The 129845-nt window shown below is 38.3% G+C and overlaps 2 protein-coding genes across 2 annotated transcripts in view; one reads left to right on the top strand and one right to left on the bottom strand.

Annotated features, from left to right (window-relative positions):
• Positions 1-14240: 14240 nt before the first annotated feature.
• adcy8 (adenylate cyclase 8 (brain)) lies at positions 14241-87052 on the top strand. Its single transcript, XM_067362328.1, has 18 exons — positions 14241-15302; positions 26552-26701; positions 29612-29742; positions 33202-33313; positions 41338-41465; positions 43047-43205; positions 43445-43715; positions 54153-54350; positions 57170-57270; positions 57484-57685; positions 58760-58849; positions 59030-59202; positions 61125-61206; positions 72872-73030; positions 75901-76047; positions 79017-79109; positions 79261-79375; positions 86527-87052. Exons 1-18 carry the CDS (start codon positions 14436-14438, stop codon positions 87012-87014), a joined length of 3666 nt encoding a protein of 1221 aa, XP_067218429.1. The 5' UTR covers positions 14241-14435; the 3' UTR covers positions 87015-87052.
• Positions 87053-110358: 23306 nt separating this feature from the next.
• The window catches only part of basp1 (brain abundant, membrane attached signal protein 1), a 20902-nt gene continuing 1415 nt past the window's right edge, over positions 110359-129845 (bottom strand). Inside the window, exon 2 of the mRNA XM_067363090.1 lies at positions 110359-112740. Coding sequence (XP_067219191.1) covers positions 112126-112728 — 603 coding nt within the window. The 5' untranslated portion in view covers positions 112729-112740 and the 3' untranslated portion in view covers positions 110359-112125. The remainder of the gene's footprint in view (positions 112741-129845) is intronic.

Raw genomic sequence — 129845 nt, 5'->3', positions numbered from 1 at the left:
TAGCGAAAAAATGTTACCTATCAGATTGTGCTTCCAGCGTGATATTAACATGGTTTATGGCTTTAACACCTACACCTACCCCAACCCTAAATCTACCCTTATAATAATGCAAGTGCAGTAGTGGTAGCACAATATGATATAGTTCAATGCATTACACAAGGGCAAAACGTCTGGATCTGTGCACAGCTGAATCATCAGCAAGCAAGGACAATAGCGAAAAATGGCAGATGGAGCACTAATAACATTGATATGATATTTTTAGTGATGTTTGTAAACTGTCTTTCTAAATGTTTCATTAGCATGTTGCTAATGTACTGTTAAATGTGGTTAAAGTTACCATCGTTTCTTACTGTATTCACGGAGACAAGACTGTCGTTATTTTCATTTTTTAAACTCTTGCAGTCTGTATAATGCATAAACACAACTGTGTAATGTTAGCTTTAGCCACGGAGCACTATCAAACTCATTCAGAATCAAATGTAAACATCCAAATAAATATTATACTTACGTGCAGTGGCAAAAAAAAAAACAATTTAGAAATGCAGGAATGAATAGGCTAATTGTTAAATATCCATTTAACAAGTGATATAATAATGTATCTATCTAAAACATGGAAAATTCAGTATTTAAAGCATGCCATAGGGCTGAGATCTAAAAAAAGAAATCTGTATTTAATTAAAAAAAAAAAAAATGTATTTAAGATCCTGCCCAATATTGTCCTAGAAACAATGTTCATATTGAAGGCTATAAAAACAAACATGAATGTAACTGTGTAGTATATGCTATAAATTATGTGCAAAAAAGGGGTCAAATCACATTAGGCCTATGCTACATTCTAAAATTGTACCTTTACAATCTAAAAACAAAATGTTTTTTGAAGCAGAAATTAAATACACTAAACTAAAAATAAAAATAAATAAAAACAAAAATAATTATTATTTTGATTTCCCTAGAATAGTCACTTTACACAGTTACTGCTATCGTACAAATACACTTAGTTGTAGGTTCGAAATTCTACATATGACATAATTATGTTCGCCACCAAAAACTAATTTTCAACAAATATTTTGAGCAAAATGTATTTTTACTCAGATTGAACTCCGTCTGTTCGGCGCGCGGCGGCGCTCGTTCACGGAAGTTTGTGCTTGCTGAAGGCTCGTCCACGCCTGACTGCAAAATGGAAATATTTTCTCGACTTTCTAACTTTTATAGATGGAGAATTTGTCTGTGAAATGTAAATTATGCACTGAGGAAATTATTAAATGTCACTTCAGCTTAAAAAAAAATATTAATAGAGGTATGTTTGTTTCCACCAATCGCTGCACAAGTTAAGGTTACGTATGATGACGAAAGCACGTTAGTGCGAGCCCTCGCGGAACCCATAGAGATTGCATTGCAGTGCCTGCAGTTCGAAAAAAAGGTTCTTTGAATGGAAGTCTATGGGAGTAGTCGGGGCAAATCTCCGCCAGACTGAAATGCCCAAAAAGAGGCGGTACTCCATAGAGCGTGACTCGATGCTGATTGGACTATATCCAGAGGCAGAACAAACAGCCTAGCAGTGACAGCTAGCGTAACTCTGTGGTTGAATGTGATTGAAAAATGCGTCCTTTTCTCACTTTGGTGGTGCGTCGCCCTATTGCCCTAATGAAGAAACTGCCCCTGCTTACGTGATTAGACATGTTGCATGACAAACACTTTGTAAAGATAAATTTTGAGGGTTATATTAGCTGTGTGAACTTTGTTTATGGTGTTTAAGGCAAGCGCGAGCTCTTGGGGCGTGAAGCACGAGATTTAAAGGGGCCGTGTACCCTGAATCACAGCATTTATAATGATAGGCAGTTAGAAAAATGTATAAAAAAAAAAACTATGGGGTATTTTGAGCTGAAACTTCACAGACACATTCAGAGGACACTTAAGACTTATATTACATCTTTTGAAAACATGTTCTTTGGCACCTTTAATGTCTACACCCACCAACACTAAACCTACCCTTACAATAAAGCAAATACAGTAATTTTGAGTTATTTATCATGACAAAAATGATGTAATATTGATGTGCGCACGTGCAGTAAGCCCAGGTAGGAAATTCTGACAGGTAGGATGAAATGTAAGGACAGTGGCTTCTGCATTAGGTAAGTTAGGCCTAAGATGTGTTTTTGACTTTGCATAGCAGTCGTTCATCATAAATTTTAAATGTAGAAGATATTATACATATCTTTTATGAAATGTAGAGTACAGACAAGTTTCCCCAAAAATTAGAAATGGCCAAATTGTCCCTCAATATTTTCTATTCTTGATGCTGCTCTCTTGCACTTCATTATGCGCAGCTCTGGTTGTTATTTGGAGGACAAAAAGTTTTAGAAGTTTTTATGTTTCTCTTTCAAACAGCACTCGTCAATGTCAAAATGAGTGAGATGACCAGTCAAATCAAAGAAGGCGGGTCTTACAGAAGACGAGTTTGAATTCCAGCACAACGCTTTAGTTTTATCTCTGAAAGTGCATGGAAATTAGCAGCTGAACATCAATATACTGTTTTACGAGAGGAATGCTGAACGACCGAGAGTAATATCCAGGGATGCAAGCAACTCAACTTTTTTTTTTTTAAATGTCACTGTTTTGAATGTAAAATATGATATAATTTACATTTGATTCATGTAACTCATAACTGAATGTGACAAGACAAGAAACGTTTTGCGACATATCAGATATCAGTAAGTGAACGTGTGCATATTTTAAAACAAAATATTATTTGTAAATAGTTTGATTAGGCCTACTTCACAATTGCAGTAGAACTTATTTTACAATTTTTACTTTTATTTATTCCCTTGAAGGATTAGTCCACTTTTAAATAAAATTAGCCTAATAATTTACTCACCCCCATGTCATCCATGTCTTTCTTTCGTCAGTTGAAAAGAAATTAAGGTTCCCTTTCGAAGGTAGGTGTAGGTGCAATTGGTGAGGTTAACAGCTAGGTTGTAGACTGTTTTAGACTCCCTGATGCTGTTTTTCTCAGGTGGTAGGCCCTTATCTTTGCGTAGATAAGTTATGCAGTGTATGCTAGGCCCCACTTTCTAGAACTTTTCATGCTATGGAAAATGTTTTTTCCTCTGAGCCACTTGATTTTCTTAATCAAGTTTGAATTGATGGTGCTAGCTTTTAGCCTTCGTCCTCTAGGGCTTAGTACAGATTTGAGAGTCTGTGTGGAGAAAATGTTTATCCTCACTGGAAACAGCATGTATGTCAAAGCAGTACATTTGCTTTGAGTTCTAGACCTTTGCCCTACATTTGTATGTGAGCTTACTTATGCTGCCACAGGTTAGCACCTGTTCTCATAATAGCAGGCTCTTTGATGTTAGCCTCTATTGGAGAGATTGGTGACTATTATATTCCCCAGTTGAGGTTTATTTGTGTCACTGAGTGCATCACCTGTTGGATTGCATACTCAGGGTAGTATAGAACCCCTTTTTGAGAAAAGCTGGTTTCTATTAGCTCCCTTTTGTGATCTTGTTAACAGCTATATTGCATATAACTTTGATTGTAGGCTCTTATGGTAAATTAGCCTCCTTCTAGTTAGCAATTGTATTTCAAACAAGTGCTGTTATTTGATCATGGTTTGCTCATATAGTTTACACTGCCACAGGCTTTTGCTATGTGTCCATTTGAGGCGGTAGGCCATTTTAGGCCTCCCTCAGACCATGTTGGCATTGTTTGGTTCCCTTTAGTCTCATATGATTTAGGGTACATTGCCTGTTGGAATGTGTAGCCTAGCACAGGTTGCAGTTAGCTTCCCACAGCTATTGTTGGGTTAGAGCTGGTTCCCTGTAGCTTGGTACCCTTAATTTCACGAGCTGAAGCCACGTGTCATTGGAATGGTAGGCCCCAGCAGGCCTCCTTTCTAATTCACATGTTGGCACAATTTGTGTTTTTATTCTGCAAACAGGCTTAACACCACTTGTTGCTGAGATTGTAGGCCCCACAAGGCCTCCTTTTTAGCTGACTTGTTGGCAGGATGCCTGGGAATCCAAGAACCCATACGACCATCGGTCCAATACCACCATTGGCCACGCCCCACCTCTGTTGAGTAGGCCTTAAGCAGGCCTCTTGTGGAGTATGGTGGCGTAATATGCATTCCTTCTCTCAGTATTATGCGTGAAAGGTTTTCCACTGAATGCATGGCCGTTTGGTTGGTATGGCTCTGGACTGGCTGATGCCATGTGTTTACTAGGGTAGGCCTTAATAAGGCCTCCTTTTAGTTAACATGTTGGCACAGTTTATGTTTATATGGACAAACGGGCTGAACGCCACTTGTTGCTGAACTTAGAGGCCCCATAAGGCCTCATTTTTAGCTGACATGCTGGCAGGATGCTTGTGAATCCAATCCAATACGAGCCGAAGCCACGTGTCATTGAATCGGTAGGCCCCTTCAGGCCTCCTTTTTAGTTCTCATGTTAGCGTAGTTTGTGTTTTTATTCTGCAAACAGGCTGAGCGCTGCTTGTTGCTGAAATGGTAGGCCCTTCAAGGCCTCCTTTTTAGCTGACTTGCTGGCAGGATGGCTGGGAAGCCATACCACCATCGGCCATGCCCCATCGCTGACGGATAGGCCCTAAACAGGCCTGTTCATGTTGTATGGCAGCGTTTTATGTATTCCCTCTTTGGAAAAATCTATGAATGCATGGCCTTCTGGTTGGTATGGTTATGGTAGCCACTTGCTGATGCCATGTGTTTACTAAGGTAGGCGTACTTCGGCCTCCGGTGTAGCATGTGGAGTTCAGTTATGTACTCCTCTCACTGTGAGAGTAATAGAGTGCTTTTACCAAGTACTTTTGAGTGGCTGGCCCCTCAGGGTGAATGTTTTGGTGAAACCTTTCTGAGGTTTGGTTTACATTTGCCTCCCTGAGTCTGATTCCTACTCTAGTTGATCTGAATAGCCACCTAGCGCCTAGGGTGGATCTATTGTGCTCTTAGAAATGGCCACTAGACTTACGCCATATGTCTTAGAGATTGCTAGGCCTTATGGGCTGCCTTTTTAAACATACTGGTGCATGTTTGTGTATATTTCTCTTTGAGAATTATCTGTATACACTTCTGGTTGGCCAGAGGCCCAGGCGATAAATCTAACCTCCTATGGTTCGGTTATTTATCGGTCTTGGTGCCTAAAACACTGCCACGAGCTGATGCCACGTGTCTGTTAAGGTTATAGGCCCATCCAGGCCTTCCTTAATACGTGTTGGCATACGCTGTACTCCTCTTGCTTTAAAGAGTAAAAAGGTGCTTTTACTGAGTACACTGCTCGTTGGATTGTGTTAGGTGGATTGTCATGCGGGCACTTTTGCAGCCTCTTTTGCTGCCATTGAAGTTGTCTGTCTGCCCCAGCAAGACAGGTGTTCAGGGTGTCCCCTCCAGGCCACTTTCTGAATATACTTCTGTTTCACATATAGCTACTATCATGCTGTAGACCCCTCTTCGGCCTCCATGATTATGTGCCCATTGCATGGTCTACCTGTTAGGTGAGCTTTGTACTTACCTATTAGGGTTATGTTTGTAATAGTGCTTAGCTCCCTAAGCTGATCATGGTGGTAGGCCTTAATCAGGCCTCCTCCTAAGATTCAGCCCTAGGCTGGTTTGTGGTCCCCCATATAAACAGGCGTTTAGCGCACAGCCTCCTCAGTGCGTTAATTAAGCGCTGAGTAGATCCTAGGATGAGCGGATTATACTCCCCTCAATACGAGGGGATTTTAGGGCCCCTCTAGTGACTGGCCAGGTTTCCTTTCGGTTCCCTGGCCACAATCCCTTTAAGGGACCACTTTTCCTCGGAAAAGTTGGCCCCAGATGCCTTTAGCGGCCTTGGTAGGCTTTCTACGGAAGGCCTCTTTGAGGCTCAGCTTGGGCTGTTGGCCGTAGGGAATGCTGTCACTGACACTGTTATGTGACCCGAGTTGCTATCTGGCGTTTCATTCGAAAATGCTTGACGTTTGTCTAACCATCTTTTTGCATGCACTCTCCTTAAGCATGGAAGCATGGGTATATCGTTCCCCAATGCGTGATTGAATGCAGAGTTGAAGTTTCCCTTTTTATGGTTACGTATGTAACCATAGTTCCCTGAGAACAGGGAACGAGACTCTGTGTTGCCCTGGCATGCTTCGGGGCTGCCTGCTGAACAGTCCCTTAAAACGAATAGATACTGACTGGTTCTCTAGGCACTCCTTATATACTTCCGGGTCAGGCTATGATGATGTCATAGGCTGTCGCCGGCCAGTATGATTGGAGTTTTTTGATACTTGGCTTTCAGACATCAGCTCACGTGTGATGTTCCCCAATGCGTGATTGAACGCAGAGTCTCATTTCCTGTTCTCAAGGAACTATGGTTACATACGTAACCTGAGATGTTTTTAATGAAAACATTCCAGGATTATTCTCCCTTATAGTGGACTTCAATGGCCTCCAGATGGTTGAAGTTTACAGTTTCAGTGCAGCTTCAATACCAGACGAGGAAAAGGGTCTTATCTAGCAAAACGATTGGTCATTTTCTAAAAAAAATACTGTATGCTATATAAACACAAATGATCTCCTTGCATGTGTTTCCGCTTTCCATATTCTCTAAAACGCTTGCGCTGTATGTCCTACGCCTTCCCAATTCTAACGAACACAGCGCCAGTTTCGTTTTTTTCCATAAGTAGAATAGGGACATACGGCGTAAGCGTTTGGAGGAATACGGAAAGCGGAAGCGTGTGCAAGCCATTAATTTGTGTTTATAAAGCATATACAGTTTTTTTTTTTTTTTTTTGAAAATGACCAATCGTTTCGCTAGATAAGACACTTATTCCTCGTCTGGTATCGTTTAAAGCCTTTTGAAGCTGCAGTGAAACTGTCATTTTTACCTTCAATTTCTTTTCGACTAAAGAAAGAAAGACATGAACATCTTGGATGACATGGGGTGAGTAAATTATCAGGAAAATTTAATTTAAAAGTGAACTAATCCTTTAATCCTTTTAATACTTAATAATTATTTAATTCCTTTAAAACAACACCCCCCCGCTATATATATATATATTTATATATATATATATATATTTCTATATTATTTATTATTTCTATATTATTTATGAAGCTGCATTCACACTGGACATTGCTCCATTCGCTTCCATTCAACTCTGTACCCAGATTTAATTTAGGTGAATTCTGACATGGACATTTGACCAATCTACTGTAAACATAACAGATTACCTCTATATAAACTTAAAAGCTTCTGTGTTTTATGTAATTCCTCAAAGCCTAGTGTAACTGCAGCTTAAAGAGATGGTTCACCCTAAAATGAAAATTACTGAATCTCATGTTTTTTTTCTCTTATTTTCATAAAAGAAGATATTTTAATTTTTGTTTTAACAATAAAAGTCAATGTTTTGGAACTTACATTATCCTAAATATCTTATTATGTGTTCTTTAGAAGATAAAATCATACAAAATCAAGTTTGGACCAACATAAGGGTGAATACATTATGACAAGCATTTTCATTTTATAAATAAAATAACTGTTCTTATTCGAAAATATCTGACAGCTTTCTTTTGGCGTAGTGATAAAATTTGTGTTTGTCTGTAATAACTGGGTTTATGTAAAAAATGGAAGTCTATGTTATGTTCTCATTTAGATAGCAAGGTAAATGAAGAGGTAAGATTATAAAAGAATGGAGTTTGAAATATACAGTAAAACAGTAATATTGTGAAATTATTACAATTTAAAATAACTTTTCTATTTCAATATATTTTAAAAAGTAATTTATTACTGTGATGGCAAAGCTGAATTTTCATCATCATTACTCCAGTCTTCAGTGTCACATGATCCTATTCTAATATGCTAATAAAAGCCATACTGATGACCTGTTCTCATCTGATTCATATTTAACTAAACTGAGAAGCACAGTGTGAGAGAGAGATGACTTTTGCTACTCAAAGGGATCATCTCAAATGTCGCAAAAAATGGACAAACATGCACTCACTCATAGTTTGGTCTATAATGGGACAGTAGCTGCTTTCACAGATGCAACCATAAAAACTTGAACACACAGATATGCACACTGATCCCCCCCCCCAAGCGTGATGCGTTTCTTCAACACTTCCATACACACATGAATGACGTCCTCTCTTCATTCATGTCTTTACCAGTTCTGCCAATCACATCATTAGCAGCCTGCTTACATCACTTCTCCAGCTCAGATTGCACAACACACAAACTGCATTCAAACGCATAGCGACGCTGTCATATACAGCTAGCCATCCCCAGACACACGTGTATGTTGCCCCTCCTGCTTTGTTTATGACTCATATTTTATATAAATATACTGTATATATATATATGTATATACTGAAGCCTTAACAAATATTTTCAGCAGTGTCCTCATCTGACAAATGTAGACCTACAACTTCAGCTCTGGATGTGTATATGTGGTATCTCCAGCATGACATACACTACCGTCCAAAAGTTTGGAGTCTGTAAAAAAATCTTTTATTTAGCAAGGCTGCATTAAAGGGTTAGTTCACCCAAAAATGAAATTTCTGTCATTAATTACTCACCCTAATGTTGTTCCAAACCTGTAAGATCTTCGTTCATCTTCAGAACACAAATTAAGGCATTTTGATAAAATGCAAGAGGTTTCTGATCCCTAAGAGAAAGCAACGTAATTACCACATTCAAGGTCCAGAAAAGTATAAAAGCAATTGTTAAAATAGTTAACGTGACTACAGTGGTTCAACATTAATGTTATGAAACAACGATATTACTTTTTGTGTGCAAAAACAAAACAAAAATACTACTTTATTCAACAATTTCTTCTCTTCCCTGTCAGTCTCCTTCGCTCTTTATAGTGCAGCGCCTCCAGGATCTACGTTCTCAGAACGCTGACTCAGTATTGGCCAATACTGTTGCATCTTACTGAGGCTGCGTCCTCATTAGTCCAGACCTTTGGACGCTTCTAGACTACAGTCCTCCTCAGGATTAAAAGCTAGAATGAGACAGTCTGCTCATTCAAGTGCGCATGGCTACGTCATGAATGTTCACGGTCACATCACGAAAATATTATTTAAACTTTTTAATTTTGGAAAAAAATACAGCAATACAGTTGTCTTTGGTCTCCCAGTGGCTTACATTATTGTCAGTTTAGTATTAAATTATTAATTTACAGCAAAACGAAACAATCTATACTTTCATATCTGAAAACTTTATTTTTGTCTTACACTCAGACGAGCTTAGTACGAACTCATTTTCCATCAGTTTATTTTCTTGAATTTAAATGTGTGCAAAGGATTGTGGGTAATTTAAGGCCGCGAAGGATGCATCCAATGCGTCCTTCAAAACAGGCTGAATGATGGACGCGAAACGAAGGCTGCCTTCCAATGATCCTTCTGATTGAGATGGCCTTCAGCGACATTTGATGACATAGCTGAGATATACAGCCTACTGTTTGAGAAGCACCAAATGCGTTCTGATGTAGAACCTGGAAGTGCAGTAAAGACTTTTACAATGATACAAATGATTTCTATTTCCATTTTTTTTTTTTTTTAAAGTATTATATTAAGCTGCACAACTGTTTTCAACATTGATAATAATAAATGTTTCTTGTGCACCAAATCAGCATATTAGAATGATTTCTGAAGGATCAGGAGTAGTGATGCTGAAAATTCAGCTTTGCAATCACAGGAATAAATTACATTTTAAATATTCAAATAGAAAACAATTATTTAATTGCCTGGTTAATCATCTGGTTAAATGTAACAATATTTCACAATATTACTGTTTTTTTTTTTATCAAATAAATGCAGCCTTGGTGAGCATAAGACACTTTCAGAAACATTAAAAAAAATCTTACATACCCAAACTTTTTAAAAGTGGTGTATGTTGTGTCTGTGATGCAGTGGTTCTAAATAAAGATAAAACAGGCAGTGGTTTGATGATAGCGTGAAGTTTGGCCGGCGGAAACTTCAGAATGGCATTAATGGAATGACAAATTCTGTCACAATTTACTCATGTCGTTCCAGAACTTTCTTTCTTCTGTGGAACACGGAGCATATTCAAACTTGGCACATGAAGACACCGATTGGACATCAGTGATGCCAAACTCCACTGCTCTCATACTTGATCACAGTATGTCAAATTTTATTATTCATAAGTGCCTTTTTAATTTCACCCTCACAAAACAAAGCTGTTGTTTGGCAATATGTCGCATGAGTTGTTTTTACTACTTTAATCATACAACCCCAAATCAAGAAAATTTGGGACATTTTGTAAAACGCAGTAAAATCAGGAATCTGTGATTTGTTAATTGTCTTGAACCTTTATTTAACTGACAAAAGAAAAAAAATGTATGTTTCCACTGGCCAAATTAATTATATTTTGTAAATATATGGCTGCAACACACTCCAAAAAAGGCTAAATAATAGTGGAAAGATTACAGAATATCCAAGTTAAAAGGTTTTGAGCAGGTGAATTGGTAATGAGGGTATCGTGTTTGTGTATAAAAGGAACATCCACCAAAGACTTGTTTTTTTAAGGAAAGATGGGTCACGGCCCACCACTTTGTACCAAATTTCATGAGAGAATTGTCAAACAATTCAAAAATCACATTTCTCAATGCAAGATTGCAAAGTATTTAGGTCTTTCACCATCTGCCATACATAATATTGTGAAAAGATTCAGGGAATCCAGAGAAATCTCAGTCTGTCTAGGGTAAGGCAGGAAACTTCTATTGAATGTACATGACATTGAGCCCTCAGATGGTACCGCATGAGAAACCAACACGTGTTACAAACAGCCACATGTGCTCGGGTGTACTTTAGAAAACCGTTGTCCCTTAACAGTCTGCCGCTGCATCAAGAAATGCAACCTGAATTTCTGTTACACAAGGATAAAGCTATACATCAATTCTATGCAAAGATGCCAGTGAGTTCTCTGGGTCAGAGCTCATCTCATATGATCCAAAAGACAGTGGAAATGTGTGCTGTGGTCAGACGAGTCCACGTTTCAACGTGTTTTTGGAAAAAAACTGATATCGAGTTCTTATTCCCGAAGACAAAAGGGACCATCTAGACTTTCATCAGCAAACATCTTACAAAAGCAAACATCTGTCATGGTATGGAGGTGCATCGGTGCAAACGGCATTTGCATATGTGTGAAGGTACCATTGACTTGGAGACATATACCGGGATGTACAGAGACTGCCTTCAAGATGACATCTTTCCTGGAAAGCAATACTGATATTGTGAATCAGTTTTCAGATGTTTTTGAAGGTCAAAGAACATTGCCCCTTACTTACAAAATACAGCTGAAGGAAGATGCTAAACCAGTCATCCATGCTCCTCTGCGGGTTCCTGTCCCTCTGCGAGAGCCCTTGAAGCAGGAATTGGATCGCTTGACCGAATTAGGAGTCATACAAAGGATTGAACAACCAACAGATTGAGTAAACTCCATCACTTGTGTGAAAACGCCTAATGGTGAATTAAGAGTGTGCTTAGATCCTAAAGACCTTAATGATAACATCAAAAGAGAACACTATCAGATACCCACACGTGAAGAGATTCTTAGTGCCCATTTTTTTAGTAAATTGTGTTGCTGCCATCAAAATTTCTTTATTTACAAAATTCAATCAAGTTGGTCAGTGAAAACATCTTTTCTTTGTACTTTTGTCAGTTAAATAAAGGTTCATGAGAATTAACAAATCACAGATACTTGATGTTGTGTTTTACAAAATGTCCCAACTTTTCTTGATTTGAGGTTAATGGTGCTTGTGGTACATTTGTGTTTCACAGAAGAAAGAGAACAACATTTTTTTGGGTAAACTATCTCTTAACCAGTCACAGTTTTAGCTAGGGCTGGATTATTATGTTGTCATGTAATGTTAACATGCAATTTTTTTTAGCCAAATTACCACTGTCACCTAAAGTAGGATAAGGATTCTGGCATTATGAGCGATGGGAGATGGAGGCCTCGCAGGACCATGATCCAGCACTGGTGTTGTAGCGTGCACTTGATACACTGATTGTGTGTTTCTATTAAGTGAATGAACATAACAGCGGGGTTATGCGGAGGCCCGGAGCAGCCGGTGAGCGCGCATGCCACTGCCTCCAACAGTTTCCTGTGGCAGTTTATCATTCTTTTTTCAGAGCAAGCAAAAAAAGTGAAGAAGTGAGCAACGCAGAGAGAAACTCCTGGAAAGTAAGACAGTCTCATATGGTTCAAACCCACAGCCGTTAAAAAGGGAGCCAGCAGCGCGAGCGGGGGACGGGATGAGTCACTCGTGAGGCGTCGTCGGCCCGCTTTGATCAGCCGCGGTTGGGGTCTCGAGCTGTAAAATATTTGAACAAGACGAATAGCCGGTGAGTCACGGCAACGGCTCTAGAGCCAAGTGTGTTGAGTTTCTAAAAATATCCTGATAAATTCGATAAAAATGATAAAAGGAAATTGCAATATAACTTTAATAATGTTTGAGATTTTAGCTCTTTTTTTGTTTTACAGTCATTTAAGTCGCACTGAAAACGACTATATTCGCCTCTTGAAGGAGGGACAGAGGACAATTAGGGACAAAAATAGATAATAGCCTACCAAAATATCAACAGAAATGAATAACACATAGCCAAAACTTACAAAAACTAGGCTATACGGTATTCAAAAGGCTAGCTATGCCCAGTATCAGTGAAAATAATGGGCAAAGTTTTAATAATTTACACGTGTTAGTTTTTAACTAAATGAATAACCCACATGAAAAAATACTATAGTAATTTATAGTAAATACTATAGTATTTTTGAACCATAGCCTACTATAGTAAAGTACTTGAAATAATTTGTTGTGGCAATTTTATAGTTGCTGTGGTATGACAACTAATATAAACAAATTAATTTACCTAATACTGTACTAAGTTTTCTAGAACTATATGTATTACTACAGTGCACTACAGTTTACTGTACTAAAAACTAAAGTAGGCCTATACTACAGTATTTATTACAGTTTATTAGTTCACTACAGTTAATATACTACAGTATGCTGTAGTATTCATTAACAGTGAATACTATAATATAAAGTATACTACAATTACTATATGGTTCAAAAACAATATAGTATTTACTATAAATTACTATAGTATTTTTTCATCTGGGAAACTTTGGTACAAATATGTAAATGTCCAATTCCACTGTTTTCTGTAGCTATTCCATGTCATTGGGTGCACCAAATCTGAAAGCAGAGCAGAAAAAGAGTTTGTTTTGGAAGCATTCAGAAAGATGCAAATAGCTTGTAAAGTGACATGAGATATTGTTGTCAGACCAAACACAATTTTGATAATAGATATATGTCTGTGAAGTTCTTGCTTGCTATTTAAAGATGAGCAGTTTACATTGATGATAATAATGAATAATAATAACAACAATAATTGTATTATTGATTTTTGCCTTCAGTTAAATTGATCTATTTTCTCCTGTTGAAAGCAGTCAAAAATTACGTTGTTAAATGTTTTGTGTCCCACTGTCCCATTCTTTCTCGCGCGCGCTCCTCTGCGGTGCTTGGGACCGAAACAAAAGCTGCGCGCGGGGAGGAAAAGAGGAAAGGAGCTGGTGACGTCGGGAAGACTCGGTCACACACACACACACACTCCTCCTCCTCCTCCTCTCCCTCTCTTTTCTCAGTGTAAATACCATCTCCACCAGATGAGCGGACGCACTGGATGTTTCTGTATAACATCACAGAAGCCTTCAGTATCTTTACTGGCTGATATAGATGTTTTGTTGTTTTTGCTTGCATGTTTTGTTTTGTATTATTATTGGATTTCAGCACTCGGCTTCTATATCTTTCGCGTCCTGTTCTTCTATAAGAGAGCCTCAAAACTGAGGAAGAGGCAGGTCTTCTCGACACCTCCAACCCTAAAACCTCACCCCAGGATATGACAAAGATTCCTGGAGTCAGGGGGAAAATACCACAGAGGAGCCACATATAGTAAGACTGGACTGTACCGCGCGAGGGGCGGAATGGCGTTGTGGAAAGGACTCCTTAACATTCTTCAGTGTGCACCCTGGTTGCGATAGAGAGAACAGAAACACGCCAAGACCTGCTGCAGCAACAAAGAGGGTAATACACGCAGACAAAAGGGGACATTTTCTTCGTCAGACCGCGTTAAGATGCGCTGTTCTTCAGCACGCGAGCGGGCGCATGCCATGCTGTAGCGCTGCGCAGCCAAATGGCACGAGCCAGCGCGACCGAATCGCTCTGACGTTCGCGGAGGACAAGACGTATGATGATGAGCGGTAGCTGCCGTGGGACCAGTCTGCTTGTCCCGATGCATTCTCCACTTTCCATTCGGTTCGCCTTCACTCTTCCTCGCACACACCTGCTAGTATTTTCTCTCTCTGTTTTGGGAACGCGTGTAGGCAAATAGAACCGCGTCTGGCGTGGGAACAATGGAGTTGTCAGAGGTGCGCTGTTCCAGCGCGAGCGAGGAGCTGTACACTATCAACAAAACCCCCAGTAACAACAACGGGAACCGACCAAAGCGCTTGCTGTGGCAGAATGCCGTGCGACACATCACTGAGCAGCGCTTCATTCACGAACACAGCCCGAAACCCGTCTCACCGGACGAGCCTCACGCGCAGGGCTCGCGCAAACATTCCGCCGGCAGGACGTCGGTGAGCGACCGGCACAACAACGGCGGCACTAAAGTCTTCCCCGAACGCTCGAGCAGTGACCTGGGTTTCCTGCAGATCGACTGCGCGCCCAGCAACTCAGACTTCTTCCTGAGCTGGGGCTACACGTACCGCGGGGTCATCTTCCCCACGCTGCGCTACGCCTTCAAGTCCAGGGACCTCGAGCGCCTGTACCAGCGCTACTTCCTGGGCCAGCGACGGAAGTCCGTGGTGGTCATGAACATTCTGGACGTGGTGACTAAGCTGACTCTGCTCGTGCTGCACCTGACCCTGGCGTCCACGCCGATGGACCCGATCAAAGGAATGCTGCTCGGCTTCTTCACGGGCATCGAGGTTGTCATCTGCGCGCTGGTTGTGGTGCGCAAGGACACGAGCTCGCACGGTTACCTGCAGTACAGCGGCGCGGTGACCTGGGTCGCCATGGCCACGCAGATCCTCGCGACGGGACTGGGCTACGGCTTGCTCGGGGATGGGATAGGGTACGTGCTCTTCACGCTCTTTGCCACCTACAGCATGCTGCCGCTGCCTCTCACCTGGGCCATCGTGGCGGGACTGCTGACCTCCGCGCTGCACATCGCGCTCCAGCTGCTGGTGCCCCCTCGAGCGCAGATCCCCACGAATCAGGTGAGACAAGCGTGAATCAGTGAAACGTGCAATATTACATCATGACAAGTTTGTGTGCATTGGTGCGGGTGCAACACTGGATGTTTTCAGTGCTTCAGGCATTTAACCCAAGCGCAACGGTCGCTGTCCACCTATCGTGGTGCTGAAAGTAACATTTTAAGGTCGTTCGTGCCTTGTGATGCTGATATTGATGTCTTGTTTTTGCGGTCCAAATTTTGTAGAGGTCATTAAAGGTCAAGAAGAGCTCGTGAATGCGGCAAAGCAGTCAAAATAGAGCACTGCAGTCAGTTACCCATTTCACTAACATCTGAGCTTAAGCATTGTTTTTTTTTCTTTTTTCAAAATATGTTTATAAAAACATCTGTTTTTGTATGTATTTACCAAAAACATCCAAGACAATTAAAGGAATAGATTACCCCGAATGTGAAAATGCTGCACTCAAAAACAAATGTTGGGTTAAAAATAACCCAAGTTGGGTTAAATATGCACAAACCCAGCAATTGGGTTGTTTTAACCCAATGGTTGGGTAGTTTTATTTAACTCAATTATTGTTTAAAAATTACTATATTGCTCACTTAAACTGAACCCAAAATAGGTAACATTTATTAATAAGTTTACTTATAACTAATAATTAAATAATAAACATTTATTAAATTGCTTACTAATAAATGTTCATATTTTTTTAAATTATTATTACTGTTGCCTCTAGTAATTATGTGTCTGATTTTTAATTTCCAACCTATTTTGGGTTCATTTCAAGCCAGCCATATAGTCATTTTTAAACAATAGTTGAGTTAAATAAAACAACCCAGCAGGTTGGGTCAAACATTTAATCCAATCACTGGGTTTGTCCATATTTAACCCAACATTTTTTTTAGAGTGTGCCAGCATTTACTGTACGACTTTCTTTCTTCTGTGGAAAAATTTATTTATTTTTTTTGTTGTTGTTGTTTTTGTGGCCATACAGGGAAAGTCAATAGGGGTTCAAAGTAGTTTTCACACCAGTGTTCTTCAAAATATCTTCTTTTGTGGGGTTTGGAACAACATGAGGATAAGTAAATGATGACCGTTTTCATTTTGGGTGAACTATCCCTTTATACATTGCTTTTAATTGCATGGACACGGTCGCATGTGCTTGTGTATGCAAGCCAACAAAGCATTTTTCCCTCTCTGTCAGATGCTAGAGAGATTCTAAATGACAAGCTGACCTGAGGCCAGTACATTTTACACATGTGATCATATCATATCACATCTAAACTGAGTCGTAGTGTAACACTTCAGTTATTCTGTGACATTCACCTGCATAGACATGATTTACACAAATAAGCAAACATGCTGTATACACAAAAACAAGCACACAGACGCACACATCAGAGAAGAGACAGGAAGCTGGGTGAGTTAATTATAGGGTGCAAAGATTATTCACTGTGATTACAGCAGAGAGAGACAGACAGACAAGAGTTGTTTGGTGTCCTTTCACACACAGATTCAGGCCAGATCCAGATGTCTATATGCAGATTCAGGTCAAAATAGCCAAACTCATCTCTAGCAGACCCAAAAATGTGTACGTGTCCAAGCAGTGGTCGAAGATGCTGTGTGAGGTAGACTGTAAAAATAGCATGCGTGGGAGGGAGATATGGAGAAGGGCTCTCTGACTCACACACTTGTCTGCCAGCATCTCTTCGTTTCCCATCTCTGTTTCCCTCTCCTTCGCTAATACTGCAGGACGCGCTCAAGCACACACACCCTCAGACCTGACCGCACACCTGTTACGGTGTTTAGCGCTACATAAGTAGAATGCCGTCCATGGCTGTGTAAGATGGACGTCGGTTATCATGTGGTTGCTTTCTTGTGCTCTCTCTGGGTTTATGGAAACTCGTGCAGGGTCTCCATCAATCATTTATTAGACACTTCACAAACTCCGCCAGACCAATGTGAGAGTGTTGTGTGCAGTAGGATGGATTGTGGATAGTCAAAGTGCAGGGAGACGAGGGACATGTGGGCCAGAAAAGTATTTCCTGCATTAAGAGCATGAGGTTTTGAGTTCAAATCTTGCTTGACTGACAATAAACACACAGACACACACACACACACACGTTGGGTTTCCATGTTTTATGGGGACTTTCCATAGACATAATGATTTTTATATGGTTCAAACTGTATATTCTATCCCATAACCCTGAACCTACCCATCACAGAAAGCTTTCTGCGTTTTTACATTTTCAAAAAACATTATTTAATGATTTATAAGCTGTTTTCCTAATTGAGAACAAAAAATATTCTTGATATCTAAGATTTCTGGTATTTTCCTCGTTGTGGGGACATTTTAACCCCATAATGTATGAATACCTGAACCACACACATATACATAAATATATACATTTTTAAATTAAGTATTATATTTGATCAAAAATACAGTAAAAAAAGTAATTTTAAAAGAAATTAAATTGTAAGAAATTAATTCAAAGAGTTTTATTCAGTTAAGACACAATAAGTTGATCAAAAGTGACAATAAAGATACAAATTTTGTAAATTTAAACATAAATGTTTTTGAGCAGCAAATCAGCATATTAGAATGATTTCTAAGGATCATTTGACACTGAAGATTGAAGTAACGATGCTGAAAATTCAGCTTTGCCATCACAGGAATAAATTACATTTATAGAGTTATTTGAAATTTGAATAATATTTCACAATATTATCATTTTACTGTATTTTTTTTTTAATCAAATAAATGCAGCCTTAGTGAGCATAAGATACTTCTTAGTGAGCATAAGATACGTGTGTGGGTGTGCATGAGCGTGTGTGTATGTGTAATGATCCTAAAAGGTATTTGGAGACTATCTTCATTAAAAATGTATAACAAATATTGAAGCAAGTGTAGTAGCAATATAAAGAGTAACAATTCAAAACAGAGACAGAAAGTCTCAGACACTTTTTGGCTGTCAAAAGTTGTGGATCATGTACAGTTTTTTGTTAATAATTCTACTATAGGACACCATTTTGAGGGGAGCTGACTTCATACATCCACTAAAAAGGACCTTCAGGGCAAATGGCTAAATCTTTCAGAAAAAGGAAATTAGTTCAGAGAAAAGCTCATTTGTCTGCAGACACATCTATTTTGTATTCAATGCAATGAAATGCAGACATTTTTAAGTGTGACTTAAAAGGATTGTTCACCCAAAAATGAAAATTTGATGTTTATCTGTTATCCCCAGGGCATCCAAGATGTAGATGACTTTGTTTCTTCAGTAGAACACAAATTATGATTTTTAACTCCAACCGTCGCCGTCTGTCAGTCAAATAATGCAAGTCAGTGGGAACTTCTACTATAACAGTAAATAAAACTTGCTTAGACAAATCCAAATTAAAGCCTGCGGCTCGTGACGACACATTGATGTCCTAAGACACGAAACGATCGGTTTGTGCGAGAAACCAAACAGTATTTATATAATTTTTTACCTCTAATACACCACTATGTCCAACTGCATTCAGCACTCATTTAGTGAGGTCTGATCGCGCTCTGACAACGACAGTGATGTCTAGCACTCATTGAAGTATAAGCGCGAGACATCACTGCCGCTGTCAGAGCGCGATCAGAAACTGATCGTTTCGTGTCTTAGGACATCAATGTGTCATCACAAGCCGCAGGGTTTAATTTTGATTTGTCTATGCACGTTTTTTCGACTCTTATTGTTCGAGTTCCCATTCACTCCCATTATATGAATGACAGACGGCAACGGTTGGAGTTAAAAATCATCATTTGTGTTCTATTGAAGAAACAAAGTCACCTACATCTTGGAAACCCTGGTGGTAAGCAGATAAACATCAAATTTTCCTTTTTAGGTGAGCTATCCCTTTAAGTGTCCAAAATATACATCCAAATACCTTTTTGGTGTCACAAAAAGTTAGCATCTTTTGTTGCATTTCATTTTGTGGAACAGAAAATGACAGAGAAGTGGAGCATCGTTTGGTGGGGACAGCGCTCTGTGCCCAATATTGCTGCCCTACATATGCTGTGGTTTGCCATTGACTTGGAAAGATGATATTAATATAACAAAGTTTAGTTTGAGGGAAGGATTCAGAGTGAAATCACTTCAGACAGCTTACTGCAGTTGCTGTTTTCACCAAAAATGAATTGAGATCACAATATCCCAGATTTTTAAAGGGATATAGTTCACCCAAAAATGAAAATTCAGTTATCATTTACTCACCCTCAAGTTGTTCCAGCAAACCCATATGAAATTCTTTCTTCTGCTGAACACAAAAGAAGATATTTTGAAGAATATGGGTAACCAGACAGATAATAGGCCTCATTGACTTCCATAGTATGGAGGAAAAAAAGTACTATAGAAGTCAATGGGACACATCAACTGTTTGGTTAAAGACATTCTTCAAAATATCTTCATTTGTGCAGGAAAAGAAAAAAATCATATATGGGTAAGCTAAATCTGCTTCATTGCAGATGAAAGGGGGGGCTGAAAGGAACTGAGATGAACTACTTTCAGAAAACTGAATGCATGTGTACAGTGAGCAAACAACACATTTATGGACCATGTTGCTCATGTAGATTTTCACACAGGTATACAGTACAGAAATCAATAACAGTGGGCTGCCTGGTCAATTAAAAGTTTTTATGTCTGGGTGATTAATAATGTATTTTTCAATAGCATTTGAGCTCTGACACCGTAGATGTTCCTGCCGTGTAATCAAAACCTTGAGAACAATCAGCTGTTGCTAACAATGATAGTGTAAAATTGTACTGAGATCAGTATTACACTGTAGAAAGCAACATGGACAGGATTAGTAGGTAACGGTCCAACGCATCAGGTTTGATTAGGGAAAATGTCTCAGACAAACCTCCACAGCGTTCAGCGAGAAGGCTAGATTGTCCCGTTTTATATTAAACAAATGGGAGAAAGCCAGAATGGAAATGCAGTGGTGAGTTTTTTGGCTTCATAATAGACCTCAGTCAGAGTAGATATTTAATTTGACACGACTATGAGGCTGTGACGGATAGGAGTACAGACTGTGCTATTTAATATGACTCTAAATAAATGCTGTTTGGTTTTATATAATAATAATATAAAAAAGGTAAAATACTGTTGTGTACCTGGGTATCAGTTAATAACCTTATAAAAATACAACAAATTGCCAGTGAATAAAAACTCCAGCATATCGACTTGACTGTTTTACATCAAATTAAATATGGCTTCTACTCTCTGATTAACAGGGCACAAGAACACAGGACCATTATAGTCATTCAAAATAGATTGAGATTAACCCTGACTGCATCAGAGAAAATAGCTGGAAGTGAAATGTGTAAAAGTGCTCTAGGTAATCAGTTATAGGTGCAGCGGTGCTGCTATATAGCACTTAAAGGTCTGGGCTGTCAGAAGAAAAGGTTGTGGGGTTTAATCTTAGAGCAGCCGAGAGGTCACAGCGAGCGGCAGTCAAGCTATTCCCACAATGCATTGCTCATCTGCCGTAAGACGCTCCATGGAGACTGGCTGCTGTATGTCACTTAAAAATACCCTAAATGTCAAATTTCAATTTCAAAGTTTATCAAATGGGCATAGTAAAGTTTCTGCTCGCTGGTTGAATTATCAGTGGACAGCAGCCCATCTATTGGAAATCTCAGAGGCAGCATTTTACAGCTATAATCAACCCCAGTAATTAAATGGAGTGTTAATTAAATCTCAGTTCGGCTCCTCAGCATGGTGAAGACTTTCTGGCTGGAGTACAATGTTGATATTAACAGTTTCATTAGATCTGTTGGTCTAGGAGTGCTATACAGTTGTTGTTGTTTTTTCTCTCTCTCTTTAATTTGCTGCAGTCAATGAGAGTCAGTCACTCTTAACGATTTCTGCTGCATGTTGACGGATATCACTGTACTTTGCTGAGATAATTGTGGTGTTAAAGGCTATAGTTAAAGTGCACTGTGTTTGTGTGTGCGTTTGAAGTATTCATGTAAGTGATCTAGCAGATTTGTTCTGTAAATTCTCCTGCTGTATTTACACACACGTTATGAAATGTACAGTGGCCCCAAAGTGTATTTTGATATTTAAGCCACAATGCATGAATTACATAGATAAAATGCCACTATTTTAGTTGCCAATTCTCATGTTTCTGCTATTTTATCTCACAATTGGGACTGTTTCCCACAACTGCAACTCTATTTTTCAAAATTGTGACTTTATATCTTAGAATTCACCCTTTTGTTCTCATAATAGCAACTGTATATTTTACAGTTGGAATTCTATATCTCATATTATGGGCTATTGCTTTTAATTAAGACTTTGTGTCTCAGCATTGAGACTAGTTCTTATAACTGACCCATATGTCTAATGTATATTTCACAATTTGGACTTTATTTCTCATAATTGCAACTTTATATCTCACAAAATAAGTTTAAAATAAACTTTTTTTACTCTAGTCTGAGGCAGAAACAGGTTTCTACATTCCCCCGAGAAACTATGTATTTGCTTGCAACACCTTTGCATTCCCTTGCAAAACTTGTGTTCATTCTCAAAGAACTCAAAAGTATTGCAAGCGAATGCAAGGTCTCTTGGGGGAATGCAAACATTTTGCGAGTGAACGCAAAGTTTCTCAAGGCAACGTAAAACATTTGCAAGAAAATGCAAAATCATTGACATTCAATTTTTCCTCCCAACTTTTTTCCATCATCATGTGCCTTTAGGGGCTCTGTTGATTTCCATACTTTTCAAAATATTTCACAAATAGACATTTCTTATGTTTTAAAGGTACTCTACTTTTTTGTCACAAACAGCAAACATCGCCTCACTATCCGATAACTGCCTGTCCCCTGAACACACTGTAAAAAAAAAACGGCTCCGAAAACGGCAATAAACACAAACTGGTGCAGCCTGGACCACGAATCATAATAAACATGCTCCAGCCAATAACCGACAAGAATGATTTTAAATGCGCGTTCATGACTGTTTCAGGAATCACGGAGGGGAGGGGGATGAGGAGGAGGGAGGGACTAGCTAGCCTCTGTTTTGTTTGACAACACTTCGAACGTCAACAGGAAGTTACTCCAGCCAGGATCGCTTAGAGAACCTTTAAGTAAATATATTGTTCAAAATTAACACAAAGTTATTGTGACTTTCTGTTTGTCAAATGTTAGTGGATCATGTCCATAATTAATTTGATGAGCTACACCTGTGATTCAAGTACGAATATGAACTGACTTTAAAACGACATTGGGAAATTTACCTGTAGATAAATCTAAAGCTAGAAAGTGTCACAGACCATCTGTTCATGTTTTCCTACAGCTAAGAGCAAGATTCTAAGAGACACACTCACATAAAGACTCATCTTCATAGTCTATAGGCTGTTCATGTTTCCGTATGTGGAGAGGCATTTGTATGATGTGAGATAATGTTTTTTAAGGTCAGTGATTTGAATGGGGAAATTCTGAAATAATGAGCTTCCCTATTAAAACGGTCCACATCACTGACCACTCTGTGTGTGTGTGTTATTTTTATATTATAAAGCGCACACATAGCTAAAGTGCATGTTGGTGTTGTTTGTATGTTTGTAAATATAATTTACAATTACAATTTGGATTTAAGTCAATTTGCATGCTATACTTGAGTTTTTATAATTATACTATAATTTTATAATTTTATTTTGTGTTTGTGTGTGTGTGTGTGTGTGTGTGTGTGTGTGTGTGTGTGTGTGTACCAGAGGGGTTGTATTAATTAGGGCCCCTTTTCTTGGCTCTGTCTGAAATGGCAGTCCTTTAATGCCCCCCACGGGGAGGGGGGGGGGGGCCTAGAGTAATTGAAACTGTAAAGGATGGGGGCTTGTTAATCAGTCATAAAATTCAGATTCCCACAAGGGATGTGTCTAACTGAAGCACACACACACATAAATGCCTGTGAGGCTTTTGTAGTAATAGGTGCAGAGGCATGCTTAAACATGTTTTGCAGTGATTGTTTTAGGGTTTTAATGATTGCAGGTGGTTACATCATACTCTCTGGAGATTTTTACTACATGTTTGGTAAAGCGTGTGTATTTTTGGATTCCTCTGAGAGGCATGACAGTATATGTTCCAAATACAGTAAACTAACAGTGTTTGTTCTCATGTCTAAATATAAATATGCACCTCTGTGTGTGTAAATTTTTAACTATGGCTTAGTAGGTACTTTACTCAGGACAGACAAAAAGAATGTGTCTTTTATAATGTTGATGTCTGTTTTGTTGTATCTAGTCTCAGTATGAATTCAAAACTGATTGATTAGACACTTGCCTCGTTTTCACCGAGTGGTAGGGGAGAGCGGGGTTGGTTAGCACACTTTTCAATCTCTGTCATATTTCTCAGTCATGCTGTATGTGAAAATAGTCTAACCAGGATCAACTGAAAGGTTATGATCTCAACTAATCAACAGATATATTTAATGTTCTCGAATGATTCCCATTTCCTTTAAAATTCATAATTAATTCATGTTGTGCAGTATGCAATGGGGTTGGTTGGCACAGATGCTATAGTTACAAAGAATGAGGTAACAAATGTAAAAAACTTGAGAATTTAATTCAAAACAGAAAAACATTCAACAGAATTTCAGCCCATTTTCTCCATAGATTGTATTTAATTGAACTAAACAACAGTTTGTACGTGTGTGTATGCGTGGCACTGAAGACAAACTTCCCCAGGCCGGCTATTCCTATAAAACTCAAAACAAACCAGATTGTATATATTTATTTGAACTAAACAGCAGTTTGTAGGCTATGTGGGGTGTGTGTGTGTGTGTGCATGTGTAGTATTAGGAGTATCAGAAATAATGCAGTCTCAAAACAAAAAAAAGTTCTCCCCACTAAATGTATTGTAGAACTGTGATAGATAGAGATATATAAAATGTAAGGATTTCAGTTTATAGAGATAGGAATCATCTATATTTTGACAGGAAATTTACAAGTTTCTGATGAGCTACGCTATGTGGCTAACATCATGTCAGTAAAGACGTGTGGATGGGGTTGGTTGACACAGTCTTTCCTCTCGCCGTTGTTCTTAAATATTTTCTGACCATTTTGACTTCTAAAAGAAAATTATTTCATACACAAGTTAGTTCATTATGTTATATTACATTATATTCATTATGTTTTAACATGTAAAATACATAAATTAATATTTTTTTAACCAAATGGCAATGTGCCAACCAACCCCCAAATCAGTGTCAACCAACCCCATCCACACCTCTTTACAGACATGTTAGCCACATTGCATAGCTCATCAGAAAACTTGTAAATTTCCTGTCAAAATATAGATGATTCCTATCTCTATAAACTGAAATCCTTACATTTTATATATCTCTATCTATCACAGTTCTACAATATATTTAGTGGGGAGAACTTTTTTTTTGTTTTGAGACTCTAAAATAGAAAGGTTGTCTCACCTCAATAGTTAGTGACAGTTGAATGATTTCAGTAAATGGGTGTGGTCTGGTCAAGAGGGCAGTCATTTTAATGTTAGATTTTTGTGGCAGCGCCCTCTAGTGTACTGGGATTTAACTGTGTGCCAACCAACCCTTGACCCAACCAGCCCCGCTCTCCCCTACAGGACAGTACACAGTCAGCGGTACCCTTACTTGATAGGTGTGGTGTATGACGGAAAATAGCGATTGATGTCATTCTCACATTAAGAAGAAAGCGACTCAGTAAACAACAATCTAGGACATACAGCAGACCTTGTTCTAGCTTCTCGGCTGTTGCCACAAGAAGAAATGGTATTGTGTCACAACTTTATTAAAAAATGGCGCCTCTTGTGTTGTCATTCCCCTTGTAGCACGTGCAAATGACGATTCTCTGTCAACCAATCAACGTTCTGCAGTGAGTCTAGCTCCAACCTTTTGTACCGGACTACTGTGCTAGGTACCCCGACAGAAGGGTCCCAAAAAGTGGTATGGTATGGTTCAGAATTAGGGTACCATTCATAACTTCTGGAAATTTCATACCAGCCAGCCAATCACACTGGAGATTAGGCAGCTTTATTCATGTTTTGGTGGCCCAACTAAGGAAAACAGCATTGATACATCTGACAAATTTATAAACTTATTGCTGGTAGAAACAAGATGAATTTGTTCTGATTGTAAAATATACATATATTTATTTGAAAGTTAGTATATTTTATTTCTTATTGATTTCAGAGTTCTGGCTTGTTCAATCCAGATTTAATATATTTAGCAGTAGGCTATATAGATTTGGCATCAACCCTCAATTTTCTCTCACCTCTGCAGCTCCGCCTAGTGGATGGGCTGCATGAGTCCTTTTTGTTTTTTCCCCCTTGGGATGTGGTAAGCTAATCAGAAAATGGAAACCAATTTGGAAATGTATGGTAGGAGAACAGCTAAGCTGTTGCCTAAAGGCTAGTTCTTGTTATTTTCAAGCTAAAATATACAAATCATTGGCAGTAAGTGACTTCATGTTTGTAAATGTGTTTGTTTGTTTGTTTTAACGTATTTATGCATAAGATATGTAAGGAAAGCAAAAATCAGCAATAAAAAATCTGCATGGTTTTGACTTGATAGATGTATCATAAGAAAATCACAGAGTGTGTGAATTTTAATCAAAACGGTCATTAATAATTGGACCAAAAGCAAACACTAAAGGTTTTTAAAAAATATCTTCGCTTTAGCTTTTACATGAGCACATTTTAAATAATAACATGCTTATTAACTGTAACATATTGTGCCTCCAGTATATGACTGACATTTATTATTGCACATTAATGTGCATGTGTGTGAAATAGAGAGAAAGATGACATTTAGCTTCTGTCTCCTAGGGAATAGTACTGCATTTAAATTAAAAGCATTTAAGTATTTTTCTACTGTATGCTTATGCTCAAGGTCTAAAATTTACACTTGCCAAGTGCTAAGTGCGAGAAAAAAAAAGGCTTTGGCGAGTAAATAAAATTTACTTGGCAATGGCTGGTATCTGTAAAATGAGGAAATATTCTTCACATTAATCCACCAAAATGAAATTAATCTTAATCTAAATGAATAATCTTTTATATGCTGCAAGTGACCCAGTGACCTGCATTTGTCACTAATGCAAGAAAAACAGAAAAATAATCCCAATGCGTAATGCCAAAGATATATTTTTAATAAAAATGCACAATAGTGCACAATAGTTAATTTGTTTCTATGTGTGGTTTCACCTGCAGTTTAGTACACTAATATCTTAAGGTCAGTAAAATTCTTTGTTTGTCTTCTCTCTCCCTTCAGCTGTTAGCTCAGGTGCTGCTGTTCTTATGTATAAACACTGCAGGGATGTTTATCAGCTACCTGTCAGACCGCGCCCAGCGACAGGCCTTTCTGGAGACACGCAGGTGCATCGAGGCACGTCTCCGCCTGGAGACGGAGAATCAGCGACAGGTTAGTGTTCGCAAATTTCAAAAGTTTCCTTCACACACTCCTTGACACCTGTAAACCTGTTTGTGGCCAGAATGCTTCAGGAAGTTTCCAGGAAGTCTATGTGTTTGTGTGCAAAACAAAATACTCATTCAGTGAATTACCATGCTAACCATACAAAATACTATATTTACTCCTAATGATAAAAATAAGGCACAATAAACTATATTATTTTGACAGAATTTTCCATATTTTTTATTATAGGTGTTTTACCTGTATTTTGAATTTTGAACTTCATAGCGTTGTGTTTTAAGGTTAACGGAAATGTCTGTAAAATTACTGGATAATGTCCTGGTAGTTTTCTGTTTTTTTATGGATTTTTTTTTTTACATTGTGCAGTATGTTGTAACTATGTTATTTTGTACAGTATGTATTGCACAGGCCGATTAATCAGCCAATACTTGACAATTTTCAGAATTTCTGTTTTCAAATTTGTGTAAATGTTGTCTAAATTAAGTTTTAACTATCGTTGAATTCTGTTTGATATCCACATTATATTGGAAACTGCATGTTATCACTGAAAAAAAGATTTTACAGTAGTAGCCATAATTGGTACTTTGGCAGAAACTATGGTTACCATGGTCCAGTCAAGTCAAGTCACCTTTATTTATATAGCGCTTTTTACATGTAGATTGTGTCAAAGCAGCTTTACATTGATTTTAATTTATTTATTCCTGTGATGCAAAGCTGAATTTTCAGCATCATTACTCCAGTCTTCAGTGTCACATGATCCTTCAGAAATCATTCTAATATGCTGATTTAGTGCTCAAGAAACTTTTCTTATTATTATCAATGTTCAAAACAGTTAATAATTTTGTGGAAACTATGATACATTTTTTTCCAGGATTCTTTAATGAATAGAAAGTTAAAAAGGACAGCATTTATTTAAAATGGAAATCTTTTGTAACATATTATAAATGTTTTTATTGTGTCTTTTGTCCAATTTAATATGTCCTTGCTGAATATAAGTATTACTTTCTATAAAAGTAGTGTACATGAAAGTGCACACACACACACACACACACACACACACACACACACACACACAATCACGTGCAAACGTAATGTTGCTATATCACACTCCTTTTCCAGCACTGAGCCGCAGTGGGTGAGAGTAATTGATTTGAAGATGAGAACAGCATCTCATGGGGACAGAAGGCTAGTGTAGAAAGGTTCCGAGACTCCTTAGGGAATCTCTCTCCGTCTCCTCCCCTCTCCCCCCCATCTCTTGCTCTGAGAGCTCTCCGGCTGTTTGCTGAAGTGGGTTTTATTTGCCAGTCAAGTGGAGCCCATGCTGGTACCACTGTGTTTGTGTGCAAATGTGTGTGTGCACGAATGTGTGCTTCCTCTTCTTTTGTATGTCCATCTATCCAAATTTCCCCTGCTTTTAGCCCAGCCGGTGGTGAGCACAAACCTCTTGTTGTATATTTGCAGAACAAGCTCTTTATCCATGCAGTGTCACAAAGGAGAATTAAAGCTGAGATGTGTCATTTTTTAGATTTGAAAATACTTTCTCCTACCTCAGCTTAAAGGGGACATATCATGAAAATCTGACGTTTTCCTTGTTTAAGTGCTATAATAAGGTCCCCTGTGCATCTAGCAACCCAGAAACCATGAAAACAGACAACCAAATAAATTTGTTTTGGTAAGCCTTTCTCTGCAAGCATGTGAAAAAAAACAAGCCACTCAGATTTTGCTCCCCTTGTGATGTAGGAAGGGGAACTTATTATAATATTACTGCCCCTTAATCTGCACGTTTCCACTCATGGCTCCGCCATTTTGTTTGTTGCAACAAAAAAAAAGTGTACCAGTTCTAATGCCATGGCAAAAGTTCGAGCAAAGCATGCTAACTGCTCTGTTGTTGGCTGCACAGACGAGCACTCATTAGCTTGGATGGCCTGTAGGTTGACCCTGGCAAGCTCGATTGCTAAAGGAGCATTTCTGTCTAAGCAATATTTTGGAAAAAATATTAGACCATTCTTGGCATTTGATAGCAATAATAAACATTAGCCTGGTGTGTATGGCTCTGTTTGGCAAACAGGTACGCTATGAAGAGTGGGCGTCCATACGGATTTTGCACAAAAGGTTAACATGATGGCACATGCTAGTCGATGAGTTGAATCAAATCTACAACAACTACATAAAAGTATCCACTAACCATTCAGAAACGTCCAGTTGCATTCTAAAAGTAACTTCTTCATGAGTCTCTCCATCAGTGTCTGACTCCGGTTTGAACAATGTAAGGCTGAGCACCATTACTGACAATCGTCATTTTGACAGTGTGAGATTCTCCAGCTTTGTTGTTGTTGAGCAACCGAAGCTTGAGCTCTTAAAGCTCCGGCCTCTTTTGGAAAGCAGGCAGGGAGCAGCAGCTCATTTTCATTTCATTTTGTGATGCAGAAATTACACACTTTGGCTCTAACATACTGTATATGGCAGATATATGTTCCTTGCAATGTTTTGCAAAAGCATTCAGACTCTTTATTCTCACATTTTACTGAATTATAAATGCATTTCTGTTTTTTGGGAAATTATGCTAGAAAAGACACTGTTATGCATTTATATTTAGCCCTGTGAGCTGGACGCTTGGGGATATTTGATTGACTGGTGAACCATTAAGGGAACTAACACTGGATAAAAATGACTTGAAGCTGTTATTGCAGTAAAAGGAAACTGTATCATATATTAATGTGTGGGGTTAAATAATAATGCAGAACAGTCATAATCATTTGTAAAGTAATTTAAAGGTTAGACTGATGAGCTAGTTAAATTGGTAAACTGGTTGAAACTCTTTTTTGTGTAAGTGTGTATTCAGTGGTCAAATTATTTAAGCCTATGTTTAATAAAGTGCTTTACCCACTCTGCTTCTGTTAGGAGCGTCTGGTGTTGTCAGTGCTGCCACGCTTTGTAGTGCTGGAGATGATTAACGACATGACCAACGTGGAGGATGAGACCCTACAGCACCAGTTTCACCGTATCTACATTCACCGCTATGAGAACGTGAGGTAATTTCTTCCATTTTGGTCCAGTCGTCATGAAAAGAATAGAAGAGAATCAAATGGAATTGAATCAGTCATCCACCATTAAGGCTCAGTTGCCCACCATTAAGGCTCAGTCACCCACTGTTATGGCACAGTCATCCTTGATTATGGCTGAGTCACTCTCTTTTATAACCCAAACAAGTAGCCTGTTGCAGCACAGTCAGTGACAGTATGAGTACCAAATAGGTTCTGACTGGCCCCAAAAAATGGCCAAATTGAGCCAAATTGAAGCCATTTCACAATTTTCAATGGCTTACCCTAAATATATATATATATATATATATATATATATATATATATATATATATATATATATATATATATATATATATATATATATATATATATATATATATATATATGTATGTGTGTGTGTGTGTGTGTGTGTGTGTGTATTTATCTATGTATTTATTATTTATATTTATTATTATAAATCAAAGTAAATTCATGTCCATTACTCCTAAAGGGATAGTTCACCCAAAAATGAAAATTATCCCATGATTTACTCACCTCAAGCCATCCTAAGTGTATATGACTATCTTTTTTCAGACAAACACAATCTGAGATATATTTGAAAATATCCTTAGTCCTCCAAGGTTTATAATGGTTGTGAATGGGGGGCCGTGTTTTGAAGACAAAAATAATTCATCCATCCATACATTTTTTTTAAAAAAATTCATACAACTCCAGGGGGTTAATAAAGGCCTTCTGAAGTGAGTTTTTCTAAGAAAAATATCCACTTTATAAATTCAAATAACTAGCTTCCGGTGGATGACTGTATGCAGAATGCGTACAAAATAATATATAATACATATATTTTATTTGTGTATTGATGTTCAGCTGTTCTTTTTAATGATCAACTCACAGTATTTTGGATCAACAGTCATGCTTGGTAAACACTGTCTGTCACAGACAAAAAGGCAAGGCAAGGCAAGGCAATTTTATTTGTATAGCACATTTCATACACAATGGTAATTCAAAGTGCTTTACATAAAAAAGAATAATAATAATAGAACATAAGGAATAGAAATAACAGTAAAAACAGAGAATTTTGCTATCTGGATGGAAGAGCTAGGAAGTCTCAGGGAGTTTGTTGTTGTTGTTGTTGTTGTTGTTATTGTTGTTGTCGTCCATCAGAGTTGTATCTAAACAGATCTATTCATCAGAGCAGATCAGAATGGATCTTCCTCATCCAACAGGACTGCTACCTGTTAAGGCACTTCAAACTGATAAACATAGTTTCAATCTCCCCTTTTGCCAAGACACCTCAAACTACAAAAAGATGTATCTTTAATTTCACCAAGCTGATTGCTCACTAAAAAACCCTGCAGTCATCATGTTTTCAGGTCTTTTCATGTATGATTTTGATGTGATACAAAATAATGATATATGAGTGGATGAGCTGTTTACTTACTTTTTAATCATGCAAAAAAAGAACTCGTGTAAACAAGAGGCGGGAGGCGAGAAAAAACCCTTTTTATTTCCTTGATGAAAAAGCTATATTTTTAACAGCCATCTCCAGTCTCCAGTGTCACATGATCCTTCAGAAATCATTCTAATATGCTGATTTGGTGCTGGAAAAATTGTCTTAATGTTATCAATGTTGAAAACAGTTAATATTTTTGTGGAAACTATGACCTTTTTTCAGGATTTTTTGATTAATCAAAAGTTCAAAGGAACACTATTTATTTGAAGCAGAAATCTTGTGTAACATTGTACTGTAAATGTCTTTACTGTCAGTTTTGATCAATTTAATGCATCCTTGCTGAATAAAAATATTAATTTCTTTAAAAAAAAACATGCAAATCTTACTGCCCCCAAACTTTTAAATGGTAATGTAGCTTCCATAGCCAGTAAATTTAAACTTATTAGTATAATTCACTTGTATATTTATGAAGTTTTGCATGTTTTCTCACATTAAAATATAGCAACCAGCCTGTTCACTGCAGGGGCGTGGCCAGGGGTGGCCATGGCCACCCTTGGCCTAAGCTTGGCCACCCCTTTGGCCACCCCGCCAACAACTGCTGTTTCTGTCTGCTTTTTTGTTGACAAGATTTGTGTTCATTTAAACGCAGAGCCATCTCTTTAAGACCACAAAGCAGAACGACAGTGAATGGCAGTGAATGGCGTGAATGGCGCCAACAGTGAATGGCGAACATTCAATTAAATTCAATTCACATTTATTTGTATAGCGCTTTTCACAATACATATCGTTTCAAAGCAGCTTTACAGAGAATGCATGTCAAAATTACAATATTAGAAGAATGCAGTTAGCAAATAATGTAATAATTTGTGCAATTAATTTACAAACACTGTTAGCATTAAACATTATATACAGTATAGCTTACGTACATTTTTCTCAACTGGTGGGTTGCAAGGCCGCGCACTTTTCAATCACGCGCAAATATGGCGCGCTGCATTACTCACTATAAATAAAGTGCAAAAGAAACTACAAGCATGCAACGTCTTAGTTCTGATGTTTATTAAGTCATTAAATAACCAAAAAGGCAATTAAAGCTGTGTTAAAACTGCATGCATGTATGTAGGCCTATATGATATATATATATATATGCGTCACATGTCTCTGGACTAAAATATTCTGCTATGTGAGATCACAATATAAGGCACAAGCTGATATGTAATTTTTTAATGCATACATAAATGTGAGAACTGTGCATTTGTACTAGAAGATGCTAATTTTGCATTCATTCATAAAGTACAAACAAAAATGTATCACATTTATCCTAAATGCATAATTAATTTTACATTCTAGCATTTATGTGCGGTTGACTTCCGCATCAGCAAATAGGAAAAAGAGAACACTTTTTTTTTTTTCTTTGTAGGCCTATTGAGTAGGACTATTGAGAATTTAGGTATGATAGAACTGATGCAATTATTTATTTTGACAATATAGAAAGTTAAACATTTAGTGTTTACTTTTTTGGTTAGTTTTTGAAACAGTTCATGTCTCATCCATGGAGATTCAGCAATGGAGAACAAGCTACTGGGGGTTTTGAGAACCAGAACTGACTGAACAAGTTGAAATTTAGTTATAGTTTGAGCCCCTTTATTAATATGCCTGCAAGTGAGGAATGATTAAAAAAAAAAAAAAAAAAAAAAAGGTCAAATTCACTCAGCATTCCAGGATCTAATTCACTATCTTAATTACAATTATGCAGGCTACAAACTAACTGCATTCAGTTGTGTTGTAGGCACAGTCCAGTAGCTACATTATATTCAGACTCATTTTTATGTTGAAATAATGAATATTTCTGTGCCACCCCAGACCGCTGGCCCCTGTCTGGCCACCCCTATGAAAAAATCCTGGCTCCGCCATTGGTTCACTGACTGATTGTAATATTTCAGTCTGGGAAAATTGTTGTGATTTTTCAGCTAATCTGTTTGCATGTGTGTTTTATGCAGTATTCTCTTTGCTGACGTGAAGGGCTTCACCAATCTTTCCACCACACTCTCCGCTCAGGAACTCGTTCGAATGCTCAACGAACTCTTTGCACGTTTTGACCGACTGGCACACGTGAGTGACCTAACACACATACACGACAATGCCCACAGGTTTAAGCCACATCACAGCATCATTCAGGGTATAAATCAACATAATAGTCCCTGAAATAGCAGTTGGCAATGAATCAAGGCATGCTGCTATTTGAAAGTGTTGTTGACATGTCTAGAAGACACTGCTTTCAATGCAGTAAATCCACTTTGAATGCACTTCAAAAGGAAGAGGACTCGTGCTGGAATGGATACAGTAAAACTGATGCCATCATTAATGTTCGTATCACTGTGTATGCAAGTGCTGAGGAAGACTCTGTGGCTAAATTCAGATATGGTATGGGCCTTTCGTTTCCAACACGCACCGTAGTGCAGTAGACTAATCACAATAGACTGGGCCATCTGACCAATCAGAGCAGAGTAGACTCGCAGAAATGTGAGGATCGAGCCATTTCAGACATTGTGAGAAAACAGGTGATGTGTAATGAATATAATCAGAAAACTTAAGAAAAGTGTTTTTTCACCTTGAGTGTATGTTGTAGGAGATCTCCAAAACAAAACTAGGAACCTTTAAAAGCATAATAGGGTCAATTTAATCAATCTTTTGCAATATAGAATTAAAATGGAGTAAACTACTCAACACTGTTTGAAAAAGATGTTTGTTAGACTTAATGGAAGTCAAACAGTATTTTCTATTATATTCTGTTGACTGAATCCAGATAATTTCATAGCTATTCCTTGAGGTTTGGGTTCTCTGTATATTAATTATCACTGGTCGTAAATGTGGTCCCCCTTCTTTTGTATATTAGATTTCATGACACTCAAGATCTGCTGAAAGATGTTTTAATTTATGGCGTTATTAGATTAAATACTCTGACAAATTCACTGGTTGATCCACTTTTGTGCATTTCAGCTCAAACACTTTCAGAAACTTGCATCTTATCCTCTCTTAATCCAGTTTAATTAGACACTGTCCACACTGGTTTAGCATTGCGCCATATTTTATGACTTTCTGTCTTCTGTGGGACACACAAGAAGCGATTTTCAAGAACTGTTTTTGTCTATACGATTAGTATCATTTGGGCTTAAAAAACACACTGAACCGCACTTGTATTGAAATATGTATATGAAAAAAACCAAACAGGCTTATTGTGTTCCACAGAAGAAAGTCATACAGGTTTAGAACGACATGAGGGTAAGTAACTGATCATTATCCTTTTAAGTCATTGTCATTCAACACACTACTTTCTATGTAAATTATGCTTATTTCAGTGCTTTATTTTAATTGCAGTTAGACTGCTGCTTTGCTTGTACATATCAGCGGAATGTGTGTGAAACAAAGAGAGTGTTATGTTTGTGTGCCAAGGGCAGTGCCAGCGTATCTTGGCTTGGCGTTTATAGTGGCACTAGATAAGCTGAGTTCAGTTAGAGTTGAGAGAAGGTTGAAATGTGTAACGACTCACCCTCCTTCATGTCCTGCAGTGCATTGATGTGCTAAATGCCTGTTGCAAAAGTCACATAAATAAAAACATTGTGACTGTGTCCCCACCATCAATAACACTGATATATGAGTGTGCGTGTGTGTGTTAGCACAAGGGTACAACTGTCAACGGCTAGTGCAAATCTTGATAGCTGCCCTTGGAAGAAAGAACTACATTACTTGCAGATGTATACAAGTGCAGATTGATTTTGTATTTTTAACAAATGTGTTTTTTGTTCTGTTGTTCAGACTGGGGGAGGAAATAAATGCATTATGAAGAATATTAAACTCTATCCTCATGCTGCAACTCTTCAATAATTTTATTCATGAGTCAGTACAATAATCATTGAAGATTAACCAACCATAAAGTGGCTTGCTGATGCATAATGCAGATATGCAAATGTGGCATATGTGCGCTTGCAGATGGTTGTATCAGTATGTCATATTTAAATATCCTTGTGTCCTTGTGTGAATTTGCAGTCACACTCATGCAAGCAGGCCTGGTGTTGTATTAAATTCTGCAGCAGTATTTATCGTGATGAGCAGTATTCATTTTCTCTCCCGGTGGCAATGTTTACTCAGAAATGTCACATGTGCACGGTTAGTGCTGTTGCGGTCAACATTTTTCAGATTTTCAGTTGTTTTTGATTGCTTGCATCCTGAAAACACCTTGAAGTAGCTCTATCTTCCACAAATCTGTCTCACTCTCTTGCTACCTTTCTCTCCCGTTCTCTCTCTTTTCTCCTATAACCTCACACTGCCTGATGGGAAATGTGCATTAACCCTCTCATTACTTGAAGTATAATATAGTCTAAGCATGTGATATACACCGATCAGGCATAACATTATGACCACTGACAGGTGAAGGGGGGGGGGGGGGCGATATATTAGGCAGCAAGTGAACATTTTGTCCTCAAAGTTGATGTGTTAGAAATAGGAAGAATGGGCAAGTGTAAGGATTTGAGCGAGTTTGACAAGGGCCAAATTGTGATGGCTAGACGACTGGGTCAGAGCATGTCCAAAACTGCAGCTCTTGTGGGGTGTCAGCAGTGGTCAGTATCTATCAAGTGGTCCAAGAAAGGAACAGTTGCGAACCTGTGACAGGCTCATTGATGCACATGGGGATCGCAGGCTGGCCCATGTGGTCCGATCCAACAGACAAGCTACTGTAGCTCAAATTGCTCAAGAAGTTAAAGTTCCCATTTTTCATGGTTTTTTGAAGCTTTGATTGTGTTTATAGTGTGCAATATAACATGTTCATGTTTTGCGTGTAAAAAAACAGTATTTTTCACATAATTTACTTATCTGTATACCGCTGTTTCCACTGTCATAAAAACGAGCTGATGACTTCCTTGTTCTATGAAGTCCCTCCTTCAGAAATACGTAACGAGTTCTGATTGTGCCAGCGGTTCCTGTGTTGTGATTCGACAGCAGCTTAGCTTACCGGTTGTGGTCCATAAACAACGCCTTCTCCAGACAAAGAGGGAACTACTCCATCTTTCAAGAATAATCTTTGTGCGAATCCGGCATTAAACTGATTGAGATTGAGGAAGCTGTCCTCAGCAAAATGTGCTGTACATAGTTTTACATGTGGATTATAATTTTCGGGAACCGAGTTAAACATAAATTGTAATCATTGACCTCTAAGTACAGCGTCCCTGGGAAGGCCAAACAAAGGTGATTGGACTGCGGGATGAAAATAACAGCGTTTCGAACGACATGGCGACAAACACACTCTACAAACGCAACTCTTGCTCTTCTCCGTGGGAGCGCAACAAGACCACGCCCCCTTTTTTGTGTATTCCGGTGGGCGGAGGTTAGTCAAAAAACTGCTTTAGTGACGTCTTTAAAGAAGGAAGTAGAGTGATGTAGTCCAAACTGGCCGTTCGATGTAGGCTACTTCTGTTAAATAAAATATCTCGCTTGGCATTGAACTTTGAGCTTTAAAATTTTACAGATTTTATTTATACTCTAACAACAACATTACACACTAACTAAAGTTTGAAACATGGGATCACGAAGAATGGGACCTTTAAAGGTGCCATTGAACGTTTTTTTTTTACAAGATAATAGTAATAGTATATATAGTAATATAAGTCTAGGTGTCCCCTGAATGTGTCTGTGAAGTTTTCAGCTCAAAATACCCCATAGATTTTTTTAAATTAATTTTTTTAACTGCCTATTTTGGGGCATCATTAACTATGCACTGATTCAGGGGCTGCTGGCCCTTTAAATCTTGTGCTCCCTCCCCATCGAGCTTGCGACTCTATAATACAGTGCATTTACAAAGTTCACACAGCTAATATAACCCTCAAATGGATCTTTACAAGATGTTCGTCATGTATGCTGCATGCATGCTTTGGGTCATGTGAGTATAGTATTTATTTGGATGTTTAATTTTGATTCTGAACGAGTTTGATAGTGCTGCGTGGCTAAAGCTAACATTACACACTGTTGGAGAGATTTATAAAGAATGAAGTTGTGTTTATGAATTATACAGACTGCAAGTGTTTAAAAATGAAAATAGTGACGGCTTTTGTCTCCGTGAATACAGTAAGAAACGATGGTAACAACCAACAGTAGCCTACATTAGCAACATGCTAATGAAACATTTAGAAAGACAATTTACAAATATCACTAAAAATATCATGATATCTTGGATCATGTCACTTATTATTGCTCCATCTGCCATTTGTTGCTGTTGTTATTGCTTGCTTACCTAGTCTGATGATTTGGCTGTGCACAGATCCAGGCGTTAAATACTGCCCATAATGGGCTCGCATATGCATATATTGGGGGCGTACACCCTGACTGTTACATAACAGTCGGTGTTATGTTGAGATTTGCCTGTTCTTCGGAGGTCTTTTAAACAAATGAGATTTATATAAGAAGGAGGAAACAATGGAGTTTGAAACTCAATGTATGTCTTTTCCATGTACTGAACTCTTGTTATTCAACTATGCCGAGGTAAATTCAATTTTTAATTCTAGGGCACCTTTAATGTTGGTTCTGATAGTAAGGTGTCAGAATACACATTGCATCACAGTTTGTTGCATATGGGGCTGCATAGCCGCAGACCAGTCAGGGTGCCCATGCTGACCCCTGTCCACCGCCGAAAGCGCCAGCAGTGGGCACTTGAGCATCAGAACTGGACCACGGAGCAATGGAAGAAGGTGGCCTGGTCTGATGAATCACGTTTTCTTTTGCATCACGTGGATGCCGGGTGCGTCGCTTACCTGGGGAACACACGGCACCAGGATGCACTATGGGAAGAAGGAATGCCGGCAGAAGCAGTGTGATGCTATGGGCAATGTTCTGCTGGGAAACCTTGGATCCTGCCATCCATGTGGACTTTGACACGTAGAGTACCACCTACCTAAGCGTTGTTGTAGACCATGTAAACCCTTTCCTGGAAACAGTTTTCACTGGTGGCTGTGGCCTCTTTCAGCAGGATGATGCACCCTGAAACAAAGCTGAAAAGGTTCAGGAATGGTTTGAGGAGCACAACTACAAGTTTGAGGTGTTGACTTGTCCTCCAAATTCCCCAGATCTCAATTCAATCGAGCATCTGTGGGATGTGCTGAACAAACAAGTCCGATCCATGGAGGCCCCACCTCACAACTTACAGGACTTAAAGGATCTGCTGCTAACATCTTGGTGCCAGATACCACAGCACACCTTCAGCAGTCTAGTGGAGTCCATGCCTCGACGAGTCAGGGCTGTTTTGGCAGCAAAAGGGGGACCAACACAATATTAGAAAGGTTATAATGTTATGCCTGATCAGTGTATGTAGAAACACAGAATATCTTGGTAATCCCTTTACAAAAGCTGATATATTTGTTTAGACATGAACCATTGAAATATCATGTTTTTTGGACATACACCCTGGTAATACTATGATATTCATGGAAGTACATTGAAGTACCATATCATGTTATCAGTAGGCCTATGTCTGTTCCATAGGAAACAAATCCATGACTTGACGTTGCTTGCACAGGAACCTATTAATATGATTAAGGTAATCACTGACTATGGTACACTACCATTCAAAAGTTTGGGGTCAGCAAGATTTTTTTTTTAAATAAATTAATAAAGTCATTCAGCAAGGATGCATTAAATTTGTCAAAAGTGACAGTAATTTATAATGTCTTAGAATTTTTATTTAAAATAAATGCTGTTTATTTGAACTCCTGAAAAAATAAATATCATTATATCCACAAAAATATTAAGCAGCACAACTGTTTTCAACATTAATAATAATAAGAAATGTTTCTTGAGCACCAAATCAACAAATCAGAATGATTTCTGAAGGATCATGTGACACTGAAGACTGGATGCAATGCAATATTTCACAATATTTCTGTTTTTACAGTATTTTTGATCAAATAAATGCAACCTTGGTGAGCATGAAGTTACTTCTTTCAAATACATTAAAAAAATCTTACTGACCCCAAACTTCTGAACAGTTCTGTATAGTACAGGTGCTGGTCATATAATTAGAATATCATCAAAAAGTTGATTTATTTCACTAATTCCATTCAAAAAGTGAAACTTGTATATTATATTCATTCATTACACAGAGACTGATATATTTCAAATGTTTATTTCTTTTAATTTTGATGATTATAACTGACAACTAAGGAAAATCCCAAATTCAGTATCTCAGAAAATAAGAATATTGTGAAAAGGTTCAATATTGAAAACACCTGGTGCCACACTCTAATCAGCTAATTAACTCAAAACACCTGCAAAGGCCTTCAAATGGTCTCTCAGTTTAGTTCTGTTTGCTACACAATCTTGGGGAAGACTGCTGACTTGACAGATGACCATTGACACCTTGCACAAGGAGGGCAAGACACAAAAGGTCATTGCAAAAGAGGCTTGCTGTTCACAGAGCTCTGTGTCCAAGCACATTAAGAGAGAGATGAAGGGAAGGAAAAGATGTGGTAGAAAAAAGTGTACAAGCAATAGGGATAACTGCACCCTGGAGAGGATTGTGAAACAAAACCCATTCAAAAATGTGGGGGAGATTCACAAAGAGTGGACTGCAGCTGGAGTCAGTGCTTCAAGAACCACTACGCACAGACGTATGCAAGACATGGGTTTCAGCTGTCGCATTCCTTGTGTCAAGCCACTCTTGAACACCAGACAGCGTCAGAAGCATCTAAAGACAAAAAGGGACTACTGCTGAATGGTCCAAAGTTATGTTCTCTGATGAAAGTAAATTTTGCATTTCCTTTGGAAATTAGGGTCCCAGAGTCTTGAGGAAGAGAGGAGAGGCACACAGTCCACGTTGTTTGAGGTCCAGTGTAAAGTTTCCACAGTCAGTGATGGTTCGGGGTGCCATGTCATCTGCTGGTGTTGGTCCACTGCGTTTTCCGAGGTCCAAGGTCAACGCAGCTGTGTACCAGGAAGTTTTAGAGCACTTCATGCTTCCTGCTGCTGACCAACTTTATGGAGATACAGATTTCATTTTCCAACAGGGCTTGGCACCTGCACACAGTGCCAAAGCTACCAGTATCTGGTTTAAGGACCATGGTATCCCTGTTCTTAATTGGCCAGCAAACTTGCCTGACCTTAACTCCATAGAAAATCTATGGGGTATTGTGAAGAGGAAGATGCGATATGCCAGACCCAACAATGCAGAAGAGCTGAAGGCCAATATCAGAGCAACCTGGGCTCTCATAACACCTGAGCAGTGCCACAGACTGATAGACTCCATGCCACGCCACATTGCTGCAGTAATTAGGCAAAAGGAGCCCCAACTAAGTATTGAGTGCTGTACATGCTCATACTTTTCATCTTCATACTTTTCAGTTGGCCAAGATTATGAGCAGGTTTTTCAAATGTAATTCTGCAGGAAGTTTAATCTAATGGGTTCTTTATTAGCATCATATTGTTATGTTGATGTTTAGAGGATGGAGCATGTTGTTACACTAGCATTTAATGCTAGTCTCTTTGTTTATATCCATTAAAATGGCCCACTGTTTGGTATTGATTATGTAAAAGGCATTCACTTATCCTGCCGCACTTAGCCTGCAGATTAGCACCAGTGTTTCAAATATGTTATCATGAGTCAGTCCTGAGCTAATCAAGCTGTAGATGGTGTTTTTAGTGATTGACAAATGACGGGCGTAACGACTCTTTGTTTCCATACAGCCGTTTACTGAGCAGTAAAAAAACGTTAATACGGCAGTAGGCATGAGTATTGGATCTCCGAGAGACCAAATTAATGTGATGGCCTTATAATTACCACTCTCTCTGAGTTCTACACAAAAACCTGGTAGGCTGGGAGATAACTAACACAGATAGGGACTGCAGTGGAAATTACAGGGTGATTGCAGTTATAACTGCTTAAACCCTCATATATCCCTCTCATATGCTCACAATGTAAAATAAACTGTGCAACTGTTACCTTAAGCAACTATTTCTGCCTGACCTCACCCTTAAAAATAATTTTTATTGGGATAAACTAATGTAGACCGATTGATTCAGTCATATTACATAAAAAATTCAGTCAACAGTTTGACATCATTAACTGTAAAAATGCCTTCTTCTTTTCCCCTCAGGAACATCATTGTCTGAGGATCAAGATACTGGGGGATTGTTATTATTGTGTTTCTGGCCTTCCAGAGCCTCGACCGGATCATGCCCACTGCTGTGTTGAGATGGGCCTCAGCATGATCAAAACTATCAGGTAACAGTAAAATGTTTCATGTTTTAAACTAACAGCCAACACTAAATTAATCATTCAACATCACAGTAAGCATGCTATGTTCGAAAAGGAAGGTTTTCTCTGGTTATTGCTGAGATTGCTGAGAAATTTTATTGCCTAAATAGACATAATTGTGGTCATAAAAGAAGAATATAGCTATATCTGCGCAGGCAGTGGCGTGCACAGACTGGGCAGGGGGCAGGGGAGAAATCATGTTCCGGGGGAGAAGGGGGTTCGCGATCAAAGGGGCAGGGGCTCAAGCCCCACTGGCAGCTCCTGTCACCGAAGGAGTGTGTTTTTGGTTGTGAGGGAAAGATTACCTTTTTCAGCTTCCCAAAGAACCCAGGCACGATTCCAGGAGCTCGGCTTTTTTCAGAAAGACTCGGTTAAGCGTATCTATCTTTTATAAATATGATCAAACTAAAGACATTTTGGAGATATGAATGAAGGATGCATTGTTACTCTATATGTACTCAAGATTAACATGAGATTGTCAGAAACTGTGTGTGATACCCCTCTTTAATGAAAGTAAATTAGGAATGGTGGTTATTCAAGCTCCAAAATGACAAAAAAAAGCATCCTAAAAGTGATTCACATAACTCATACACTATATTTCACAGCCAACTTTTTGTCTTGAAATGATCAAAATTTAAGTCATAATTCACTGATTTTCATCCAACTTGACATCAACCATACTGTAGCTGTCCTTATTAAAGAGAGAAGTAATGATGCCCAATTCATAAATACTGTAAGTCGTTCTATTGAGTCTGCTCTTGTCAACGAATCAGTAGATCCAGTTCACAAAGCTTGTCTGAATGATTTGAATCATGAATCAGACTGATCTGGTTCAACTCACTGACTCTGTAATCACAGAGGTAAACAGCCCACTGGAGCAGAAGATTGTCAGTGAATAATGGCTTGATTTTTTTTTTTGTTTCTATTTGTCACACACAAATGGCTTCAGAAGCTGTCAAATGTTGGACTTTTTTTTTTTTCCACTGAGGAAAGTCAAAGAGATTGGTGACAACAAAGTGAATGATGACAGAATGTTGACAAATTAGGCAAAGGGAATGTTAATATTTACATCACAGGTTGAATTTGGGTTAGTCTGTATTAAGTATTATTAGCATTATTTTTAAGCACTGGAAGTCTATGGTATGTCCGTAGCAAGAAAAAAGTGAGTGAGTGAATGACAGAGAGAAAGAGTCCACTAGACCAGTCCCGTTGACCCTTAATAGAGGCTAGATAGCAGATGAGAGGCCCTTGTTCAGCAGGTGTGTATGTGTGTGCTGCCCTAACAGTCAGATATCAGCACTCTCACTACCACTCAACAACACACACACAGTAGTGACAGTGTGACCTCAATTCTACTTTTTATAAGCAGCCACTTACTTCTGCCTGTTACCCCATTCAGGAGTAATAGTATGATGTGTATTTTACACTATAAACCCAGTGTTTTGTCCCAGGGAGTTTTCTAGCTCTACAGTTATTTAGCATCACCATTACAGAACTGGAACACTGCTAGCTAGCTACCCATTCTAACCTTTCTATTTGTATGTTTAGGTATGTGCGTTCACGTACAAAACATGACATAGACATGCGTATTGGCATCCACTCTGGCTCAGTTTTATGTGGAGTTCTCGGTTTGCGGAAATGGCAATTCGACGTCTGGTCTTGGGATGTTGACATAGCCAACAAACTGGAGTCAGGGGGAATACCTGGGTAAGATACACACGTATGCACCTCTCTTTTGTGATTAAATATAAGGGAAGTACAGTAGGATTATCCATTTGTCCTCAAACACATTCAACCATGATGGAAAAGGACAATTATGGACAATTCCCCCTCTTGTGTAATGGTGTGGGAGGAAATTAATTGAGTTTTGGTTTATTCTCATTTTAAAAAAGGTGTCGTGTTTTGGATGTGTGAGATGAATCAGTAGTTAATTTCAACCCCTTCAGGAGGATCCACATCTCTAAAGCGGCTCTAGACTGCCTGAACGGTGATTACGAGGTAGAGGAGGGTCACGGTAAGGATCGTAACGACTTCCTACGCAGACATAACATCGAGACCTTCTTGATCAAGCAGCCAGAGGAGAGCTTGCTCACGCTGCCTGAGGACATCATGAGAGATTCCACCAACCAATCAGATCACAGAACCTCGAACACTTCCTTCACTGAGGGAACATGGAGCCCTGAACTTCCCTTCCATAACATAGTGGGCAAACAGAATGTGAGTGCAATACACACACAAGCAAACAACCACACATAAACTGGCATAGTTAAGAAAACGCATATATTAATGCATCCTCAGCGATTCTGAACCTCAAACGTAGCTGGCAAATGGAGCTTAAATAGAGGCTCTGTATCTGTTCACTGCACCTGTCTTTGAGTTTGATTTATTTCCACATCTCTCCATTTTCTTTCTTGTTCCTCCTGCATGTTTTTTTGTTTGTTTTTTGCATGCTTGTGTGTAGATGCTTTGTAGCTTATATAGTGATCTGGTCTGTAAGGGTATATGTAAGGGGCCATACACAAAGAATGTGTTTTTGCATTCCACTGTGCTGCTTTTCCATAGATTTTCAATGTAAACAAACTAGACGGACATCATTGACCATTGCACTTGTGTCTCGCATCTCTTGCAGAAACTAAAAAGGAATTTTTAATTTGGGCACAACATTTTAAAAATGAACCAAATTTTTAATAAACATGTACAGTGTTTTTTTTTTTTTTTTTTCATTCCACTGCCCTGCGTCTCATGTTTTAAAAGCAAAAATGTGTTCTGAGTGAATGACCCCTAACTGTTCTTCTTTACATGAAGATTCTGATTTATGTAGACCATAGAACAGCAGAAAATGTCACACTAATGTTTTAGATACGGACAACTACTCAGTGCAGGTTTGGGAACCCTTTAGAAAATTTTTCTTGCCTCTATGTTAATGTAATATGCGATGAACTCTGTAGGTCTCTGTTGTAGTGTGGCTCATGTAGCAAATCATTTTAAAGGTTTTTATTGCTGTCGGAAATGTATAGTGTTCTTTAGAGGGTATCAGTCCTGGATAGCATTTTAAAAGGCTGTCCAGACTATTGGTTGAGGACAGTTTTTAAAGGGGTCTAAAGGGCTGTCAGGAATGAATAGTGTTCTAGAAGGTTCTCAGGCTACAAAACTAGAAGGTTTCCATGGCTGTATTAAAGGTATACTGTTCTAGAGCACAGTGCACTCTTAGAACTGTTTGGTATTAAACTGTTGGGATGTTCCATAGAGCGTACAGGGCTATTAGATAGTATTCTGTATTTTTTTTTTTTTTTTTATTCAGGGCTGTAGGACATTGTTTGTTGGATGTTTTAAGGACTGCTGGATTACAATGTTCTTGGAGTTTCCTAAAGTTGTAAGATCCCCTAACTCAAAGCTATAGGGTAGTGTCAGTATTCTGTGGGTTCTCAAAGTTGTAGAGTAGTTTGCAATGTTTGCAAGTGTTCTCAAGAGTTTAGGACCGGTATCTTGTTCTAGTGGATTCTCAAAACTTTTGGCTGAGGACAGAGATCTGGAGGGTTCTCAAGGCTGTAAGGCAGGAAGATAATTTCAGCTGCTTTTCAAGCTTTTTGTGTAAGGAATGTGTTCTAGTTGATTCACAGAGATGTAGGGAAGAGACAATATTTTTTGTTCTCCAGGGTAAGGACAATGTTCTTGAGGGTTGTAAGACAGGGACAGTGTTCTGAAGGGTTCTCAAGGTTGAAGGTTGGAATAGTGTTCTATTGGGTTTTCAAGGTTGTAAGATGGGGAAAGAGTTTTGAAGGTGGGAACAATGTTCTAGTAGGTTCTCAGGGTTGTAAGACTGGGACAGTGTTCTAGTGGATTCTCAAGGTTTTAAAATGGGAAAAGTGTTTTGAAGGTAGGAACAGTGTTCTAGTAGGTTCTCAGGGTTGTAAGACTGGGACAGTGTTCTGAAGGGGTTCTCAAAGTTGAAAGTTGAAACAGTGTTCTAGTGGATTCTCGAGGTTTTAAAATTGGAAAAGTGTTTTGAAGGTAGGAACAGTGTTCTAGTAGGTTCTCAGGGTTGTAAGACTGGGACAGTGTTCTGAAGGGTTCTCAAGGTTGAAGGTTGGAATAGTGTTCTATTGGGTTTTCAAGGTTGTAAGATGGGGAAAGAGTTTTGAAGGTGGGAACAATGTTCTAGTAGGTTCTCAGGGTTGTAAGACTGGGACAGTGTTCTGAAAGGTTCTCAAAGTTGAAAGTTGAAACAGTGTTCTAGTGGATTCTCAAGGTTTTAAAATTGGAAAAGTGTTTTGAAGGTGGGAACCGTGTTCTAGTGGGTTCTCAGGGTTGTAAGACAGGGTCAGTGTTCTTAAGGTGGGGACAGTCTTCTAAAGGGTTCTCAAAGTTGAAGTTTGGAACAATGTTCTAGGTTGTAAGATGCAGAAAACGTGTTTTGAAGGTGGGAACAGTGTTCTGAAGGGTTCTCAAGGCCATATAGGGTAAGGGACAGTGTTCTAGTGGATTCTCAGGGCTGAAGGTGGAAACAGTGTTCCAGTGAGTTCTCAAGACTGCAGCTTGGGAATAGTGTTCTAGTGAGTTTTCAAGGCTGTAGGGCAGGCACTGTATTCTGGAGGGTTCTCAGTGCTCAATAGCTCAAAACAATGTTCTAGAAGGTTTTTGTGGCATGTGCAGCTGATTATGATGCAGAACTCTCTCTTGGTGTGGGCAGAGTTGCCAGGCTGTTGCTATGGTGACGTGGTTAACATAAGGGAATGTTGTCTTTGATTAATGCGGTGCTTTTGTTGCCTTTGTCATGCAGTCATCTTAACACATCAAAGAGCTCTCACTGTATGACTGGCAGGGCGACCAGCCAATTACACATCAGCTGAGAGCACAAGCTTTCACGTTGATTAGTGTGTGTGTGTGTGTGTGTGTGTGTGTGTGTCTGAGCTATTCAAGATGTGTTCAAACAGAAGTATGCTGACATGTTCATGTGTATATGTAAGATTATAGGGCTGGTATCCATGACAACAGGAATGTCTGTAAGGCAGTAGCAGGATTCCTTTTCTCCTTCACGCTCCGTTTATCCCTCCCTCTCTCTCTCTCCTCTTCTCTTTCATCTGCTGTTCTTTTCTTCTCCTTTATCTCACATCCTCTCCCTCTCTCTTCTGTCTCTGTTTAGGCTTTGTCCTCAGTGACGCATTGCAGCCACAGTGTGTGAGTGAGGGAGTGAGTGAATGAATGTGTGTTTTAGTGGGTGTTTGGGTGTGTGTTCTGCCAAAGGGTGGTTCTGTTAATGGATTTAGTGTCTCAGTCCTTGTGTTTTTATGTGCAATCCAAAACTTCTTGGAGAATCGAAAACATACACACACACGCATAAACAAGGCAACCTGAGAGTATTTCCTCTGGAGTTTAACAGGGACCTCGTCTTAGAGAAAGCATTTACGATTGATCATCCATACTATTGATCAGTCTGTGTTCCAAAATCAATAAATAAGTCCAATAACTAGAGATCAGGGAGTCCAGATGTAAAGCTATATATTACAGATGTGACTGCAGGTCAAACCAGCCCTTTATTTATGATGGTAGAGCCAAACTCTTCACACACAGAGGAAGAAAGGAATTCTTTTAGTATCCTTGACCCATGACTTCATGCCTGACTACACCTTTCAGTGACAACTCACCTTTTTTTTGCCCCACACAATTTTCTCACCTTTTTTCCCCCTTACCTGTTTGCAGCACTGTAATATGAACAATATAAGCTCCACCCCATTAGGAATTACAAGATGTGTTGCTGCTCTGAAAAGCATCAGAGCCCTAAAAAGCTGTATTTCTCCACCTTTAGGATTATAGAGATCATCTCAAATTGGTTTTCCAATATCTCCACCCAGAAGCTCTTCTGTCTCTTCTACTCAATCCAGATTTTGTCAGTTTCATTCAGTACATAATCTGATTAATATCTTAACCAGAATGAAAAACCTTGATGTAAACACCTCAGTCAAAAAAAAAAAAAAAAAAAATCTTATATAATCTGTTAATCACAGTAAGATTTAAAAGTACCTTGTGTGCATTTGATTGTAGTGCAGTAGCAATTTTTGCTAGTTGTTGAAGGAATGAGCATGAGGCTGATGAATGTGAATCGCTCTTTACTCACTGGATAATTATGGTTTGATTGATCATAATTGTACTTAATTTATGCATTGAATTGCCATCCCCAGTTTTTACTAATATACACTAACGTTCAAAAGTCAGTAGGATTTATTTAAAATGTTTTTGCAAGAAATACCTTGTGCTCACCAAGGCTGCATTTAAAAAAAAAAAAAAAATACAGTAAAAATGGTAATATTGTAACATTATCACAATTTAATATAACTGTCTTCTGTTGTAATATATTTAAAAACGTAAAGCTGAATTTTCAGCAGTCATTATTCCAATCTTTAGTATCACATGATCCTTCAAAAAATCTAATATGCTAATTTGGTGCTCAAGAAAAATGAAAAGAACAATATATTTTAAATGGAAGTCATCACTTTTGATTACTTTAATTTGTCCTTGCTGAATAAAAGTATTGATTTCTTTTAAAAAATTCCAAACTTTTAATGAGTAGTTGCTTTTATTTATATTTTGGTGTTTTGCTATTGCTGTATAACCCTGTGAAGGTCATGTTGAGTGTCGATGTTATTTCCAAGGCAGAACTCTTCTTTATAACTACTAGAGAGAATAACTCTTATTGAATATAGAATAATTCCATAAGATAATAGTCAAAAGTCCCTTCAGGGTCTTCAAGGCCATAAAATAGTCAATTTCCTTTTCCTGCTTTTAAAAATTTTATTTTGTGAAAATATCAATGCTAAGAGTAGATTAACAGATTTGCCCATACCAGTTAATAAAAGTCTGATTACACACATGAGCAAACATTATACACTGTTCTAACAGAACTAACATCTGATGAATGAGAAGTCCATATACAGTGCCCCAATAAATATTTGGGCACTTAAGCCAAACTTAAAAATGGGTGAACCATTGCGATTTTTAATTTTTTATTATTATTTTTAGTGGTTGTATATTGTCAGTGCCCCCCTGAGCGAATTAGCTCAGAAGGGAAATATGAATCATTAATCATAATTTGTAAATTTATAAATATTTGAATCAGTTAATCGAATTAACTTGATATAGCTGAATTAATATTACAATCAATTCATCCGTTCGGCCAGCGAACACTCGGTATTGATTGTCTATCAACTCTTCAGAAAGGATATTTTCCCTGACCACAGAAAAATATCGCTTTCTTAGCACGTAGCTGTGATCGTAATCGTTTTCAGGGACATTGGTTTTTTTTAAGAACAGTATACACTCACCTAAAGGATTATTAGGAACACCTGTTCAATTTCTCATTAATGCAATTATCTAATCAACCAATCACATGGCAGTTGCTTCAATGCATTTAGAGGTGTGGTCCTGGTCAAGACAATCTCCTGAACTCCAAACTGAATGTCAGAATGGGAAAGAAAGGTGATTTAAGCAATTTTGAGCGTGGCATGGTTGTTGGTGCCAGACGGGCCGGTCTGAGTATTTCACAATCTGCTCAGTTACTGGGATTTTCACACACAACCATTTCTAGGGTTTACAAAGAATGGTGTGAAAAGGGAAAAACATCCAGTATGCGCCAGTCCTGTGGGCGAAAATGCCTTGTTGATGCTAGAGGTCAGAGGAGAATGGGCCGACTGATTCAAGCTGATAGAAGAGCAACTTTGACTGAAATAACCACTCGTTACAACCGAGGTATGCAGCAAAGCATTTGTGAAGCCACAACACGCACAACCTTGAGGCGGATGGGCTACAATAGCAGAAGACCCCACTAGGTACCACTCATCTCCACTACAAATAGGAAAAAGAGGCTACAATTTGCACAAGCTCACCAAAATTGGACAGTTGAAGCCTGGTCTGATGAGTCTCGATTTCTGTTGAGACATTCAGATGGTAGAGTCAGAATTTGGCGTAAACAGAATGAGAACATGGATCCATCATGCCTTGTTACCACTGTGCAGGCTGTTGGTGGTGGTGTAATGGCGTGGGGGATGTTTTCTTTGCACACTTTAGGCCCCTAAGTGCCAATTGGGCATCGTTTAAATGCCACGGCCTACCTGAGCATTGTTTCTGACCATGTCCATCCTTTTATGACCACCATGTACCCATCCTCTGATGGCTACTTCCAGCAGGATAATGCACCATGTCACAAAGCTTGAATCATTTCAAACTGGTTTCTTGAACATGACAATGAGTTCACTGTACTGAAATGGCCCCCACAGTCACCAGATCTCAACCCAATAGAGCATCTTTGGGATGTGGTGGAATGGGAGCTTCGTGCCCTGGATGTGCATCCCACAAATCTCCATCAACTGCCAGATGCTATCCTATCAATATGGGCCAACATTTCTAAAGAATGCTTTCAGCACCTTGTTGAATCAATGCCACGTAGAATTAAGGCAGTTCTGAAGGCAAAAGGGGGTCAAACACAGTATTAGTATGGTGTTCCTAATAATCCTTTAGGTGAGTGTACAATCAGTAAAAATACACAAAATGTACTGGGGAAATGCATGTTCCTTCATTTAAGCAAAAATTCAAATTTTTCAATAAATTAGTGGAAAGAATGCCATTTCTATGATTTGTGCATGTCTGGTTCTTGTATTGAGAACAATCAATGTGCCAAGTGTCTTTGAAGTGTGTGATTGAAGCCGAAGGGTGATAGCGCTCAGCAAGGGAGCCAGACACGGGGCCTGCATGGGTGAAGGGTTGGAAGAGTAACTTTTACAATTGTGTGTTTATCTATTCAGATGCTACACAGGTGTACTAGCAGATTAACCACAGGTGTGACTACTTGGCTTTTCAAAAATTATTTATTTATTATTTAAATTAACTTATTTTTTTTTAAATTGGCATCGGAAAAACATGAGCCGTGAGTGGAGTGTTTGCATGGGTCGTGAGCAACTGAGCGTTCCACGTATGAATAGAGAGGAATATTGAGCACTGAACACTGAGGGATGGGGTGGCATATATTTTCAGCCTTTTTTCCTCTTTCTATGTATCCTTGTCTATGTATGTTTGTGTGTGAATATTCCAGTGTGTATGAGTGAATATGAGATTTGTAATTCTAGTGTTTCTCTAGATGACTCACAGTGACCACAGCGCCAGCTCACGGCACAGATGATGGTCCTCTTTAAAGATACTTTCAACAGTCAAAACAAAATCAAATGTCTGTGTCAGATCCTGTTTATGCAAAATCCTCTACTAGTCAGCCTTCCATTTGACCTCTACCCCTGTGCTGACATTTCCGCTGATAAATACACTCTAATACAATACAACACATGCCTACACTATGATGGAAAGAAAAAAGCTTTCATTTTACTTCCAGTTCATATGTGTGATATATATGGCTGTTACGTGGTTTTCTGCAAAGAAATGTTTAGTGACCCACACACATGGAGGTCTTCTCTCATTCTTCCATGTAATCGCCTTTGACAGCATGATCCTTCTGAACAGCCGTCTTGACACAGTTTGGTTGATTCTGTTTGGTTTGAACTAAGCATCTTTCATTTTGGTTTTATGAATTAGCTAGAGCCACCATTTAAGTGACAGATGATAAAATTTCATTCAGTCTTGTAAAAAAATAAAAATAAAAAAAATAAATATATATATATATATAATATATATTTTCACAATATTTGCATGGGCTGTGTTTTTTGTGCTTTTTAAAGAATTGAGTCATTAGCTTAGCCACATGCTAATAGTATATTCTGTTTTTCTAACATTTTGCCCTCTTCTGTTTATAAATCTGTCACTTTCACACAAAGGTAACAGATTAATCGGCTGAACTGGCACGTTAGACACTTGCATTAGTCAAGTTTCACTTGATGTGTTGAGCTCTGTTTGTTTGGCCGTGTGAGGTTGTTTGTACGGGCCTTGCTGCCTATGTAGAGCATTTCCAGCCACTTAAGATGTCGCATGTAAACGGTAAAAATAACTACATTGCCAAAAATTATTTTCTTACAGTACTTGGTATTGTTGCAACCCAGTCTTGTTTTCTCAACAAACAACAAACATTCTTAAATCAAGACTTGAGAAGCAAAATTACTTCATGCCGGGTTCAGACTACATGATATTTTTGTCAGTCACGATAGTCACTGTGCCAGATTATATGATTTTGACTCCTAAAATCTTGTCGTGGACAAGAAATATGTCAGACTACACGTTGCTACCCAAACTTTCTTCTTGTGCCGTCATCGAGAAGGCTGGGACCATTGACTGACAGAAGGTAACGTGAGCATAAACAAACAGTGTCTAGCAGCGTGTTTTGCTCTGTTTTGTCATCAGAAAATCCCAAAAATGTGGACAAATATCTGGATTGCATGGATATTTGGGTTTCCTCCAAAGAGAAATTAGGTAACATGTTATATTTACCTTTTTTTGCTCTGTTGCGGTAACTTTTAGTCCCTCGAGGAAACATCGTAAACGCAGGAGTATTGTTGCCATAGCTTCACAAACATTTCCTTCATTGTAAAATCCACTTAGCAGGAGCGATACCATTGTCTCTCTTTTGTTTCGACATGTTTGAAAGCTGTAGGAAGGCACTTCTGTGCTTCTATTGGCCAGTGTCACACATGTGACGGGAACTTGTCGATGGAGAAAAAATGAAACATGCTAGTCTTTCTGTCTTGATGTCGTGAAGCATCACAGATGTGGCATCGGTTGTCGTCCACTATGACACACTACACAAGCTGAAACGATCGAATCTTGCGTCCTGACGCCCATTGTTGTTTACAAATTCCCACAACACCCTGTCAAGGAAATTGTGGCAAAATCGGGCTAAAATCGTGTAGTCTGAACCGGACATATTAAGTCTTGTTTTCTGAAAAAGTTTGTGCTTAAAACAAGAAAAAATATCTTAAGATAATCTTAAGGATCAAGTTTTCTTATACCATTGGCAGATTTTTTTCTTCTTGTTGTTTTCAGCAAAAAGCCACTTTATTTTGATTAATTTTTAATCTTAAAAATCTTAGGTCACTTGGCATCTCAAGTAAATGCATCTTGTGTTAAGAATGTTTAGATATGTTTGTACTGGAATACTAGTACTGGTTTGTATTAGAGTGTTTGTACTGGAAAATAAGACAAAAATCTGAATAAAAAATCATATTTTGCAGTGTAGGGTTTGGAACAGATCTATGGAGGTGCCAGTCTGAGGTAACATTTTGCAAGTCTTTAAGGTTGCATCTCTTTTCTTGTACAGTCATCGGGTTTTAGTTGAGCGGCCTGAACTTAGCCAGGTCCCGTTCATGCCATATTTCATTTATGTCATGATGTTTGTATGGTGTGTTTAATGCTAGTGATATCTTTGTTTAACCCCTTTCCTCATATGAACCTCAGCTATTTGTTATTGAAATCTTGTGTCAGCCTGTATTATTCTTTTTATATTAGTGTGTACTAGAGGTGGGCTGTATGACCAAAGTGCTTTATCATTGTATGAGAGAGTTTAGATCATGATATAGTCATTTTTGCTGAAATTAAACCTCCAAATGTTACATCATTTAAATGGAGTGAAAAATAAAAGGCACCTTATTTTTATATATTTTTATTATTTTGTAGTTTGTATTTATTTGATCAACTAAGCTATAATTGCTCCCATTATAAACAACCAAGCTGTCTACACTCGAAGCATCTAAATGTGATCTTTAGTTTACAAAATAGACTATAGTTTTTGTCTTTGTGTCAGATTTATTTTAGATGTATATGTAGAATATAGTACAATCTCTACCGGTTAACATCTTATACCATTGCATGATAAGCCTTAACATGCATAATGAAAAAAATCATACCAGCAAAATGTGGAGTTTCGGGAAATGATAAAGGCTTTGTTCCTGATCCAAGGTCTATAAACAATAAATCAACCATCTAGACCAGGTTGGACCAGTAAACTCAACAATCCATCTGGATTTAGCTGGATTTTACAGCAGGGAGAACGAACTGGAGCAGTCTCATATTCTGATACTTAAAATATCTGATATAAAAGGTCTGGCTTTCCGGCATTAAGGTAATGGAAATATTAGACATTGCAATGGTGTGTTGATTTTTTTTTTTAGATCCACTCTAAAAGATGGCCTGAGCTGTAGGCAGTTAGAAAAGCCTATTACTTACAGTCCAGAGCATTCCCTGTACAAAAACATAATCATATTATGTGCAAGTGTTATGTATGTACACAATACCAAGTGATATGTATGTGTGTGTGTGTGTGTGTGTGTGTGTGTGTGTGTTCATACTTAGCTGTCATTTGGGGACAAAATTCTCATGACAAGTGAATTATATCTGGCAAAACTTCCATTTAGGACATTTGGTTATGTTGAATGTAGGAAGACAGTTCATAAGTAAATTAAATAATGCAAAAGTTTTATATACTTCAGAGGTAGAGTTTGGGCTAATATATGTTTACTTGTATATAAAAATATAAAAGTCCGTAGTTTGTCCTCATTTAGCTAAGTAAATGTGCATATGTTTGTGCAATCATTTTCTAATGTTTATTTTATTTTCATTCATTCATGTTGTGCAGAGCTCTTGGATGAACAGATACACACAACACACACACATACACAACACACACCCTCTCTTAGACTCATGGGCGCTGCATGTGCTTTTCCTCTGTAGACTCTGGCTGCGCTCACACGTCACTCCATTAACCTGCTCCCCAACCACCTGGCTCAAGCCCTGCATGTGCGCGCCGGCTCACAGGAAATTAACGCTCGCATGCAGAGCGCCATCGCCCTGCGCAGCGGGGACAAGCTCCGCCAAGAACATATCTCCCCCTTCTCTCTCACCTTTAGAGAAGCACTGCTGGAGCACAAGGTAGCCTGCTCCCATCTTCCAGCCATCCTGTCCTCCCTCTCTGCTCTCTCACTTCCTCTTTTTTGCATTATTTTTGTTGTGGAGGTGCAAGAGAAGGAGGCGAGAGAGTGTTTTTGTCATGAGTAAACTAAAGGACGTTATGTGCCAGCAATACCAGTCAATACGTTCTAGAGCACACACATCGGTTTAAAATGTTCTCAATTACTATATCCCATCTGAAAAACCAAGTTAAGGTTGTCCAGCTGTTTTCGGGCTTGTTGGTCAACCAGATGGTACACTGCAAAAATGATTTTCTTACTCAGTATTTTTGTCTTGTTTTCCTTTACAAATATCTAAACTTTCTTAAAGTCACTATGAAAGCAAAATGGTCAATTCCTGTTTTTATTGGAATATTGCAGTGTTTATTATAAATAATTTATCCATGCACATCATTACTTTTTACATTTTTAAACTTTTTAAATAATTCATGTCCTCTTTAATCATAACTTACAGGGTTATGATATATTCACCCAAAAATGAAATTTCTGTCATTAATTACTCACCCTCATGTTGTTCCACATCTGTAAGACCTTCGTTCATCTTTGGAACACAAATTAAGATATTTTTGATGAAATCCAACAGTCTATTTTTTTTATCCCCCATAGAAAGCAGCATAATTACCACATTCAAGGTCTTAATGTTGCCGTTCTGATGTAGAACAGTAAGCCTGCACTGTCTATACAACGTAAACTGCATAGGAGACTGACAGGAGGGATGAAATTGTTGAAAAAAAGTTATTTTTGTTTTGTTTTTGCGCACAAAAAGTTTTCTCGTCGCTTTACATTAACATTTATAACATTAAAGTTGAACCACTGTTGTCACGTTGACTGCATAGGAGTCTCTTATGCAGACGACATGACTAGTCGTCACGTTGACTATTTTAACAATGTCTTTACTACTTTTTTGGACCTTGAATGTGGTAATTATGTTGCTTTCAATTAGGGCTGCAAGATTTGTCGCGATTAAACCACCCGCGATTTGGCAAAGGCTGCGATTATTTTATTTGCAGCTTGTCAGAGCTGTACGGCTCTGTGATCAGTAGTAAATGCTTCTCCATCTGAAAGCCAGAGGCCGCTCTTGCGCAGAAACTCTATATGCCCTGCTGCAGAAGTAAATGACACATCATATCGCTGTAGCTGAATAAACACGACTGCCTTATTCTGTGTAAGAAGCCACATCATCTCACAGAAGGACGCTCAACTGTCGATATAAAGTGAGTTTGAAGTAAAAACATGTTATTAAATGTTGTCTTTTGTTGGACAAGGTGTTAATAAATGCTTCTCATGTCTGGAAAGATGTTTGATGTGTGTTGCTTTTTCAAATGTACATTATAAGCGACTCAAACTCAGTTCTTTCGGATGGATTAGCATTTGGAGCCATACTTCATTGACTTCATTCAAGCTGCGCATAAAAAAACAATTGCAGCCTTTGTGATTCCATAATCGCGTTTAAGTTCAATGTTATTTTTCGTATCATGCAATAAATCGTGCAGCCCTACTTTCTATGAGGGATAAAAAAATCTTGCTGATTTCATCAAAAAAATCTTAGTTTGTGTTCTGAAGATGAACGAAGGTCTTATGGCTTTGGCACGACATGAGGGTGAGTAATTCATTTTTATTTTTGGGTGAACTAAGCATTTAACTAAAACAAACTTCCCTTCACTCTTATATCTCTTTTCTGTTGATGTGTTTACTGGCATGAGGGCGGGACAACCTGTCACTCACATGAGATCACAGCAGTAGCAAACCACAACGAACCAATCAATTCCCAATGGACAAAATCAAGTCCCGCCCTACATCTTTTTTTCTCATTCAAGAAGCCGTTTCATTCAGCATGTGTCATGCTGACTTGAAAATACAAAATACATTTACTTAAGAAGCAAAATTAAGATATTAAGAAAAATGTAATTTAATAATTTAAGTCACTAAGTAAGAAAAATAAACTGTACCCCATTGGCAGACATCTTGTTTTAAGTGTAAAGTCGCTTAGTTTTTATACATTATTCAGAAAACAACACTTGTTATCTTAGTTATGTCATTTTGCTTCTTAATTATATCTTGATTTAAGAATATTTAGATATTTGTACAAGACAAAAATACTGAGAAAGAAAATAATTTTTACAATGTACTCCAACTGATCAACAATCAAGGCTAATTTGAACCATATAAAAACATTTGCTACTAGTTTTAAATGGATTTAAAGTGGAAAATGTCTGATATTTCCTGATCCGATCGGCGGGTTCTGACAAAGAGTCTGAATTTAAATCAACACTTAGGATAATGACCCTTTTAATTCAGCCGATTGGTTTGATCTCCAAATTGATTTGTTTAATCGCCATCACTGATGAACCTGGTTGATCATATGAACGTTAATTCATCCTGAGCAACTGGGATTTGCCCACACCTGGGATTTCAGATTACTCATGATCCACTACCATGCATGTTTTCATCTTAGTTAAAAAAATGCTTTTTATTGTTTATTTGTCCCTCACCTCATTTCTGCTCTTTTGAGTTGACCTTCACCCCTTGCTTGGCCTTTGACTCAGTGCCACTCTGTGCTTGAGTTTTTTGGTTCGCCCCGCCTACAGCCCTGACATCACACGTCCTCTCACTAACCTGGAAAGCACAGGAGTTGTGTCTATGTGTGTGTATGAGCGCCTACCCTGCTCTCTCCTATGTGGTTAGCTTTGCTTTCATGGTGTGGTGAGTGTGGTCATCATGAGGAATTTTTGTCCTTACAGTACTTTTCTCTGTGTGTTTGTATGTGTATTTCCTCTACAGTATTCCCAGATGAGAGACGAGGTGTTTAAGTCTAATCTAGTGTGTGCCTTCATTGTTCTCTTCTTCATCACTGGAATACAGAGCTTACTTCCCTCTGCAAGGTAAAACATACACATGAACATACATATATTGATGGCCATAACCACCACAGACATTCAAGGTGACACCTGATCTGTTTCTGTTTATGTATAGTCATGGATTAATATTTCCATTTCCAGTGTGGGTTTTCCAATGAAATTTGGTCCACACCAGTCTCGAATATTTGATTACACCCACAAATGTATCATGTAATATGTGATCACTCATGTTTGTAGGATGGTCACTATGGTGATACAGTTCTCCGTCCTCATCTTGCTGCACTGTTGCCTTGTTGTTGTGACAACGGCGGAGGACTATAAGTGTTTGCCGCTGGTTCTGCGAAAAGCGTGTTGCTGGGTGAACGAAACGTACGCCGCACGGAACGTCGTCATCTTCCTCTCCATCCTCATCAACTTCCTGGCTGCCATGATCAACATAGTGAGCAAACATTTTATTCATTTTATTTTTAATGTGGTCATTACACTCTTGTACACTTCATCATGGATATACAGTACAACGTTCTAAAGACCCACTCATCAGTTTCTCATCTGAACCAATTTAAATGGATAGTTCACCCAAAAATGAAAATGTTTTCATTTACTCACCCTTATGTTGTTCCAAACCTGTATGAGTTTCTTTTTTCTGTTGAATACACAATAGAAGATATTTTAAAGAATTTTGTAACCAGACAGTTGAAAAAAATACAATGGAAGTCATTGGATGCCATCAACTGTCTGGTTACTGACATTCTTCAAAATAACTTATTTTGTTTTTAGCAGAAGAAAGAATTCATACAGGTTTTGACATGAGGGTGAGTAAATGATGACAAAATTTTCATTTTTGAACTATCCTTTTAAACTCAAGAATTATAGAATTACTGTGGGATATAAATTAATATATTTTCTTTGTTTCTAGTGACAGACAAATTTAGACAAATTTGTACAAAATTCACCAGCCTATGACTAAAGTTTTGCACAATATATCAATACCATATTGGTTATCAGCCAAAGTTAGATTTTTTTATATATATATATATATATATATATATATATATATATATATATATATATATATATATATATATATATATATATATATATATATATATATATATATATATATATATATATATATATATATATACATATATATCAACTTTTTAAATTTGGCTTATTTTGCCGTAATCTAACACTCACATAAAGTTGATCTTAAAAAATACTAATAATTTAATTTCTGTTTAATGTGTCTTTAGCACATCAGAATAAAAATCAATTTTTCATACTGTAATTATAATGTTGTAATGCCTAAATTGTAGCATTTAAAACAGTTGATGTGAGATTTTTAATTTATATTAAAAATATCATAGAATTTGAATATCTGCTATTTATTAGTTACTTGTCATAATGCCTATATCTAGAAAGTTCTTGGAAATGCAATCGTATTGGTCTTTATACAGATATATTCTCAAATGCAATCTATTCTCTAACATTTGCACTCTCTCTTTTATCGTAGCTTTGGTGTGATTTCGATAAATCCATCTCATTCAGGAACCAGACGTTTAATGCATCTGCCTCAATCCCAGATATCTGCTTCTACCCAGAGGTCTTTTCATCCATCGCCTCCCACGCAAACAGATCCACAGCTTCTTGCCATGCAGTTTCAGTTTGTTAAAAGGATTGATAGAATTCTAGCATTTGTGTAAACTGTTCAAAAATCAATTCATTCACTGTACATCAAGCGATGGGGTGTTAATGGTGTGGTTGTCTGGCTGTTTATTGACAGTATTTCGTGTTTACTGGCGTGTTGGCGATGGTGACCTGTGCAGTGTTCCTCAGACTGAACTCGGTTCTGAAGTTGGCCATCCTGCTGATCATGATCGCTATCTACGCAGTGCTGACCGAGGCCTTCTACACACCACTGTTCATTCGCTACGACACACTTACCCTCAATCAGAGGTATGTACGCAAACACCCACATGGTGCCATTCAGGTGCCATTAAAGAACTGGTTTTAAAGAGTGAAATTATACATTACACTTTAACAGTATAGACGCAATTGTGATGACTCAAGTTCGTAAGATGACGAGGACCAACTATAAGAGCAATAAATGTCATGCTGTTTTTCAAATAGCAGTCTGCAAGTGTTTTAATAGGTTTCTGCGAGTTTTTCTGCATAATTGACGTCACACAATCACAAATTGCCTTTTAAATGTCGGTGGTGTAGCCTGGTGGTCAAAGGTTTTGGTTGATAACTGTAAGTTTATAGGTTTAAACCCCACAAGAGGCAATAGTTGTGCTATCTTGTGATGTGCACAGAGGGGGGACTGCAGGATCTCAAGCCCCTGCTCCTTTCATTTCCAAAATCTAAAGGATTTATATTTAGATCTATAGGGTTTAGCCCTTGTATTTAAAGAGTACCATTCAAAAGTTTGAGTTTTTTTTTTTTTTTGTTACTTTTTCCAGCATTAACTGCTGCATTATCATTGATCAAAAGTGACAGTAACGACATAATGTTACAAAAGATTTCTATTTTAAATAAATACTGTTCTTTTAAACTTATTTCTTTTCATCAAAGAATCCTGAATAAAATGTATTATGGTTTCCACACAATTATTAAGCTGCACAACTGTTTTTAACATTGATAATAATAAGATGATGCTGAAAATTCAGCTTTGCCATCACAGGAATAAATTACATTTTAAAATATATTCAAATTGAAAATGGGTATTTTAAATTGTAACAATATTTCACAGTATTACTGTTTTTGCTGTATTCTTGATCAAATAAATGCAACTTTGAGCATAAAAGACTTCTTTAAAATAAATATAAAATTTTGCATGGTTATATAATATATACAAATATTTATATTAGTGCTGTCAAATCAATTAATCGCAATTAACCGCATCTAACATAAAAGTTTGTAAATATATGTGTGTGTGTGTGTGTGTGTGTGTGTGTGTGTGTGTGTGTGTGTGTGTGTGTGTGTGTGTGTGTGTGTGTGTGTGTGTGTGTGTGTGTGTGTGTGTGTGTGTGTGTGTGTGTGCTTGTGTAGACTATATATATATATATATATATATATATACACACACACACACACATATATTTACAAACTTTTATGTTCGATTTTACAGCACTTTAGAATAATAAAATAAAAATAAAATGATAATAATAATAATAATAATAATATAAAATAAAATAATTAAAATGTGCAATAAATGTACAAAAGCAGTAATGTGTCAGTTATTAAATTCTTTGTAACTTGGCAGAAATTGATATTTTTTGCTATGTAACAGCACAACAGAAGATTGATTTCATGAATTTCATTTTCAGTAATTCTTTTATTAATGTTCATCATTTTACAAGATATTTCAAGGCACTTCAAAGAATATTGTGTTTTTTTAATCCAAAATTTATATAATATATGAAAAAAGATAAATACTGTAAACGCAAAATAAATTTTTACAGTGTTTTTTTCCCATCTGCTTTGCTAAGGTCATCATTGTGCCATCAAGCACTTAACTACATGTTTTCCCAGAGGTGTTGTCTGTATGATAAGAATACTGTAAATCACTTTAGATAAAACCATCTGCTAAACTACAAATTGCCCCTAAACAAGAACTAAACCTCAAACTTTAAATCAAGTCTTGAAAAATGTTTGTACAACCTCAAGCAGACTTTATATTTCACTTTCTTAAAATAAACATTTTTATAAACATAACAGATATCATAAGTGTTTAACAAACAGTGTACAATGTTATTATATCATTAAGGCTCTTTATGACATTTATGATAGATGTTTGTCTTAACTAACTGCACTCTGGACATTATAAACGTGCTGCAGAGCTCATGAGACTTTCTGTCTCGTTACCCTGGTTACAGCAAAAGCTTCCTGGGAACCAAGGAAACATCTCTGCTTCTCATGGCGATGTTCCTTTTAGCTGTGTTCTACCACGGCCAACAGGTAACAGATGCACACACACACACACTAACCTGACAGCGGATCAGGGGCCATTCAGTTCCTATTTTATAATGTCACGTTTCTAAGAAACGGAGGCAAGTTATTGGCTGCTTCATAAGGTTTCACAGTCAATATATAAAAGCCCTGCTCTCTCTGACGCACAGTGTGTGCAAAGCTTTTTAAGTTCACTCTACTGATTGTTGTCTTTGATGCTGTAGATCAGGGGAAAGAGTCGGTACGAGTGGTGATGAGCGAGAGAGAAAGAGAAGTGAGCGCTGTGTGTGTGTGTGTGTGGTGTCGACGCTGCTCTGATTAAGGCATATGGAGTCTCACATATGACTGAAATGCTTTGTGCTTGTGCCATGTGTTTGTGTCCAGCTATAAACTGCCTGTCCATATTTACCCCCTCCCCTTGTATCCATGGCAACAGTGTGTCATTTAGGCAGGTGGTGCCACTGGCACTGCTTGGCCTATGGATTGGGACTTGGCTTGTGTTTCTTGGACAGTGATTTGATCATTTCTTATTTATGCTCATCTTGGTGTGTGTGTGTGTGTGTGTGTGTGTGTGTGTGTTTCGGATGAATGAACAAGCACTCAGTCACTACGAGTCAGTGTCTATAAGGGATTACTCTTCATATACAGAAGTCTGAGGCCACAGTGAAAATTTGGGTTTCAAAATCTAGTTTTAAACCTTGAAAGTTTAAGTTTTAAAAATATCTAAGAAATTAGGATCTATTGTAAAATGAGTAAGAAACATTTGAAATTTGAAATTAGGGCTGTAAAGTTTGTTTGTATGTGTGTATACTGTGTATAATTACACACGCATGCATGTATTTAAGAAAAAAAATTATATTTATATATATATATATATATATATATATATATATATATATATATATATATATGAGTGATTCTATATAAACATAAATATATATACATGCAAATATTTCTACATATATACATGTATTCTAAATATATACATGTATGTGTGTATTTATATATACATAATTATACACAGTATACACACATATGTACTGTAAACACACTGTATATACACTGTAAAACCCGATAAGTTTAGAATACTCAATTTTTATAGACACCGATTATTACCTAGTAAAGCAACTCAAATTCTTAAAGTAAACAATAATTATAAATAACAAGTGAAACTGGTTGTAAAACCCGATAAGTTCAGTATACTCAAAACATTTAAGTGAACAACTCAAAGATTATTTTAGTAGAACTAAAACTAACAAAATTGAAATTTATTTGAAATATTGAATAAACTAACACTTTATCTTTCTGGTTAGAGACTATCACCATTTACTTGAATGAACTGTTAATCAACAGCCTTGAAGTTTTGCAGCCCATTCTCGATCTAACTAAACTCCTCATGCAGAAAATGTAATTTTTTAAGTTGCATCAATGATTTACCAGACTTTAATTGCAGTGTACTCAATCTTTATAAGTTAGTAGTACTATTCGGGTTTACAGTGTACACACACATAAATTATATAAACACAAACTTTTAGTTTGGATGCGGTTAATCGCAATTAATCGGTTGACAGCCGTAATTAAAATATTTTGCTCTCTAGTCCTCTCAGACTTTAAACCCTACTCTATGTTTGTTTATTTGCAGTGGTTATTTAACATCATGTAATTGTTTAATTGCTTCTACTGCTAATTTTTCTTAATATTTTTAAAACATTCTTAAGAATAAAGAATTAAGAAGGAATAAAAACATTCTTGGTATATTTATCTTGTTTTCCAGTTAAAATATTTCAAAATGTATAAAACAAGGAACATTTACTTGAGAAGCAACACTGCATATAAAGATTTGTTTTAATATTATATATATATATATATATATATATATATATATATATATATATATATATATATATATATATATATATTAAAATCATGAATTAAATCATGAATGTGTATTTTGTTCTTATTGTACTGGCAGTTTTTTTCACTTGTTTCTTATTTATACTCACAACATGTAAAACAATTACAGAGCTTCAAAGGTACATGGTGATGAGAGGAAAAATTATATTTAAATGCTTTTGTGATCTCTTGCAAATTTTTGCATTCGCTCACTAAGCCAAATATGTTTTAATGCGTTTGCAAGGGAATGCAAGAAAATGCTCAAGAAAATCTTTTTTTTAAGGATTTTTAGAAATTTTAACAAAATGGACTAATAAAAATATACTAATAAGTTATTTTTGCATTGTAGGCAGCATTGAGATTAAAAGGAGAACAGATGACTTTAGTTTTTTGCTTTAGTGTGTCTGTTTAGTCCTTGTAAGGTATTTTATGAGAAACATCTAGGACAAAGTAAATACTTTCTATAAACTGAAAACTCCACTGGGTCTACTGAGATCTGAAAGGGCAAAAAAATGATCCTCTGGGGTAAATTCAGCACATGTTCCCCTTGATTAACCTGTGAATACAGGTACGTGCCTTACTCAAGAGAATAAGGCATGAGGGGATATAACTGTTGTATTATCTGCTGAGTGAGAGCCTTGAGAACCAGTACGTCACTTCCAAAGAGCTCAGCACATCACTTTATCATGGATAAAACAATACATTAATTTTGGTCTCTATTGTAACAGCTGCCAGACTTCAGCTGTCTAAATTGCTTTTTTGACAGAGATAAAGTCCTGAACACCTACAGACAGTGCTGAGATTCAAAACCGGGCCTCCCAAGACACCTATAACTTTAGAAAACTAATTTGTATTAAACCCTTTTCATACACTTTGTCAAAAGTAATTTGGGTGATATGCACACTGTCTGAGTGTGTGTGTCCGTCTCTACATCTGTGTGTATGTGTTTTAGAGGTTAATGGAGGTCAGTCTTGTTGATGTGTTTTTAATAATCATTCGGACAGTCGTACACCCCTGTCTGCCCCACTTGCATAATTACTCCTCATAAAATCATCTTTCACTCCATATTCAGCCTGAGAGCATACACAAATAAATGCACCCACACACACACATGCGTTCACACTCATACAAATGCACAAACACTTACATCATGCCCTGACTGTTAGTAAATTAATTTTTCAATCTGGACGCTTTTGTGAAACAGTTTCAATTAAAGCTGGATATTAATGCATGCAGATGAGTGTGTGTTACTGCTTAATTAGGCGGGACCTTGATGGGGCTCTTCGTTTGGAAGAGAGCTGATGGAAGCCAGGGTGAACAGAGATATCAGAAATGCAGCACGGCTCACTTCCTCTTAAAGTCGAGACGTAACGCAAAGACACTGCCAAAGCTTTCAGTGTACTTACTGAGTGCAGTGTATGAAAGAAATAAAATGGTGATGTCATTATCTACTCATGTAATGTTTTTCCTAGTGGAAGACAAAAGGACATGTTTAGCTTCTCAGAATATCTAGGCTGCTCTTGTTCATGCAATAGAAGTAGATGGATGCAAGAAGTGTCTGTAAAGCTGTCTGTAAAAAAAAAAAAAAAAATCCAGAATTTTTTTAAAAGAAATTAATACTCTTATTCAGCAAGGACACATTAAATTGATCAAAAGTATCAGTAAATACTTTATATTTCAAATAAATGCTGTTCTTTTGAACTTTCTATTCATCAAGGAATCCTGAAAAAAAAAAGATCCTTGTTTCAACAAAATTATTAAAGGGGTGGTTACGTGTTTTTTTTCTAGGCTTGATTGTGTTTTTGGGGCACAGTATAACATGTCTTAATGCTTCGTTTTTTTGAAAACGCTGTATTTTTCATACAGTATATTTTATCTTTATTCTACACCTCTGTTTCCACTGTCATATGAACGGCTCGTTTGACTTCCTGCTTCTATGAAGCCACTCCCTCCGACATACGCAATGTGCTCAGATTGGTTAGCAGGTTGGTAACTGGCCCAGTCTATCGTGATTCACTGAAGCGTCTGGAAACGCCACGCCCCTTACCATCCGTTATTACGCGCTTAGGTGGAAAGTAAATAATAGCGCCTATATTGCTGTATCAAATTGAGCCGAATCAGACCCAGATGAGAGGATAAAGCAGAACCTCTCCAATCGCGGCTTTTAAAGGACGTTTATGAATGGTATTTAGTATTTGTGTCAAAGTGTTTAGATATGCTGTCACTGCTGTTTGTTAGCTTTCAATATACAGTTTTATCCTGATTAAAGCTTTCCTGTAGTAAATACATGCCTGAGTAGTCGCATTTTTGTAAAAGTATCTTTTAATTTATAGCATGAACAACTGTTTGTCTATGAACATAGAAGTTTGTTAGTGTTTGTTGCACTAGAATTTAGCTAACTGGCTAGCAAAAACGAGTTGCTCTTTGTATATGTCCTAGATGCATTAAAAACAGCAACAGAACTATAACATTATTTATTATACAAGACTTGTAAGTTATAAACAATAAAATGTACTTACAGTTTGAAGACAATAAACAGCAGCTTCTGCTTTTAAAGTAGGAACTGCTTCATCTTTCAGTAAAAGCCTTTGTGTAAATCCAGCATTGAACTCGTGTAGATTCTGGAATCTGTCTTCAGCGCCGCATCCAGTGTAGAAAATATCACAGATAATAATGGGTTCTATATCTTTTGACGCGTTGCGTCGCGCAGCTCGCGTTCGGTGTAAACAACTCTTCCGCTTTCATTATGCTGCGCCACATGGCCTCGCCCACTTTGTTCCGTGTTCCCGGGGGCGTGTTTATGTTAATAGCAAGGGTTTATGATGTCAACAATCCCGGGAAGAAGCACGTTGTAGTCCAAACCGCCCGTTTTTGTAGGCAATAAAATGCCATAACTTTAAAAGACAATATCTCCGTTTGCATTGAACTTTCAGCGCTGTAACTTTGCAGATACTGTTTATGCTCAAGCAGCAACATTACACACTAACTAAAGTTAAAAAAGTGAAATCGCATGTAACCACCCCTTTAAAGGGTTAGTTCACCCAAAAATTAAATTTCTGTCATTAATTACTCACCCTCATGTTGTTTCACGACCTTCGTTCATCATCGGAACACAAATTAAGATATTTTTGATGAAATCCGAGGGTATCTGAACCACGCACAGGCAGCAACGTCATTGCACGCTTTGAGGTCCACAAAGGTAGTAAAAACATAGTCAACGTGACTACACCAATTCAACCTTAATAAGCAACGAGAATACTTATTGTGCGCAAAAACAAAACAAAAATAACGAATTTATTAAAGTTTGAACCGTTGTCATATGTAGTTGATGTAGTGAACTCAGTGTATAGCTTCCAGGCTCTACGTTCAAACGCCGACTCATTATTGGCTGGCTCCTGCATCAGCATCACATGCATTCAGCTTCAGCCAATACTAAGTCTGCGTTCGGACGTAAAAAGGAAGCCTGCACTGAGTTCAATACATCAATATGACAACGGTTCAAATTGTTGAATAAAGTCATTATTTTTGTTTTGTTTTTGCGCACAAAAAGTATTCTTGTCGCTTCATAACATTAAGGCTGAATCAGTGTAGTCACGTTGACTATTTTACTACCTTTCTGGACCTCAGAAGGTGCAATGACGTTGCTGCCTATGTGTGGTTCAGATACCCTTAGATTTCATCAAAATTATCTTAATTTGTGTTCAGAAGATGAACGAAGGTCTTACGGGTGTGGGACGACATAAGGGTGAGTAATTAATAACAGAAATTTCATTTTTGGGTGAACTAAAAATTGATTGACCTCAAACTTTTGAACAGTATTGTATTGTCCTTTTTAGAGAGTAAAAGGGGAGAAGACTTAAACCCTCATTAAACTGTCTGTGACGTTTTATTTCAAAGCACTGAAACTTAATTTAATGTGACAATTTATATTGATCTGACAGTCTCAAATGAACGATCATGATTCATCTTGTGAAGTTGAAGGACAGCTGTGAATGTAGACTGAGTGTTCCAAAGAAGTTAAATGGAGTAAAGCAAATGCAGATTGCCAAATTGGGCAGAGAGCACAGGGCTCTAGCAGGAAATAGAAGTGACCCAGATGCAGGCTGTCCCCATATTACAGGACTCAAAATTAACTTTTATACTTGATTGCACCAGCAAAAATTTAGAAGCACCCCCCAAAAATTAAGGAGCATACACCACAACTACAACTTATTTATAAATATAAAAAAGCATACGGTCTGAATAAAAATGCAAATTCACTCTCTGACAGTAGGTGGCGCTTATAAAGCAGCAGTGATAGTGTTTCTTTGAGTACGGCTGTACACGAATCAGTGCTACACTTATAGATACTTTATACAGAGATAAGAGGAAAAGGGTTTTTTTCCCTCCTAGGACTTTTTTCCCAGTGCTAGCACGCTGGGTTTTTCTCCTAGGGGTTTTTTTCCACCCCTGGGAGTCAGCCGACATTGGCTTAATGTAGCACCATCTTGTATATGTTACATATTACCACGCTTGGTTGTACAGCTTATTTATAAGCTGCTTTGAACAATTACCAATTGTAAAAGCGCTATATAAATAAATTTGACTTGACTTGACTTGAAAAGAAAATGACATCGAAACTTTTCTGAAGACAATCAGTTCTCTTCAGAGATACATTCATATATCGGAGTGTCTATTTACACTAAGTGCAAATGGCGTCCCTTGTTGGCAAACGCTATTTACACTAGCTCCACCCACCAATGTCTGGTTGGGCCACTCAAGTTTAAAAAAAGACAAGCGACATTCAATGTCTTCAGTGGCGCAGCAGTAGTGAATAAGGCTCGCAAACCTTTTGCCGAGCTTTTCAATAAAAAATAATGTTCTAAAAGTGGAAATAAACTGCAAACGAGTGTTTAATTATATAAAAAGTACTTATTGGGTAGGCTTATATTTCGCACATCATGAACAGTGATCTTGCTGCACCTGGTACAGTATTTTCTCTGCTGGTGCATCTGTGTTCTCCTCTTTCTGTCAGTCTTCAGCATGTTCCCTGTCTGGCCTGTTAACGTCTTGTTTAGAGACTTTGTAATTTTTTCACACAAATTACATTTTGGGAAATGATTGAAAAATGCAGTTTGTGTGCAAGTCTGGAACAGATCGGCCAAAATAAAACTATAAAAAGATTTTAGGCCTGGTTGACTGGTGCATCTCTAGAAAACAGGTCGCACCACAAGAATTATTTGCATTCACACAAATGCTTCCAAATATATTTTGAGGTTGCACAGACTAAATTTCGTAAACAAAATGTGCGATTTCGATTTCGAAACTTGTATAACTGTTTGCAAACAAGACAGATGCTGCGTCCAAAATCTCGTACCAAGTAGGTGCTAATTTGAATTTACTTTGTGACCGGTAACAAAAGTATGTTCTATATAGTATCAATGTGGGTATATGAATCAAATTTGGACATGCTACATCTGCCATGTTGTTACTGTCACGTGACATCAGTTGAGTCGCTTCACTTCCCTTCATAAATCCTCTCCTGTGGACTCATGGGAAGTGTCCATCGAATATGCACTCTGAATACTATGTATTTGGACATAGGCGTACTGTTTTTCACATACTATATATATTAGGGAAGTATTTGATTTTGTATGCAGTGAGAGACTTTGAAGGAGACTATAGGATTCATAGCCGTCACTTAAAAAAACAGACCAGAAATTAAGATTAATTTCAGATGATGTAATCACAAGTGGTCCAAAACACTTTGTAATCCAATTACTGAAAACACATACTGTACAGAAGTAGGCAGAAGCGCATGTTACATGTAGTGTAAACACTAATCTGTCCTGATGCATCATAGAGATCCTTTTTGCACTTTGTCAACATGCAGTAACACTAACATAGAGAGTGATGTGTTTATTCATGAAATCAGAGAGCCTCCACTGAAATCTGAACACAAGTGGTCACAGGAGACACATTTGAGACACTTGTGCAGATATAAACTGCAGAATGTCTTGGCTGACCGCTTGTGATCATAAAAATAGGTATAAACAGTGTTAAGTGAACTTAAGTGAAGTGACATGACCTGAGGGTCAAGTAAGGTAACTCATACTCAGAATTTGTCCTCTGCATTTAACCCATCCAAGTCAGTGCACACACATACACTGCAAACCGTGGACACACACACCCGGAGCAGTGGAGCGATTGGGGGTTAGGTGCCTTGCTCAAGGGCTCCTCAGTCATTTCCTGCTGGTATTGAAGGGATAGTTCACCCAAAAATGAAAATGATCCCATTATTTACTCACCCTCAAGCCATCTTAGGTGTATATCTCCTTTAGACAAACACAATCAAAAATATCCATAGTCTTCCAAGGTTTTATAATGGTTTTGAAGTAAAAAATAATGCATCCATCCATTTAAAAAAAAGTAATCCATACGACTCCAGTAGAATAATAAAGGCCTTTTGAAGCAAAGCAATCTTTTTTTGTAAGAAAAATATCCATATTTAAAACTTTATAAATTCAAATATCTAGCTTCCATCGGACGACCGTACGCAGAATGTGCAAGTCAATTTGCAACGGAAGAGTATCCTTTGACCTGACGCACAACATAATGACGAACACAGAGGCGCAGAGGATAGAGCAAAACAAATCACCGGTCATGAATTATAAGTCTAAAATTATGATTTCAAAGGAGAAATGTCGGATGATTTCGATATAAGAGAAGAGGAGCTTAAATTTGTTGCACAACCCTATTTGTTTGAACCGCGAGAGAGCTTACAATACTCCTCCATCCTGCGTCATGCATCGCGTCAGAGGATTATTTGGCGCAAGTCGACTTGCGCATTCTGCATATGGTCGTCCGCCGGAAGCTAGTTATTTGAATTTATAAAGTTTTAAATATGGATATATATCCCTTTAAGAATCTAACCCACAACCTTTGGTTTACCAGCCTGACTCTCTAACCGTTAGCCCAAGACTGCCCCCTAACCAATTTAGTTGGTAGTAATGTGGTGGCGTCTTGCTGTGGGACTCAGCATCAGCTTAAACAGAGGGAGAAATAGATGAGAAATCTGCCAAAACCCTGATGCTTTTAGCAGAACGATGATCCCAAAGCCAAATTAACTTTTTAATTAACTTACTGGAGTGGCTCAGAAACAACAGTGTGAATAACCTATAATACCCTAGTCAAAGACTCACTTCAACTAAGAATATGTGGCACTGTTTGAAAATGATGTACAAACCTGATTAACCTCAACAAACTGGAGCAGTCTGCCTCAGCAATTGACCAAAATCACACCTACAAAAGTAAGCTAAAGCACTTCTGAATACATTGAATGTTGTAACTGCTGCAAATGGATGGCACTATAAAAAAGTAGAAATTTGGGGATTTAATACTTGTTTAAATGTGTGTGCGCATATATATATATATATATATATATATATATATTTACACACACACATTTAATTAAGAATATTTTTGAACATGAACCTATATAAGGGTGTTTGCAATCAACGTTGTAAAGCATTTCTACATACTTTTCTGATTTCTGATGATTCTGAAGTTATTTTCCCCATTTAAGAAGAACGTGCACCTCTCTGCATCTTTCCTGTCGTTGATTACCTACAGATGCTTTCCTCCTCTAGTTGCTAGGATTTTTTGTGTGCCTTTTTTTCCAGTGACTGGATTGTGTTTGCTGAGTGTGTATTTGCTATTCATCTGCCTAGTATTGCTGACAGTTATTAGAAATACCTACTCTTTCTCTCTCTCTCTCTTCTTTGAAACTTAAAGCCTTTTTCCTTTTCTATTTGTTAGAAATGAATAGAAATGTTTCATATATAAAGTAGTTAGTTCCTGCCCTTTATTCTGATTCGTCAATAGCTGTGTTTTATTCACAATAAAACGCAACACTCTTAGCAACTACTCTTAGCAACATAAACTGTATGTTCTCAATTGATATTGTTCATTGAAGCGTACTGTATTATGGAGAAGAGTATTGTGAGATAGAGTGAGCGAGTTTATTACCTGCATTCAGATTTAGCATCTTCCTTCAGATCAGGCCTATGTTCATAATAAAAAATATGTTTAAAATCTGATCTATCTATCTATCTATCTATCTATCTATCTATCTATCTATCTATCTATCTATCTATCTATCTATCTATCTATCTATCTATCTATCTATCTATCTATCTATCTATCTATCTATCTATCTATCTATCTATCTATCTATCTATCTATCTATCTATCTATCTATCTATCTATCTATCTATCTATCTATATAATATACACACACACACGCGCGCACACACATACATATACAGTACTGTGTAAAAGCCTTATAGGCACGTCAGTATTTTCACCCCCCAAAAAAGGTTTTAAGCCAGTTATTTATATCTTTTGCTGTAGTGTGTCAGTAGGAAATATCTGTTCACATTTCCAAACATTCTTTTTGCCATTAATTGTAATAATCCAGTGAGATTTTTGAATACACAATAAGACTGATAACAGCCAGTGCTCCACATGGAGATAAGAGCTCACCATCATCAAATCCGTCTGTGATTACATGAAGAAACGTATGAAACTGAGACAAACCAAATGCAGAATAACTGTGGCCGTGTCTCCAAGAGATTTTAAGAAACCTGCCTCCAAAGCTACCTGAAAAACAATGCCCAAGTGTACCAAGAGCTGTTTTAAATGCAAATGGTGGTCACACAAAATATTGTTTTGATTTAGTTAATATAAGTTAATTGATAAATAAAATCTATTTATAACAGTATTTTTTAAAAACATCCTCACTTTACAGCATTTTTACACAAGTGCCTAAAACTCTTCACAGTACTGTATTATTGCAGGCAGGTTTCTTCAAGCATCTTGAAGACACGGCCACAGTTCTCCTGGATTTAGTTTGTCTCAGTTTCATATGTTTCTAAATGAAATCACAGACTGATTCGATGATGGTGAGATCAGATCTCTGTGTGTTGTCAGACTCCTTGTGTATTCAAAAATCTCACTGGATTATTACAATTAATGGCAAAATGAATGTTTGGAAATGTGAACGGATATTTCCTATTGACACACTACAGCAAAAGATATAAATAACTGGCTTAAAACCTTTTTTGGGGGGTGAAAATACTGACATATATATACACACACAAATATATATATATATATATATATATATATATATATATATATATATATATATATATATATATATATATATATATATATATATATATATATATATATATATATATATATATATATATATACAATAGCACTTTTTGGTCTTTCACTGTCTGTGTGTTATGAGCTAGGTAGCAGGGGCAAATTCATAATATTCTTTGCATTTGTGGTGACGAACATTCAGTCGTGAAGTTAGTGTTATCAGAGGCTGGTTGCATAAACGTTAGTCATTAATTTATTTTTATTTAAGACTGTTCACAATTTTTTTTTAATGTCAGCTACGCAAAAACGTAGATTAGTCTAATTTGATACCGAAAAGTAAAACTGATTACCCCCAAATAACTGCTATTTGGTCATACTAGTTCTTAAGATGTCATAATGGCTATATGTTTATGCAGCTAGCAGCAGATGATATGGGCAGATACTGAGCTGTTCAGCCGATTTTCTCTGCCAAGGCTTGTGTAGCCTCATACATGCTTTATAAAATAACTGTATAGGACTGTAACACTGATTGGCTGTCCTGTGTTTTTGCTTGCTTTTGATGATTTAATGTATCTTGTGATGCTTTTTATTCTTTGTTGTCTGACTAGCTTCATTCTCTGTCTCTCAGCTGGAGTATACTGCTCGTCTGGACTTCCTATGGCGTGTACAGGCGAAGGAAGAGATAAATGAGATGCGAGAGCTGCGTGAACACAATGAGAACATGCTCCGGAACATTCTCCCCAGCCATGTCGCACGCCACTTCCTGGAGAAAGACAGAGACAATGAGGTATAGAGACAGAATGGATCTGGGTGTCTCACTTCTTTAGTCTGACAGGAAAAACATGGCAGCACTTAGACAGCAAGAACAAGTGAGGAGAGGATGAATCACTGCCACTGTCTTTGTTTTCTGTTGTGCTTTATTAGCCTGACAATCAACTTTTTGTAAGCATTTGCTGCTGCGGAAGTCAAAAACAATTAAGAAATTTACACAAATCAATAATAAATATAGATAACAAAACAAAGAAAAGAACAAATTAAATACGCACTGTACCAACTGGACAGGTAAAGTCTGTAGCTCTCTTATCCAAAACCTAGTAAGCTGCCTAAATAGGAAATAAAGTAATGCTTTTATTCAGCAAGAATGCATTAAATTGATGAAAAGTAACCGTAAAAACTATAAACTTACAAAAGATTTATATGTCAAATAAATGCTATATTAGAATGACTTCTGAAAGCTCGTGTGGCACCGAAGACTGTAATGATGCTGATAAAATCAGCATTACAGGAATAAATTACATTTTAAAATATATTAAAATAGTAAACACTTCTTTTAAATTGTAAAAATACTTCATAAAATTACTGTTTTTTTATCAGATAATTGCAGCATAAGCGATTTCTTGCAGAAAGTGTATAGTCTTTTTAATCACACAGAACTCAGATTTTTTCCTTCAGTTAGCTTGTACAAATACATTCTGAGATAGCCTTCTCCATGCGGGAAGTGGGCAGTGTTGCCTTAGAATTTTGCTAAAAATAAGATATCTTAGTAGGCAGCTTAATTCAATTTGTCTCCCATTTGGAAAAGCTTCTGGTTCTGGTTAATTTTGTTGTGCTTGCAACATAGATTGTTTATCTTGTGGCAGCCATGTTTTATGTGCCTGCATATCTTTTTTGCTAGTTTCTTTTTTTTTTTCTTTTTTTCTTATTCCTTTGCCCTTTCCTTTGAGTTCGTAAAGCCAGCCTGTGTGTGTGTTTGTGTGCTCTCTTGTCCTGATGTGACTCCTCTGTTTATTTCTGGAATCTTCCGCTGTCAGTCAATCAGACAATAGGGAGTCTAAATAATGGAGCTCTATAACTCACGGATAAAAAATGCATCCATTAAGCCTGTGTGTGTGGGTGAGTGTATTGAGTTGCTTTAATTATCCCATTCATTTATAATCAGGTGGAGTATTGAGGCATGATTTAACTGGTGACGCTAAAAGTGTGTGTGTGTGTCTGAGTGTGTGAACCATAATTTATGCCACTCTCTGCTATTATTAAGATGAGAAAATGATCCCTCTCCCTCACACATGCACACATACCGCGGTCTTGCTCGCAAAACCTGCCACTCTTGAAGGGCACTGCAGTAATTTGGTTCAGTGACTAACACTTATTAAGTGTATTATTACCTGTTTTCTACACTTGTCTTTAACAGTCACTGACTTTTTACACATAATCGCTCAGCAGTACTGACATGCAGTGATGACATCATGCGTCAGCGGGGCGTATCAGTGCAATGATGAATGTTTAGTGTGTATGGAGAGAGTTTAACCTAATGCCATTGACCACAGCTCCCTCTTTAAACAGCAAAGTAGTTACAGCTGTGGCCTTGCGGTTTGCACACATTAGATGTCAAATATAGCACATAATTTGTCTGAATAAATCTGCACACTTTATTTTAAAAGTGTGGTATATCCGTATGTTGTGACATAATACGTAGTGCGTATGAGGTCTGTTCATAGCCATGTATATATGAGAAGTGTATATAAGCCATGATTTTTTAGGGCCCTTCAGGCACCGATCACACAGGACCCATTCTGTTTTATAATTATTGTACACATGCAGAGACTATAATTTGTAACACTTGTTTGTTTTTAAGATGATTAATTCTATAAAAAGTATTAATTTATATTATATTATATTATATTATATTATATTAACAATTTATTGCATATTATAAATAATAACATTTATTTTATTATTATGCCTATGTTTTTTAATTTTGTATTTGTAGTATTTGAATTATATATAAAATATTAGCTTGTCAGCAGTGTTATTTTAGTATAATTGACAATTTTGAAATCATTTCCATTTTAGTTATAGTAATTTTGTGTTTTGTCATTTTTTTTTTTTTTTGTAAATATGTCTATACAGTTTTTATTCATTTTAATTTCAGTTTTAGTTTGTTAATTTAGTACAAGTTAAACTAAATGGTTCTTAAGCAACTAGCCTTGACAACTAGCTCAAATGAAATAAATTTACATTTTTTTATACTTTATTTTGTCTCCTTTGACTTTTATTTTATTTCAAGTAATGGAAATGTTTTTTATGGTTTTAGTTGTAGTTGAATATAATGACCCTGCTTGTCAGATGCATTATGAATTAACCAAGTGCGTTTGTTATAGTTTTATAACATGCAGAAAAATGTTGCCATTGCAACATTTTTTGTTGTTGTTGTTGTTGTTGTTGCTACACTTGTTTGTTTTTTAAGATGATTAATTATATATAAAAATGTGTTCATTTATATATTTATTCTTACATATTATTTTGTTATAAATAAAATATAACATTGTTAATATATATTAACATATTGTATTGCATACTAAAATTAATAACATTATATTACATATTATATGTAAACCATGTTTTTTGTATGTTGTATGTGTTGTATTGACATTTATCAGATATCAGCCTTATCAGATGCATCTGTTCTGACTCCCCCTTATGAGGTAATCAAGTGTGTTAGTTATAAAGCAACACTGCCCTCTAGTGGTCAACACATTATGCATATTGTTGACCCACATTTCTGTATGTATTTACATGTGTCAAACTGAACCGAAGTTATCTGAAATTGACTTCATTCCAGTGAGGAGGTTTCTAATGTGTGGTCTCCATCCGTAGGAGCTCTACTCGCAATCATATGACACGGTGGGAGTGATGTTCGCCTCCATTCCGGGCTTTGCGGATTTTTACTCGCAGACGGAGATGAATAATCAGGGTGTGGAGTGTTTGCGGCTGCTCAACGAGATCATCGCTGATTTTGATGAGGTCAGAATTCTACCAACACACACACGTGTTTAAACACATTGTCCACCAATAAATGACAATCCTGTCATTATTTACTCACACTCATGTTGATCCAAACCCATTCTATGACAGTCCATTTTGACCGAAAAACAGAATACAGGTTTGTAATGACATGAGGGTGAGTAAATAATGACAGAATTGACATTTTGGAGTGAACTATCCCTTTAAAGTGCCTGTATTATGCTTTTTCAGAAATTACCTTTCATGTAATGTGTAATATACTGTAGCTATTTGTGAACGTGAAAGGTCTGCAAAAAGAACTGCCTAAAACAAGTTGCCAGTAATTCCAGTCTCACTTCCTGCTTGAACCAATGTAGGTTTGTAACACATTTGAATAATGCCAGCCTGGTCTTCATTGGATGCCCACGGACAACATCTACTTTGACCCGCCCTTAAACACTGTAGTTGTAGCTGAGTTTGGTTTGTGTTGCTCTGAAAGTAAATCCATTTTGCATGCAACCAAAGGAATCAACACAATTAAACCGACGCCATCATACTATTTGTATCACTTGTATACAAGGGCTAAGAAAGCTTCCAGAACTGAAATTCAGATAAGGTAATGGGTGAATCTTTCAGACATGCACTGCAAGCAGTAGACCAGTCACAACAGACTGGGCCATCTGACCAATCAGAGCAGAGTAGGCTCTCAGAAACAAGGGGTTTAGAGAGACCGAATCCTTCATTAAATATTTTTTACCTTCGATGTAGTGATGGGAATTTAGAATTCACTGACTCTAGTTTAGCAAAATGAATTAATCTTTTTTCAATTCATTTTGTTCATTTTGTTACATAAACGTTGATCACATTTAGAATAAGAAAACATATAATGTAGCCAAGGCCAAATTATGAGAAACAGAAAAGATTAATTAATTGCTTATCTGGATCTTCAGGCTATGCAGTCTGTTAGTTCACCTCAACTCCCAATCTGAGTCATTTGTTCTTTTGTCACGTAACATCCCCATAGGCTGAAGCTATGCAGTCTGTACTGGAAACAGAAATGATTAGTTCACCTCCTCCTGAATCTTTGGATCTGAGTAGTTAGTTCATCACGAGTTATGGAAAAGAACCGTCTTGACAGAAATGTATAAATTGTAAGAAATTTGAGACCAGAAACATATCACATAACTGTAAGAGTAAAAAAAAACGAACTATGCTCTTGTTTGTAAGGAAGGTTTGGAATTATTAACTAATTTCTGTATCCAATACAGCTGTCACGTCACGTGACAAAAGCTCGAACGACAGACCCGAAAACTCAAGAAGTGAGCTAATCATTTCTGTTTCAGCAGCAGCTATTTGCAATAAGTGTAAATAGCAATTAGACGCAATTTACACTAAGTGAAAATATCATATTTTCTTAGCGATAGATGCTATTTACACCATGTACATATCAGTTCTTTGTAATGAGAGTAATAAATAGTAATCAGATGCTATCTATACTTTTTATTGGCAGATACTATTTGCACCTCAGGATTGCAATAATATCATAGAGTGTAAATGATTATATTTATTTATTTAATGTATTTAATGGATGGTGCCTTATTGGGAGAATAAAAACCCTCCCTACACCTTCCCCTAACTCTACCCAATAAACACTTTTAATATTATTAAACACTTGTTCGCAGTTCATTACCACTTTTAGAACATTATTTTCATTTTTATTGAAAATAAATGCGAGCTCTGCAAAAAGCCGATTCGACGATTGCGTTAAAAGCCAGGTCTGCAAACCTTACTCGCTACTGCTGCGCCACTGAAGATGTTGAATTCTGTGAGCCGTTTTAAAAACTTGAGTAGCCCTACCAGATACTGGTGGGCGGAGCTAGTGTAAATAGCATTTGCCAACAAAGGACTCTATTTGCACTTAGTGTAAATAGAGTACCTCAGGGATGACGCATTTTTGTAGGCAAGACCCGGAAGCGAGTTAGCATTTTAGGGCTTCCGGTTCCAACGCTGTAAAGTCTATGGGTTTTTCGAATGGGTTTTTTGCTAAATCGCCTGAAATAAGGTCTGTGGTTAACAAAGCCTCTAAATACTTTCACGTTTTGATCTATGACATAAAACACACCAGTTATAACGCGCTTGTGATTTTTTAAACCTTTACTGTGTCTTAAAAACAGCGGTTAGTAACAAATTGCTAAAAGGGACTACTTCCTTTGGCGGGGACTTTAGACGTCATCATTAAAAACGGGACTTTTGACAGCATTTCTCATGAAAAAGTGGATAAGTATTCATACGCAGCGCAGATCATAATCAGCGAGCATGTTTTTAAATAATGTTGTTTTTTAAATACAGTTTGAAGAAGCTTGGTTGTGACGACGTTGATTCGCGACCATGGTGTGCTGTAGTCCGTATATAGCCTACTGTTAGCTTTGTTAGTCTGACGACTTTATTTAGGCTTCAAAATGTATTTACATTGTTTTAACTTGTAAAGATTATCTTGATAGACAAAACGTATAAGTGTCATAACCCTTTGTTAAACACAGAGCTTATTTTTTGCGATTTTCCAAAAGTATATGGGAAAAATGAATAGGCTTTTAACCGAGGGAACCCGTGCACCGCTAACTTCCGGGTTGGCCTACAAAAACGTGTCATCCCTGAGGTACTTTATAGACACTCCTTTCTGTTTCCGGTACAGAACCATGCGTGGTCAACACAAAATGAACAAATCACTCTCTGAGACAACTCGTACTTCCTGATTCATATTAAAGATTCATTCAAAATGAACAAATCATTTATGATTGACCCATCACTACTTGGATGCATGTAAACCTGTTGTTGGAGACCCCCAAAACAAAAACAAGAACCTTTAAAATAGCATAAAAGGTGCACTTTATTATTGATGATTAACCTAAGATGCACAGATCCATCACACCTGCTCAGAAGCTTCTGATGAAAGCTTAATGTCATAATTGAAAGATTTTCTCTCTCTACAGCTGCTGGGGGAGGAGCGATTTCAGGACATCGAGAAGATAAAGACCATCGGCAGCACGTACATGGCTGTGTCAGGACTGTCTCCTGAGAAACAAGTATGAAAACACACACACATACAGAAGCCTACACACTCACTCATGCTAAAACATATTATCTGATGTCTTCTTATAAGCAGTGTCTGTAGTTTGAAATCTATAAAAGGGTTAGCTTGTGCACTAATCTTTCTATATATGTGTGTTACCATAGCAATGTGAGGATAAATGGGGGCATCTGTGTGCGCTGGCAGATTTCGCCATTGCTCTGAATGAAAGCATTCAGGAGATCAACAAACATTCATTTAACAACTTCCAACTCAGAATCGGTAAGAGTCAAATGATTTAAACACAAATAATTTAGAAACACATTTGAAAGTGACAATGACATTTTGAGTGCAACAGTGACTGCCCACTTTTTTTTTTTATCAGCCTTGATTCCAAAAGTATTTTACCCATAGTTTATTTTCATAGTTTTTTTTCTCCAGATTTAAAGCCATGAATGAAAACAACCAGCTCTGAGAAGATTCACAACTTTACAAAAAAAAAAAAAAAAAATGAAAATTGGAAAAGATATTACTGATGAAATATTCATATAAGATGTTTGAGGTTGTTAGGTGGCCCTACTCGATTACAGGTATATCATTTGCAATGCATTGTGGGAGTGGGCAGTCACTATTCCTGTTTCCATGGTTACTGATCATTTCAGGATCATGGGTAATGTAGTTATTAGGTGTTTTGTTTTTTGTTTTTTATCACATTGAACACTTCTAGAATTTCTATTTCAAGTGCATCTAAAAAAAAAATCAAAATTTTATCTTTCTGTACAGAGCCCTTTAAAAATGTAATTTTGAAAGAAATGAATACCTTTATTTAGCAAGGATGCATAAAATTGATCAAAAGTCACAGTGAAGAAATTTATTAAAACTGTTCTTTAGAACTTTCTATTCATCAGAATTTCCTGAAAACAATGTATCAAGGTTTCCACAAAAATTCCAAACAGCACTACTGTTTTCAACTTATAATAATAATAAGAAATGTTTTTCAAGCACCAAATCAGCATATTAAAATGATTTCTGAAGGATAAATTCAGCTTTGCCATCACATAAATAAATTATATTTTAAAATATATTAAAATAGAAAACATTTTAAATTACGATAAAGGATTTTCCTGTTTATCTAGCCTTTATCTCTTTCTAAATATGTTAATTATTTATTTAATTGTTATTTTTATCTATCTATTTGTTTAGCTGATTCTACTCTGTTCTTACCCTGAAATTAGCTTAGATGCTGACATGTCATAAAACAGTCAAATTAATAAATTGAAATCAATGACTTGTGGCTTCTTGATAGCTTCAGGACTCATCATAGGTCTGTCATAAAAGATTTATTTATCATCACAAAAAAAAAAAAAAAATCAATGTTTTGTGATAAAAATTAATAGTTCCCTTTCGTGGGAACTATCGACGCTACGTCGTTGACGTGATGGGAATCCTCTGTGTTTTTGTGTTCGTGAAGCACCACTGTATCCAACCAATGAGAGAGAGAACGTGACGTCATAGGCGGGCGACGTCGCGGACTATAAAGCACGCCCAAAAACAGAGAACGCTAGCTTCTGTTGTCTTCAGTAAGCGCTATCTGTATCTTGTCTGTCTTATTTACTGTTGTCTGTCTACCATCTCGCCAGAAAGTGATCTCTTTGTCTGAGGACAAGAGTTTCTAACAAGTGAAATAGACACATAAAAAAGACATATATATATATAAAATGACGGAGAAAAGCCAGCGTTTCACTAAGTGTGCACCTCCTTGTCCGCGATTCATCGTGGAGGGAGATACACACGAGATGTGTGTGAAATGCCTGGGAGTTGAGCACGCACAGGCAGCTCTTGAGGGGGCTGTCTGTGTGCACTGTGAGCGGCTCACTCTCAGGGCGCTGCGCTCACGCCGGGCGCTCTTTGAGGAGGGCGCCGCGGCGAGTGTTCCCCGCGGGTCTGGTCCCGCTGCTGCCGAGGCACAGCGAAGGCTGCACTCGTGGGGTTCACAAATGGATCTAGCAGAGGGGGAGAGACGGGCTTTGCCTTATCGCTCCCCTTACCTGCTAGATCTAGTGTCTCTTCTTTGGTGGTGGAAGCACGCGCTGCGGTTTCTTCCCCCCGAAGAGAGACACCGATACTGAATATATCTTCCTCCGAGGAGGTTGATATTGAAGGTATCGAGGGTGGAGATGAGGGACCGTCATCCTCATCTCCAGCCCATGAGGAGCTTGCTGAGGTTATGGCCCGGGCAGTAAAAAAGTTGAATATAAACTGGCCCGTGGAGGAAAGCGTTCCCAAAATAAAGAGCAAACTGGACGAACGCTTTCTTCCAGCCAGGTCATTGCCTCAGCGTCGGGGACTGCCGTTCTTTCCCGACCTCCACGCCGAGGTGTCGAGGTCGTGGAACAGACCCGTGCAGTACCGTGTCTTCAGCCCGCAAACATCCATGTACAGCAATATTAACGGGCTGAAACAACACGGTTATGGGGCGATGCCTCGGGTTGAAGAGACGCTTGCGAGCTATCTCTCGCCCGAGTCTGCATCGTCCCTGAAATCCCGACATTGCCCACCAGACCATTAAAGCAAACATCAAATCTGGTGGGCAAGGCTTACTCGGCAGCGGGTCAGGCTGCGGCGTGTCTGCACACGATGAGTATACTGCAGGCATACCAAGCTGATCTGCTGGGGGAAATTGATGAAAGTGGGGAGGTAACCTTTGAGACAATCCAAGAGCTGAGGAGAGCCACGGATTTAGCTCTCCGTGCCACCAAGGAGACGGCCAAGTCAGTGGGCCGCTCCATGGCAGCACTGGTGGGCACGGAGAGACATCTGTGGCTCAATCTAGCTGACATAAAGGACAAAGATAAATATGTCCTCATGGATGCGCCGCTTTCCTCCGAGGGCCTGTTCGGTGACGCAGTTAATACTGTCGTCGACAGGTTCGAGGAGGCAAAGAAGCAGAAGGCGGCGTTTCAAAGGTTCCTCCCTCGAAAAACTCATCCCCCTGAGGCTGCCGGGCGGGGGCAGCCTCAGCCGACAGCCGGCTCCTCGGGGCACAGACCCCAACAAAAGGCCAGTGTGGCCGCCCGTGCTCCCCCGCGGAAAGCTTGGGGACCGGAGCGTGCTGCACAGCCGAAGCCTTCCGGGGGTAGGGCGGATCTGAGGACCGTCATTATTTCCCGGAAGGCTTCCCAAAAGAAATCCTGACGCTCGTGGGCCAGGGTTTCTGAGGGCAGCCCCCTCCGAAGGGGTTCGACGATTAATTTCTATCGTTCCCCTTCGGCGCCCTCAAGGGACTGTTCTGCCAACCCTGCCACCCAGTGTGCGACAGGGCGCAGCAGTCCCTGTCGATCCTCCGAGGAGGTTCGGCCAGCACGTGATTCGTTTATCTGCCGGTGCGCCGCGTCAGATAAACGAGCCAAGTGCTCAAAAAACACCAGAGACCAGTCTCGAGAGGCTGGTACCCTTAGTAGATCATTCAGAGGAGTGGAAATGTCTTCCGAATGTTTCGAAATGGGTGCTGTTCATAGTAGAACGGGGGTACAGAATTCAGTTCGGTTCTCTTCCCCCAAGTTCAGTGGAGTGATTCACACTGTGGTTGCTCCAGAGCAGTCTCTGGTTATGGAACAAGAAGTTGCGACGCTTTTGCAAAAAGGAGCTATAGAAAGGGTTTCTCCTCCCAGCAAAATGTCGGGCTTTTACAGCCGCTACTTCATTGTTCCAAAGAAGGATGGAGGGTTGCGTCCGATTCTAGATTTACGCATACTAAATCGATCTGTAAAGAAGTTGAAGTTCAAGATGCTTACACTCAGACAGATTATTCCACAGATCAGATCCGAGGACTGGTTTGTGGCGATAGATCTGAAGGACGCGTATTTTCACATATCCATCCATCCTTCTCACAGGAAGTTCCTCAGGTTTGCTTTCGGGGGCGAAGCATACCAATACAAGGTTCTTCCCTTCGGCCTATCACTGTCACCCCGCACGTTCACGAAGTGCATGGATGCAGCCTTGGCTCCGCTGAGACTCCGGGGCATCCGTGTACTGAACTATATCGACGATTGGTTGATATTAGCTCAAACGGAACGTCAGGCAGTTCTACATCGAGATGTGGTTCTGTCGCACATGAAAAGGCTTGGGTTGAGGCTCAATGCCAAAAAGAGTGTGCTGGTCCCGAGGCAGGTTGCAAACTACCTAGGTGTAATCTGGGATTCCACCACGATGCAGGCGCAATTGTCCCCTGCTCGTGTGGATTCCATCCTCGGGGCCGTGAAAGGGGTGAAGTTAGGCCAGTCACTCACTGTAAAACAGTTTCAGAGACTGTTGGGTCTGATGGCAGCTGCGTCCAACGTTATTACTTTTGGCCTTCTGCACATGAGACCCTTACAGTGGTGGCTCAGGACCAAGGGGTTTTCCCCGAGGGGAAATCCTTTTCGCATGATCAAAGTCACGCGGCGATGCCTTCGTGCTCTGGTCATGTGGAAAAAGCCTTGGTTCCTGTCCCAGGGACCCGTGTTGGGAACTTCATGTCGTCGCGTAATGCTTACGACAGATGCGTCCCTCACGGGCTGGGGAGCGATCATGAGTGGTCGCTCAGCTCAAGGTCGGTGGGATATACACCAGGCCTCCTGGCACATAAATCGGCTGGAGATGCTGGCAGTGTTTCAGGCTCTGAAACACTTCCTATCCGACCTGAGGGGCCACCATGTGTTGATCCAGACAGACAACACTACGGTGGTCTCTTATATAAATCACCAAGGGGGCTGCGGTCTCGTCCACTGTGCGAGCTAGTCAGCCGTATCCTCCTTTGGACCCAGGGGAAGTTACTCTCGTTGAAAGCGGCGTATATCCCAGGGTATCTGAATATGGGGGCGGACGCCCTGTCGAGACAAGGCGCGAGTCCGGGGAATGGAAGCTCCACTCCGAGGTAGTGGAGCTCATATGGAAAGTGTTCGGTCGAGCGGAAGTCGATCTCTTTGCCACAGAGGAGTCAACCCATTGCCCTCTGTGGTATTCTCTGAGGCACCCAGCTCCTCTGGGGTTGGATGCCATGATACAGACGTGGCCGAGGCGACGCCTGTATGCGTTTCCCCCAGTCTCTCTGCTCCCGGGAGTTCTGGACAAAGTACGCCAGGAAGGGGTGCATCTAATATTGGTGGCTCCTTGCTGGCCAACGAGAATTTGGTTTGCGGACCTAGTTTCTCTCCTTTACGGCTCTCCTCTGGAGCTTCCGTTCAGACAGGATCTCCTGTCCCAAGCGGGCGGCACGATCTTTCATCCCCGTCCAGAAATGTGGAAACTGTGGGCCTGGCCTCTGAGGGGGCAAGACTCATAGATTCTGGTCTCCCAACGGAGGTGGTGGAAACCATCCTTCAGTCCAGGGCTCCATCTACAAGGAAGCTTTACATGTATAAATGGAATGTGTTTTCTACATGGTGTAGTCATCTCAGAGTGGACCCGGTCCATTCTTCTATTAGCCATGTGCTTCAATTCCTTCAAGGAAAACTGTCAGAGGGTCTAACGTACTCCACACTAAAAGTGTATGTTGCTGCTATTTCGGCTTACCACATTTCTATGGAGGGTGTCTCGGTAAGTCGAGACCCCTTAGTTGTACGCTTCCTTCGTGGCGCACTGAGGTTGAGGCCCTCAGTGCGCCCAAAATCTCCGACCTGGGACTTGGCCATTGTGTTACAAGGGTTGGCTGAGGCGCCCTTTGAACCTTTGGAAGAGGTGTCGGACAAAATGCTAACATTGAAGACTGTGTTCTTATTAGCCATTTCTTCATTGAAAAGAATAGGTGACCTTCAAGCTCTTTCGGTGTTACCATCATGTTTAGAGTTTGCACCAGGTATGGTTAAGGCCTTCCTGCATACAAGGCCTGGTTACATACCCAAAGTCCCCACCAGGGTCCCAGGTCCCATTGTTCTGGAGGCTTTTTATCCCCCTCCGTTTACTACACCGGATCAGGGGAGACTTAACCTGCTGTGCCCAGTGAGGGCGCTGGATACTTACGTCCACAGAGCTGCCCTGTGGAGAAAATCTGACCAGCTTTTTGTATGTTATGGGTCCCCGAATCGAGGGGGCCCAGCCTCCAAACAAAGAATGAGTAAGTGGGTGGTTGAGGCCATCACACTTTCTTATAGAGCCTTAGGGCTCCCGTGTCCTTTGAACATTAGGGCGCACTCAACAAGAGGTATGGCGGCATCAACAGCTCACAGGTCGGGTGTTTCCCTGGCTGATATTTGTGGTGCTGCGGGGTGGTCATCCCAGCATACTTTTGTTAGGTTTTATGACCTAAATGTTAGTATTACTCCGGGTGCTTTGGTGCTACAAGATGGCAGCCAGGCACTCGGAGGCACGGCATAGTTGGGACAGCGTTCCCATCACGTCAGCGACGTAGCGTCGATAGTTCCCACGAAAGGGAACGTCTTGGGTTACGAGTGTAACCCTTGTTCCCTGAGTAAGGGAACGAGACGCTACGTCATGTTGCCGTACCTCCTGCATGCCTGGAGCGCTTCCTTCAGACATATCACAGAAGCTAGCGTTCTCTGTTTTTGGGCGTGCTTTATAGTCCGCGACGTCGCCCGCCTATGACGTCACGTTCTCTCTCTCATTGGTTGGATACAGTGGTGCTTCACGAACACAAAAACACAGAGGATTCCCATCACGTCAACGACGTAGCGTCTCGTTCCCTTACTCAGGGAACAAGGGTTACACTCGTAACCCAAGACGATTTTTTTCTTCCGGAACTGGACTCTTGCACTCTATCAAGGCCCTGTTTACACTAGTGCGTTTTCATTTTAACACTGCGTTTTAAAATGAAAATGATGCTTGTCCATACTGGCGTTTCCACTGCGTTTCAAAAAAGATCTCCGTCTATATTATTCAAGCACACTGGGCCTGCGCTTAGTGCCAGTTGCTATAATAATAGTTTGTCTCTTTGCATTTTTTAAATACTGCAGCTGCCTAAATGCCCGAGTTTAATTGCACAATGGCTGCTAAAAAGGACAACAAAGTCAGAGAAGCTTGCAGTTTCGTCTCCATGTTATTGTTTACACTGTCGTCGAGGCTGGTCTGTTACAGATCCGTTGAGAGAGGTTATTGTCGTGTTCTGGTAGCGTTATGTGGGCAGCCACTCCTTCATACTCAGAAATCTCTATTTTGGTCCATTTACACTGAAACGAAACACAGGAGTTTTCATAATAAAAATGAGTCTGCAGCAGTTCCAAAAGTCTCAGTTTTCGAGGGTTAAAAACTCTGGAGTAGTGTAGTTGCCAAGTGTAACTGTAGCAAATGTTATGCACTTTAAAATAAAAATGCACTAGTGTAAACAGGGCCTAAAAGTCTGAAATGTAGCTCCATTGCAGCTTGCACCATCATGTCTTTTTAACAAGGTGAACAGCGAGATTTGCTGATGCTAACGCTCTGCTCGCTCTCTCCCTCAGGTATGGCACATGGCTCTGTGGTGGCTGGAGTGATCGGCGCTAAAAAGCCGCAGTATGATATTTGGGGGAAGACGGTCAATTTAGCAAGTCGTATGGACAGCACGGGTGTCAGCGGCAAGATCCAGCTCCCAGAGGAGACCTACGCCATCCTGAACGAGCGCGGCTTCGCCTTCGAGTACCGAGGCGAGATCTACGTGAAGGGCATCAGCGAACAGGAAGGCAAGATCCGCACGCACTTCCTGATGGGCCGCGTGCAGCCTAACCCGCTCATCCTGCAGCCGAGGAAGCTCACGGGCCAGTACTCGCTCGCCGCCGTTGTGCTCGGCCTGGTCCAGTCCCTCAACCGGCAGAAACAGAAACAAATCCTCAATGAAAACAACAACTCAGGCATCATGAAGGGCCACCACTATAACCGCAGAACTCTGCTGGCACCGGGCGGCTCGGACACCAGCCACGCCGAGGTCACGGACAAGAACGATCTGGCCTAGATCTTGAATGAGGAAAAAAAACTACGTACTGAACCAAAAGACTGAGCTGTACTTCAGACTGCTGCCGCTGACTGAGTGTCTCTCTTGCTGTCTGTGTTTCTTTTTGTATTTCTTTTGTATTTGAGAAACAATAAAGGGGTTTAATTTTTTTATAAAGGTCTGAGCTTCCTTTTAATAAAGGACTGTATGAAAGGTTTGATCTAATGTTGTGTTCACGTCATGTCGGAATTATTTAACTCAGAGATTCTCCTCAGAATTTTTAACATCCCCAGACTGAGATATTATTAGTTTCTATGGCAATGCTCATAACCAAAATGGTTCCACGTGCAGTTTTGTTGTTGATGACAGCAAAATATTTAATTACTAGATTGTTTGCATGTTTAAATTTGGCAAGAAACAGAAGTTTCAATAGTCTTTTCTTCCCTATTGTGCACTCCAAAAAATAATGTGTTGGAAAAAAAATTAATGCAATTTGGAAAAAAAAAAAAAAAATTGAGTTATGCCAACTTTGATTGAATTTATGTTCAACCAATAAGCTACACTGAGTTAGAGGAACTTAATAATTTGTAGCATAAACACACATTTTTAAGTTGATTATTAAAAAAATTAAGTCGCTCCAACTACCAGAGTTGTAGCCCTGGAACTAATTATGCTGCCTTCAAGTTCTCTCAAAATGTGAGTTTCCTAGGTAAAAAATTACACATGAACGCCCTCTAAGGTCAAAACTTGAAGCTGATGTAATGATCAACATTATTATGCCAACAGAACTCTACAAAATAATGTTTACAACGGTTTAATTGAAACAATTAGAATTTTAACTTGCAACCATTCATTTATTTAAGTTGTGGTAAGGCCCCGGAAATACTTTTTAGAGTGTGATGTATATCTGAGCTTCTTCAACAAGCAAAAAATTTAGGAGGGACTTGATTTTGTCCATCAGGACTTGATTGGACCGTTGTGGTTTGCTATTGCTGCAAGGGGAAGTTATTTTGATTAAAGAATACAAAGGCACATTATTTATTTATTTATTTTTTTAAATAATGATGTACAAGGATAAATCATTTATAATAAATACTGCAATATTCCATAAAAAATAAGAATTTTCCATTTTGATATCAAGGTGACTGAGAGCCAAGAAAGCACATTAGGCAGCTATAAGACATTGCTAATTTTTTCCGGCTTTTTGACAGGCATTCAAAAAGTAGCTTGTTGCTAGGGCTTGGTAGGGTGTTCGGATAGGTATGCTATTCTAGCTGGTTGCTTGGCATTTCTATAGGGTTCTACCTGGTTGCTAAGCTGTCCTGACTGGTTGCTACAACTTGCTGGGTGTTCTAGAACACATAAATCAGGGCTGCCAACAGTGCAAGACACGCAATTGACATTGTTCTCACGCAACACAGCCATTTTCTCACGCAGTGAAAAAACATTGCGGAGCACAAACACAGAGTCAGTGTGGTCGACAGACAAGACAGAGCAGTTAACAAACTGCCAGCTTTAAAATTCTGTCAATTTTATTCAAACAATAAATACAGTTTTGGCACTCTTTCGTGCCACATTCAACTGGTACGCAATCATCTCTTCCTCTTTACTACTAGTCACAGCAGGAAATAAACATGACTGAACATCAGAAGGTAATGTCTCATGTAATCACACAATCAGTGTTTCAATCAAGGAAAGACATCAGAACAGCTTGTAAACAATATGCCAGTAATGTTACATTTACCTCAAGTTATAATGAATATGCATTTTCATTTTCATTATATTTTTACTCTTTTATCATTAAAAATATAACATTAGGGTATTATTATATTATAAAAACTAGCCTAGCTATACAAATCAGTTGTTATTAATATTATTTTATATAGTAATATAGTCTAAGTGTTAGGCTAAATTAACACTACCAGTGTTTGCCAGTGTTTATAATCCAGTGTGGATTATATAAATACTGGCAGTGTTAAAGAGTTCACCCAAAAATGAAAATGATATCATTAATTACTCACCCTCATGTCGTTCCACATCCGAAAGAGCTTCGTCGATCTTCGGAACACAAATTAAGATATTTTTTATCAAATCCGATGGATCAGTGAGGCCTCAATAGACAGCAATAGCACTCACTTAACACTTTTCAATGCCCAGAAAGAGACGAGAATACTTTTTGTGCGCCAAAAATAACAAAATAGTGACTTTATTCCATAATATCCAGTGAAGGGTGATTTCAAAACACTGCTTCATGAAGCTTCGAATCTTTACGAGGTTTTGAATCAGTAATTCGGAGCGCGTATCAAACTGCCAAAGTCACGTGAATTACTGAAGTTTCAAAACACTTATGACGTAACGAAGCCTCCTTTGCTGAATTCGAGTGATTTTGGCGCTCTGAACCACTGATTCGAAACAAATGATTGTTAAAGATTCGAAGCTTCATGAAGCAGTGTTTTGAAAAGCTCTTAACTGGATATTGTGGAATAAAGTTGCTATTTTGTTATTTTTGGCGCACAAAAAGTATTCTCGTCGCTTTATAATATTAAGGTTGAAACACTGTAGTCACGAACTGTTTAAAATATGTTTTTAGTAGCTTTCTGGGCATTGAAAAGGGGAGTGTTATTGCTGTCTATGGAGGCCTCACGGAACCATTGGATTTGAAAAAAATATCTTAATTTGTGTTCCGAAGATCAACGAAGGTCTTACGGATGTGGAAAGACATGAGGGTGAGTAAATAGGCTACATAATTTTTATATTTGGATGAACTAATCCTTTAATTTAACACTTGGGGTTTTGCTGTGTATAGTTTTAATATCATAACATTAATATTTAATATTAATAATATTAACATTATAGTAATAGCCTATTTATAATAATGTAGCCTACTTTAATATTAATGCTGACAGGGTTCCCTTAGTTTACAGAATAAGGCTACTTGAGAGAGATTTTTTTGTCCTTGAGAAAAATTAACATGATGAATCTAGCCTATATTTAATATATAGGCTATTAATTTCTCACTCTAAGCTGAACTCAAAAGTTGGCAGCCATGTCACAAGTATACACATAGTCAAGTCAGAATTGTTTAGGACTACGTTAATTTTTGTTTAAATTATTGTTTTGACTATAGTTCTGCAATTTAGCATGAGGAAACCGAAGTAAGGTAGGCTGTTAACACATTCTTTGCTTAATATGTTTAGTTACAGATAGGCCTACAGAATGTTACAGATAAAAAAAAATAAAAAAAAAAAAAAAGTTATACTGGGAGAAAAAAAAAAATATTATGGCTCAAGACGAACAATAGCCTATACAATAGGAGAACGACAAAGATTGTCAAGGATTTTCCGATTATGTTTTAATCAAAGCTGGCAGATGTTTTAGCGTCTTATTTAAAACCCATTTAGGTTTTGGCTTGGTAAAGTTATAGCCTACTGAAAACATGTTTTTATTTTTCAGCGATTTTACTAGGTTATATGTGAATCACCTGTCTGAATCAGCTCATATAAATAATTATTTAGAGCTGATTCAGACAGGTGTAAGTGCATGTCTGTCCTCTAGAGGGCGATGTTGACTGAATATTAAGTTAGAGTCAGATCGAACGATTGAAGAAATACAGTGAGTGAATATGTGTGCATGTCTGTAGGCCTACTTTATCTCTTAAAATTAGTAAATAATTAATAGTAGTTAATATATTTTTAATCAAATAGGCCTAGTAAATTAGAATTTGTTAGATAATTTACTGTTTTAATTATTCACAGTATGTTTCAACAGGGATTTGTTTTTTTTCGTCCCACTCTCTTACGTAGGTGGAAACAGATCATCATCTTGTCAGTCGGACATGCTTCTTCCGACTGTATTTCTGACGGGTGGGCGGGGCTAATAATCACATCACTACTGTCGCAATCTAGGATGTTGTTATTCTCGGCTCTGTTTTTTAAACTGACGAATACAATTGAATGGAGGCAGTTGCCATGGTGAACAGTGCAAAGCTTTGATGTTGAGAGTGACAAAGTGGTATATGTGAGAGAGAGGAAATAAAAAGATAGAAGAGAGAGTGTAGGGGGTATGAAATGATTGTTCAAAGATCAAAGAGTTAAAATGCCTGAAAACTGGCACAAATACGACCTCAGCTGTGGCACTGTAGGGTGTGTGTGTGTGTGTGTGTGTGTGTGTGTGTGTGTGTGTGTGTGTGTGTGTGTGTGTGTGTGTGTGTGTGTGTGTGTGTGTGGAATGATGATGTGTTTGTTACTTGACAAGCCATCTGTGAACAGTTTGCAGATTTTTTCCTCAGCGTTGGATGCTCACACACGGGTAGTTGACACATAACATGTCCATAGAGATTTTTTTTAATTTTTTTTTTATCAACATCGATATTTAAAAATTATATGAATATATAAGGGAAGTTGAGAGGGGATACTTGTCACAATTTTACTTCCAGTAAATTTTTCTAAAGGGAAGGGTTATTTTTATTATTTTTTTATTATTTCGGTCTAGACGAATAGGCCTACAGTAATATATTGGATACATAAATATAAAATAATGTTTCACATTATATGGGGTAAGTTATCACAACTAACCCTTCACTTGTTACCTGACAACTAAAGCACAAACACAATTTAATAAACGCAATTTCACACAGAAATAGCCATTTTATGTTTAACTCTTTTTCTCTCTCTCATTGCTCCCATACAGTCACAATTCTGAGAATGGTGTATCTGCTGTTGCTTGGCAACAACACTGAGACCCCCTCCCCCACCAATGTGCAGATGTTTTGGATGTGTGTGTGTGTGTGTGTGTGTGTGTGTGTGTGTGTGTGTGTGTGTGTGTGTGTGTGTGTGTGTGTGTGTGTGTGTGTGTGTGTGTGTGTGTGTGTGTGTGTGTGCTTTTGTTTATATTACATTGTGGGGACCAAATGTCCCCATGATGTAATATAAACCTGAGTTCACCTACATCGTGGGGACCAGCCAGCGGTCCCCACAATGTAAATGGGTTTATAAATCATATAGAATGAGTTTTTGTGAAAAAGTAAAAGTTTGCACAGTTTCCTGTGAGGGTTAGGTTTAGGGGTAGGGGCAGGGTAGGGGGATAGAATGTACAGTTTGTTCAGTGTAAAATGCATTGAAGTCTATGGAAAGTCCCCACAATTCACAAAAACAAACATGTGTGTGTGTGTGTGTGTGTGTGCGTGTGTGTGTGTGTGTGTGTGTGTGTATTCCAGCAGATGGCAGTCCATATTGATCATTCTTTATGGCATTCTTAATCATAAATTCAGAATCCATTATCATGTTTCCTGTGATAGGAGGGAGGAGCTGAGTTTCCATCAGCCTCTCAGCAGACTGGATCACCACTCAGGTACTGCATTATGCATAAAGGCTTATGAATATTTAAATACTGTTAGAATGGGCCGCTGACAGGATATGTTAAATGTAGGTAAGGTGTTCATCATAACTGTCCTGCTGATTTTTCATGAGACGATCATTATATTTTAAGGCCACCTGCAACCAACTTGCAAGGTCTGTGAGGGACTGTTTTTTGGTCCTGTTCCCGCTAGGTTCTATTCCGCACCCACCCGCTCCCACTTAAAATTCAATTTGTGTTCACCCGCTATCTGCTTACAATGATTTTCTTTAAATCTCACATTTAAATTTCCCCTAAACAAAGAGAGTGATTGGTGATAACAAATATAAAATGTTGGCTACACAAGAATTTTATTTGTTATAGTCTTATGATACTATTAACACTGTAAAATGTCACAGAGAAAAGGCTAAATGAAATACAGTCCTATCTGTCACTCAAAATTATAAGCCAAAAATATGAATATACGAAAACTGTTGACTTAACTAGCTATACTGCAAAATTAAATCTTATTTTTAACATCCACGAAAGAGCAAAATGTCGCCGACTGATGACGGTTTCAGTACCGAACGTCTCTCCCGCAAAAGGTTGCCAGGTTGCTCAGGGCAGGGAACTGGGAACTGTGTGAACGCCACCACTGCAGAAAGTTTTGTTCACTTCAAGTTCAAGCGCGGATACACTGTTGTCAAAGAAAGTCAGGAGCGGCCGGGCTATTGTCAGAGTACTCGCTCCCGTCCCATGTTTTCCGCAGACATCTACTAGCAAGTTGCCGGAGTGCCGGAACATTCTTTTGTGGCTCGTGCACAATTTTCACACAGATGAGTGTGTCAATCTATCGCTCTATTCTTTCCAGCAAAATCATTAACAAAATGCACACAATGTGTCCCTGCTATTGCCTCTTTATATACAATCATTAATGAACATCTTTGGTCTTATTGAGAAAAAAAAAAAAACTAAATGAGGACGGATTAAAACCACTGATGGTTAGAACCCAGAACGTCTGACTCGTATAGCAAAAGTTCTACCACTAGACCATATGGGAATATGAATATTTAGCACGGGTCTTTCTACGTATAGGCTACTGGGCACCCACTGGCAGGAACATAAATCGGCGCCTATGACTCCAGTGTTTTAACCCTCAATTTTATGAAGCGACACAACATGCGTACGCACACGTTGACGCAAGAGCAGAGGTTGTTACATGAACGCGCATTGGAGATAACGTTTTTTTTTGTAAATAAAGAGGTAAATTATGTTGTTTTGCACAAACAGAGCACTCGTGTCGCTTAATAAAATTGAGGTTAAACCACTGGAGTCAAATGGATTATTTTAATGATGCCTTTACTATATTAATTTCTGGGGCTTGAAAGTGGTAGTTGCATGGACTGTCAGTGGAGGGACAGAAAGATCTCAGATTTCATTAAAAAGATCTTCATTTGTGTTCCAAAGATGAAAAAAGTCTTACAGTTCTGGAATGACATGAGGGTGAGTAATTCATGACAGAATTTTAATTTTTAGGTGAACTAACCCTTTCATACAATAAGCTTCAGATAGACAAAAAAGTACCACAAAGTAGTACAGACTAATACAGTACACATAACCAAGACATACTGCTGGTTTGCAGATTGAATATGTGAAAGATCAAATGATATTTGAGAGCATAGATCTGTAGAAAAAAATCTATAGACAGACAAAACATATACATACATAATGTTAATTTAAATAGTAAATAAAATGGTGATATAATAATGATTTTAATAATAATAAATAAGTAAGTTTTTAATTTGTTTCATTTTAAAAACAAGAGGACATCACAAATCTATTGAGGTTTGGGATTCTTCCACTTTAACATTCTTCCTTACATTTTTAGAAATCATTTCTACACCCCTGGCCATAGCAACCTGTGACTTTGACCTGCCTCATTTGAGCACACAAGATGACTTCCATCTTCCTCAGATGTCTTATATCAGTTATACATCAGGCAGTTCTCTACTTGTAGTCACTCCAGGCATAGATGTGTCAAACTGTCATCTTTGATTCGTTTATTTTGGGCTAAAACTTTAAGAAATGACATTAATTCTAACTGCTATTCCAGCATTAAGAAAAGCAAAATGGCATTGGAGCTATCTATCAATAACAAATTCTGAAAAAAATCTGTCATCATTTACTCTCTCTATTGTTGTTCCAAACATGCTTTACTATCTTACTTCAGTGGAACATAACAGAACATATTTTGAGAAATGTCTGTTTTGTTTTTTCTTTTCCTGTACAATTCTGGATACTAATATTCTTTAGAATTTATGTTTTGCAGAAGAGAGAAAGATATACAAGTTTGTAATGACATGAGGATTGGTAAATAATCACAGATTTTTTTTTTACATTTATAAACTATCCATTTAAACTCAATCAGCCGCATTTGTTTTTTTAATACAAAAAGCAAAAATCAGGTTTACAATGAGGCATTTACAGTGGAAGTGAATGGGGCCCATTTTGGAGGCTTTAAAGACAGAGGTGTAGGTTGTAATTTTAAAGTGCCCCTATTATGTTATTTTAAAGGTTCATAATTTTGTTTTGAAGATCTCCTACAGTAGGTTTACATGCATCCAAGGTCAAAAAACACTTTAATTTTCTCATAATATAAATGAACATTACCTCTTTTCTCAAAGTCTGAAACAATTCTTTCAAATATCCAGTCTCTCCCCTCCTTTCCGAGAGCCTACCCTGCTCTGATTGGTCAGACGGCCCAGTCTAGTCTGTTGTGATTGGTCTACTGCTTACAGTGCGTGCTGGAAATGAAATGCCTATTACCATATCTGAATTTCAGCTCTGGATTCTGACAGGCTGAAAGAAAATGACGTCAAATGACAGAGGTCAGGTGGAACCTAGGTGTGAAGGCCCGGTTTGATTTTGAATCCAACTAAAAACAAATAGACACTAGCGAGTTGTGGATGAACAAATCTCTGTGAGGAAGGAAAAAAGCCAAGCGGGATGGCTGCGGTGTCTGCCGGACGAGAATGAAGTTTAAAGAATCAGCAAGTTATGGGGAAAACAAAACGTGATGGACATACAATTAGTGAGGCGTTTGAGCATGACTGCTCTGTGAATGGAACAGTGGAGGGTAGGTGGTCAGAAATCGATTGTAGTGAGGGAAGGGATGAGGAGAATGAGGGATAAATACGAGGAAGGGTGTGTGATAGCCGAAGTAAAAGAAATAAAAGAGTGAGAAGTGACAGTGAAGAAAGATCTGGAAGTTAGGATGAGGAGCCAGAGCAAAATCCACATGAAAGTCATGAAAAATCTATAGTAATACTTGGATTTAATGAGAAAGCTCAAAATGATATGAAGAAGATCAACCCATTTGTGTTAACTACAGCTCTAGCAAATAAAATTGGGTATATTATAAGTGCAAGAATCCTTAAAGATGGTAATTTACAGATTAGGTGTGCAAGCGAGGAGCAAGCTAAAAAAGCACTTTGAGTTAAAGAGATTGGGAAAATAAAGGTAGAAAGTACAAGGAGGGCAGGAAAGAGAAATGTCGGTTTATGTAAAGGGGTAATCACAGGAGTGCCAGTAAGTGTTGGTATGGAGGACTTCAAGAGGGACGTCAAAGGAGGGGTAATAATAAATGCTCAAAGACTGAAAACATTAAAAGAAGGAAAGAAAAAACACAGTAAATCAATACTGATTGAATTTGAAGGGGAAAATTTGCCAAAGAAGGTTTTCCTAGGTTTTATGAGCTACTCAGTGAGAATGTATGTACCTAAACCTTTGAGATGTTTTAACTGTCAAAGATTTGGTCATACAGCAATAATTTGTAGAGAGCAGAGAAGATGTGCGAGGTGTGGTGGAGACCATGAGTATGGAAAGTGTGGGGCAGGAGTATAACCAAAATGTTGTAATCATGGAGGAGCTCATAACGTGGCTTATGGGGGATGTGAGATGATGAAAAGAGAGAATAATATCCAAAAAATAAAAATTGAAAGAAGGATCACTTATGCAGAATCTGCAAGGGTTGCAAAAGAGCAGAATAGTAGTATGATTGTTCATGAAGAAATGAAGGCACAAGAACAACAAAAATGCACAAATGACAGGATTCATGTGGATAAAAGGGACTTGGTAACATTCATAGCAGGGGTAATTAACAGTATAGCTGAAGTAAAATAATAATAATAAAAAAAGATAAAATATAGCTGGTAGTGAAAGCAGCAGTGAATCACCTAGGGTTGGTAGGACTGACATGGGACGAAGTGAGGAAGAACCTCACAAATCAGTCAAGTAAGGAAACATTATGGAATGGTTAATTTTAATAATGGTAATCCTCTTGCAATGGAATGCAAGGAGCCTAATGGCAAATGGACAGGAATTCAAACATTTTATTAATAAATTGGCTGTGAAACCTGATATAATCTGTATCCAGGAAACTTGGTTAAAACCCAACCTAGAATTGGTTACTTACCAATAAGGAATGGTAGGAGAATTGGAAGAGGAGGAGGATGGTCTACATTCATAAAAGAAGGAGTTCCGTTTAGAGAAATGGGATGGGGAAATGATCAAGAATATATTGGTGGAGATATGGGAAAGAGGGGAATGATAATCCCTGTAAAAGCTTGGAACTTGACGACTTATTAAATATATGAGGGCAAAACACAAGCAAAGTGGTGTGGTGTGCAGATTTTAATGCGCATAGTGTATTTTGGGGGGGAGGGGATTGTTCACAGATTTAAATGGAAGGATAATTGAAGATCTGATAGAGGAAAGAGATTAAGTTTGTATGAATGACAGAAGAAGCACAAGATTTAGTTTAACTACAGGTGGTGAGTCTGTGTTAGATCTAACTCTAGTGTCCCAGCTGGTATATGTAGCTGGGAAGTATGGACTCAAGATACTGTAGGCAGTGATCATTACCCAGTTTCTTGTTCAACTGGAGAAAGGGAAGAGAAGAAATCAGAGGGAATATCAAATATGGATTTTTGGGAAAGCAGACTGGGAAAAATTCCGGGAACTGACTAAGGAAGCAATGGAAAGAATTGATTTATCTAAAGAGGTAGATGAAATTAATGAACAGTTTATATTAACAGTTATAATGGTGACAGAAAGCTCTATACCTAAAGTAGAAATAGGATGGAAAGGAGATTGGTACCATGGTGGACAGAGGAGTGTCATCAGGCAGTGAGAAACAGAAACAAAGCTTTTAAATTAGTCAAAAAGACTCATTACTTGCAACATATGATACAGTACAAGAGGCGTTAGTAAGGAGAACAATACGTAAGGCAAAAAGGGCTTGCTGGAGAAAGTTTTGTGACAAAATAGGAAGAACTACTCCTGTTGGAGAAATATGGGGGAGGATTAAAAAAGAATGGGGGGAGACAGAAGGGATTGGGAATACACAGTTATAGCTACTGAGGAGGAAGTGGCAGTGTCAAGTAGAGAAAAAGCAGAGGTTATGGCCAAAACATTTGTACAGATACATAGTTCAGAAAATTTATCAGAATAAAAACAAGAAAGTATGTTGAATCAATATCCAGGGGTATTAGAGGAAAGAGGAAATAAATAATACAGTTGATGAACCATTTACAGTGGTGGAGATGATGAGAGCAATAACAAGATCGAGACAGACATCTCCAGGGAAAGATCAGGTAAGTTATGTAATGTTAAAAAATTTAGGGGATGGAGCACTATTGAAGTTGTTGTATATTTATAATAAAGTATGGGAGGAAGGAAGACTGCCAAATGCGTGGAAAGAGGCAATAGTGATTCCAATAAGGAAACCTGGGAAAGACCCTTCAAAATCAACCAGCTATAGACCCATTGCCCTTACCTCTAATGTGTGCAAAATAATGGAAATAAAATAATGATTACAGAAAGACTAACATATGAACTTGAGAAAAAAGGAATGCTGGCTAGTTATCAGAGTGGATTTAGGAAAGGAAGAAAGAAGAGAATGAAATAAGGAAAGCTCAGGCAAACAAAGAAGTGGTAATTGCAGTATTCTTGGATATAGAAAAAGCTTATGACATGATGTGGAAGGAAGGAGTGTTAATTAAACTTAATAGAATGAGAGTTGGTGGGAGGGTTTTCAACTGGGTAAAGGACTTTTTGTTTGGTAGGAAAATCCAAGTGCGAGAAGTGTCAAATCAGTATACTGTTGTAAATGGCACACCTCGAGGTAGTGTTATTAGCCCATTACTCTTCATAATAATGATCAATGACATATTCTTTAAGTTACCAGCTGATATAAGGAGGTCACTTTTTTGGGATGATGGGTCCCTGTGGAAGAGAGGAATGTGGAATGTGGAGTTTATAGTTAGGAAAATGAAAGAAGCAGTGGATGAGGTGTTCAAGTGGGGATATGATTGGGGATGCAGATTCTCAGTGGAAAAAATCCAAATGGGTATTTTTATCAATAAAAGAGTAGAGGAAAGACTGAAAGTAAGTTTGGACGAATAGGAAATGGAAATAGTAAAAGTGATTGGGGAGATATGGGGAGATATGACGAGATATGACGATTAGCCCTACAGTTGTATACCCGGCAATGGCTCCACGTCCTGAAGTAGATTGGAAGTTGTTAAAGATAAAACAAGAAGCAAATATTGATTTGGTTGATGCTTTTAACATCCATATAATGGAAAAATATAAAGATGTTATGCAGATTTATACTGATGGAACAAAGAAACCAGAGACAGGAGTGACAGGATTTGGTGTGGTAATTCCAAAGAAGGGAATAGAAATTAATAGAAGGTCTTCAAATAATCTAGGAGTGTATACAGTAGAGATGGTAGCAATTTTGATTGCTTTGAGATGGGTGGAAAAATCTAAAATAGACAAAGTTTCATTTATTCAGACTCTTCATCAGCCCTGGTAAGTTTAAGATCATTTCGGTCCAAAAGTCGACAAGATATATTATTTGAAGTACTTCAATCTGTAACAAGGATAATAAAACAAGGAGGCCAGGTTAAATTCTTGTGGGTACCAGCTAACTTGGGAGTGAAGGAAAATGAGAGAGTCGATGAGTTGGCAAATAAGGCGTTAATGAAAACTAATGTTGAGATGCAAATACGAATTAGTAAAGTAGAGATGAAATGTATAATCTGGGAAAAAATTAAACAGATGTGGCAAGTTAGGTGGGATGGAGAGGAGAAGGGGAGACATTTATATTATATCCAAAAGAATATCAAAGTAAATAGAGTAGGTAGTGGAGACAGAAGAGAAGAAGTAGTATTGACAAGGTTAAGGTTGGGACATTGTGCTTTAAATAAATCATTAAAAATGGTAGGGAAACATCAGTCAGGCGTGTGTGAGGAGTGTCAAGAAGAGGAGTCAGTAGAACATGTCATGTTGAATTGCAGGAAATATGCGATACAGCAAGAGATAATGAAAAATAACTTTAATAAGTTAGGAGTACATGAGTTCAATTTAAAGGCAGTGCTGGAGATGAGAACGAGAATGGAAGTCAGAGAACTGATCAACTTTTTGAGGGAAACGGGTCTTTTTCACAGGATATGATGGTATTTTTTTTCTCTCCTTTTTTTTCTCCCCTTTATCCCCTTCGATAGATTGTAAACCTGTAATCTGATCACATTCTGTAGTAGAGGGTGGCGGTAATGCACCAAAAGTTGGATGCCAACTGCCGTTAAAAAAGAAGAAGAAGAAGAAGCAGCTCTGGATGCTTCTTCAGCACTTGTACACAGTTATACGAACAGTAACGATGACGTCCGTATCAATTCCAGCACAAGTCCTCATCCTTTTGAAGTGCATGCAAAGTGGATCGCAGCACTGAAAACAGCGTCTTGTCAACAACACAAACCAAACTCTTCCAGGCCTCAGCTACAGCAGTGGTTAAGGGCAGGTCAAAGTAGACGTTGTTTGCAGGCAACCAATAGCCGCATGTCCACTGTTGGGCCAAAAGCGGACTAGTGTGTGCCAGGGCCAGACGCTGTCACTTCCGGGGCTTGATCGGGCCATGAAGAGGCTTCCTCAGGGCCAACGGCCAAGTTTTTTTGGCCCTCCGAATACCTCAGTCCAAAGCGGACCAGCTTAGGCTTGAGGGAGTGGTTACGAACAAAGGCAGAGTTTACCTGAGTCTGGAGACGGCAGCACTGTGGATGATTTCATATACCAGATTTCATATACATCAACACTTTATTTCCATGACTAATCTTGACACAAATTAATTAATTATGATCAATATATCGCTTATTATCATAAAACTGTGGTAAAACATCAATGGTTGGGTTTTAAATCTTTGAGTAAACACCAAAAATGCCAACAACCGACCACTTTTATCATGTTCGTTTTGTGATTTCGCTAGTTTCCAGGGATTTCTTTCAGATTAGTTTTCTGATAAAACTTCTATTTGTTGCTGAAATGATGGGTTTGTGTGATGTTGTTTTAGAGGGGCGTGGTACAGGTGGGTTTTAGTGAAGCGCTGTGGAGCTTCTGGCCCGACGCTTCTGGCAACACAGCATTGTTTTAAGCTCTGTGCTACAGGTCCGAGGCTATTGGCCCAGCCCGGACCGTTGAAAGCCCTGGCTCGCACTGGCCCGACAGCTAATGAAGACCATAGGCTCCCATTATGCAAATTTGTTCCATTGTTATGTAGCTATGTAACAGAAAGTAAGACTGGAATTGCTGACAACTTGTTTTAGGCAGTTCAGAATCAATTCTTTCTTTTGATCATGTACTTGGATCTTTAAAACTCTGTAGACCTTTACATTCATAAACAGCTATATTACACACTGCATATAAGGTAATATTCAAAAAATCATAATAGGGGCACTTTTAAAATGTGTGTATCGTTTGACGTGCACAGACCTCCGGCTGGGCAGGGGCGCAATCGTGTCCCGGGGAGGGGAGGGGGTTGGGTGGCATTTTCAAGCCCAAAAAATGCATCCATCCATAATAAAAATAATCCAGTGGCTTAATAAAGGCCATCTGAAGTGAAGCGATGGGTTTTTGTAAGAAACATTCATATTTAAAATTTTATTAACAATAATAACTAACTTTCGGCAGATTTGTGGCAGAAGAGTGACCTCTGACCCAACGCAGAGGATAGAGCAAAACAAAACACTGGTCACAAATTAGAAGTCTAAAATGAGAAATTTTAAAGAGAAATGACATAGAATTTCAATAAAAGAGAAGAGGAGCTTGAGTTTGTTGCCCAGCCCTATTTGTTTGAACCGCGAGAGGCGTCTAAGCTTTTGCTACTCCTAGATCTCCTGCGTCATACATTGTGTCAGAGGATTACTCATTTGGCAAAAGTCGACTTGCGCAGTATGCGTACGATTGTCTGAGGGTGAGAAAATCATGGGATAATTTTCATTTTTGGGTGAACAAACCCTTTAAATGCACACCTTTGAAAGAGCACCGTTTTCTAGTGTATTTACCTTAACTTCTCAGGTAATATCAGTGGTATGACCCATTTCAGATGTGGCCAAAATGACAACAACAGTGGTTAAACATAAATATATTTGAATTATTTGATCAAAATTATTGCTAGGGACAATTCCGTACTTGCTGGATATTGGTAATCCCTTGTTTAGCAACTAAAACACACCTGCACAGGTGACTAATCTCAGTTTACAGATCTGACAGCATTATTGGCTGGAATGAGATTTTCACACACTGTGTTTCTCTGTCACATACACGACCACAGCTGCAGCTGCGTCACCATGGAGATGCAGTCAGCCAATGACAGGCGGCAATTTTCCCTCTAGGGACCCTGCTGATTCGGGCTGGGGGGAGCATGGGGGCGTAAACAGGAAGAAAAAACAAGAGGTGGGTGGATAGTGACAAATGAGAGACTGTGTGCGTGAGCATGTGCAGGTATGTGTGTGTGTGAGAATGTGCAGGTATGTGTGTTTTTTCAGCTTCCTTTAGGTAGGCGGGGTTTACAACATATGCATTTGAGCCTGTTGCTAGGCAAGACCAGTATCCATGGTTACCTCCATATCCAATCAGGTGTTAATGTTGATGTTGGCGCCTGTTTCATTCATGTATGTGTGTGTGTGCGTGTGCGGTTATCGCTATCTGTCTACATTTTTTTGTGATAGTGGCCCACTGGAACTCAAATAATCTGGTTTTATAAATGGAGCTGCAGTTTAGATTTACGTTTGGATTTGCAGAACTCTATTCTTCAAATCAAAGAGAACAGAGAACTGTGTAGGCCATAGTCAGCAATGATATCCGTCAATTGTAGGAGTGTTACATTTGGTTTGATATGCGTGTTAAAGTGTGTGCGTGTCCTCTTTCTGCCTTACAAAACTAAGTGACTGGTTGCTATGGGATCAGAGGCTTGGCGACCGTTACTAAGGCCCAAAGGCAGTTATACATGAACCCAGTCAACCCAGAGAGAAGAGACAGTACAGAGAGAGAGAGATATAGGGAGATAAAAGGAGAGAAGACCTGAAATATTTAAACAAACAACCTCATATTTATATTCAGATTCAGTTCTGAATCCTCTAAAAATGTGGCTTATTAAACTGTCAGTTGATTTTTGGAAATCAAAACCAACCAAGATGGGGCATGGATAAAAAATGTAATAAAAGAATGTAAAACTAATAACGTATGGATAAATTAATAACATAGGCCATAGAATTTATAATTACATCAGGAGAATTCATTACGATTAAAGTGCCAAAAAACACAAACATTACCTTTGGCATTGTATGAAGTAAAATATTTTTCATTCTCACAAAAGATAACATCAACCAGTCTATAGCACAAAAATAAACCGCAACAGCATGATCGTCTATTAATTGTTGTTACTCAGAGAGCAATTATTCCTGTGTTTTTGAAGATACCAATGGCTTTCATGGGGGCACCTAAAGGCCCGTTCCACACCGAGAATGATAACTGTAAAGATAACGATAAATATATATTTCTAAAAATCTTTTTAATTATAAAAGAATAGCAGTGTCCACACCACAGCTATAATGATAACGATATAGAGAAACGATCACTTTGAGAACAATTTTTTTTCCTACTGTTGAATGATAAAACACTGACAGCCAATCAGAATCTGTTGTAATGTAAGAGCTTGTGCATTTAAAATGGCAGACAATGTTGCTGAGAAGTTAATCGCCGAGGTCCAGAAAAAGTCACCACTAAGTCTTTTCAAAAATACTTTTGAAAAAAAAAGGATATTTTGGAAACAATCGGTCATACCCTCGGAATAAATGGTGATAAGTATTAACAATGAGATTATTATGCCAGTCTAGCAAACCATGTAACATAAAAAATTACCTCAGGTATGCTTGTTTCGACAACACTGTCTTGCTTCCTTTTAAGTTGCAGCGAAAGGCTATGCGTTGTCTTTTATTTATTTTTTATTCCATTATTTTGACTTTGTCAGCTAAATTCACTGTTAGATTACATAATTTCACTAGCTATTCACTTGAAACACTTGAACTGGAAGTCCTAAAATGCTAACTTGCTTCCGGGTTTTGCCTACAAAAACACGTCATCCCTGAGGTACTCTATATCAGGTGCTTTGTTTAAAAAAAACATACATTAAAGCTGAAATCAAACTTGAATGATGACATGTTTTTACAAAACCTTTTTGCTCTCTAGAAACCCAGTCAGTTTGGGTTAAAATTCTTTAAAAGATCTAGCTTTAGCATTATAAACACTGAATTAATACCAACACATGAAATTAAATTAAGGACATGCATCAGAAAAATGTGGAATGTTGGACAATAAATATAAATATAACAGCTTGATTTTGCAGTGTTGTCTAATGTCTATTAAAGCAAAAGTGTCCAAAATTGGGAATTTTTGCTTTAATGGACATTTTAAATGTTATAGTTTCATTCTTACAGCTACTACATTACAATATTAGTATCATACTACTATTATATTATAGATAAATCCGCATAACCCTGGTTCCCTGAATAGGGAACGAGACCCTGCGTCGAGACGCAATGGGAACGCTCCTGCGTGATTGCATCATGAAGCACTTGTGAAATCTAACCAGTGGCGTGACAGAACGTCAGAAGTGGGTGACGACACAGGACAGGAAACTATAAAGCATACCCAGAACAAAGAACGCTAGCTTCTGATTGGCTGAAGCAGTGCGCTCACAGGCACGCAGGGAGTATGGCAAGGCGACACAGCATCTCGTTTCCTATTCAGGGAACCAGGGTTACACAAGTAACCCAAGACGTTCCCTTTCATGGGAACTTCGAGCTGCATTGAGACGCATTGGGAACCCTATCCCAACTACGCCATAATGCCAAGTGCCTGTCTGTTATCTCAAGACGAAAGCACAGCAGACCCCGGAGTGGAGCCCAAGTCAAGGTTAGAAAACCTGATGAACGTATGCTGAGAGGACCACCCAGCCGCATCACATATATCATGGAGGGGGACCCCCGAGATTAAAGCCTTTGAGGCAGCCATACCCCTAATAGAATGTGCCCGGACAGCCAAAGGGGAAGGCTGTCCAGTAGATTCGTAAGCAAGTCAGATAGTCTCGACCACCCACTTGCTCATTCTCTGCTTAAATGCAGAGCCTCCCTTCTTAGGAGACCTGTAACAGACAAACAGTTGTTCAGTTTTACGCCACAGGGCAGCTCTGTGGACATACGTGTCTATTGCCTCAACCTGACAAGGCAGATTGAGCTTTTCCTGATCTGGACTGGAAAATGGAGGAGGACAGTAGGCCTGCAGTACAATCGGCCCTGGGACATTGGTGGGGACCTTAGGAATATAATCAGGTCTAGGGTGAAGAAAAGCCTTAACCATACCAGGCGCCAATTCCAAACATGAAGGAGCAAACAAAAGTGCTGAAGATCTCCTATTCTTTTGAGAGACGAGATAGCTAGCAGGAAGATTTAGTAGTTTTTAGAGTAAGGAAACGATAGTCAGGTCCCAGGCTGGAGTCCTTGTACGTAGTGAAGGCCTAAGCCTCAGAGTACCACGAAGAAAGTGTATGACTAAGGGATCTCTAACCATAGAAGACTCACCCACAGGGGCATGATAGGCGGATATAGCCACTACATAAACTTTTAAGGTGGAAGGAGACAAACCATCCAAGAACTTGTCTTGAAGAAATTGCAGCACTAAGCTGACAGAACAATGGATAGGGTCCAACTGACGTTGTCTACACCAGGTAGAAAACAACTTCCTTTTATATGCATACAACTTGCTTGTGGAGGGAGCTCTGGAGTGGAGTATGGTCTCCACAACCTCGGTTGAGAGATCGGATTCTATGAGCCTAGCCCTCTCAGAGGCCAGGCCCACAGTTTCGACGACTCTGGGTGGGGGTGAAGTATCTAGCCACCCACTTGAGACAGGAGGTCCTGTCTGACTGGGATCTCCAGAGGAGAGCTGTCAAGAAGAGACACAAGGTCCGCAAACCAGACTCGGGTTGGCCAGAATGGTGCTACCAATATGAGATGGACCCTGTCCTGGTGAACCCTCTCCAAAACTCCTGGGAGCAGAGCCATCGGGGGAAATGCATACAGACGTAGCCTCGGCCACGTCTGCACCATGGCAGACCCTCTGGGTCTGGATGAGAGAGAGAAAACCAGATTGGGCAATGAGTCATTTCTTTCAAAGCTAATCGGTTGATTTACCAAAGCAAATAGGTTGATTTTTGAGCTCCACCACCCTGGCGTGGAGTCTCCATTCCCCGGCCCTCAACAGGATGTCTGCCCCCACATTTTGATGCCCTGGGATGTAAGCCGCTTTCAGGGAGAGGAGCTTCCCCTGGGCCCACAGGAGGATCCGATGGGCCAAATTGCACAAGTGGCAAGACCTCAGACCCCCCTGATGGTTGATATAGGAGACCACCGACATGTTGTCTGTGCGGACCAGCACATGATGGCCCCTCAGTTCTAGGAGGAAGTATTTGAGAGCTCGAAATACCGCCATCATTTCCAGCTGATTTATGTGCCAGGAAAGTAGATGGTCCTCCCAGAGACCCTGAGCTGAGCGACCACTCATGGTCATCGCAGCGTGACCTTGATTATGCGAAACGGATTTCCTCTCGGAGAAAACCCCTTGGTCCTGAGCCACCACTGTAAGGGTCTCATGTGCAGCAGGCCAAAAGGTATCACGTTGGCGCAGCTGCCATCAGACCCAACAGTCTCTGAAACTGTTTTACATTGAGTGACTGGCCTAGTTTCACCCCATTCATGGCTGAGAGAATGGAATTCACACGAGCAGGAGATAGATGTGCCTGCTTGAATCCCAGACTACCCCTAGATAGCTGGTAGTTTGAGCTGGAAAAAGCACACTCTTCTTGGCATTGAGCCCTAACCTTCTCATGTGAGACAGAATGACATCTTGATGTTGAACTGCCATGCGCTTGGATTGAGCTAAAATCAACCAATTGTCGATATAATTCAATACGCGAATGCCCTGGAGTCTCAGAGGAGCCAGAGCTGCATCCACGCATTTCGTAAAGGTGTGGGGTGAAAGTGCTAGACTGAAAGGAAGAACCCGGTATTGATAAGCTTCACCCCGAAAGCAAATCTGAGGAACTTCCTGTGCTGAGGATGGATGGATACATGAATGTAATTGTCTTTCAGATCTATTGTCACAAACCAGTCCTCGGATCTAATCTGTGGGATGATCTGTTTGAGTGTAAGCATCTTGAACTTGAGCTTCTGAACAGAGCGATTTAAAAAATCTAGATTGGGACGCAACCCTCCATCCTTCTTTGGAACAATGAAGTAACAGCTGTAAAACCCTGACAGCTTGCTGGGAGGAGGAACCCTTTCTATAGCTCCTTTTTGCAAGAGCGTCAGAACTTCCTGTTCCAATACCAGAGACTGCTCGGGGTCCACCACCGTAGGGAGGACCCCATTGAACTGGGGCGGTTGAGACCTGAACTGAATTCTGTAACCCTTTTCTATTGTAAGCAGTTCCCATTGAGAAATATTCGGAAGAAGTTTCCATTCTGCCAGAAATTCTACTAAGGGAACCAGTCTCTCAAGACTAGCCTCTGGTGTTTTTTGAGCATTCGACCAAATCAAATGTTGACCAGCCCTCCTCAGAGGGTTGGTGGAGTCCTCTGGGCTGCCCTCAAAGGTCCTACACCACTGGCGTCAGGACCTCTTCGAAGCCTTCTTGGCGGTAATGACAGTCCTCAGATCTGCCTTATCCCGCGAAGACTTCGGCTGTGTTGCTCTTCCCTGTCCCCAAGCCTTTTGTGGGGGAGCACGGGTGACGACACTCTGCTTTTGCTGCGCTCAGTGCGAGGAGCTGGTTGACGGCTGAGGCTGCTCCCGCCCAGCAGCCTCGGGGGGTTGAGAGCGGCGGGGAAGAAATCTTTGGAAGGCTGCAGGATGTTTCTCCTGGAACCTCTCGACGAAATATGTAACTGAGTCGCCGAAGAGGCCCAGAGGAGACAGCGGCGCATCCAGGAGGATGTTCTTGTCTTTATCTCTGATATCAGACAGGTTCAACCATAGGTGCCTCTCCATGGCCACCAGGGCTGCCATAGAATGGCTAATTGTTTTGGCCGTCTCCTTGGTGGCCCGGAGAGACAGATCAGTAGCTTTTCTCAACTCCTGGATGGCTTCAAAACTATGGTGTAAACGGGCCTTAACTCTTGTTGTAAGCCATTAACTGTAGTGTAAACCTATCCGTCAAAACTAAATAATATTTTATTAACAAAGTTCGGGATGAACACATTCAAATGATCTAACTAATCATCATATCACTCCAACCAGCAATCAGCATGAGTGAAGACCTATATATATACACACGCAGTCGACTCACCTGTGTTTCTCGACAGTTTTCAGCATCCCTCAACCACCCCGTCTCCTCACACTCACCTGGTTACTTTCCGAACGGGGGTGTACTCTGGGTTTGGGCCAAATACCGAGCTCGGAGCCCTCTCTTCTGACAGCACGCCAAAAATGCATACATCACATTCAGCTCATTCCTATTGAAATGATAAATATGAACTCATCTTAATATTTGTGGTTACTGAAACACTGTTTACGTACACATCAGTGATCCTGTTTACACCTGATATTAAAGTCAGCATGAAACGATTTACATTTCTTCCCTATTGTGATGTATATCCAAGTAAAATACGTACACATCATGAAGTTTGGAGAGGGAGGGGGAGATAACGTTTTTGATTAAAGATTACAGGTGTACATGAATTTAAAATAATAATAATAATAATAATAATGACATGCATGGAAAATTAATTTATAATAAACACTGCAACATTCATAAGATTTGTGAATTTTGTGATCTTTGTGAATTTTATTTCATGGTGACTTTAAGATGCATTTTCAGTTATCTGAACACAGGTATGTCAAGTATTATATGCCACAAAGTGCATTTACTATATGCTAACCCAGAAGGCACCGGACGTCAATATAACGTCAGATTGACGTTGGTTTAAGACGTTTATTCGATGTTGGATTTTGGTTAGTTAAAACCACAACCTAAAACCAACAAAATATCAATGTCAAATGACGTCGGTATTGGACGTCAAATTAATGTTGTTATTAGACGTTGGTTTGACATTGAATTTTGGTTACCAGACGTCGCGACCTAAATTTAACCAAATACTAACGTCTTATGACGTTCTGTGCCTGCTGGGAACTGTTTAATGCAGTAGAGTTTTAAATGCATTTACACAGAAATTATGATTTTACATATGTATTCATGTTTAAAATATGACATTATCAATATATAAACTTTGTTTTTTTTATTATTATTATTTTATATAATTTTTTTTTATATAAAATCTAATCCTTCCCTGTAGCTTGCAAAAGGGGAGCTTTATGCTGCATTCATGTGTTATCGAAATTATTGTAAATACGAGTTTCCTGGTTAAAAAGTTGGACATGAATGCTCTCTCAAGTTGTATTTAACACTGGGAAGCTCGGGGATCATTTTTGTCCAATTTCCGACAATGAAGCACTTGAATGCAGCAAGCTCATAATCAAGACTTTAAGGGTTAGTTCACCCAAATATGAAAATTATGTCGTTAATTACTCACCCTCATGTCGTTCCACACCCGTAAGACCTTCGTTCATCTTCGGAACACAAATTAAGATATTTTTGATGAAATCCGATGGCTCAGTGTGACCTCTATTGCCCAAAAAGGTACTAAAGACATTGTTAAAACAGTTCATGTGACTACAGCGGATCAACCTTAATCTTATGAAGTGACGAGAATACTTTTTGTGTGCCAAAACCCCCCCCCAAAATAACGACTTTATTCAACCATTTCTAGTGATGGGCGATTTCAAAACATTGCTTCATGAAACTTCAAAGCTTTACGAATCTTTTGTTTTAAATCAGGGGGTTTGGAACGTTTATCAAACTCGGAGCACATATCAAACTGCCAAAGTCACGTGAAGTTCTGAAATCCCCCATCACTAGAAACTGTTGAATAAAGTCATTATTTTGTTTTGTTTTTGGCACACAAAAAGTGTTCTCATCACTTCATAACATTAAGGTTGATCCTCTGTACTCACTGTTTTAACAATGTCTTTTGGGCATTGAAAGTGGAAATGAACTTGCTGCCAATGGAGGCTTCATTGAGACATCGGATTTCATCAAAATGCGCTCCGATGATGAACGAAGGTCTTACGGGTGTGGAACGATATGAAGGTGAGTAATTAATGACAGTATTTTAATTTTTGTCTGACAGTGAAGGCAACATTAGTGTAGTTGAAATAATTTAAATTAGTAGCTTGTACAGTTTCACAGTTAGTGATTAGCTATAAATTGAAATCAACATTTCTTTTTTTGTTGCTTCCCACGATTATGATTCCTGTGTAAATATATTTATTGTTCCCCCTGGTATATGTTTTTGGTATATGTGCTACTTGTGTCTTTTGTGCCTCTATTGCAGTGACAGCTTACATAACAGTTTGGATTTGTTGCAGATAAAATTAGAGTTTTTTTCAGGATACAAGTTTAGTTTAATTTTGATTTGTTTGAACTGTCTTGACTCTTGAGCATTAAAAATAGATTAAAATGTGTGTTGGGGAGAAACATTAAAACTGAATTCAAGAAAATCAAGACATTTGAGCTGAATTTCAATCTGTTTCTTTCACTTTATTAATGTTGCTCCATGTATACAAGTACATATATCTCAGTTCTTCCATTTTATTATTATTTTTTTTTTTATTTAACCAGGGAATTTCGGAAAGAAAAGGAATGATAGAGAAAGACAGAGAGAGAGAGAGAGAGAGAGAGAGAGAGAGAGAGAGAGTGTGTTAAGTCAAATGAAATATCACCTGTAGCAACATTATCTCCACAGCAACCAAAAATACACAACAATAGGGCCAACCACTGACATGCAAAACACACACACAGCCTCACACATACAGAAACACACAACGCTCACATTGTTCTGTCAGTATATTGAGAGATCGGTGTGTGAAGTGTGTCCTGTTTGGTGAGTTTGGAGGTCTGGCTCTCTCTCTCTGTCTCTCTGACATCATGGCAACTGCTGCTTTCAAAGTACAGAAAGACCAGAACTCCATTAACACACACACACACACACATGCGGAAAATGCATGCTCATACCATGCATAACTCCAAACATACACTCACTTTATACCTCCAGATCCTTCCACACACACATACACACTTTTAAATGAACCTTCAAACATCCAATTAAAGGGATAGTTCACCTTAAAAAGAAAATTCTGACATCATTTACTCATCCTCGTGCTATTCAAAACCTACATGACTTTCTTTCTTCTGTGTAACCCAAAAGTAACCATTTTGAAGAATGTGCATGCTGCTCTTGTCTATACAGTAAAAGTGGATGGGGACCAAAGACTGTCGAGCTCCAAAAAGGACAAAATAGCACCATAGAAGCATCACAAAAGTAGTCCATACGGCTCATGCCCTATATTCCAAGTCTTTGAAAGTTAAATCGTTCTTTATTTGTAATCTTGCATTGAAAATCTTGCTTGACAGACATAGTCGCCATTCACATTTTATGCATAGAAAATAGCAGCTCTTTCAACTAAATTCTCCTTTTGCATTCTGCGGAAGACAAAACATCATACAGGTTTATAGAGACATGGTCGAATTGGCATTTTTGGGTGAACTGTTCCTTTAAAAAACGTTAATACTGCTAACATTCAATACTGTGCGTGTGTGTACGTGTGTGTGTGTGTATGTGTGTGTTTGACGCATTGTGCTGTACACTGATTTTGTTTCCACTGATATGTGAGAAAAAGAGAAAGAGAGAGAGAGAAAGAAACAAAAAAGTAGGAAAGTCAGGGGATAAGCAAAGACACAATGCCAATCACTAACTAGAAAGCAGCAAACAGGAAATATGAAGTATGCATCAGGGAGGCTGGACTACTACTACCACTCACGCTCACACACACACACACACACACACATACACACACACACGCACACACACATATATATATATATATAATAACCCCTCCCACTGCCATCACATCACACTCAAATGGAGGGAAGTGAGAATTGGAGGGTGGCAATGAATAGATTCCATGTTTTTATTCCATCCCTCATTGAATGGAGGTAGAAAGAAAGAGAAAGAGAGAGGAAGTTGGGGGCTGGTGGTTTGTATCAAAGTTCAATTGGATATTAAAGATAATATCATCATAACTGCCAGTCTTATTCACCATGATCATGTCCATCACCAACACAATGATCAAAGTCCAGCCTGTTAAAATCATTACTGTTATTGTTACTATTATCATTATTCATATTATAATTACTGATATAATTTAAAATGGGGGGCTAGTTTTATTATTTAGATTTGATCTTGTTTTTCATTTGTCATTAATCTTGTCGTTCACTGTTCCTTCTGTTAATCCTGCACAGCTACTGCTTGCTCCTTATTGGGGGCGGGGCTGGTCTCCGTGGTGACCGGCTCTGCGGGGGCGGATTCCTTTGCGGGCGGAGCCTCAGTCTTTTTAGACTCAGCGCCGGGCTTGCTCTCCGTCGCTGTGGCTACAGGAGGGGCGGGATCTTTAGCGGCGGGGGCGGGCTCTTTTGCAGCCTCTTTCTCATTCGCCGGAGCTGCAGAAGGGGTGGATTTTTCTTCCGCTTTGGCAGGAGGGGCATCTGGACTCTTGGCGGGTTCTGCTTTAGCAGCCTCGCTGGTCTTACCGTCAGAGGCTTTAGGAGCATTAGCATTAGCGTTCGCCGCAGGCTCCTCCTTCTTTGCAGGGACAGCGCTTTTCTCTTCCTCCTTAGCCGCGGTGGAATTGCTATCGGCACCTGGTGCGGCTTCTTTGGCGGCTGCCGCCGTGTCATTGGTTGTCTCAGTGGCGGCAGGAGCATCCTCCTTGTTCTCCTTAGGAGCTTCACTCTCCTCCGCCGACGCTCCCTCCGTCTTTGCGTCCTTTTCTTTTGCCTTCTCGTCGTTCACATTGTATCCCTTCTTCTTTTTGCTCAGCTTCCCTCCCATTTTACCTCTGACCTATAAAAAAGAGAAACAGAACAATCAACACTGGCTGCAATGAGCAGAGTAACTTGTGCGATCCAAAAATGAGGCCTTTAAACTGCAGAATGATCCATTCATGTGCTTTTATCTTCATCAAGTTGAATTATTAACACTAAGGCCCTGTTTACACCTGGTATTAAGATCCATTTTGGCAGATCAGATCACAAGTAGATGAGGGAGACATTCCGTTTACACCTAGTGTTTTAATCCGTCTCTTTTGTCCAATTTCGACCACTTCTGTCCTGATTTCTTCAACGGGAGGGTCTATGTGTGTGTAAATGTATGGGTTTTTTCAGATCTTTTAATCCAATGGATGAAATAAGCTTGCACAATTTACATATGAATGGCAAAATGATACACTGGAAATACATACAGCTGTTGTTTCTGCTAGCCGGAAAACCACACCGCTGTGAGTGTGTGTTAGAAATCAGGAATGGCGAGAGAACATTGTGCTTGGTACATTTTTTGTCTTCAGACCAAACTGCTTACAAGCTTAAATCCTTTCTGTCTAGCACACTTTCCATACTGCGTTGGGTCAGTAGGCACAGAGTAGGTGGTCTTTTGCGCTATTTAAACACATTCGACCACATTAGCGTCTACACTACGAAAGCACTCCAGTCGAATGCCTTTTCTACTACCTCTGGAAGTGGTCGAAAGTAGACAAGCTCAAAGCATTTTAGATCACGTTTACACCTGGATTTAGCATTGACCACTTGTGGTTCGATTGATGAAAATGCTTCTTAATACCAGGTGTAAACAAGGCCTAAATTTCATATAATCCAATGAAATCTTTTGGCTATCCCTGTTGTTCGTCTTAATGGGATGAAAATTTTTTCAAGAAATGGACACTAGTAAACTCTCATATCTCCTCTAAACTTTCAGATCTCAACAAAGTCACAGACTGCGTTCAGATTTGCTAATATGTTCCAAAGTCTGCAAGAAGTCTTACTGAAGAATGTTTTTTTTTTTCATTAAGAATATTTTTCATTCAATTCTTTAAAATCCTAAAATTTGAAAAGTATCTATATAGTTTCTTGTATAAAGTCTCAATTTATACTGTGAAAAAAGAATATTATTAATGTCTAAAATATTATTTGCAAAATCATATTTAATAACATTAAAGGATTAGTTCACTTTTAAATAAACTTTTCCTGATAATTTACTCACCCCCATGTCATCCAAGATGTCCATGTCTTTCTTTCTTCAGTCAAAAAGAAATTAAAGTTTTTGATGAAAACATTCCAGGATTTTTCTCCTTATAGTGGACTTGAATGGGCACCAAACGATTGAAGGTCAAAATTAGTTTCACTGCAGCTTCAAATTGTTCTACATTATCCCAGATGAGAAATAAGGGTCTTATCCAGTGAAACCATCGCTCATTTTCTAAAATAAATTGAAAATTATATAAGTTTTAACCTTAAATGCTCATCTTGAACTAGCTCTCTTCTTCTTCTTCTTCTCTATTTGAATTCCAGCAGTGTAGACACTGCTAAGCGTATTACTGCCCTCCACAGGTCAAAGTTTGAACTAATTGTTATATACTATTGAACTAGCATATTGCATATAAAAATTAGTTCAAACTTTGACCTGAGGAGGGCAGTAATACGCTTAGCAGCATCTACACTGCTGGAATTCTAATAGAGAAGAAGAAGAAGAGAGCTAGTTCAAGATGAGCATTTAAGGTTAACACTTATATAATTTTCAATTTATTTTAGAAAATGAGCGATGGCTTCACTAGATAAGACCCTTATTTCTCATCTGGGATAATGTAGAACAATTTGAAGCTGCAGTGAAACTAATTTTGACCTTCAATCGTTTGGTGCCCATTCAAGTCCACTATATGGAGAATAATCCTGGAATGTTTTCATCAAAAACTTTAATTTCTTTTCGACTGAACAAAGAAAGACATGGACATCTTGGATGACATGGGGGTGAGTAAATTATCAGTTTATAAGTTTATTTAAAAGTTAACTATTCCTTTAAATAGTTTATATTATTACATTGTTTTTCTGCTTATAGTACTGTACTTGATTTATTTAGTTACTATTTATTTTAATCTAATGTTATTTATTTATTTAATCTCATTTACGTATTATAATCTATGTATTATTTATTAATTTATTTTAATATTTGTTTATTATTTATTTATTTTGGCATTTTTTACAGTTTTTTCTCATACTTTTCCACAGACTCCCTTGCAGACCCCATTTTGAAAACCTTGAGTGGTACGTTATACTATACAACAAATTTTACTGTACTATATGAAATACTATAATATACTATCTTTATTTTAGAAAAAACATGAAAGACAAAGATGTAAAAAAAAAAAAAAAAACATAATGTAAAACGTTAAAGGTGACTATTGCTTCCCGAACTGTGAAAGAGCAACCACTGAGTAATACATTTTCTCTCTGGGATTATTGGTGGAAGTTCAAGTGTAGCATGTCAAACGCTACATCTTGCATAATCAGAATGACATACTAGGAAGATTAATAGGTACTAAAAAAATCATCTGCAAATAGGTCTCTCTGCAAGGTGTCATAATGAGAGAAAGCAGAAAAATAGAACGAACATACCTTGTATGTTCTGCTCTGGGTTTATTTTAGTACATGCGCTTCAGTCTTGATACAGAGAGCTAATAAAAGCTCAGCAGGCTAAACTCACATTTCTGAGACAGTCTGTCAAGATTCTATCATATCAAGCATCAAAACTAGATCATTAATCAGTAATCAGACTCCACCGCTGATAGTTATCAGGATATATGGAGGGGGTTTTAGAGGACAGCATCTCTGAGCCATACTACCTGCAATTCAGAACCGCAGTTACCAAGGCAACCGGGTGGTCACGTGACCCATTCCGAATAAGGAGCTGAGCGAAACTCTCGCTCTCTCACTCCAATCTCCCTGTTGGCTGCTTTAGCGTTCCTGAGCTCAACAACCATCTGTGTAATGACACACTTGCACACACACATACAGTTATTCTCCAGACAGAAGGAGAACAGTAATCATGTGAAGCCAACATGTGAGTTGAATGTTCACACACACACACACACACACACACATATGACAATGGAAACATGGAAAGTCTTTCCTTTCAGTGTGTAAGAGAACAATAGACACTGTCTGTCCTGTCTCCACTGAGTCAAGCAGACAGCAGCACGCTGTTTCAGCGTTAAACAATACGCTGCAGTGTGTTTGCGTCTGTGAGCTGTCTCATCTGTACAGGGGGCTTGAAATTCACTTACTGTGTGAAACCTGCTGATTGATAGTAAATACGATCCTGGAGTGGCTTGTAAACTGTCAGTGCATAAAGTGTCAGTGTGTGTACATATAGTTTTCAAAAGCCCTGTCGCAAACTTCAAAATTAAAGGAGCGGATGAATGACACTTTTGGCTCCTGCTCCAATACAGAGAGAGAGAGTTCAGTTGAAAGGAAGACAACCATTGGAGACTGAATACTGAGACCCATGCATCAGTAAGATTAAACATTCAAATGACGCTTTATCATTGAGGCTAGGCCCTATGACAGAGATCTACTGTGGAGGCTAGGCCCCACGACAGAGCTCCATCATAGAGGCTAGGGCCCAGGACAGAGCTGCAAAGTGTAGAGAGTAGGTAACAACAAGAGTTTACTGGTCACTAGGGCTGCAACAACAAATTGATGAAACTAATTTCATTATTGAAATCAAACTGTGTGCAACAAAGAAATGTTACATGAAATGTTAGAAATGTTACATAAAATTCATTAATTTTAGCTTTTTAAATTAATCACAATGAATTTGTTCCTATATATAAAGCAAATAATGAACAATGACTTCTCAGTAACATACAAAAAATGAGTAATACCTTCACTGTAAACGATTTCCGTTGTTTTCACAGTATTATACTGTGTTCTCAACAGTTCCCAACTGTATAAGCTGTGTACAGTATGTTACTGTAGATTTTCAATGCATTCTGGGAAAATATTAGCCTACTGTATATCTAAATACAGTAGGCTACTAAATGACCGCGAAAAACAACCACACACCACCTCACGCATGACAGACTGATCATGAAGATGAAAGCCTATAACAGTATGGTAGGTTAACTTTTCTTTTTTTTTCACTTTATGTTTTATTCTGATGTTATTTCCAAGATATAAAGCTATGTTTTAGTTAATTTGTGTTTTAGTTTTTATTTTAATACATTTATACTAAAATTATTTAAAATGCGCTACTGCTTTGAATTTTTTATTTGTTTTCAGAAATGCTGCTTTCAGTTTTTTTGTTTGTTTTTTTGCATATTGTATTGTTTATATTGTTTTATCTGCACTTTAAATTATGTATTTTAAGCATTGCACAGACATTAATTTGCACAGTTTGAATTTTTTGCAAAGCACTGAGCAAGATCTGTGATAGAATATTGATAGAATAATATATATATAGTGGGTACGGAAAGTATTCAGACCCCCTTAAATTTTTCACTCTTTGTTATATTGCAGCCATTTGCTAAAATCATTCACAGTAAGTTCATATTTTTTCCTCATTAATGTACACACAGCACCCCATATTGATAGAAAAACACAGAATTGTTGACATTTTTGCAGATTTATTAAAAAAGAAAAACTGAAATATCACATACCAATATAGCCACGGGAATGGTTTCACTGTTTGAATCACTCTGCTGTCAGCATTCTCACAGCGAGTGTCATGTCGGATGAGCAAACCCACCATATTCTTTTAGATACTACTGGTATTTTGTAACAGGATGTATTTTTAAAGGGTTAGTACACCCAAAAATTAAAATTATGTTTTTTATTACTCACCCACAAAAAGTATTCTTGTTGCTTTATAATATTAAGGTTGAACCACTGTAGTCACATTAACTGTTTTAAATTTGTTTTTAGTAGCTTTCTGGCCATCTGAAAGTGTTAATTATCTTGCTGGCAATGGAGGCTTCACTGAGCCATCAGATTTCATCAAAAATCTTCATTTGTGTTCCAAAGATGAACCAAGGTCTTACTGGTGTGAAACGACATCAGGGTGAGTAGTTAATGACATAATTTTCAGTTTTTTGGGTGAACTAGCCCTTTAAGAGTTTTTTAGGTGAGAATATAGTTCTCCTTTACTAACTTTACTAATTTAAATATTGTTCAATAAGTAATATTTTATATAAATAACATACCTTATTTTTTGGTATTGAGAAAGAGTCCATTAGTGATTTTGACTTCGAAAGTTCCATACTTTTGAAAGTTACATTAATACGACATGAGATGGCAGCAAAGACTGTCTTTATTAGTGAGTGAGTCAGTCAGTCGCAAAGACTTTTATATTGAAATGGACTGAAACAAGGATGTTGTTTTTACTTTAAACATCTTATAGGATACAACTGACAAATGCATTGACTGGCACTGTCAAGGGAATGTCTTAAATGTTAAAAGGACAAAGACAAAGATATCGCTTTCCTCAGCGGACATTCATTGTGATTATGAATATTAGATTTACCTGAACAATATCAGCTAGATGCAGCTAATACGCTCACTCAGGCGATCTCTCTCTCATAATACCCTACATATTACAGTGAGTTTCAATGAAGCGACTCAACGTTCCTTCGTTATTAGTTCTAAAGTGACATTTTAGAATTAGTAACGGAGGCTTGGGCTCAACCATTAAACCTGTTGTATATACGCAATATCGCAATATCAATATCACATGGCTGTGTATCAGCACGCTGTGATTGCCTACTCATGTGATATTGCTCATATATATATATATATATATATATATATATATATATATATATATATATATATATATATATATATATATTCAATAATTCATATTATATTTTAAAATGTAATTTATTCCTGTGATGGCAAAGCTGAATTTTCAGCATCATTTCTCTTCATGACCCTTCAGAAATCATCCTAATATGCTGATTTGGTGCTCACGAAACATTTCTAATTTTTATGTTGAGAAAGTAGTGCTGCTTAATATTTTTGTGGAAAGCATGATTTTTTTCAGAATTTTTGATTAATAGAACAATTAAAATGATTCAAAAAGGCATTTATTTGAAATAGAAATTTGTTAACATAAAAAATGTAAACATCTTTATGGTCACTTTTGATCGATCTAATGTATCCTTGCTGAATAAAATAATTATTTTTTTACTGATATCAAACTTTTGAACGGTAGTTTAGATGTATGTGTGTATTGCCATATAAAAGAGTAGCTTTGAATCCCAAATTGCTTATGTAACTCCAAAACTCCAACACACACACACACACACACACACTGGGCTCGAGGCAGGGGGGGGGGGGGGGGGGGGGTGGAGTGGAGAACTGGAGCAGAAAATCTGACCCAATCACTGTGCTGTAACAGCAGCAATGCATTCTGGGAGCAAGCCCACGTTCATAGCATTTCATATCCAAATACAATACACTGCATTATATATGGACAAAACATGCATATTATTAAGATATTAAATATTCACTCACATATATATATATATATATATTTTTTTTTTTTTTTTAGTAAATTGGTATTAGATGCCGCTCAGTCAGTATTGGAATAATTTTGCTGACTTGTGTTCTAGCCGAACACCTGTTTGTATGCAACCAACCTTCTCTAGCTAATCTAAATATAATGAACTCTAAAGTATATGTGTGTAGGATAAAATATGTGATGTGTAGGATAAAATATGTAAGATGTGTAGGAAAAATATGTGTGTAGGATAAAATATATGCAAAAGAGCAGAAAATAAGTTACTACTATATATCCTCATTCAACCATTTTTATCCTACTCTCTTGCAAACACACTCTTATGTGCATGTGGGTGTTTTTATGTTGAATACAGATGTTTTACCTCCAGGTCAACAGGGGGCAATGTAGATCCACATCCCAGAGATGTTTTAGTGAAGACCGGACTTGAGTGGAGGGAGAGAAAGGGCGAGGAGAATGTGACAGCTCAAAGTGTATGACACACACACACACTAATAACTTTAGATCTGTCCTCCAAGCTCAAATACACACACACACAAGCTCATAACCCTAGAGATGTACTCAAACAAACCACACACACTAGCACATTGTTGGCTAGGGCCTGGGCCTCTACGTAAACATGAGCTCAGGCTAATGAATAACTCCAGAACAGAGCAGACAGCGAAACTGGAAGCTCTTGTTCTTTGTTTGATTGGTCGAGATGATTTGACAAGTAAATATGCAATGATGAGTCATATGATGATTATTGTGATTATATGTTTTATTGATTATTCTTGTTCACACAGATTATGATTTAAGCACCAAATGGTGGATGTGCTTTCAGGATGACTGAAAGTGTGACTGTTGACATAAAGAGTCTGAAATATTTCACTCCAGGTAACTATTGTTCTGTTTAATTCCTAAACTTCCCCCACCAGATAGTAGCCTACGTGTTTTTTTTTAAGGCCAGAACTATGTGTTCCAAATGATCACTACTTCCTTCCTGATCAGTGCACACAGTTTAGACTCTTATTAACATCTGAGAACCAGAGGTTAAGTGACATATTAAATTCGAAGCAAGAAACTCACAAAACAAGAATTGCGGCTGCTAAAAACAGCTTATTTGAGTTCTTTCAGTGCACAATTCAGTAAAGGAATTATGCAAATTAGGTAACAGCATGAATGCACCCACAAAATTGGTGATGAACACAATTTGTAGGCTGTAATTCCCCATCTTACAGGCCGCTTCTAAATGCTAGGTTGTGGAGGATAGGGCAGACTACTACAATCTGTCATACTTTATCAAAACACCTTAATTGTCTCTTTAAAATGCAGAAAGTGTGTTTGACCACACCACAGTCTGGGTGTCTTTTAAAGTGCTCTTCTCTTGTCAGAGCCGATAGCCTAATGGGCAGCCCATACTGCAACTGCGCCTCCAGCAACCCGAGTTTGATTCCTGTCTCAGGGTGCTTTGCCGATCCCATTCCTCCACCCTGTGCTTTCCTGTCTGATCTCTACAATGTCTTATCCAATAAAGCCATATAAAAAAGCCAAAAATATAACAAAAAAAAGTGTTCTTCTCCATCATTTGATGAATTACTGCTGCCATTATCGGTAGAAAATGTACCCAATTTTTTTTTTTTAATACTGATGCTAATTGTGCCAGGAAAACAGAGCTCTCTATAATGATCCTAATTTACCTGGAAAGTTCGAAGCCGTGTAAAAAAAGTGATTAACACATTCTCCTAGTACACTACCGTTTAAAAGTTTAGGGTCAGTAAGATTTATTTATTTATTTATTTATTTAAATACTTTTTTTCAGTAAGAATGCATTACATTGATCAAAAATTTGAGTAAAGACATTTACATTGTTAAAAAAAATATATATTTCAAATAAATGTTCTTTTAAACTTCCTATTCATCAGTGAATACTGAAAAAATATATCACAGCTTCCACAAAGAATATTAAGCTGCACAACTGCTTTAAACATTGATAATAACATATGTTTCTTCATCATCAAATCAGCATATTAGATTGATTTCTGAAGGATCATGTGACACTGAAGACTAGAGTAATGAGAATGGTTTTACAGGTGGAGGCCACTGACTTTTTTTCCCTACTCATCTTTTCTGACTGTTTTTCACTAGTTTTGCATTTGGCTAGGGTCAGCGTCACTACTGGTAGCATGAGGCGATACCTGGACCCTACAAAGGTTGCACAGGCAATCCAACTCTTCCAGGATAGCACATCAATACGTGCCATTGCCAGAAGGTTTTCTGTGTCTCCCAGCACAGTCTCAAGAGCATGGAGGAGATTCCAGGAGACAGGCAGTCACTCTAGGAGAGCTGGACAGGGCTGTAAAAGGTCCTTAACCCATCAGCAGGACCGGCATCTGCTCCTTTGTGCAAGGAGGAACAGGATGAGCACTGCCAGAGCCCTACAAAATGACCTCCAGCAGGTCACTGGTGTTAATGTCTCTGACCAAACAATCAGAAACAGACTTCATGAGGGTGGCCTGAGAGCCCGACGTCCTCTGGTGGGCCCTGTGCTCACTGCCCGGCACCATGGAGCTCGATTGGAATCTGCCACTGAACACCAGAATTGGCAGGTCCGCCACTGGCGCCCTGTGCTTTTGAGATGAGAGCAGGTTCACCCTGAGCACATGTGACAGATGTGAAAGGGTCTGGAGAAGCCGTGGAGAACATTATGCTGCCTGTAACATCGTTCAGCATGACCGGTTTGGTGGTGGGTCGGTGATGGTCTGGGGAGGCATATCCATGGAGGGACGCACTGACCTCTACAGGCTAGACAATGGCACCCTGACTGCCATTAGGTATTGGGATGAAATCCTTGGACCCATTGTCAGACCCTACACTGGTACAGTGGGTCCTGAGTTCCTCCTGGTGCATGACAATGCCCGGCCTCATTTGGCGAGAGCATGCAGGCAGTTCCTGGAGGATGAAGGAATTGATACCATTGAATGGCCCCACGCTCGCCTGACCTAAATCCAATAGAACTCCTCTGGGACATTATGTTTTGGTCCATCCGACACTGCCAGGTTGCACCTCAGACTTTCCAGGAGCTCAGTGATGCCCTGGTCCAGATCTGAGAGGAAATACCCCAGGACACCATCCATCATCTCATATGCACATGGAGTCCATACAAACTACTGAGTACCATTTTGAGTTGCTGCAATGAAATTTCAGCAAAATGGACTAGCCTGCTGCATAATTTTTTCACTTTGATTTTCAGGGTGTCTTTGAATTCAGTCCTCTGTAGGTTGATCATTTTTATTTCCATCAAACGATGTGGTATCCTTTCGTTCCTAACACATTACTCAGTCCATATCAGTATAGATAACCAGCATGATATTTTTCTCCATTGAGATCTGATGTGTTTTCAAAGTGTTCCTTTAATGTTTTTGAGCAGTGTATATTAAAATAGAAAACAGTTATTTTAAATTGTAGTAAAATGTGACAATATTACTGTTTTTACTGTATTTTTGATCAAATAAAATGAACTATATTACTGTGTGAGAAAACTATTTATAAAGATTATCATTATTAATAGATTTAAATTTATTAAACACCATTGCCCTTTTAAAAAGGCAATAAGACACTGCTTTACAATACCACTTCGTATCTGTGGTAAAGCACTGTAATGCACAACATTTCATGGCTTATTCCTTTATTCAGCAGACTGAAGACTGAAATTAATTGAACTTTACAGTAAAATGTATATCTCAGGTAAATCTGCTGCCATTTTAACATTTTAAAGAAACCAGCTGTTGATGATGATGCAATTGAGTTAAGTTTAATTTATACAGCACTTTTACCAAGCTTGAAGCACTTTACAAGCAATAATACATCTGTTCAAACCCCCAGTAACTGGAACAAATGGTGAACTTCCCATTTATTGAGTCTAAAATAGAAGATAAACCTAGTATGACAAGAATGTGCCTTGACTATTCATATTGTATTTTTTTATTTTTTATTTTTTGCAAGGTCATTATTTTAGGGTTATTTTGTTGAATGTGAAGAAAATATCTGGGCCTTGTGTGTGTGTGTATGTGTGTGTGTGTGTGTGTGTGTGTGTGTGTGTGTGTGTGTGTGTCTCAATTGTGACTAAAAACATCTACTACTCCAGAAACACAAACAATGGTGCGAGGGAAGGTTTTAAATAAACACTAATGCAATAAAAAATAGTCCCACAACCAGTACTAAGATACACACTGTTAAAATGGAAAGAGCAAAAAAGAAAGCAAGAAAGACAGATGTCGAGATGTAAAATCCTTGATTGTGTTTCCACAAGCATATTTGGAAGCGCTGAGGTGGTTTACCACCTCATTTGGACAGTATCTTGAGAACTGTGAAAACTTTGAACTGGTAAAATTCTTCATCCTACACACACAGAGCCATCTCTCAGGATGGAAATTGCTCTAATGAAAACAATGGCAAGGGAACATAAACACCACTGGCAGACAAAAACACGCTCGCACACACAAAGACCTTGAGATTCTTCTTTCAGTAGTGACTCCACATTATCCTGATGACTGTTTAGCGGCTCACTGATGGTAAAATGCACTGTGACTTTGAGTGTGTGTTTATTTAAGACTGTCATTGTTCCTAACAACACGCTCAATGGAGCCAGTCTAGATAGTAACACACACAATCCCTGAGCCTCACCCTGAGTTGCAGCCTTGCTATGTGTGTTTCGTGATAGTGAGTGAGATTTGATCGTGTCATGTCCTTCAAGTACAAACATCTATAAATCGTGTTACTGACAGATGCTTGATAAAATGAAATGTGAGCTCCTTTACCTGAACACACACTTAGGTAAATATACTGCACACTAATGGCTGTTTCTTCAACTTTGTCCACTTTTAGTTTGTCAACTTGCAGTGTCAACATACATGCATTACAGGAGAATTCTATTATTATTAGGAACAAACAAATGTCATTTCCACCACATGTCAAATTCTGTATTGTGTTTGATAATATGCTGTTGTTGTGGAAATTACATTTTGAACACTTTTTTTGTAATAAACTGACAGACTCATTTGTCTTTCTACAGCTTATTTCATTATTTACAGCATTCATTTAACTTAAAATAATAATTTTACACTTTTTGTGTAATTTTACAAAATTACAGACTGTCTGGATAAATTATATTATGTTGATTTTCCTTCATGTGCTGTATCTTATATCATATATGGGTTATTAAAAGTGTAAAAAAACATAATCAAGATATAATTTTAAAGTTTTATTAAGTATTAACAATGAGATTATGTGTTTTTTAAAATCAATTAACACTGCTTTTGTCAATTTTTACAAGTTGGACAAAATCTGTCACCAAAAAGTCATTCGGTTAAACCAAAATTTTGGTTTTACCAAATGACTCTTACAGCTAACAGGTTGATATCTAGCTAGCTAACTAGTTAGATTGCTTGCTAGCAAAAGGACAAACATTTTATATTTAGTTTTCCATGTTTTATAGCGATTGTACCGAATGACCTGATGTTTCGGGACATGCGTATGAGCAAGTGAAAACGCGAAATTTTCAAATAGAGTTACTTTGCTTCACAACCATCTGGTCCTTTGCAGGTGTCTAAATGATGTCACGTCCTGTCACATGATATTGACCGCATGACTTGATCCAAAATGGACCCTTTATATTGGTTACTCTGAATGACATCAATGAAATTAATTTTTCCGGACATTCTTTCTCATAACAAAGCAATGACTTCTACACATAATTTTAATATAATTTTGATATATGATGTTATAAAATCATGCCAGAATAAAAATATATACATTTATTACATTTTAAGATATTTTAATCACAAATTAAATGGCTGTATTGGCCTTTAGACGGTTAAACCAAATGACTATTTGACACTTCAAACTCTTTAAAATACCGTTTTATGTAGCAAAATATAATTAAAACCTTTTGGAATCAAAAAAAGAGATCTAGTTTTACTACCTTACATACTTTGGATGTCATATCTTTGTTTTTTATTATTATAAAGGCCTTTGGACAAAAAAAAAAAAAATCTGTTTTAATAAAAATCAACCTCTGGGAAATAAATAGTTAAAGAAACACCCACATAATTTTTACTAGGGGCACATTTATCGGGTGTTTTAACAAATAAGAAGGACTTAGGGTTTCATATCTGACTCTTTAAAGATTCATACAGTTGCAAAAGATATAATATGTTGACTTAAATATCTGAGATTTAGGTTTAGTCTAAACATAATCCACTTACCACCAGAAAAAAAATGGACACATATAAATCTACACAGTGTTTAATGTTTTCATTCTTGTGGGAAACTTGCTGTCCAAACAAGAGGCGACTGCATTGTTCATTAGGCCTTGACTACACAGTCAATGTTCTGGACACAACAGAAAGTGTTTATTAAAGAGATAGTTCATCCAAAAATGGAAATTCTGTCATCATTTACTCACCCTCAAGTTGTTCCAAACCTGTATATGAATTTCTTTCTTCTGCTGAACACAAAAGAAGGTATTTTGAAAAATGTCAGTAACCAAACAGTTCATGGATCCCATTGTCTTCCATAGTTTTTTTTTTTTTTTTGGAAGTCAATAGGGCACATCAATTGTTAGGTTACCCATAAAAATATCTTCTTTTGTGTTCAGCAGAAGAAAGAAATTCATACAGGTTTGGAACAACTTGAGGGTCAGTAAATGATGACAGAATTTTCATTTTTGGGTGAACTATCCCTTTAAATACACCTTCACTCCTGTCTGTCCTTTCACAACGTTCTATACAGTAAATATATAATGATACATTTATTGTTCTAGGATGATTTTTGTGAGTCTAATAGCAGACATATATTATAACTTGTCATTCTGTACATTTATGTTTGTGTCTTTTTGTCATTGTCATATTTCTCCTGTCTGATGTTCTCATGCAGCGCTAATACTGTGTTTTGTGTGTATCTTTCTCCAAGGGACTCTAACAGACAGGTGGGGTCAGTGGGGGTCTGGCCTTTGATTGGCTGTTGCCGTAGGAACCATAGGAGAGCTGCCATTCTGGCTCATTCTTACAGTTCCTTCAGGTCATTGCCATGGCAACCCAGAGAGAGAGATTCCATGATGACACACACATCAACGGAATCAAGGAATCTGAGCTGCTAGGTAACGGTTGATAATTAACACATGATCATATAAATAAATAATTAATCACATGAAGTTACCCTCATCTTGTGGGTTGATAACTGTTAAAGGGATAGTTCAACCAAAAATGAAATTTCTGTCATCACTTACTCATGCTTGTGTTCTTTCTTCCTTTATTTTTTTCTATGGAACACAAAGATATTCTGAAGGATATGTCAACAATTTTTGTCAGTACAATGAAAGACAGTGGGGTCTAAAACAACACTGGACCCCACTGATGCAGATTTTTCATTTTTGGATGAACTATCCCTTTGGTTTATTCAGAATTAGCTGCTGTATATTGTGAGAAAAATGTGGAAAAACAGAAAACAACCTGCAAAAGCACTGCAACTCCACTAATAAATCATTTTAAATGCCTAATAATTATTCAGAAAGCTTAAAATATGGCTTTGTGCAAATGTGAATGTGAAACAATAGCCGGCTCAGTGGCTCAGTTCTGCAGCTCCTCTCACAGAGCACATAAATCCACCAATCACTTTCCACACAGTGCACACAGACCGCAAAGGATGATGGGACAGAATCTGACTAGTGACTGACATTAAAACTTATCAAGTTTTGCCGACACAACTAAGGCTGCCTGAGGAAAACATCAAATAATAAAAGAATGCTCCCCTAATCAGAAGTAGTTAACAACGGTGTGACAGAATGGGTACGTAGACTTTGAAATGGCTTTTTTTTAAGTGACTAGTCCAAAAATAACTGATTTTGAATGCATCTCTAATTTGGGACCGTCTCAGATGTGCTTGAGTTACCTGTCCCTTTCAATGATCTTCCTCAAACAAACACACACACACACTCAAAGCTCTGCTTGGCTGAGCTGCCTCTGTCTCTGTCAGTGCCATCCTGTCTCACTGCCTCCTTCCTGTCTCTCTCTAGCTTTCATGTCTATCCCGCTTTCCTTCTGACAAACACTGAAAACTGTGATCGCAAACACCTAAATACTCATCTGACAGCACCTGGTGCACCAAATTCAGTATAAGATTTCAGAAAAAAGTGTTCACTGTGAATCTTTCAATGATTTTCATGCCTAAGCGCTCGATCACATGGTTGCTAGGGTGTTGCTAGGGAGTTTTGCCTCATTGCTAAGGCGTTGTGAGCTATTGGACCACAGGGATCCAGGTTCAAATCTAGCCTGGGTTGCCCTCTCTCTTCCACTTGCCTCAGGGAAGTGATTTTTCTGTATTTACAATTTCTGTATTTTCCAACCTTGAGTATGACCCATGTGAATTACATAAATCTGAGGGGGAAAAAGGCTGCATTTCAGTTTACATTCACATCATTCATTTCAGCCAAAATTAAACTAAACCGTGATACTCGTCAGCTGACCGATAACTGCGGCTACTTGCGGCTGATGCTGCGGCTCGTGATCTGGTGTTTTCAGTGTCCCAGAGCGGCTTGGTTTGCAGTAAATGCTGCTCCACACGAACTTCATCTCGGAAAGCGCTGTGAGATTTGGTCACTTACAACGTGCATTTGAAAACAAAACATGCTCCAATCATCTTCCCAAATTTGTAATGATAAACATTTATAAATCTGCTGTCTTCAAAAGAGAGTCTTTAGTGGTTTTTCACCAAAATAAATGCAGCTCTACAGCCATAAATATTAGTCTTGCAATTTTAATGTAAAATAAAATTATTGTTATTATTACTATTAAATACTATTTTGCAGATAGTATAATTGCAGTAATATTTTTATAATTTAAATAATAAAATAAAAATATTGTTTTGAGTAATAATAATTTTTTAATTATGATTGCTGTATAGTCATGTTGAATAGATAGATAAAAAATAAATGTAATTAAATGCAAATAAAAAGCCCAAAATTAAAAAATCTATTCTTTTTCAACTCACCGACTGAAACTAGACAAATATGCCGTGATTCAGACTGTAAATTTCCTCTTACACGCATCTGCAATCATGAACTATCAGACAATACAGGTCTTTCTCACTCTCACCGAGTCCTGCTCTCCTCTGCTTTTGCAACACTAAACTCCAGCTGGGCTTAAAACCGGACGTCTCACATGGACATGAATCACCTGGCTGCTCTTCTTGTTTGCGTGGGTGACCTAGTACAAGAATCTGACCATCTAGAATATATAAATTACCAGGATTAGTGCTAATTCAACTCATGAACTTAGAACCAATATAGAACCAATGTGCAGATCTGTAAATGTTGGCACTCGCTCATACTGGATTAATAATGTTTTTGGTTGGTGAGTAGCTCCTATGTGAGTTACCTTCAGGCTCTTCTGCATTATATACAAACTCATTGGACAAATAAATGAGACCTGAACTGATGTTGATATTCATTTATCACTCTCTCTCTGCGGCTTGCTCACACAGAGTATGGCAAGCCGTTTTGACTTTTATTCATTCTCAGGATATGAATTCTTGATATCAACAATTCAATTCTTGATATCAAGAATTACATTTCCACTAGTAAAAACTAGAATTCTTGATACCTGTAATTGTATTTTCACTAGTGAATTGTCACCATAGGCTGCCATATTCAATTGTTGATATCAAGAATTGACTTCTTACTAGTTGAAATTCCAATTTCACATATCAGAAATACAATTCTTGCTAGTAAAAATCATCATTTTTTATATCATTAATTACTTTGTTACTAGTGCAAATATCTATTCTTGATATCAACAACTGAATTGCGACTAGTAACAATGTTAAGTTTTGATATCAAAATACATTTTCAGATATCAAACATTTTCATTCAGTTGTTGATATCAAGAACTGACATTTCAACAAATGCCAAATGAATTCTTGATATCAAAAATTAACATTTTTACTAGTATCAATGTCATTATTGATATCAAAAAATATTATTTTTACTAGTAAGAATTGTATTTCAGATATGTGAAATTGGAATTTCAACTAGTAAGAAGTCAATTCTTGATATCAACAATTGAATTTGAATGGCAGCCTATGGTGACATTTCACTAGTGAAAATACAATTACTGATATCAAAAATTCATATCCTGAGAATGAATAAAAGTCAAAACGGCTTGCCATACACAGAGGGAGAGAGAATCGGGAGATGCTTTTCCAAAGTGTCTACCAACCATTATAACAACGTCAATACTGCTTACGGAAGATCAATCAATACCCAAAACCTATTTTTTCCAAATTGTTTTTACACTGGACATTTTTTCAGGACTATTCTGTTACTGTTTTGTGTTTTTACATTTTAAATGACAACATTTTGGCAAACGGTTACCTTAAAAAATCAAGCAAAATCTGCGCTCAGTTCTCAGTTTGGTTTGATGTTTCCAGGTTGAAACGCGTGACTCATTCAAGCGGCGGTTTATTGGTCCGCGTGAACGTGAAGATTATTAAGCCTCGCGCTCATCCTCTCAAACTCACCTCCATCTCATAATTTCAACTCTTATCTTGAAAAAAACACCATAGACGGA

Source organism: Chanodichthys erythropterus, chromosome 16, assembly GCF_024489055.1.
Source record: "Chanodichthys erythropterus isolate Z2021 chromosome 16, ASM2448905v1, whole genome shotgun sequence".
NCBI lineage: Eukaryota > Metazoa > Chordata > Actinopteri > Cypriniformes > Xenocyprididae > Chanodichthys > Chanodichthys erythropterus.
Note: the sequence above shows the minus strand (reverse complement) of the source record. Positions and strands in the feature narration are given on the sequence as shown.

Bases quoted from the DNA above. Each gene is read 5' to 3' on its own strand.
- adcy8 (XM_067362328.1), top strand. From the start codon at position 14,436: ATGGAGTTGTCAGAGGTGCGCTGTTCCAGCGCGAGCGAGGAGCTGTAC. The intron at 43,716-54,152 runs GTGAGTGCAATA...TTTCCTCTGTAG, and splicing joins ACATAGTGGGCAAACAGAAT to ACTCTGGCTGCGCTCACACG. The intron at 61,207-72,871 runs GTAACAGATGCA...TCTGTCTCTCAG, and splicing joins TGTTCTACCACGGCCAACAG to CTGGAGTATACTGCTCGTCT.